At 41.8% G+C, this 134,573-nt stretch overlaps 2 protein-coding genes across 4 annotated transcripts; one reads left to right on the top strand and one right to left on the bottom strand.

Moving 5' to 3' along the window:
* The first annotated feature begins 26,567 nt into the window (after positions 1-26,567).
* CCN4 (cellular communication network factor 4) lies at positions 26,568-62,128 on the top strand. Of its 3 annotated transcripts, none has more exons than XM_032686143.1 (5): positions 26,568-26,724; positions 54,198-54,480; positions 58,223-58,480; positions 60,428-60,621; positions 61,755-62,128. In XM_032686143.1, exons 1-5 carry the CDS (start codon positions 26,677-26,679, stop codon positions 62,052-62,054), a joined length of 1,083 nt encoding a protein of 360 aa, XP_032542034.1. In that variant the 5' UTR covers positions 26,568-26,676; the 3' UTR covers positions 62,055-62,128. The 3 variants fall into 3 exon arrangements, with proteins under 3 accessions (XP_032542034.1, XP_032542041.1, XP_032542049.1); XM_032686150.1 differs by lacking the exon at positions 26,568-26,724 and adding an exon at positions 39,390-39,646 and having other exon boundaries at positions 54,198-54,457; XM_032686158.1 differs by lacking the exon at positions 26,568-26,724 and adding an exon at positions 39,390-39,646.
* An 8,928-nt stretch (positions 62,129-71,056) lies between these two features.
* NDRG1 (N-myc downstream regulated 1) lies at positions 71,057-111,561 on the bottom strand. Its single transcript, XM_032686130.1, has 16 exons — positions 111,505-111,561; positions 97,603-97,681; positions 94,874-94,909; positions 87,366-87,471; positions 85,552-85,672; positions 83,586-83,648; positions 81,917-81,977; positions 81,383-81,469; positions 79,811-79,867; positions 78,755-78,858; positions 78,310-78,366; positions 77,378-77,429; positions 76,571-76,618; positions 75,030-75,065; positions 73,650-73,701; positions 71,057-72,902 (listed from the first exon to the last, which is right to left on the bottom strand). The coding sequence occupies exons 2-16, from the start codon at positions 97,663-97,665 to the stop codon at positions 72,637-72,639; spliced, it is 1,209 nt and encodes a 402-aa protein (XP_032542021.1). The 5' UTR covers positions 97,666-97,681; positions 111,505-111,561; the 3' UTR covers positions 71,057-72,636.
* Positions 111,562-134,573: the final 23,012 nt, after the last annotated feature.

Genomic DNA, 134,573 nt, shown 5'->3' with positions numbered 1-134,573 from the left:
GAGAAACTTTTACTAAAAAAGCATTTCCCCTTGTCATCAGGTCACTAATGTTGATTGCTGTACCCAGTTACCTGTAGTAACAGACGAGACACCAGTAATCCCGTCCTGGCTGCAAAAGTTTTCAGTCTTGTGCCACTGTCTGATGTATTTAGTACAGTGCACTGATAAATAGTGCTGAGATTTGTCAGTGCTAAGAGTTTTGGAACTGAATAACAACCACCCTTTTTGAGGCTGAAAGTGATCAGCCCTCCCTGCTAAAGGCTGAAGACTCTTAGGACAGGCTCTTGTTTTTGTTTTACACATTCCATTCATTACTTCTGTCTGAAATCAATTACTCAATAAGGCATGATCCTACACATGTTTTAGGCATTCTAGATGTAGCTAGGAGGCTCAAAAACATGTTTGAAATTGGATTCTTTTAAAAACCCTCCTTAGTGAGAAGCCTACTGTCCTTAACACTTAATGTCTAATCATGCAGTCTTGGGTATGGTGCCTTCTGCCAGGCTTAGAGGGAAAACTAAATGGGACTTGTGAGTGATGGCAGTGGATGAAATGACCTGTCTAAAAATGTTCCTTTATAAAGTGTGCAGTTCTGAGACCCACAATGTAGGAAGAATATAGGGCTATTAGAGAGCATTCAAAGGAAGACCATGCGTTCAAAACTTTTAAATGGCATAGTTCCCATTTATATTTCAAATATAGAATCTCAGTTATAGGATCTAAATCATCTAGTAAACTACAGTTTCACAATGCCTGATAATTACCAAAGATAGAAGAAGACTCAGCTCACTTTGCCACTGATGAAATACCCCCAGGAAATTAAACTTTTGACACATTCAAATGACTTCTTTAAATTATTATTCTTACATTATCTATTTCAGAGCCTAGAGTTTTATGGCAATCTCTATTTACAAGTTATGAATGTGAACTGTATAGCTATGTCCACATATTTTAGCTATCCTTCATGAGCGGGAGGAAGGGCTTCTGCAAAAAATGAGACATAGACAGAGGAATTACAAGTTCTCCATTTGCAGAGAGAAGGTGACCTGGCACACAATTTTTCAAAGCTTTTCTTAAACTCTAAAGGATTGAATCAGTGACATGATGAAAAATATGAAACAAGTGTCTATAAGAACAAGAGTTTAAACTTGGACTCCCTTCAATTTCATATCTTAATTATAAAACAATTCTTATTTTTCAGGCTGTGCTTAGACAAATATGCTTCAACAAGGTCCATCTGCCATCTTTACTCTTTGTGCATTTCAACCCACCCTGTTTGTGTTACAGATTTTGTTTATAACCTCTTTGTTCAGCCAGCATTTTTTTCACATCTTTCAGTGTACACATGGAGGATCTGCTTTTCCTGGTGATTCATGAATGCCAGGATCCACAGCCTGGAGATTGCTACTGGATCTGGGCCAAGGGCTGTCTTCAAGCTATGCCTGCAAACACAGGTCAGAGTTCATGTCCATTTTGCAGGGCTATAATTAGCACAGCAGGTTTAGACAGGAAACTGCTCCCTCTAGACCCAGTTTCAAGGCAATTAGGATTGTGCTTTTTTCACCACAGGACTTCTGAGCTCAACCCTGTCTGTCTCACAGCAAGAATAAAATCGGAAGCACCCATTACTGTGCATTGTTGTGGCTTGGCTTGGTGTGACCAAAGAAAGCACATGTTGTATTTATACCTCAGCATCAGACCAGGGGGACTTGTGGTGAAGATTTTCAGCATGTTTCTGTTTTCCAGAGATATTGGTATGTACATGTGCTGTAAGTGGCAATCACTTGCACAGGGCAGAAAATCAATCCTCAGTCTTAGGAGATGTTTCCATCTTGGGTGTACTAACCTTCCAGCATTGCTCCAGTGCTGGGTTTTTTTTAAGATGACCATGTGCGTTATCAGAATTTATTTCATAAGTTAAATATTTTAGCCCCACTATCAGATTCCAGAGGACCTTAACATCCAAAATTCAGGAGCAGAACATCAATGAGATGGTGGAATTTGTCCTTGCACAGAGGACACACATTGTTTATGCCCACTTTAACGCTATTTTGAAGCATTCTTTCGGCCTTTTACAAAGGTTGGTATTTTCCCAGAACATTTTTATGCTGAAAGGCATGCCATGACTTGTGGGGGCTCTGTGGAGGGCATGTAGAACAGAATTAAGGTAATCTAAAATAATTAGATTATGTATCTATTATGAATGTATTCATGTATTCCAAATAGTGAGCTAGACTCTCTCTTCAGTCAATCCCGGGGGAAATTGTTCTCATACTAAGACAGGTGTTTAAATTAAATTGGCTCAATCCCCAACCCCTGTCTTCTTTTGTGGACTCTGGAATGTTTGTATGATTAGCTTAGCTTGGACATCTTTTTTGTGGTCAAACTGAAGAACTCTGCCTTGCTTTCCATCCTATGTTAGTATTCAGGAAGAGTGGTAGGATTAGGCTGTCAATTGGTAAGAATAAAACTGGAAGAAGTTGCCGTAAACCCCTAATGTTTTTTTTTTATTATTTATTTTTCTAATATTTGTAAGCCTTATAAATTTTATAAGTAGATTTTAAAGCCAGCAACCCTCACTCCCTTGTCCCTTTCCCTGTAGCACCCTTGGTTTACACATTCCTTAACCCTCTTATCCCATTCTATGCTCCCTGTATCACTCCTACTCCCCGAATTCAGTAGAAATGTTTAGTCTCTTGTCAAGGCAAGGCCTAGACTGTTTGGAGAACAGCATATCAGGACCTGAATAACAAAACGGAGTCAAGAATTAGGTGACTATGTACCCTTTGTGCTCTGAAGATGGTGAAGATGATGAAGTAAAAGCCCCCAGACCCATTTCTCAGGGGTTGGACCCGGGGCAGTCCAGAGTAAAGGCCACAGGGTGGACACATTTGGGATTGGATAGATGGTGTTATAAAATGTAACATCTTGGGCACACCCAGGGCGCCGTGTAACATCTTTTGCCTTGGCACATTAAACCCTTTTCTTATCTCACCCCTAATTAACTGCTCTGGAGTTTTTCTTAGCACCAGTCGAGCAGGCTTCAGGATGATAACGTTAAAAGACCTATAATTTTTATTTTTCTTCAAAGGACAGTTTTGAGGTTATGTGATTTTGCAAGGATTTGCCTGATCTTTTAAAGAAAAGCACACAGTTTGGTTGAAAAGGCAAATTTATTTGTGTAAAAATGTGGCAGGCAAATGAAAATAGTCACAAATTCTGAGTGTGGAGCAATATTAATGTTGGCCTTGTCCTGTGGTTTTTGAATCAGTGGTGGAACTGGGATTACTGGTGAAGAACTAGCAGAAAAAGGATCTGTTTACTGTAATATTGTTGTCCTCCATGCTGTGACTGAGATATTGTGTTATTAAAGATACTGTGTTATTAAAGAACAGCACTTGGAGGATGGACAACGATGCAGATTGCAGTCATATCTTCTTTTATTTTCTGGCTATATATGATATTTAGCTGAGGGTAATTTTATGACTGGATCCTGAGCAAATTATTGTGATTAATAAATACTTAGTAATAAGAATTGCGAGATCCTGGCAAGGATTTTTTAGGGGAAATTTATATTCACCACACAGTAAAGAAGAAAAAAGAAATACAGAAAAGCTTTTCTATAACAACATGTTTGTGACATTAAAACAAATGTAATTAGTCACAGATGAGTAACTTGCCCAAATAAATTCAAATCCAAGAACAATAGAATCATAGAGTCATATATAAAATCTCTCCATCCTATTTCCTATAAACAATGATACAGAAACAAAAATAAAAAGAGGACACAAAATATTTGCCCTTAGCTGGTCTCATAATGAGAAAAAAATGTTAAAATGCAAAGCTTATTAGACCCTTTCATGGTTTCAGTCTATGATAGACTTCTCATCCCATGATTGGGCTTGTGCTTTATTTTGGAAGGCATGAGCTGCTTTAATTCCAGTAAACCCCCATAGTTTTGTCTCAGAAATGCAAGTTGGCAACACGGGTTCTACTTTTGAACCTCAAGTCTGCATTTCATCTCAGGATGAAGGCATCTTTTAGCCACCATGGAATGGGGGTTCAGTTGAGTAAACACTGTCTGTTTCTCCACCCTCGCTAAACACTTCCTAATCATCCATGGGTTAATATTTTATTACATCCTGCCCTAAGAGAAGAGACATTCTAAATCCCAGAATCCAAAATATTTCAGCACCACAGGCTTTGTTGTGTGCTCACACTGATGGGACAGAGGGCATCCTGTGTGAGGAGCAGCTGCTAAGCATTTAAGGATGATATTTTACATAAAAGTTACACTCCACACATGAACATGTAGCCAGCACAGTCCCCTACTTCAGTGTAACAGACATTCCATCATCCTACCAAGCATCCTGACCAGTGCTTTTATTATTTTTTTTTTAAGGAGGAGAGAGAAGGAAATATTTTGTAATCATGGAAGGGCAGTTAGCTGTGGAAGGGGAACATAAATTATCTATGCTGCTGCAAAACAGTCTTAGCTTTTTGTCTTGTGAGACATCTGTGATACATATATGGAGTGGTAATGAACACATCCATTCTTGGCAAAACGATCTCCCTTTGTCTTATGTCTTGTAAAAATGTGAGCCTCAACTGCCATGAAATAACACTGCCTCATGAAATAACATGAGGTCTTAATAAAGTATGAGGCTCTGGAATTTTTAGCGTCTATGCTAACTTGCAGGCATTCATCAGGATTAGGAACATCAAGCTAGATTCAGATCTGTTTGTACGGCTGCAGCTGCACTATAGTGTTAAAATAGGGGAATAGGCCCAACTGTGCTGTGGTCATGCCTAAAGTTTAATTGCCAGCACAAAAACTGGTCCAGTTTTGGCCCATGCCAAACAGCACTCCCCTTCAGATGTCAGTAGCAGCCTATTGGTGGCCTTAGGGGCTGGCTTATCTGCCTGGGAAAAAAAATCCACATTAAAGCTCTGAGCTGTTGATCTTCATTCTAGTCAGTTTAAAGCATATCTCCATAACTATAGGCTGTGTGGTTGTCACATGACTTAGACGTAGCTTACAGACCCCTTCGAAATGGAAATTACCTTCAAAATTGAAGTTAGTTTCTGGACTCAGCAGTTCTGCGGTAGGAAAAGCCACTCACTGAGGAAATTGCCAGAACCAAGATATGATAACTTGGTTATAATAATAGTTTACTACACTGGGTTCATTAAGGGCAGAAATTTCTCCTAGCAAAATGTGTACTCTGTACAAAGATGACCCTGAATTTGGGAAGCCTCAGAATTTTAGTGGGTTTTCCCTGAGCGGAATCTGTCTATGCCTCTGCAGCTCGGCTGGATGTGCTTTGGGTGTTAGTGGTCTGGATATAGAAGGGTTAATCCTCTGCCTCTGTTTTAGTCATGTTGCAAGACATGGGAAAAGAAAAACACTGCCCCTGTGAAAATAAATACAATTGTCAATAAAAGTTAACATAGCACTGAAGCAACTTTACAAAACCAAACATTTCACATTTAGATTGTATTAAATTTGCTGTAAACTTGGGTTGTTACTAAAGAAGTTTGTGTGAGGCAAATACTAATTTACAGTGAGCAGTATAAGTTTATAAATTGTAATCTTGGACAAGGTCAGATGAACAGGGACTGACAAGAATAGCAACAGTGAAGCTTCATCTTCTTTTCAACTGATTTTCTGTGCTCCACTGGGATATACCATTCTTCAGAGACATTCCAGAGTCAGGCTGGTCGTCATAGAATCATAGAATGGTTTGAAGTGGAAGGGAACTGAAGGATCATCTTGTTCCAACCCCCTTGCCTTGGGCAGGGACACCTCCCACTGGACCAGGTTTCTCATAGCTCCATCCAGTCTGGCAGTGAACACCTCCAGGAATGGGGCATCCACAGCTTCTCTGGACGACTTGTTCCAGTGCCTCACCACTCTTGCAGGGAAGAATTTCTTCCTAATATGTAATCTAATTTTACCCTCCTTCAGTTTAAACTGATCTGAGCTATGGAAGTAATGCACATGGGCCCGTAAAAAGCATACCCTATATGTGAGTTAAAGGATCATATGCATATCATATCCTGCTGACAGGACTTGCATTGGAGCAGCTGAGCTACTGTGGATGCAGCATCTCTTGCTGTTTGGGGAATCTTTTTTTTCAATGCTCCCCATTGCACAGAGGCAGACATTTAACAGTTAGAGATCTACTGCCTGGAGACATATACCCAAATGTCTTTTGTTTACTTCACTTGATGGACTGAAGCTTCTCAAGCAGGAAAACAGCGGGCCAAGGTTCCTGGTTCCTGCAGCTTTCAAAGAAGTCAGTCACCTGGACAATCCTCATTAATGTGGGATGAATTTCTCTCTAAAAGCCTCCAATCCTTTTTAATTTCTCTGTCTTTCTCATCTTTTCACCATATAGGTAGCCTAAAATCAAAGCCAGTTGGGTTAAATCTGGACTAGCTGATTGTCCAAAGTCATGTAGAAACCTTGTGAGAAAGCCTCGTCTCCTAAGACCTTTGTTTAATGCTTTATCTTTGAATGCTATAGTGGTAAAAGGAAAAAATAATCAAGCAGTAATCTTTAATAGCTTTGCTAATGATGTTACCACATTTAGGCTGCCCTTGGAGTGTTATTGTTGGAGTGTTATTGTAAAAGCCAGAGTTTATTACCCAGATTGCAATATTCAAATAACATTAAAGATCACTCAGAAACCCACAGAAATAATAAGTTAAAAGCTAATGAAGTCCTTTTGGATTCACCCAGGCTGCTGGGTGTGGAAAGGCTCTTCAGTCCCCGAGGGATCTCACTGTGAGTACAACGTGAGACATATGCTGTAATGCTTAAGCAATGTGGAGTGAATTAGGGGTAAAATGGAAACCTTAATTAAGCATTTTCATTTACTGTCATGGATTGCAGCCAGGCCTACAACGTTATTTGAACATAAGGTTTGTGGGTTTCATTTCCATGACCTTTTTCCAAGGGAAATGATGGTATTCAAGTACCAGAGGATGCTTCTTGCAGTGTGTAAAGGGTATGATGCATCTCAAATAGCATTCCCATTACACATTGTGATAATAACAGTCATTTTTCTTTGTTGTTTGGATGGCTGCTGGGGATTCCAGGGTTCTTTCACCATTTATGGATATGGGTATATTCTACAGTACCGGAGGTGGCTGCTTAATGAAGAACCAAGTGGGTCATTTGTGTGTGATAGACTTGGCTTGAGATGTATTGTTGGGTTATTTCAACTTTAAAAATGTTTACTATGAATATTTTATGAGGAACAGAAGAGTAAAATCTCTATCTTAAGCCTAGAGAACTAGACACAGAAGAGCCAAATGGGAAGACTTTATAATCTGCATGTGCAGGGCAAAGACATTTCAGGCTACATGTATATTGTTAAATGAGGGTTGGAGACACGTACACTGCAGTCTCACTGATGCTGTGTATTGGGAAGTGCCTTTAAGCTGAACTATGCCCCATCAGAGGTTTTGTGTTGCATAAAGAGATAGTTCACTCCAAAATAAAGCATGAGTTACAATCAGTATTTAGTCAAAGTGAATGATCAAGGGAGTAGGCTTGAAAATAAATTTTGGGTGTTGTTATCTGACAGTGGGAATATATCCCCCTTTCTGAGGAAGAGTGGAAACAGACAAGTACATCACTCAGAGATTGGGGTCAACCAATAGGTCGTGTGACTTTTGCTGGTGCCATTCATATTTTGCATCCTGCTAGCTGAAATAATCAAAACAATATCATAAATGTGGTACTAATTAATGGCCTCAGTAAAAAAATATAGACACAAGCACAGAACTTTGATTTGATAACATGTTGTTTGAGACTTTGCCATAGAATTCCCAATAAAAATATGTTTTTCAGCATCTTGAGAACAAAAATCACTGAGTTGAGTCAGGAAATGCTGCCATGGGTTTAAGTTTCCCATACGAATATTCAATCTGTAATTAACTTAAATGACTACAGAAATCACATTTTCTAGTAGTTTCCTAAAAATTGCTCAAGATCAGAAGATCACAGCTGGTGGCACTCCAACCTCTAAAGGTCAGACAGTGATTGCTTTATGGAGAGGAACGTGCCCTGCCAGGACTAATCCCATCATCTGCAAAGAAATTCTCCACAGATTTCAGTAGCTTATTCTGCTCCCTGTGTTTCCTGCATTGCCTTCACAGCTGGTAGGTCTCAACATGCTCAGCAACAGCCTCAATGGTGACACAGCATAAGAGTTGAGGAATATAAATATTTAACTCGGCCTTGTCATAACACAGGGAGAGATATAAAGACATTTGTCAGATTTACCGCATTATTTTAATCTTAAAGAGAAATGCAAGGGCCTTTCTGTCTGCTGGCCTTTCGAATTTCAGTGCAAGGAAGGCTAAGGTTTAGAGATTTGCCATTGCCTTTTGTTGTGTGGAATTCCAGATGTATTTGTTTGAGCTCCACTTTGTCATAAAAATCAGTATTTTTCTGTCACAGGTGATTCTCAAAAAAATTCTGTGAGCCTGTTACAATTCTGGAACACGAATGTTTGAGATAGCAGGGCCCATGTCAGTAAAAACCCCCTGACAGTAACTAAGAGACATAAAAGCAGGAGGAAAAGGAAGACAAGATCTCTCTGTAAACTCACCTGTGCCTGCCACATCAGACTTAGCGGCCCAGCACTGCTCAAGAACACCTGGTTGGCTGTGGCTGAGAGAGGCTTCCTGCAAGGGCTTCATACGAGCTCTATCTCTCTCTCTGCTGTGGAGCACAAGATGTGGCTCGAGTGTGTTACTGGTGCTTGGTGTGAAGACTGATGCAAAACTTTGTGGGATTCTTCACTTACCACAAAAAAAGAGAAATCCATGGGAGCAGCATATTAAAAAAGCAAGCAAACAAACAGCAATGTATGAAAAGAAAGCTGCTTTCTTCCTTCAGTGAAAAAACCCAAACAAACTAGTTCCTGGGAAACAGCATATTAAAAAAGCAAACAAACAAGGGGAAATGTGCAGAAGAGAACATTCGCATTGCAAGTTAGGTCTTCACACAGTTAGGAGCACTGGATTTATGATTGCATCTGCAACCTTCACTAAACTCTTATTAAACATAGATGTTTATTATATAATTTATTTATTCCTTTATTTATTATAAAATTTATTTGTTGCTATCTGTTCATTTTCAAGGGACAAACACTGAGAAAAAGTCGGCAGTGATCACACAGCCAGGCAGTGGCAGAGGTCAACCAATGGCTTAATTCTCCCAATGATCAGACCAATGCCCTGTACACTGCTCTGATACTCTCAGGTAGATGTTTTAAGAAAATCACCAATAGATTGCATTCACTGATTTATATTTCTTAGTTATTATTTTTTTTATGGTCTCAGCTATCATGTTTCTGTACACTGGGTCTCCTACCGAAGTTTCAAACTCTATTTATCACTCGCTCAGCAATACTCATGGCAGAAATGGAAACAGTGAGGTTTACCTATAAGCTCAGGTCTTGCAACTAAAAATACACTAAAAGAAAGAAGAGAGTCATCAGGAAAAGCAACTGGACTTTATTTATGAAGAATGTGTCAGATCACAAGAAAAGAAAAAAACCCACACCAGTTTTAGTAAAAGTGCAATTGGCAAGTAAAGGCAATGAGTGGAAACAATTTAAAAAGAAGATAATATAACAAATGAGCAGGTTGGAAGCATATTACGTGATTTTTCTCTAGGTGGTTGATAAGGGAAGTTGAAGACATCAGACATTAACCAGAGTTAAAAGGACCAAAGACAGGATGAAAGAGGGGGTTTTTAAGGGTGTCAGAAACAAATGAAATGCCAGTAACAATGAAGGTGGCGTGCTTCTAGTCTGTACTGGGGAGCAAGCAGGATGATACACTGAGATTGCATGAGGATGACAAACTGCTTTCTGAGCCTGTAGTGGTTCAGAGAACACGAAACAACAGCAGGTCTGGATAACTTTGACTTCGGCATCTTAAAGTGAAGCTGATGTGGTTTCTGGTTCCCTGATGTGGTTTCCTTTTAATCTCACAATACTGGGGAAATTACAGATGACTGGAAAAATGTTAATTCTCTGCCAATATTTGCTGAGGACAAACAAGACAATGCAAAGATAGGCTCGAAGCCAACCAGCTGTTTGTATGAAAAAGAGACATATTCATAAATCAACTATAAGGCTCAAGGCTAGGACTACAATTAATGACCATTAATGACATGTTAATATGAAAATAGCTCTTATCTAACAAAACTGATGTCTTCTATATGGCAGTAAACTTACTAAGGAGACTGCATAGCTTGAACATACTCTAGATATTTTAGGCTTTTAGTACCACATAGTATTCTAAATAAAATAAGAAAAAGTATACTCTGTACAACACTGAAGCACAAATATTAGTGGATTAAAGAGCCTCTTATCTGACAGCTATCAATTTATTTATTTTTTTTAGTGAGTAGATTCTACCAAGCAATAGATCTCCTAGTGGATTTCACAGAGATTGGTCCAAAATCAAGTTTTTATCAGAACCTTTGGGGTTGAAACTAAAGCTTCCCAATGATTGTCAGACTCCTAAATTTTTCCTGTGACTAGATAATAAAAAAAGATGATGAAACATTTTATAAATTGGGTCCATTCAAAGTAAATGCAAATGAATAAAGGTGGCAGACCTAAAATGATATTGGGTGCATAGATGAATTTTTATCTTAAGAATGATGGTGGGGAAAATGACATCACTGATGGGATCATCAGACATACACAAGGGAGGAAAGTGAGTAAGAGAAGGGATGTGATTTCCACCTGGTTTTGTGGCAGTGGTGTGTACCAGAGTACTGCATCTTGGCCTGATAACCCTGTTTTAAAGGCTTGATGAAAAATTGTACAGGAAGCAGAGAAAAGCCACAGAAAAAAACCCGACAACTAACAGGGCTAAAAGAAAATATCTCACAATGAAATAAGTTATTAGAAAATCTGCCTCCTGTAAGTTACTAGGTAGGAAGAATGAGGAGGCATGGAGAAAACACAAGGTAACAGAAATTGCACAGAAGACAACAGCTAACAGTTAAAATGAGACAAGCTTAAGGCAGAGGTAAGGTCTACCAGTCTCTCCAAAGAGAGATTGATTAGATCAGTGAATCAAGAGAGCAAGAGGAGTGGTGGCAGCTCAGACTCCTGCTGTTTCCAGCCATGGTTGGATGCTTTTCAAGATAATCCTTTACCATGATCCGATTGCAGAAAACTGGGTGATATTCTGTGACTTGCAATTCACAGGATGAGAGAAAAGTAGTCTTAAATCCTGCAAAAATGGCCCTACTCTGAGCTTCTGGTAATGCACAAGGTAAATCTACATATTACTGTACAGAGATTTTAGAGGCCACTGCCTTAATATGTGTAGGCAAATTTTCTTTTTAACAAAGAATTATGAAGCAAGATATATATAGAGAGCTTCCCAAATTTTTTCTGTTCTTTTCGACCTCTTTCTCTTAATTTATTGGTAGCAATCAAGCATGCCTCAGATTCCCATGTATGCATCTGGCATTTCATATCCATCAGTGAATTATTTCCACCACGTAGCAAATTTCCTCATGGAAAAAACCCAAACAAACCCAAACTCCAAAGCCGTGCAGTTCCATGGAAGGCTGAATTCTGCAAATCCCCACAGAAGTCAGTAATTAGGTTTGATATCACATAGTACACATCTCCATAAGGCTTCTGTTTATGACCAAACCAACCCAGTTTCTCTTTATAGTCAAACTTTGAACAACCTGGTCTAGTGGAAGGTGTCCCTGCTCACAGCAGAGGGTTTGGAACCAGATGATCTTTGGGGTCTCTCCAACCCAAACCATTCTATGACTCTATGTCTCTGTGATTCAATGGAGAACAAACCAACAGTGCCTGTGGGTCTGAGGGGATGGTTCAGGTTCAAATTCTCAAGAACACACCTGTGGGTGGGTGGATAAACTAAACCATAAACTCCACTGACTCAACTGGATGTGATGGCAGACCAGACAGCCAGCTCAGGTTTGCCTCCTACAATGGTAGGTGTGATGAGTCTCTTCTGTTGGTCCTACAGATCTTCCCTATTGTTGAGGATTTTGATATGAGCAGCATGTAGGGCCAAACTGAATATATTGCTCTGGCCTATGTTACAATTAATTTTATTGCATATGGCAAAAGGAAACTAGATGACTCTGTTTTTTTAGGATAAAGCCAAGCAAATGACTTCAACACATGTATAAATTGCATTTGAAGGATTTAAGCCCATAGAAACTTTGGCCAAGTTGGGGGAAGATGGAATTACATTTCTATCATTCTACAACTGTCTCAGATGAAAAATTATTTTAAAAAATTGAACATTCTACCTTTTGCAGCTCTACCAGTCACTTGTTTCTTTCCCCTTTTTGCTGTTATTTAATCATGGAGCTTAGGAACAGCTCCCACAATTCATGCCAACTGCACATGACACTGTGATGATGTAATATAATTTCCTCTCCGTGGTCCATATATGCTAAGACAGAGACTATGCAGATATGTTATATTTATAGGATAATATTTCCTAAAACAACGCAATTTTTTCCTAATTGTTCTGGACTCCAAGGCATTACCACATCTTTCAAGCAGTATTTCCCTAACTTCATGATTAGTAGTGTGAATGCAAGCAAGTGCTGCAAGGAATTACTCAAGACCAGAGTAATTTATACCAAAAGTCCATTTTTTCTCTTTTCACAGGGAGAATATGGTAGTCATATAATCTAGAGTTGACCTTAGACCAACACATACAGCATGTAGGGGATATTCAGCTCTGCTTCACGTGCTCAGGCCCACTGGAGAGGCAGCAGTCAAAGGGGCACTGCTCTCTGCCAGCAGTGCAGCTGGAGGAAGGCTTTGCCTGGATCCCAAATGCGGGGTCACAATCTTTCATACAGTGGTAAGTCCTGGTTCAAGCCCCAGGGTCCACTGGGAGAAGAGAGTTCTGCTGCTGTCTCCAGTGCTGGTTCCTGTCAGCCACTCTACAGTAGGTATTAAAATAGCACAGCAAACAGAAAGAGTAGACTGAGGATTTGGTGTGCAAATCTCTTCAGAGAGCTCAGCCATTCCACATGTGCAGGTACAAAGCAGTCTCCAGACATATATTGCATAAACACCTTCAGTTCATAAAAAGGTGTAAGCAAACATCGTCAACTGCAACCTACCTCTAACCCTGAGCCCACCTCGGTGTGAAAAGTTGAATTATGTGGTCTAAAATCCCTTTGGGCATTATGTCTATGGTTTTAAGGGTTATGCTTTTCACGCAACAGAAACTACTCTGTAAATGCTGGATTCTCCAGGGAAGTCCAGCTCCTTTATGCTGCTTTGGGGAAGCAGAACACTTAACTGCTTTAACCTGCTTTATAGCTGCTTTGTGTCCCTGGGGCAGTGCAAAGGGGTTTGATGCATTTTCTCCTGCAAAGCCCAGGGAATTCTAATGGTAGGTGTAAGAATAGACATTCTCACCTGGGACAAGGAAACAGAAACAATCATTCCCAAGAACCTTCCAGAGACCCTGAGCACACTGAAGGGCACTGGGCTTAGCATTAGCTGAGGAAACAGAAATATATGTTTTATGGAGTTTTCCAAATAATTTGCCAAATGTCACACTTCCAGCTAGGAATGGGTACTGAAATACTGCTGGATGTGCAAGAACCAGCACATGTGTGGTTTAAGGGATAAGCTGTGGAAAAAACTATATCATCAGGAGCTAGATTTGGGATTTATGTGCCCACTACAACTCCTTGTTCCATGCTGTAATAATATTTCATTATCCAGCCAGCCTGCAGATCAAGATCATGAAAAGTTCATGCATATGAAACATCTGTTTTATCATTCATGACAATAAGTCAAACACCAGATAATTTCCTCCAGCACTTTCTTCACCGTGCTTCTCCACAGGAACGTACAGTGGAAACAGCTATCCCTCAATAAGTACTTGCAGCTCCCTGGGGAGATGTCACGAGAAATGCTTTTTGGCTTGTTGGTGTGGATGTGTTGCCATTTTGACTTTTTCTAGAGCAAAAGAGTAAAACTTTTAAGAAAACGTGGGAGAGGATTAATGCACAGTGGTGTGTATCTGACATCATTTAATGTCCTATTTCTCTTCAGAATTTCCATGCCCTAGTTTTCAAGGACAGTGTAAGAAAGAGACATCTATAACTGAATACAGAGGGCTTATGCATTCTGTCATCTGATGGCACAACTGTTTGTTAGGCACCTGCTAAGAATGCAGTGCAACATTGAGGTTTCTCTTTGCTCACAGAAGCAATGATCCTAGAATATTTCTTCTTAGCAACCTCAATCCTGGTGAAAATGAGTTGGTAGAGGATCCTGCTTTCCCCTGGTCTTCAGACTGGAGGTGAAATACAGCCTATACCGATATTGACTGGCAATTCCATGTATCAGACAGATGGTCTATGAGGACATGCAAGAAGTGGAAACTAGGTCAGTTTACTAAAGATGCCCATAAAAGAATTGCTGGAGCATGTAGGAGCAAAATCATAAAGACCAAAACATGAAACAAAATACATGAAAGGTAGCAAAGAGCTTTCTATTAATATTTCAGCAGAAGGAGGAAGATGAGGGAAGAAGCTGGCCCTTCACTTAGGGAGGAAGGGAAGCTAATAACGCCTGGAGGGCCGAAGTGGTTAATGCCTTTCACCTTTCTGCCTTCACTAAAACTGCAACGAGCTCATGACTAAAATGGTAACACCAGTGAGTGGGGAGGAGCAATTCAGTCTACAACAATCAAAAGGTAGGCTAAGGGAATTTGTTGAAAAGACAGACTCTTTTGTTTCAAATTGCAGAACTGGCAAGCCACTGTCTTGAAGGATATGTGAGACCTAGGAGGGAGAGAAAAAGGCAGATATGGGTCTATTGTTCTGGAGGAAAGGGAAGAGCTAGGGAATTATTAACCAGTCAGTTTACTGTCAGCCCCTAGAAAAACATTCAAACAAATGGAACAAACCACTTAGGAACACTTTGAAGATCAGAGGGAGCTTAGCAACACTATGACTTGTTTTGTTTAAAAACAAATCATGATTAAAAGAACACCAGACTTGTGACAGATCTTGATGATATGGGAGACAGAATATCTACTATAGAAGAAGATGAAATTACTCTGGTATGATTTCACCTTGACTGTAGTAGGACTTTTGCCACTACATCACATGAAATTTACTCAAGTGAGTTGGGAATCTAACCCAGATTCAATCCTGTAGTGTGGATGACTATCTGGCAGGAGTTAGGAGTTGTCTGTGCTGCTCTCTTGTCCTGGAGGGAAAGCTGGAGCGGGACTTTGGAATGTAACCTGAGGTCTTTCAAAATCTTTTTGTCTTAAGTAGCAGCACACAGGAGCTACATCTGCTGATGGTGCAAGTCAAGGTTTGGAAAAAAAAAATCACAAAGAGATCCTATGAAATAATTAGTTCATAAAAGAGTTTAGGACCACAGCAGGCATGGGGTTGGCTCAGGCTTCTCAGTTGTATCAACAGCATCGACTTATTTATTTTCTCCAAGGATTCAGTAAAGGCTTGGTGTGCATTTGTCATAGAAAAACTAATACAGGGGAAATAACAGAGAGGGAGAGAAGTAAAGCCCTGCAGGCTGCTAGTCCTGCCAGGGCATATCTGAGGGTGGCTGCTGCTGCTGTTGAGACCTTGTTGCTTTTGTCAACCATTTTATCCCAGCAGATTTAAGTGATGCTGCAGACATCCTCCCTCTTCTGCTGCAATGGTGACCAGATGCCAACAACAGGGTTGTGGCCATTCAGGTGATGCTCGACAGTCATTTTCTTCAGTGGGAGCAACCAGGGTAGTGGGAATTCGTGGCTTCCTACAGATATAATCTAGGTCTGGGAAGTGAACTCTAGGAATTATAAAGAGGGGGTCTCTTTCTAGTTCAAGTGCCAGCCCTGGTTTGGGGCACCTCAAAGAATACAGGGAGACCAAGAAATTATGATGTCTGAGCAAACAGTGGGACAACTGGGAAAGAAGAGACTGCAGTGGAAATATGTATGTTGTCTTTAAACTCATTGAACGCTGCAATGAAGAGCATAGAAAGGATTTTTTTCCGGTGTGCCCAAAGAACAGGGGACCTACACTGAAGTAGGAGAGATTTAAGGTGGAGATGAGGCTTAACTCTTTAACTATGAGGAGAGGGAAGGCCTGGAACAGTTCACTGCAGAGTGGTTAGAGGGAATCAGACTTGCTCCCTGGAGACAAGGTTAGACAAGCATCTGTCAGGAAGAGTTTAGTTAATGCAGTTTGTGCCTTGGGGCAGGAGAGACATGAGAGGAACCCTTTAGTCTCTTCCAGTCCTCTGTGCGTCAGATGTACTCCCGTAACTCCCTCCCCCTCACATTTTTCTTCTTGAGTTCCAGAGTCTGCTCACCAGAGTTTCAGGGCCTTGGCCTTGCTCTCAGCCCATATCCTTCCCTGCTCCAAAAACAGCCTGGGGTCCTCAGCCAGGAGAGAGGTTGTGATGGCTCCCACCTGAGGAAGTCCCTTGCCAGGAGCTGTACTCCATCACTGGTACCCTGAGGGAAGCCATCCCTCTCCATCACCTATGTGGACACTTGTCCAAGGCACATGTCAAGAAACATGGAAGTTCTCCTAACCTGGCCGCCTTACTTGTAGCCTCAGCAGCCACCTTAAGCCTCAAATGGGTCAGAGATTTTTCTCCTTGAGGTGCCTCTGGAAGGTGACAGAAGATGAAGACAGCGGTCCCCACTGTGAAAAGGGTGGTTTTCCTGGGAAATCCCTCACCTCCATAGCCTGCAACAACTTGAGGCAACTGAAAATAGAGGAGACTCTACTCACCGAGGGCATGGTGGTGTCTCAGTCAGGGGGACAAACTGCATATCTTCCTTGCTCCATGTAGAATCCTGGTCTGTGAAGCGCAGGCAGTACAGCCAGCCAGTCCCTCGAGGGCTGTCACCAGGGACCAGGGATGTCATGCCAAAGAAATGCATTTAGGACTGAAAAAGTAACAGATAAAACTTCAAAAGACATCAGAAAGAGCCTGACAAATAAAGATAGACCTTAATGGTCAAAAGCAACCAATTTTTTTTTTTTTTCAAAATTCTAGTTTCTTGCTTTAAAACTGAGTACTTTTATTTGTTCTGAGAGGTGTTTCTGTGAGATGCCCCAAAGGATAATCTGAGAAGTGTGGGTCATGTTGTGATGCACCAAATGGAGGTCAGGGAGTCAGTGAGTGGGAGTAATGGAAACCAGCCTGTGAGGAACTGAAGGACCTACAGGATCAGGGGGTGGCTTCACTACAGCTCAAATAGTTCCCACTATATTGCAGCCTGAACACACTATTCAGGGACTGAAGCCGTGTTATAATAGACCCTAAGCAACAGTTCTGGAAAAGTGAAGACTACATCTTGTAACACAGTAGAAAAGAAGAGTTAATTAAAAATAGATGTAGGAGTGGGAACAAAGTGAGAAAGACCCTTTGATTTACTGGAGTTAGCCTCTAAAGTCTTCAAGTCAAGTTGGTCCCTTAAGTCACTAAACTTCTCCTTTGTCAAGTAAGGAGTAGGTATCATGACATCATTAGGGCAGAAAATGACTTTTTGGAACATGGTGAAGGGTTTTCATTCTTGGCACCTAATGGTGCTACTAATGTCAAATTGAGTTCCAACTTATGAATAATAGGTACAACAATCTCAGTGAAACTGGATGTTCTTCAGGGCTGATGGATTTACAGGTCGCAATTTTAACTTTTCTTTGTTAAAAAGAAAACAAACCAGAAACCATGCTGGCAACAATTTTTGCTCAATATGGGGGATACAGGATTTACCCTCTGTATATTTTTCTCATGCTTAGAGCTGAAATAACTAATACAGCTGCAGCATCATAGTGTTGTGGATCCCATATGAAGCCTCACATAGTGTCCCAAAATATGTCCTCCTTGTCCAAATTTCCTTTGTGAAGCCTGTCCTGGCTGAACATGTGCAGCCCAGGAGTTCCTCAGGGACTCAACAACTCTGTGTGAGATCAAAGCCATAGTAAAGGGCAAGAAGTACTGCCAGAACCCATGAAACCATTTTTTTTTACTTGATGAAGAAAAGCATTTGCTGGATCATCATGAAGTCATAAATTGCACTAACCTTTTCCCTGAGCATGTGGGGTCAGTGCCTTGTCCTGGCCTGTTCTTCTCCTTTTCCCTCAGGTTGAATACAAGTCCATATCATGACATCTACTCCAAAAGGCTGACAGGAGGAAGAGAAAGAGAAGCAGCCCAGGAAGAAGCAGTGACTACTCTGTGTGGTGCCCTCAGTACAGAAGAGGGTGGAAAGTTCTATCACACTCGTCAGGGATGGAAAACGGTGGAACTGACCACAAAGACCAGAGCCTGGGGCAGTGATCTGCTCTGGGAATCGAGGTGTGACACATCACTTCCTGTGCCATTTCCTTTCTTTGCATTGGGATTTCTGTGTTGGTAAACAGCAGTGCTCTAAACGAAATTAGGAAACAAAATCAGAATGCTCCCAATTTTGAAAAACTGAAAATGAATGCTAGCAGACACCATGGTGAACACCCTCCAGGGCATGGAGAAGTAGTTTATTGTCTTCAATATCATCTTTTTAAAATGCTTCAGACGCAATTATCAATGGTAACAAAAACATGTATATCTTGAATGATCTTCGTAGGTGACACCTCCTTCTACTGAGGTCTCCGAAAGAGCTTGTATCATGAGACTCTCAATTTATTCATTTTCTTGAGGCAGAACCACTCTATATCCATGGAAAAGTGACTGTATATTTGTGCTTGGAGCAGACTTAATATTTTACTTCCTAAGGTGGTAGCATGAAAATGGATACCTTTGTTTTCACCCCTTTTGCTTTTATAACAGAGACTAAACTAAGGGAAAATATTGTCATGGGATGGGAGGAGAGGAAGTGCAAAGTGTTGCTTGCAAGCAATAAAAAAGTAAAAATATGAGAACTGGAGAGCACGTGGACTATGTGTGCCTAAAGTAGCAGTATTTTTGTGAGCACTACATCAATAAAGCCACTTTCCCCATAGATTTGTGTCTGGTGGCTGACTGCAAACTTCAGCTGAAGCTGTTTTCCTGCAGTTGTCTGTCTGAGAGGTCTCAGCTGCATGGCTTCTCTGGCCTCTAATGGTGTGTGAGTAAACACCCCACTTTTCCCAAAGGTGTGATACTCCTGTGGCCTCTCTCATCTTCCTGTGAGCCTCCTTTCACAAAGTGCACAGGAATGTGATTATCTGTGAGATACCCATCTTTCTGAAAATTCGGCTTGGTTTTGCCCAAAAGGCTCAAAAATTACTGCAAAGGCACAGGGACAGACAGACATGAACACACACAAAGTGATTGCATAAGCTCCATTTCCCCAGGAAACACGGACTGAAAGCAGCTCTGTTGAAAGAGAAATGTTTACTAACCAAATACCACAGGAAACTTTGAATAAAACGTTACCAGAGTTAGAATACAGAATTTGAATACTCAGGCCATAGTGGGAAAATATTTGGTCCTCAAATATTTCATGTTTCAAACAGGTTCAATCCCCTGGGGATCTATTCATAGCTTTTGTAAACATCTCATAAGGTTTCATTATTATTTTCTTTAATAAGAAAAGAAATATGATTTGTCTGCATTTATTAACAAAATATTTTAAAAACAACACATGGGCTAGAAGGGTAGACCTGCTTTTCAACAGAAAAACAAGCCTATCTCAGACAGGAGATGGTTCTGTTTTATAGACCTCATACTTCTTGTACATTTAATGCAATTTCATGGGCTTGTTTGGGTCTGTTTTTTCTTTTTTTTTTCCAACCAAAGCTATGTGTGATCTAACCCAACCTTGGAAATTCACAGACATATTTAGAGTGCTGGAAAGCCTCAGTATGTGACTGAAAAGATAAAATTTGAGTCCAGTCTTACCTAGACTAGAATTTCCAGGAGAACAGATATTTCCCTCCTTTTATAACCAACTCAATCCCAGAGACTGGAGAATACTGTTGTGCTAGTAAAAGGAAAAAGGCCCAGACGAATGAATAGTTGTACCGGTCTGTGGTCATTGATTCAGAGAATAGAATTATTCTATACATACACAATGTGTGTGGACATTATCTACAGTGGATGACATGGTTTTTTGGAGCATGTCATGAAATGACTTGTCCTGGAGACCATGATATGAAGCCGACCAACCTATGGAGGGAGCAGGCTGTGTTGCTTCAGGAATGTGTGCAATATTTGTTGGGATTTTTCATCCTTTCATAGCTTGTTATTCAATATATTTTCCTCTCTTTTCATGGGCATCAAGAAAAACATCTGCAGGAGGCAAACCCTGCACTTCCCACATTTGTTCAAATAGTTGATCTAATATTTATGAATAATGCATTACATCAATAAATGCCACAAATCAATGCAACTCCGAGGACTTCATACTTAAACCAGCTGAGACTCAGACTGTGCCATTTATCCAGATTCTTTCATTGGTTAGCAAATATAAGGTCAATCTTTATTTCCATAGGACTACTTTTCTACAGCAAGGATTTATCAGAGGTTGTTTATACTTTTGGCAGGTTCCTCATTCTTTGTGTCCTGTTCATTTTGGTTAATTATCCTCAGAGCTTGGTATCTTATTTGTGTGCTGGTTTTGTGTTTGGTTGGGTTTTTTTTATTCCTATTATTTTGGCCTTTTTTTTCTTGTGCTAAATTCTGTTTGAAAGCCTTAATTAAGAAATTGATGGGTTTTTGAATGCAAGTACTGGGACAGACAATTGCCCAGGAAAAACACTGGATACCCTGGAGTACTGTTGCTGCTGTTACAAATGCCTGGTACTTGTTCAAAATCATCAGAATATGTATTCTGGCCACATAAATGTCCATCAAGAAATTATGAGGATTTAAGAATAGACGAACACAGCAGTCAGGCCATTGCTCTTGAGGGCAATGAAGAAAATACAATATGTTCCTGTCATCAATAACTGAAAATCTAATAAAACACGTTTGTAAATTGATATAAAGTTCTACAATATTTTAAATGAGAAAGTACAGAAAATAGTATTTTAATGATTTTTTTTTTGGCTACTGTCATTGACACCCTTACATTTTTACTCAGCTGCTGTCAGTCAGATTAGTACTGCTGAAATCAAAGGAGTCAGACAGATTGACACCACCTGAAGACCTGTCCTAATAAATCTGAGTTTATTTATGAGGGATGAAACCACAGTCATGTCTCCCCAAAGGCAATATTCTCACTTGAATGGTGAGAATAAATTGTTTCGGCTGCATGAATGAATTAAATATTGAATGCTCCACTTTTAAGACTCAGTTGCCACTTCACCCATATTAGTGGATCTAATTTATACCAGACCTATGCAGAAATGATTCCTTAGTCCTGGGGTGCTGACAGCCAGGCTGGTGTACCTGATTTCCTGTTTAGCTGTTGGGTGTGTGATCAGCCTCACAAGTATTCTGGCATGAAGAGTGCAAGCCACACAGCATGGTGCATACTTACTCAGTAAGGGAAACCTGGGCTGAATAACATTCCAAGGTAAATCCCTTCATCTGGCATTTTTAAAGGGACTGAGGGAATTCAGTGGTGGATTTGCCACATAAGCTCCTTGCTGGTACCTTCTGCATCACTGTGCCAGGGATATGAGGCTAAAGAGAAGCAAAGGAGTGTTTGGCTCTCTGTTCACATTGTTATTCCCATCCATTTTTTCTTTTGGAAAAACTGTTTAGACAGCAACAGAGTGAGTCCTCCTGTGGTATTACAGCTTCTTACACTCCAGTGTCAAGTCTCATCTGCAAAGGCCAGCATCTCTGTGGAAATGAGATATTTACCTGTGCTCAGCTGGAGCACAGGTTGACTCAATTTTAGGATGCTTGATGTTGTCAAGAGTCAGCTAAAACAGATGTTTTCATATTCCTGTTTCTAAAGCTTCTTTGATATTTCGAAGGGCCAGGCTGATGTAACTCTCCTTTGCATCACATAAGTAGTAATAACAACAACAATAATAGATTTGACTACTTTTCAGTAGTCAGTATTTTTCAGGTCAGGCAGTTTGACTTCCCCACCTCCCTTTCCATTCCAGGATGTGCTTCCTGAATCCCAGCCTTCATGCTGATTTGAAAGCATCTTCTCCATCACTCTGTCATGGAGAAAAGCAGAAGAAAATGCAACCTGATAGGAAACTAACACAGCTACTCGTTTGGCTTGTTTAAAAGCCAGACTCATGACTCAGCCTTTACCTTTTATGAGTCGGGAAATTCCAAGGTGCTCTTTTTTTGTTTTCTCCCTGTACTTTTAGGCAGACAGAGATCAGACTCTCTGTCTAATCTCACTTATTACAAGGGAAATCCACTACAGGCAAGGTGCTATTTCTGCCACACTTTCGCAAGAGAGAACTGCACCCATCCTACCTGAGCTCCCTTTCTATTCTTAGTAGTCCCTGTATTCTTTGGCTGGCTACAGTCCTCGGTAAAAGTGCCAGACACATTAAACGGGATAAAATAAATCAACCTATTTCCCAGTTTATTTATTCTAAGACTGTAAAATGGAGTCAAATTGAGAAACCTGTTTACGAGGCTGAGAGGCATAAGGCAGGTATTGAGGAAGGAGTGATATTAAAGCATTAGCCTAACACAATCTGAGGTCTTAACAGGAGTGTGCTACCTGTTTCCAGTTCACTGTGGATGACGTGGTTGCAGAGTGATGGATAGTGGCATTCACAGATGTAATGTCCATGGAAAGTGAAAGGTGAAGAGAAAAATCATAGAACTATAACATTCAAGGTCCGGAAAACCAATTAGACACAGAGAACCAAAAGCAATATGGCTTCCTTGTTTTATTGAAGAGAAGAGTCAGCAGTGATTTATGGAACCCTTGCATGTTTATGTGTCGGAAGAAGGTGCCAAACTCTCATCAGCCAAGCAGACATTGGCAGAAAGATGAAACCGGCAAACTCAGACTGAAAATACGGCACAAACTTTTAATAGCGAATGTAACTGAACTCATCAAACATGAAGTGGATTTTCCATTGTTTGAAGATCTGAAATTGAAGTCTTTGAACTAGACAGAGAAGTGTATTTAGAGCCTCTGTTTATTGGGGTCAGTACAAGACTCCCCAGGATCAAACCAGATGCAGGATTGCAATGATCTCTCTCAGCACTGTCATCCATAGAAGAATCCAAGAGCTCACAGAAGCCAAGGTGTAGGCTGCTGCCATCACTGAGTTCAACAAGGGCCGAAATGTCCCTGTCATTTGAGATTTAATGAAATAATCCTACACCCAGTCACAGCTCTAAGTGCACCGATGTGCCATATCCACACAGGAATCACTATCAGAAAGATTTGCTGAGGCAGCTGGATGTCTCACCACCCCTGCCCTGGAGCTTCAGGCCCACTCCTTGATCCCTCTCTCACACAAACTAAGATAGAGTGTCTGGTTTATGAGTGTCATAAGACAAACTCTCACAAACAATGTGAGATGGGCTGTGGAGCTTCAAACAGCCAGATGTCCACTCTCAATGTCTCCATCTTTGCTGACACACTTGACCACAGCATATGCTAAGGAATTCAATGAGGGCAGTGAAATATGCAGTGGAAACAGTCAAAGAAGAGTGAGATAACCAAATGTTTTTCTGAGGAAAAAAATCCAAATCCACACAGTGCCATTTCTGATGTCATTCTTAAAGTGTTCTTTCCCTTGATGTTGGAGCCTGATAACCCAGGAGTTTTGAACTCTTGTTCCTCCTCCATTTGCAAAACTACTTTTGCTAGTCCTACTATCATGGTTCCTTTGTCTCTGAGCCATTAATCACAATTTGTATAAGGTATTAGCTGCCAACTCTACCTCTGAGCCTATTACCCTAGACTGATCCATCTAGCTTCACCTTTCACTTCATGGAATCACAGAATATACTGAGTCGAAGGGACTCACCAGGATCATCCAGCCCTATACGCGACCATTCCCCAGAGTCACACCATGTGCCTAAGACTGCTGTCAAATCCTTCTGGAGTTCTGTCAGCCTTGGTGCTGTGATTACTTCTCTGGGGAGCCTGTTCCAGTGCCCAACCACCCTGTGGGTGAAGAACTTTTTCTAATATCCAACCTAAACCTCCACTGGCACCTTCATACCATTCCCTCAGGTTCTGTCACTGGTCACCACAGAGAAGAGATCAGTGCCTGCCCCTCCGCTTCCCCTCAGAAGGAAGTTGTAGACTGAAATGAGATCTCCCCTCAGTCTCCTGTTCTCCAGGCTGAAATGACCAAGTGACCTCAGTTGCTTCACAAATTATTCAGGGATTTGGACCCCAAAGTCAGGCACTCAGTGGTATCCACATACAGATGAACACCAGCTGGGTGTCACAAAGATAGCAGGGTTTAAGTTCCTCAGCAGAGAAAGAGAATCCCCGTGACTGAATGTTGACAGTGTACAAGGAAGGATGTGTGCTGGTGACAGCAAGGTGAGAGAGAAATATTGAAATAGAAAGAGGTGGAATGAATGAATAGAGGAGGAATTGAGGAAAAGGAGGGAAGGATGTAAAGGAGGAAGAACAGAAACAGCCTGGAGGAACCTGGCAGAAAACACAGTCCCCAGCCTGGTCTTTAGGATTTTGAGTCCTGGTAAGGGGCTACGGTAGGGGAGAAGGTGATGGAGGAGCACGACAGGATGTGAAACTTCCTTTAGTTTACAGCTAATTCTGGCTGAATCATCTCCCAGGGCAACTGGGTATCCAGACTGTCACACAAATAATGTGTTCTTTTAGAGTTCCGTGATCCAGATGGTGTAAAACATTAAACTGCCCATGTCACATCACACAGCACAAAGGGATTGAAGTTGCTGTGAGAACAGGTGGTACTGGAGCACAGATTCTTTGCTCTCCCCATTCCACTCACTGTCAACCACAGCCTTGAGCATTCAGTTGTGCCGAGTCTGGGGAGCAAACCCCACCACAGCACCAGGCCCCCAGGAGGGCTGGTTTAGAATCATAGGATGGTTTGGGTTGGAAGGAACCTTAAAGTCATCTAGTTCCAACCCCCTTCCCATGGGCAGGGACAGCTTCCACTAGACCAAATTGCTCAAAACCCCTCCAACCTGGCCTTGAACACTTCCAGGGATGGGGCATCCACAACTTCTCTGGGCATCCACAACTTGTTCTGGTCTTTTACCACTCCCTCAGGAAAGAATTTCTTCATAATATCTAATCTAAACCCACCCTCTTTTAGTTTAAAGCCATTACCCCTTGTCCTGTCATCACATGCCTTTGTCAAAGGTTCCTCTCCTGCTCTCTTGTAGACCTCTTTAAGGTGCAGAAAGGTGCTATAAGGTCTTCTCTTCTCCAAGTTGAACAACCCCAAATCTCTCAGCCTTTCCTCACAGGAGAGATGGTCCATCCCTCTGATCATCTTAGTGGCTCTCCTCTGGACTTGCTTCAATGGATCCACATCCTTCTTATGTTGGGTGGCTGCTTAGGCTGGGGAACACGACCTGGCACACCTGAGTTCCAGGAGGTCATCAAAACTGAACAGAGGTTAAGGAAAAATCTCAGTTCTGGTTTGACCATCGCTGCCGAGCTGTGTCAGATCAAGCAGAAAGGCTTGACTACTTTTAAATTTACCTTGACACTCTTTCAGCCCATGAATCAACTCTGGTGTTTAAGACGTGTAAAGCTGTTTAACATGATTTTCCCTTTGAAAACACTAATTTTCCTTATACTATTCTATTTCAGTTTAAGGATGAAAGACACTTTGAATTCTTTCAAATTGAGGTTTAGAAGAATGATAGCAAATACTCTACCTTGTGCCTGAGTAAAAGGAGAAAAATATATCACAGATGCCCCAGCTAAAATCAGGTATACATTAACAGGGATACAGGTGATCAGAGAGTTTGGGATGGGGTTTGAGTTCAGGGTGGGATTTGCACTCCCATGTACCTGGGCAAAATTTTTTATGCCCACTGCTGGCACAGGATAGAAGTATGATTGGGTCCGGGAGCTGATGCACACTCCTAAACACTCCGCTAAAATCATGGGAGGGATGTGTGGCATGGCAGGGGATCGGTGATCTAGCGTTGCTCTGTAAAGAGAGGAGTCCCAAGGAAACTGGTAGACCAGCTCCCACAGGGTGTGCTTGCAGGGTAAATATCCTTTTGCTCTTCAAATGAAGCCACTCTTTCTTAAAAATCAAATAAATCACACATCTGTGCATATTTGTATATGTGTCAGCTCGTTAATCAAAATCAGTAAAGCCAGATCAAACATTTCTTGCTGTACATTGCAGGAGTCTGAATGCCATGAGCAACATGAGGGATGAGCTCTGAGCATTTCAGAGCTGTGCTAAAATCGCAGCGTGTTGGACCCCGGCGCTGCAACTTTCCCTTTAAGAGCCCTTTGGCTCACGGCGATGCACTGAAATGCAGGAGGTGGGACAACACCACACACAAAAATGAAGAAGTGAAGGCAGGAAAAGTTTCTCCAGAGGAAAAATGCAGGGCTTGTCCTTCACCATGACGTCAGATCTGTCTTTAATAAAATCCCCAAAGAGCCAAGAGAAAAAGGCAGAGTGCCTAGGCTAGGTTGCCAGTTCAGGATTGCTCTGCATTCCCCAAAGTGGTGTTTTTGTTCAAAACGGCTCTAAATCTGGGTTCAATCAAATGTATTTAATCCCGGCTTCCAGGGATGAGGTGGCTTTTGCCCTGGATTCTAGCAGCAAGCAGCATTTTGCAGGTGAGTTTGGAAACTGCAGGAGAGACTTCTGCAAACACACTTGGGCTTAATGTGAGGTGGGCAGGGAGAGCTGAGTGCGGTGCATGTGGGAAGGTGAGCACTCGCAAAATCTAGGGAGGTGAGAGATATGACAGTAGGAAAGAAAAGGTGAGCTGTGGGGGAGAGAAGAAAGGAAAGGAAAGGAAAGGAAAGGAAAGGAAAGGAAAGGAAAGGAAAGGAAAGGAAAGGAAAGGAAAGGAAAGGAAAGGAAAGGAAAGGAAAGGAAAGGAAAGGAAAGGAAAGGAAAGGAAAGGAAAGGAAAGGAAAGGAAAGGAAAGGAAAGGAAAGGAAAGGAAAGGAAAGGAAAGGAAAGGAAAGGAAAGGAAAGGAAAGGAAAGGAAAGGAAAGGAAAGGAGAGAAATGTGTAGAAATGTGTCAGAATTGATTTCTACTCGACATCCAGGTGGATCTGCACACAGAAAAATGTAGGTTGTGTTTTTTTGTTTTTTTTTTTTTTTTTAGTTGGTTGTTGGTGGTTTTTTTTGTTGTTGTTGTTTTGGCTTTTGTTTGTTTGTTTGTTTGTTGATTTTATTTTTTTTTATTGCTACTAGTTGTGTCGTGGAGCAAAAGTAGGAAGAGATCCCCCGTTGCTGCCTGCAGCCAGGCTGAGGCTGGTGAGGGGACCGGGCTGGAGGGGAAAGGGCAGGTTCCCGACGGGCGGCGGTGCCCGGCGGTGCTCGGCGGTGCCAGGGCCGAGGCAGCGCCGGTGGCGGTACCGGGACGGGGCGGGGCCGGGAGCGGGGCCGGGAGGTGCCGCGGCCACTCCCGCAGGTGAGGAGCTGCTGCGTCTGTCCCGGAGCCGGAGAGGCAGAAGGGTTTGTTCCCCCTCCCGATCTATCGGAGCTGCCCTCTCCACGCAGCAGCAGCCACTTTCCTTCCCCATCCTCTTTGGAAAAACCTGTCAGGGGAAGCCGCTCATTTTCCAAGGGTGCAGGCGTTTTGCTTTGCTTTTCCCGGTGCGTGCTCGCAGATTCGATGGAATTCTCGGGAGAGAGAGAATCTCAGTTTCTTGGACTGAGAGCTGCCTTGGGAAGGGGGTGAGGCTCCGACGGGAGCGGGCAGCGCCCATCCCCGGTGGGGGAGCGGTCTCCTGTCCCGCGTTCCCGAAGGCAGCCCTGGACCCACGGATCCGTGGGAGTCCCGAGAGCGAGGGGTTCCTAGGGACCCCTTCGGGCTGCCCAGCTTGAGGCCGGGGAATTCCTTGAACCAGACAGACACGTGTAAGCTGTGTCTGAGCATCCCCCTGCTCTGAGTGGGATGACATCAACTACTCTGCTCAGGGGATTTTGCTTAGCAGGGCTGCCGGCACCAGGGATTGGTTTGTGTGTTGAGAGATAAAGCAACGCTTTAAGACAGGAAAGTAGCACGGGTGATGTGGCACACCAGGCACACCTGTGCGAGAGCAGATGGAACAGAGATAAATCCTGTGTAGATGCTGAGATGAACTGATAACAGGGTCTCTTCTAGAAAACAACCACAACACAAAACTAACAGCAAACAAACTGCTCCTCTTGGGCTTTCCGAGGGAAGCTGGTTCTTACCACAGCTGATTTTTGTTCAGTAAGTAAAAAAATCACACAGAGGGAGTCATCCACAAACTCCCCAAACACTGTTACTAGAGGAGATCTGTGTAAGCCTTGTAAATTGTATGTACCATGGTTTTCCTGGGTTCCCTTGGTATCAGAGATGTTTGTAAAAAAAGCTGCTGCAGCATGAAAATATGTGTGTGAGTGCCTGCTGGGGGGGGGTGAGGAAGGGAGTGCAGTCCTGATATCCCTAGCTGTGTGTTTGGTCTAAAGAGTATGTAAAAAGAGTTCAAAATACTACCAACAGTAGCCCAAAAAGAGTCCTGGGTCTCAGCAGTTCCAGTTCCAGATCTCCATTGAATTGAGTAGGTGAAGCTGTGCCTCCCTGGAGCATTCAGGGACACTGTCACCTCCCAAACACATCCACAGGGTGTTGTACTTAAAAACTCCTGAGTAGGGACAACTTTTCCCCAGTGATGAACTGGTTTCCTTCAGGTCTTCTCCACACCTGAACTGGGGTGTGGTCGAGGGTTTATAGGCTGATGAAAGGGAGATTTCTGTCCAGTACTCATAAGGGAGTGGGGAAATAGAGATGAAAAAAGTGTATGACATGGATTGGTGAGAAGGGCTGGGGACAGAACAACTGGGAGGTAGTATTTGTCTATGTAATAATTAAAGGACTTTTGGGAGAAGAGTAGGCTTAGTTTGATCTGATTAAGGGGGATGTCCAAAGGAACAAGTAATATTGAAATTTTTTAGCAAGGTCATGAGTCGTAACAGAGGGGTGCTGGGAAAGCTCTAACACTACCCCACCTCGTTGTCCTTAGTGTTCATCTTTGCTGGCATACTCATATGGGACTTGTCACTGGGGACTTGTCACTCTTTATGTATATGAAGAACTACGGACAAAAAAAGATGCTCCACTGGGAAAGAGGAGGGTTGACTATCTGGGATATATATGTTCTCATTCCAGAAAGAAAGGCACAGGAGTCAATATGGGAAGGTCAGGCAGACCTTCAGAATGCCTTCTGAAAAGGCATTTCAGAAGGCAGCTGTCAGGTTAAGCGTCCCCCAGTACTGCATGAAGATACAAGCAGTTACTGAGTTCTCAAATAGTTTTACCAACATGGTTTAGGGGTTTTTTAGATCAAAACTGCACAAGTGATGGGCTTGTGAAAGAAAAAATAACAGAGCATAGCTGAATTTCAGGTATAAGTTTTCAAACTTTTCTTAAAATATTTTTTTTCATAGATACAAGGGCAGAGACCATGGGAGCTCAAGTCCTGTCAACTAAGCTGAGATTCCTCAGAGTCTGAATCATTTTTGCAGCAAGGACTTTAAGGCTGGATGTGTTGGCCCCTTTCAGTGTTGTACATTGAGGAATCAGAGCCAGAATCTTCAGCCCCAAGTCCTGATGACTCAGAAGAAGTGAGACCACTTGTTCAGATGGGACAAAATGTTCCAAACCAGGATGATGATTAGAAAAACAATTCTGCACTTAGTATAAAATTAGTAAAGAACATTAGATAGAAAGAACAGCATTGGAGGTTTCTAAAATATTTGAAGTGGAGAAATGGGTGGTGTGTGGATATAAAAATGTAAAATAGATGATAACAGGGTGAATGGAAATCTGCAGACTTTTCCTCAAATAGTGAAGAATGGTGTTGCTCTTCATCATGTTAACTAGTAGGCAGGTATTGACTGCTATATGTGATGGCAGTCATGGTGCACAGACACCAGGCTTCTGGCTTTGGTGAGTGGGAGGGAGGAGAGAGATGTTCAAAGATGGTTTTATGTAGGCATCATCTCCTTTGTGGGCATGTAGTTCACTAGATAGTTACTGATAATGACCCAAGCTCAGGTTGTGTGGAAAGTGGTTTAAAAACCATAATGTGTGGGTTTTCCTTCTTTTTATGAGGTTTATGTTTACAGATATAAAGCCAAGGATTTAATTTGTAAAATACTTGGATTTGGTAGTAGGAAAAAATGATTACATTTCATTGGGCTCTTCCAGGCGAAACCACATTCTGACCAAACATAAACAACAACAATAAAACAAAAAAAAGGAAAAAAATAAAGAAAAAACCCCACAAACCAAAAAACCCAAACAAACAAACAAAAAAAAACCAACAAAAAAAAACAACAAAGAAAAAAAAGGTGACACCCTCTTGCCTGGAAAAATCTTGCGGCTCTCCAGTGGAGGAGAGCTAAGGTTTACCTGTTGAGTGCTTCTTATCAGAAGGCTACAGATTTTCATCATGGCTAATGATGCACAGATAATCTCAGGCAGCACAGGTTCAAAGTTTCTATGTCTTGTTCCTTTAACCTTCTCGTCATTCCCTATTGCTTGACAACATCTGGTTACCAGAGATAGTCTGGACACACTTCTCTGTAGAAGGGCTCTTATCCTACGCTTACATAAATTGTAGGTGTCAATTGAAATTGCTCTGGTTATAGAAGCTGAAGATCCAGCCATGAAAATTAGCATCCTGAGGCTTGGAGTTGGCAGAGTTCCCGTGGGTATGGTTGCATCCTATGTGTGGCTTTCCCAAAGCTGATCTTTTGTTTGGCAGTCCCCCCTCACACATCCACTCGAAGAATGAAATCATTGCTAAGGTAACACTCTGAAGGTAACACTGAATGTGTTCCATGTGGACCAGAGGCCCAAACCCAAGTCTGTTTCTCATGAAGATGCCTCCTAAGTACACAAACATGAACCTGTGAAGTTTTGGTGAGAGAAGCAGGAGTTTGTGCATTTTTTTCACAACTTTTCCTACTGGTATCTGAATTTGCTTTGGTAGGCATCAGCTGCCAGTGTGAAACAATCTCTTTGCCAACATCAACCACAACAGAGCTGGGGACAGGGATTGGCTTCCTCACCCTCCTTGCAGTTGTGCCACTGCCTGTTTGTGTCCCTTGTCTGTCCTTCCTCCCTTCCACTCTGCAGCTGCAGGCAGGTGAGGTTTCCTTGGGAAAAGGCATTATTTACAAGTGACAGCTGTGGATTTTAGCAAAAGCTTGATATTTATATGATGACACTGATGTCTGTCCTTTGAAAGACTTGTGCATGTTTAGTTTCTCCTGCCTTCCCTGGGTACTATGGAAAGGCAATGTTCAAAAATTTCAGAAGTCCTCCACACCCACATAGAACATTTGACTTCTCTTTTCAGAAGCTCTGGGCTCCCATATTGGGATGTTAAGAGTTGCTTTAGCATTTTGCCAGTGTTCAGCTTACTGAGAACTGCTCTTTTTGGATGGTCTCAGTGTCCCAGAGGGGTCTTGAGCATTCCTGTTTGGACAGCCCTGGCTCTCATGCATGGGTGGAAATGAAGCTGTTTATAAACCCAAGAAACAATACCATGTATGTCAACCTTGGCAGTTGTTGCCTGGCAAAAGCCAGACACCCACAGCTTCAGCTGGAGATATATTTGTGTATTGAACCTGACAATGTCTCATTTTATGGGCCAGAAAACAGGGTAAGGTTTCCTCAGTCTTTCATATCTGCCACCAGGGGGTTCAGGTAGTCACCCTGGATTAAGTTGTTCCTCCTGCTTCCCCCTTTACCTTCTTACAGCATAGGTCAAGTACCCTCATTCTTATGGTCCTTATGTTAAAAGCACAATTTGCTCTTTCTATTGAGTAGAAACACTGACTGGCAGCTGTTGGCTTGGCAGTGAGAGGCTCAAAGGAAGTCTACCCATTTGTTTTCTTTCTATGTTCTGATGTCTAACATCAGAATTTGGACCCAATTTCTTTAACTGTGCTTACAGCACCCAATTTCCCCATCATTCCCTCTCCATGTGTTGTCCCACCCGGGGTTTGCTGCATCCTGAGCTGAGTTGTGTGCAGTCTCCCATTGCTATAGGCTGCCAGGAGATCACAGGGCTTGATTTTTACAAATGTCTTGCAGGTCCAAGGGGCTCTGACTCTGCTGCTTTAGCAACTCTGTGCAGTTATTTGCCAGTGCTGCTCTGAGTTTCCTAGTTGTGGGTGAGGATCACTGGTTCACCTGCATCCTGGTGCTCTCTCAACTTTGGGATGTACTTCTGCTGGTGTCGCTGTTATTATTGCATCCATACTGAAACCTAATGTGTGTTCTGGCATCCTGGGTGAAAATTCTGGAGTCCTTCTAATCCCTTGTGTCTTCTCATAGACTGCTGCTGGGCATTGATTTGTCATCCTTGCATCTAGGCTGAGTGTGGGAAAGTAGAAGAGAAAAAAACATTTTTACATCTGTGGGTGCCAACTGCTGGCTCTTGTCTACAAGTAATTCTTCTTGCGGATGGGGAAGGAAAGGAGAGCCTTTAGGCAGGAGCAGCTGTGGAAGAAGATAACACTTAAGCTGAGCTTTGCAGCACAACTTGAGTAATGAATTTCTAATACTTGTGTTGGTAACACATTCCGGGACTGTGTGGTCATCTCTGTTCCTCTTTTTCTCAATAGCTCCCACATTCTGTTTTATTAGTCTGGGTCTGTCATTCCACTTAACCTATAAACAAAACGAGAGATGAGCAAGTTGGAAGACCAAGTTTCATGAAGTTCAGGATGGCTTGCAATGAGCCCAAAGGGAAACTTGAGAAGTATTTGCAGAAATAATTGCGGGCTCATCCATGGAGTCACCTGGATCATCATGCTGCTGAACATCTGCAGAGTTAGGTCTTTGCTGTCATGGAGCAATTCCAGCCCTGCAAAAGGACCTTCTCCTAAGATCTTGCCTTGCAAATTCATTGGAGTTCCTAGAAAAAGTTTCTCATGCTTGGCAATGGGAGGGCATAGCAAGATAACTTGGTCCAGAATTTCAGTGGCACTTAGACCAACAGAGCTCACAATACCTGTAATGCTTTACCTGCTTTTATACCTTTTCCTTTGGAGCTGAAACAGACTCCTTCTACTTAGTTTAAGGTAAACCTGCCCTTTCCCTTCCAAACATATTGAAATAATCTCCAGTGAAAGGCTTCCAGGTAGATAAAAAGGATTGGTTTTATTGTTACATCTCTAGCTTGCAACTGTGTAGCTTGGCTGAGTTAGTAGTTACATTAGATTTAGAAACACGGAAATATCATATGTAGTCATAGAATTATAGAATGGTTTGGGTTGGAAGGGACTTTTAGAGGTCATACAGTCCAGCTCCCATGCAGTGAGCAGGGACATCTTCAACAGTCAGGTTGCTCAGAGCCCCATCCAACTTGACCTTCATTGTTTCCAGGGATGGGGCATCTACCACTCTCTGGGCAACCTGGTCAAGTGTTACACAGCCCTCATAAAAATCTTCTTTCTTATGTCTAGTATAAATCAACCTTCAGTTTAAAACCATTACCCCTTGTGCTCTTGCAGTATCTGTATATAAGGAAAAGAACACAGTAAAGTCAGTAGTAGTAAGCAACTTTGTAATCCTGTATGATACTTGACACAAAATCTGCTACCTGCCACCAGGAACACAACTTTGAGCAAAATTGCTCTGAATGACTCAGACGTGATTATTATTAAACATTTTTACATTATTTTTATTAAAAGCTAGCAATGTTTTTAGCTGCATGTGAACAGTTGCACTTTTCCCTTTCTAGAATTTGTGAATGTAACTCATGCTTTCTGAGTGGCTTAAAAGTTTTGGTTCCTTCAATGCTCTACAAGTTTTCCAGACTACCATCCTGCTTTCCTGTTTTGTGATTTCTTACTGAAATTTTTTGAGTAACAAGTGACAACAGGAGAGGTGGAGGGTTATTTCTTTCTCTTGCTGAAGTTTCTATATCTCCACGTACATGTTTGGCCTGTGAAAGGAAGAATACAGAGAAAAAAAATGGAGCATGTCTTTGCTGAAACACGGTTTTGGGGGAAACACTAACGACTGGGCAGACAGTAATATACCAGGGCTCTGCAGAGAGGCTGGTAATTCCCCAGAAAGTGCCATGACTCTCCTATAGCTTCTCCTGACCATGCTCTAATCACCTGCGTCATTGTCACTGCCATGCCTGATACATGGTGTCCTTGGGATTCTCGTAGTTGTGGGTGCACGAGGTCACGCTGTATCTGCATTTTTTGGACTTGCAAATCCTTCTTTCTGGTTTGTCAAATCCACCAATATATTCCTGGATGTATGTGGTAATCAAGCAGGCTAATTGCTCACTTTTATGATCACCAACTTACACCATCTGTGACAAAAAGAACTCTCTGTATCTGGTCTGATAAACAGGCAAAGACATCAAAATCCATATGGGGAGAATTAAGTTCTCCTCCAAATGGCTGGCACACGTATTTGGCTGCCCCCAGGCCACCAATTCCCTGGGTTTAGAGTAACAGCTGGGTCATTTTAGCTGTTTAGCAAGGAAGGACCAAACCACAAAAATTGCAGCCAGTGCTAAGAATCTGCAAGTGGATTACACTATAAAACTCTTTGGCTACATTTTTATGAGGGGGGAAAAAAAGGATGGAAAACAATAATTAGGAAAACATCCAGGTTCCATTAACTAGTTCGGGCATTCAGCAGGTGATTTATTTTTAAGTGCTGAAGGCAGTATTTCCTGCTGGATCTTGGTCTTACAAGACTGGATCATACCCACTGCATCTGTGTGTGGGCTGATGTACACTGATGTAAGAGAATAAAGGAAAATTAAGTTGGCTCCTTTCTGTGAGTTTTTCTTCCACATTTGACCTTAATAGTTAAATATACAATGACATCCCTGCTATTTAACACTGTAGTTCATTTATGGAGACCATTCACTATTAATTTTCACATTTTACTAGAGTGACAAGTGTGCAAGTGTAATTTTTAAAATTACATTTATGCAAACATTTCTGAGACAGAGCACTCCATGAGGATGGTAAAGAGGTCATATGTAATGGAGTTCTGGAGGCTGCTTGACTTATTTTTCCAGATTTTGCATCAAAACCTGTACTAATTTTCCTCAGTGCTTTGAGGTTGGCCAAAGAGTTGGTTTGACCATGCACATTTAGGCTGGTGAATTTCTTGCCCAACAAAGCTACCCAGGGTGGGTAGGCTCCCGAGTTTGTGGTGGAACAATGCATTACATGCCTATTTTCAGACTCAAATATGATACTTCTGCTTTTTTTAGATAATACACTTAATTCTGTATTATTTACATATATACATATAATACATATATGCACATTCTACATATAATATATATATGCATATACTGCATATAATACATGTATGCATATACCCACTCACCCCCCTTGAATTTTTTTGGTTTGTGTCAGTTTTTCCATATATATCATACAAGCAGTCTGCTTGCACTTGAGGAGATGTTTATGTCACATTTTTAACTGTTTCTCCCTGTCCCAGCTAGTTTAAAATGATTTCCAGGGGAGGCTGTAGTATTTGATTAGAGGAGTAAGTGGATATTATGGTAGCAAAATAGAGATTCCTTCAAATCCTCTGCATCCTCTATAATTGTAACATTTTATAGAGCAATGATTAAAGAATTGAATTTGTTTCATTTCCATGTGACTATATGACTATAAAAGGGTTGATCTTGTTTTTATTGTTCACTCTATAACCTACTGGGGAAACAGAAAAACTGCCTCTGCAGTGGGAACTGGGTAGATACAAATATTTTGGCTCATCACCTCCCTCCCCGTCCCCATACGCTTCTGAAATGTGGTTTTTCCGGCAAGAGTGCTGTCTGTGGAGCCGCCTTGGCCCAGGGGGATGTTCGGAGGAAGCAGGGTGCTGTGCAGGGCTGCTGCAGAGCACCACAGCCATTTCTACACCAACACTGCCCTCACGTGTCGGGGATTTGGGAGACTCAAATGTCAGTAACCAGACAATTAGCAATTCATCTTTATCCTCCGGGAGACAAAACACACAGCTGGTGTTCTCCTCTGCGTACCGAAACCAGAAGCATTAACTGTTTAAGGGCTGAGATGTTGCCACTCTCCAGTTTTTTGGATGCGAAAGCAATACCCTGACCCAAGCAAGGCTGGGGTTTTTTTTTTGGTTTGGTTTGGTCTGGTTTAGTTGATTTAGTTTACATTATGCCATTCATAGTATCAGCAGGTCTCCACATCACAAAAGAGGAATTTTGGATTTTTGTCCCCTGGTCGATTTAGACCTGGGCCCCAGCAGGCATCGTAGCTGCCTGCAAGCAAGAGTGAAGCACCCATTTCATCACTTTGCATGGATCTATCAAGCCAAACTGCTGATCACCACTGGTGTGTTGGATTTGAAGTTGTTGGAGAGGTGAACAAGTCCTGTCCTTTTGCAGGCATCAGGTGCAAGTGATGGTTGAAAGTCAAACACTAAGCAACTGACCTTACTGAACTGACAGCATCTGAGACTCGGCTCAGTAGAGTAATTGCTTTTTTGTATTCAGTAAGAATTCAGTGACTTAGTTTATTAGCTGCGTGTGGGAGGAGCGATCATGGTATGGTTACAGTGTAGGAACAAGAAATCTTGTAGCTATTTCTGGCTCTGCCACAGACATCCTGTCTGCCTTCGGGACAGTCATTTTATCTCTTGGGCCCCAGATTAAACCAGGATCATTTAATAATTTCATCCTCATGAAAGGTACTCCTTTCCACCATGAGTTCCTCCTAGACACAGAATGTGACATGCTCTACCTGCTTGTGCAAGTGACGTGTGCATTCCCATTTGGAGATCTGATACCTCTGAATATACCAGCCCTCACATTTACTGCTTGCACCAGTTTTTTAGGTTCACTCTCTGGCATATTATTTTACCAAAGCGCTGAATTTCAGTTCTCTTTCCACTGACTTGAGTAGCAGGGAGATTAATTCTCCAGCCCAACACATCATTTTTCTATAGTAATAGCTTCACTCCTTTCCTTTTTTTTTCTTAATGAATTTGTGCCAGGAAGTGTTCTCTTTTCTTCACTTGTAGTTTCCACTGTATTTAATTGAAAGGTAATGGTTTAGTCCCCAACATTTTGTAAAAGCCAAAGGCTAATCTACAGGCCTCTCTCTTTTTTCCTTCTTCTCCATTTGCGTTATGTCAACTTCTGTTGGGGGTGGTGGGGAAGGAACAGCTGCTTTTTGGGGCTTTCTGTTGTGTATTAAAACAGGATCTGAGATTCAAGCGTGGAATAATGTTTGTAGTGCAAAGCCCAAGCTGGCTCAAGAGCTGGCTCCTCTTTTGAGCCCACTCATTCCTACTACACAAATTTGCTCATTTTACTGTTTCTGGGCCAGGTCTTTGGGAACAGCCTGTTCCTCCTCTTCAGGGACTCATCACCACGCCTTCCTTCTCTTTCACAACATGTGGGACAAGATGCTGGCTGTAGCCATCACTCTGCTGACTGCTCCTCTGTAGCAGTTCTTGCTAAAAAACCCAAATACCCTTTAGAAAAGTTGTTTGGATCTGCCCACCTGCCAAGCCTCATGTGGGAGACTTACATGAGTGATGGTGGTTTCTCTCCAAGCTCCCTTTGTCTGTCTCTCCCTGTGACCCTGCTGACCCTTCATCCTGATACTCTGCTCAGATACTCCCGTGGGCAGCCAAAACATGGCTGAGGGAACCCCAGGGTGTTGTCCTGTCGGTATCAAGGACATGCTGCTTCCCAGGGCTGCATTGTGGGGCTGCCACAGTAGTTAAATCTAGATTAATGACCTCAGTGCCTGGGCACCCACAGCATCAGGTGACCTTACTTTGACATGGGGCTCCAGGGTAGGAGATGGGCAAAAGCCTGCTGCAGAGCTGTGTCACAATGTAACAGCCCTCTGAACTTGCATGAGGGCTTGACCAGCTTTATTCATGTCTTCCAAGCCAAATATTCTCAGCCAAATACTGCTGATTTTCAGAAAGGGAAAGAATTCTTTTCCTAGCCATGAGATAGCGGCCAAAAGAAGGAACTTTCCCGTGCCAGGTCTGTAGAATTTTGAATGTGAGCTCCATGGAAATCCAGACCAAGACAGACCAGATGTAGAGAAATTGCCCATGAAATAGTAAGGAAACTTTACAAATGTGAGAGAACATCAAGGTGAAAATTTTGAATCTGAATTAAAGGTTTTCTTTAAAGAATGCTATCAAGTAACCAAACTATTAAAAAGAAATGTCATAAATTTGAGCTTCAGAGAAGATCTCAGAGTGTCTGTTGATGGGAACATCCTTGGTTCAGTGCTGAAGAATCACTATTTTGGAATGAAACCATTCTTTTATTCCCTTCTCATGAATGTTGAATAAATCTGTCTGAGGTATTTGAGTAGTAGTCATTCTAAATGATCTTAATATTATGAACGTACCTGCTGCCTCCTAGCAGTTGCCCTGCATTTTCAGCCTCTGCCTGTTGAAACCCTCATGCTTTCTGGTATTCTTAAATCTCTTAATATTTTGACAGATCAACATTTACCCTGAATTGGGTAATCACCTGAAAAAAAACCCCAAAGAAACAGGATATAGATCTAAATCCCTCTTAAAGATTAAGAATAAGGCAAAAATGTAGCAGTGTAAATGCAGACCCCAAGCATCCTCTCTGAAAAGCCACTGAAAAGCCGCTAAGAAACAGGCAGTGTCTGTTTTCCCTCCTGATTTGGGGAGTTCATGGTTGTGCGTTCTGTGAATGTGGGCTGTGAGACCCTGGTCCTCAAGAGCCAGCCTTAAATTCTCCTCAACCTCAGTGCAGTTTGTAGCACACTTGAAATTATTAGTTTTTGTCTTACAAGATGAGTGTATTTGGAAAAATAAAATGTTATTCCTTTTCATTTTGTATCAGTCTCTTCATAAAAAGCTTTCTTGCATGTGTATCTGTGGTTTGCTTTTCCTAATAAAGCAGCCTGAGTAGAAAGGATACCCCAAATGACACACGAGTAACAAAATTCACACTTTTTTGCTCACCTTCTGACAAAGGTAAATGCATTTCCTGCCATTTTTATAGTTCTGGTGAACTGAAAACAGAAACAGAGGTGGGGGAGGAAGAAAAGTCCTTTTGTATTACAATTAAAATGCTGAATTCAACTGTTTTCTTGGAAAGCTAACGTGAGGTCTGTGTGGGGTCAGACACAGGTCCACATCAGTGTTCTAATACCTCTTTATTTTTCTCTACTTTGTGTCTGAACTCAAGTTGAAACCAATGAGATTTGGACCTCCTCTGAGGCTGGGACCTGGGCTGAAGAAATGAAGAAATAAGAAATTGAAGTTATAACTTCCTAAGGCTATTCAACCAAGAAGAGTAGGGGAAATAGGAGAAAAGTGGCCTGGAGACCAGGAGAAATGTTGGGGTGTATGCAAGGAGATGGATAGTCACAAAGGCCACAGAAATTTGGCTGCTTCTGGCTCAGCTTGACCTAAGGGCCTGTCAGTCAGCCCCATACCAACAAATTCCCATCGTGTGAGACTTCCTTGAACCTTGAATAGGCTTTATGTCTTCGCAGTGGCCTGGAAGGTGGATGTTGTTGCTGATAAGCACTGTGTCAGCTCACTGGAACCCGCTCTCTACCCTCTCTGTGCTTTATTGCTGAAGAGTTTGCACAGTTGAGGTCTTTCTTTTTGTGTGTGTGTTAAATCTCTACTGTTAATCTCCTTGGTAGATTTGAGAAAGAAAAGGACGAGTTTAAAAATGCTCTTCTGACTCCAGATTCCAGTTTCCTGTTGATACAGCTGTGTGTTTTCTACTGGATGGCTCTGTAAACAGACGGTTTAACCCTTCAGTTCTTGCAGTTGTGTTGCTTCAGCATCACTAGTTTGTCTTCTGAAAGAAAATTTCCCCTCTTGCTTCTGTCCAGAGCATCCTTTTTTTTCTCTTTCATCTTTTTGCACATCCCCACACATTTCACATCCTGCTGTGATTTACCACTTTACTCAAAAAGAACAGGATTTCCTCGTGCCTTTGGTGAGAAAACTTCCCTCCTTTACAACCCCCACTTTCTAGTGTTGTGTTTGTGGAGGGAAAAGTAATTACACCTTCTAAGTTTAATTTACAGTAATTAAAATTTAATTATCAAATTCCCCGGCAAGAGCACCAGCAGAAAACCAATGCACCAGAATTCTCCATAAAAAAATTTTAGTGTATGAGATGAGAACTCAGCTTAGCATAAATTACATGCCAGGGTATTTCAGCCTTTCATACCATAACAAAATCTTCATCTGTTATTGTTTTAATTCTGGTGCTGAGTCTGTTTTCATTCTGCTTGAATTGATGGCATGGTGGCATCACACCTATTGATGAGGACCTGGCTGCATCTGGCTGTGCCACCCTGGATGAAACCTCTCTGCTATTGAAGCTACAAGTATATCCAGCCTGAGGAATATGCTGACTGCCAGATCATTGTTCCTCTTATCAGAACAAAATGGAGAAACCTTTTCTTTTTGTCTAAAGTAGATGGTTTCAAGATGCTCAGCTGTGGTGTTCCACCATATTTGAACTCCTCCAGACACATCTGAAAGTCATATTCAGAAAAATTCATATGCTACAAGCTGAATACTGATTTTTCTATGGATGCATAGATAGAAATTTTTCTTCCCAGGCACAGCACCAGGAAAGCCCTGGATGTATAGTCCTTTAAACGGCTCTAGTATTCCTATCTCTCCCTTTTCCTACTGATATCTTCATAGGGGAACTCTCTTGGGATCTCTCTTGCCCTTATTCCCTGGCTGCCATCTCCCTTGATGGCAATTGCATGTTCCTCCATGGTCTGGGCAGTTCACAGTCTTCAAGGTTTATTTCTTGTACCCAAAGAAGTGTTACCATCCCTGTTCTGCAGACATAGAGAGGCTAAAAGCTGAGTTCAAACAGCAAAGTCATGCCCTAGTCTTCCAATATAACGTTTACCTTCTTTCCCTTAAGCTACCTCAAAGTTAGGCATTTTATCTGGAGTAATCGAGTCTCCTGTGTGGTCAGTGCAATGATCCCCTCAGTTGTCAGCAGAGAGGGGCCCAGGGTTTGCACCCAGCAGCTTTGAGCACAGCTCGTTGCTCAGAGGAGCTGAGAAGAGTGGGGCTTTTTACATATCATTTCATCAGTGCCAAAGATTCCATTGATCTACTACTGAGTGTCTCACAAATGTAGTAAAGGCTTATAACCAAACTTGCAATCTTCTACAGCACTACACAGTGAGCTGGGGACTTGCTTCAGGAAATTTTTGAAACCAATGTCCATAAACATTTGACTACCAGAGGTTTTATTTGTTAGCTAGCTCAAATTAATTTGACTGTGCAAATCATCTTTCATTAGCATAAATATTCTTTTAAGGCATTGCTAGTTCAGTGATGCTGCTCTGCCTGTCATTTATCCTTTGCAGTGATTATGAGAAGTGAACAAGATGCATCCATGTGCAATAACAGTGTGATTATGTGGTCTACATTAGAAAAGGAACTTCGCTTAAGGAAATGCTGTCAAAAACAAGCTGCTTCCATTGGCTCCTTTCAGTAGTCATATTTGTAACTGTGTCTTACTATATGGGCACCTCCAGGTCCCAGTCAAAACTGATTTACCCTCCTCCTCTCTCCATCTACGTCTTTCCAGTGACAAGCTGAAAGAGCTGGGGTTGTTCAGCCTGGAAAAGAGAAGGCTCCATGGAGGTGTCATTATGACCCTCCAGTACTTATAAAAGCAGCTTATAAAAAAGAACAATGACTTTTTACATGGGCAGGTAATGATAGGACAAGGGGTAAGAGTTTTAAATCAGAAGAGGAGAGATTTAGGTCAGATATTAGGAAGAAACCTTTTACTGTGAGGTGTGCAGTGACACAAGTTGCCCAGAGCAATTGTGGATGCTCCATCCCTGGAAATGTTCAAGACCAGGCTGGATGAGACTCTGAGCAACCTGGTCTAGGGGATTCTTGCCTTTTCTGGGGGAAAGCTGGTCTTATATCCTCTCAGTTATGTAGGAACTGAATAGTTTCTAAATTCACCTTTAATAGGATGAATTGACCCTCAAATAGCTGTGTGCCCCAAAACTTTGCCCTCCTGATAGTCTTGTCTTGAAAGCAGAATTTTCTTTTCCTTTCTTAAGAAATGAAAGGTTTGTTTGTGTTTGGACCTGCAGCTTACATGAAGTTAATGACAGCATTAAGAAGATTAATAACATGTAAAAACAGTTCATGGTTTTACATGCCTTATTAGATGCTCTCTTTGGAATTACAGTGCTGGTGTTACTTGTAGCATGATCCCCAGATAGGTTTAAATCTCTTACGGAGAATTTTTTTGTCTCAGATACGTGCCAGCTTTAAGGGATTAGATGGCATTCAGTCTGTGGATTCTGATGTCCTTTTGCATATCCCTTAGGTTCAGGTACTGTATGGCATTTTACACCTGTCTATCACCAAGCCTGAGTTGGGGAGCTGGGTAAGAATATCATTAGGTCTCATTTTCCCAGATATCAAAGGAAAAGGATGCTTCTTTACAATATTCTCCTTTTTGGTAGACCACAAACTACTTGTGCAGGCTTGCCACTTCTAACAGTTCATACAAAACTCAGGAGTGTCCTGGATCTGATACATCTGGTGATAAGTACATTGAGTATCCTCAATTTGCCGTCTCCTCCTTTCTGCTTACAAAACCTGTACTCTGATCTACCTCGGTGTCTCAACTATCATCTAGAAAAGTCAACAAATTACAGATTTGTTTACTGTTCTTTTCCATTCTCATAGACTCAGGCCAGTGACGGTCTCCAATATCATTTTTGCAAAGGGTCATTGTGTACATGGTTTGGCAAGCAGTGTCGCTGCTCCACATGTTGAGCTAGTAAATTTCTTCAGATAGGCTGGGCTTGTTCCAGGGATTTAGGCAGATAAGCTCAGCAAAGCTTGGGAAAAGGAGGCCTCTAGCTAATCACCACACTCCTGTTAAATTATCTCACCATAAAATTGGCAAGGTCACTTGTGCTGATCTCAGTTTAACTTCTAATATGAGCTTAGAGCAATTCATCATTTCTCTAGCTTATGGATCACCATGTTTCTGGCTTGTTGCCTACATGGTGTGCATGGGCACAGACTCCCTTCCAACCAGGTTCTGTACATTTGAACTCATGCAGAGCTTGCAGTTACATTTCTATTGAATTTACTGGTTTCATTTAAAAGTTCTTAGTCTGTTTCTGCATGTCTCTCTGTTCTTGTTTTTTGGATTTTGCTTTCTAAGTCATAAGCAAAAATGCTCAGAAGTGTGTGCTTAGCATTCAGCTGCTTGCTTCTCTTTTTAGACATCAGGTATCACTCTGCTACAAAGGACTTCAGATTTCCTTTTTAAGAACCTTTTTGGCACATTCTAAAGTACAGGGACAAAATCTTCTGGGGGGATTTTAAAAGGCAGTTGTTTGACATTGGTAACCTGTGATATGGCTAAAAACTTGATATCAGCTTTAGGAAGAAAACAGATTAGGAAGATAATGTCTCTCCAGGGAATTCAATACTTCAGTTCCTTGAGGATGTGATTTAAAGCAGCATCTGCTCTGTGCTGTGTAGCATTTTATACTTTCCTTCAGATCCCTGAACTGAAGATTGTTTGGATATGTATCTATTTGTGTGATTCAGTTTATAGCACTCAAGAGAAATGTCAAGGGAATACTGTCTAGGATCTTGAAAGAGAGGCAGAAGGGACTTATGTGGCATCCCACCCTTAAGGAGAAGTAAGCACCTGAGATTTTTAGATGCTCATGGTTGAAAGGAATGACAAAAGTTAGAGGGTCCACAAAAGTTCACAAATTTTTATTAGTAAATTACACACTTGGCCTGGAAATTGATATAACTAAGTCTCTGTTCTCCCAGAATAAACACAAGGCAGTGGGTTTTGGATAAAGGGGTAGGGTGAAAGGGAAGGGAGAAAGAGAGAGATATGGATTAAAGAGGGTGAGAAAGAGAGAAAGGAAGAGTACTGTTGATCCAGCTGCTGGGATGCCCAGGGTTCTGAGGGGAACGCATGCCTCTGCTTCATGGCAGTACCATTTTATAGATAAGTTTTCCCTGCCCTGGAGATAAGTTTCTCACTTTCTGTGTAAATTAGTTATCATGCATAGTCTGTTTTTCTAGACCTTTATGAAAATGAGTCAGAGGGTTTTGGGGGTCTTTGGTGGTCTTGATGCTCCATACAGTCTGTGTTCACTTCTCAATCAGATGTTCAAAGAGTTTGATGAGGAAACCGGTATAAGGTGTTCAGTTCCTTTTTCATCTTTGTGATAACATGGGGACGCCAGTTATCTCATGTTTGTGATTCATGCCTCACCCTGCCTTTACCATGTAATATGACTTTAACTCACAGAGAGGTTTTGTGGTTTGTCTTCTGACTATGTGAGTTTTCAGAGATTTCTAGATGCCATTTTTGGCACATTCTAAAGTACAGGGACAAAATCTTCTGGGGGGATTTTAAAAGGTAGTTGTTTGACATTGGTAACCTGTGATATGGCTAAAAGCTTGATATCAGCTTTAGGAAGAAAACAGATTTCAGAACATCAGTTCAATTTGTTGCTGTCTGGATGTATCCTATTGTCTTCAACTTCTTTTTCCCTTCCTTAATTTAAATACTAGTTCATTTGGTCTTTGGAAGTTAATCTGTTCTTTCTCAGAGGATCTCACTGTGCATCATATCAGCTGAATTTTTCACAAAAGAGATGTGAAAGTATCACAAACTGAGTTGAGCTGTGGTGGAGACCAAGGTGAAAGACTTGGCCTTACAAGCACAACACAGCAATGAAGTGGATAGGGTTTGGTATTGCTGGTACTTAGAATTGCAGTATTGCCATTATTCTTTCCCCCTGCTTGGTGTATGATCCAATCTGATGATACCCCTCTCCTACTCTGAGTTTCAGTGCTTTCCTGATTTGGTTGCCTAGAAAAAGCCTCAGGTACTAGCCAGATTCTGGTTGAACATTTGGATTCCATGATTCTGTGAAGAAAAGCTGCTTCCCTCACAGAAGTGTGGCCAGACCATATTCAGATCAGATGACCAGTATGGCAGGTATTGATGTGGATGCCTTTGTTTCAAGTGTACAAATGCTGATTTACTGGTCCCTCTGAGCACACAGAACTAACTCGCTTCAGATGCTACAAGAAACTCTTGCCATGATTTTGCCTGGCAAAGGCTGAGACAACATATATCATTTCAAGCAGGATCATAATGTTCTGCAATCAGACTCTGAATTAGTGTCAGGTCCTCCTAAAGTATGCAGGAGTCTGGCATCTTCTGTTGGCCCTAGGGATATTGCTGACCTATATGTCTTCCAAGTGCATTCTCTGTCTGACAGATCTCATAAAATACTGTAAGCTACAGTTACCAAAATATGCCATGCTTGGCACAAAAATATCCTTTCATGATAGGACTCTGTATCTGGAAATGCTACTGTTTATTCAGATAAGTTGTAGGCTCCATCTGCTTTTTACTTAACCACAGGGATGTAGCAATGCAAAGACTGCTCATCATTGAGAGCCTTGAGGTGGCTTTGATATGATACAACACTGTATTAAATGGCAGCTCTGTTTTTTTGGATGAAGCCATGTGTGCCATGTGTTCCAAAGGGGCCATTGAAGTAGCAGTAGCAGTAGCAGCAGCGTCTCTTTCCTTCTGTTATCTCAAAATCTTCCAGCTACAAAACCAGACTTCTGGTAGGATTCCTGTTAGCAGATAAAATAATATTTAGCTGCCAAATAGCTTTTTTGGCCATTCTTAAGACAGGAGAGAGGATGGATTAGAACAACAGAATTCTTTTGTCTGTACTAAATGTACCTTTTAACAAATAGGTTAGTTTTTATTCCCTGAGCCAGAACCAGACTTTAGGTAGCACAATGCAGGACTCAACTGATGAGGACATCTTGTTGGTCATTTCAGTTTACAGGCATATTCTATGTGTGGTTTTGGCAAGGTGTGCATTCACAGTCTGCCAGTAATGCTGATTGTTTGTACTTCCTGGGGGTCTTAATGCAACGGAAAAGGACGGAGAACTCAGAGCCTCCTGGATGGTCTGTCACAGCGATGCCTTTCTCTTCTAGTAAAGAAGTTGCCTTCCTGATGTTCAGACTGAACTTCCCCAACTCTATTTTTGTGGCTGCTGCCCATTGTATACCCTCTGCTACCACTGGGAAGAATGGCCTTATAGTAGATCACCTGTTAACCTCTTTGTCAGACTAACAAAGCCCAGTTCCCTCAGTGTGTCTTCTCCTTTTGGTCTCTGACCATCTTGGTTGCCATCCTCTAGACTGGCAACTCCTAGATACACCACTGGCAGTGAGGATTCAAAACTATAGTCCAGGAAATTAATTAATCTATTGATATCTCACCAAGACCAGATTCTTTTCCATATTCCATTCAAACAATTTAATGCTTGCAAAATGAAAGCAAATAACTAGCCCTTAGTATGGATTTCAACAGGGAAGAAACTTTGACAGGTGGAAAATAAAATAATCAACTCAGAAAGGTAAAGCTGGAGGAAATAGCTGTGGAAACTTGATATGGAGGGGAAATTGCTGTTTAAAGGAAATAGAGTTGCATGACTATGTCAGTTCATCAGCAGCTCTAGGCAAGAGCAGATATTAGGTCAAGCATACTGTTTCAGATTTCAGAATTTAAATGACAATGAAATTTAAAAATGAAAAGTTGTTATAAGTCAAAATTCTCTGCATTGGAACAGACACAGAAAATTGTTGATACTTGAAGATGTAGATTTCTATTTTTATTAGAAAAAATCATGGAAACCAAGATAATTTAGAAAAATACCATGAAATCTGTGCTGTTCTCACCACAGGGGGAAAAACTCCAAACAAACAAACAAACAAGAAGAGCTTGATAATTTTTTTTTATTTTTTTTGCTCAACTTGGAATAGAGTTTCCCCAAGAGGGTTAGAGGACAAAAAGCGTCTTCCTTTTGATTTCAAGGCCATGACTGAAAAATAGAAGATAAGCAAATGCAGACTATTTGCAAAGTAAAACCTCTGTCACAGCAGTTTGCTCTTATTTGGCAGCTGGAACTCATACTTTTGTTACCCAGCTCATGGCTTCTATATCAATGTCTTGTACTGTACAATATTAGGATGGTTTGTAACTCTAGGACCTTGTAAGTTCCCCATGCACTTTTCCTTTCCTAAAACTGAAGTCTGCCTGCTTGTCACTTCTGGAGAGTTTTCCTCCAGATGTTCCCTGTTACTTTTCAAACTCCAGTTCAAGCCTGTTTCACGGGATGAGCTCATTAGATGCACAAACCAAACACTTGCAGCTCGAGACATTACGATGTTCTTAGAGCACAAAACTGTGTTGTTTAATATCTTGATTTGTTGGGTCCATGGTGACAGTGTCAATCTGTTAATGATGCCCAAACATTTTTAGGCCACTCTATTCTAAGTGTTGCTTCTACTGGGACAGCACTTACAAAACATCAGGTTGCATTCTAACAGGGAAGTTTTTTCCCTCTGCACACTCCATGGAAAAATATGAAGAAAATGTGAGGCCACACTGAGTTTGCCAGTATAAGCAATTTTTTTGGCAAAGAGATGAATGTATGTAATCTTTACTCTGTAATTGTCTAAACTGAATTAGAAAAGACTATTCCAAACATCTGTCTACATTCTTCCCACAGATACATTTCCCAAAATAAAGTTATGGGAAGCTGGTTGTTCATCATTCATGAATCCACAGAAATATAATGGTTGAGTCACTGTGGATATTTTATTTTGTTAGGCTATTGAATGTTTTGCTTCATGCAGAATGTTCCTTTCTGCTCAACCTACCATACGCAGCAAGAATAAATCCAGCTGGCACCTGACATCTTTAAAACAGTCTTATGTTTTCTGGACTCAAAGTCTGTTATTTCACAATCTGTTCTGGACATTTCATGTCTGGGATTAATTTTAATGAGGTATCTAGAACCTCATGAATACTCTGGGAAAGCTGAGTCCTGAATAATCATATTTTCCATTATGCGTCCTGCAGAATCTGATTTATATCTCTTTCCTGATGCTAGCTCACTTGTCACTAGTATTAACTTGTGACAGTTTATGAGCATTCATGGGGACTTAGGGATTTGTAGCAAGAGTTTAACAGTGAGGAAGTCCTGATGGTACTGTGATTACCACTGATCTCGCTGTAAGAACTGGCCCTTTGTCGACCCATCTGTTTTGGGTATAATAACAATGCAAATATTCAGCAATATTCAGCACAGAAGTTTCAGCTGAGAAAAATCAAGAACAAACTTCTACCCTGAGGGCCTGATTTAAGTCCACTGATGTAAGCCAGGTCCTGATTTTCATTGCCAGTATGCCCATCTCTGTGACACACATTATGAGTTTTTAACCTCTGTGAGTTCTGGGATGAAACTAAGCAATCTCTACACTTGCCCAGAAATACAACTGAGGGATGAAATAGTATGTGGCTTTATTTAATAGATTAATTATATTTAATTTTGTCCTTTTGTTTTTTACTTCTTTATTGAGCTCCAGATGCTGTATTCTCCTGGGAATGCGCTATGTCAGGTTAGTGTTTGCAACTCTGGGAATGTGCATGTTAGTCTCCTAGGGTACCTTTTAAAGTAATTTTGGATAATGGGAACATTTGGGGTGGTTTGTGGAACCGGAGTTGGCTCTACAGGTATTTTTGCTTATGCTGTCTTGACAGTTCAGCCAGCAGGTGGAACCAGGGGAAAGCAGATGTGCTGTATGCACAAATGCTCAGCCCTTTCCTGGGAGATTCATCCCAAGGTGTCTGATTAAAATTGTGTTTTTAACTTCGTTGTTCACGTTTAGGATAGTCAAACAGGAAAAAAAAATGTTATTTCTAGAAAATGACAGGTTGACGCTGTCAGACCTTGGTGCACAAACTCCCACCAGCTTGGGTCAGTCACCTGATTTCATCACACAGTAGTAAAGAGGATGTTTTAATAAAATTTCCTCACTGACCATTTTCACTTGTGAATATGTCAGAGATAGACAACAGGGGATAATCCAGATCACATCGTATCCCTCCATCAACAACATCTGGCATTTGCTCAAAAGGCAGCATCAGAAATGTAGGCTAAAAATATTCCTTTAATATGTTCTACTATGGGAAATTAAATGCAGTGCACCCAATGACATGTGCCCTGCAAAACACAGCCTGGACAGCTCAGAGTGAATTAAAAAGTCCATCTTGGAGATCAAATTGCCACCAAAGAGAAAGTAGTAGGAGGCGATAAAGTGCTAAGGTTTCTGGTACTGTGGAACTACTTCCCCAGGTCTGTCAACAGCCAGAGGAATCAAATTTAAAGTCATTGTCCTTTCTGAACTTCTTTCCATCAGTAAACTGGAGGGAAAGAACATCAATGTCTTCTCCTTACCTTTACCCAGTTGATCCTGATGAGAAAAATACTTGAAGGAAAAATGTTTTAAATGTAAGATCTTGAAGGACTGAAACAGTGAAATCAATACATGAGTGTATTTTTAAACATCTATAAAAACTGGAAGAAAAAGAATGTATTGTGGTGCATGTAAGGCTTTGCTGCTCTAAAGCAAAGGTGGGACTCCTCATGCACCATGTAAAAGTGCTGCAATATATCTGCCTGGCTTGCAATTTGGACTGTAATTTCAACACCACAGCTTGGTCTTTCCAGATTTTGAAACTAAAACATGATAAAACTTACAATATTTTCCAACAAATTGAAAATATACTTTACCAGTAGGTAGAATCTGCTGGTAAAATGCTACTATCTCTTTCATATCTTTAAACTTGGATAATAAAACTCATGGCTATTAAAAATATTGTGTTTGTGGCTATGGATAATTTTTTATTTCTCCTTCTCTTCTCTTCAATGTGAACACAGAAATTAGTTATAAATTTTTGCTAGCAATCTGCTCTGCAGATGCATAAAGAAAGCAATTTTGGAGCTTGCCAAGCATAAATCAGGAGTGACTTTAATAGGGAGTTATCAGGCACGGCAGCGTGAGAAAGGCTTCATCTTGTTTTAATGAGAATGGGCTTGTACCTCCAAAAGCAGTAAAATTAGAACTCATGAATAACTTCTGGTGGAATATTTTCTCCTTGGCATCCAAGACAATAAATCTGCAGTCTCCAAGATTGAAGAATAATTAAATAAAACAGGTTAATTACCAGTACTTGCAAAAATTAATTTCCTACCAGGCACGTTCTTTTATCTTTCTGACGTTTTAAAATAAACTTGCCAAATGCCCACCACCGTGATTTTTTGTGTTAATTTTCCCTTTGCTCCTATTTTGGATTTCTTACAAAACCTTTGCTGTCCTATATGTTATATTGACCCTAAATACATGATTCCTTAAACCTTAAATTATATGAGTGGTTTTTTTGTTTGCTTGTTTGACATTTTTTTCTAGTTAGGGATGGCCATTGATGCAGGCCATTGGAGTGTGATTTCCTTTTGATGGCACTTGTGGAGAGCATTAGTCATGATGTCTTAACCAACATACTTATTAATAAGTAAGTCTATATCCCAAAATGTTCTGGGATATTGACATAGTAGAGCTGAATGACTTTTCCAAAGGTATTTAGATATTCCAGTGACGACAGCTGACCATGGAAAAGAGAAAGCCAATAATTTTATAATTCTGCGGAATTGTTTCTCCCATAGTTAAGTTATGAGGGACTTAAGAGGGGAGAAGAAGAGGTCCTGGAAGCTCTACGTGTTGTACACTTGTTAAAGTGCCCAATGGACAATAGTTTCCAAAGGTTTTGGTTGGGTGGTGATGGAGCCTAGGACTTCCATCATGCTTCCATCACTCCATGTCTTCCCTATTGTAAAACGCAGGAGTCATAGTATTTTGATGCCTGTTCACACTGGTTATTTGAAGAAGCTTATGCAACCCACACTGTGTCCTCACAAAGCTTACTCAGCCATACCACTGGACATTTCAGCCAGCACATCCAAGAACAGGTAACCACTACAAGGACACTGGAAAGGCTTCCTTGGCCAGTCAGGCTTTAGACCTACAGGAAGGGCTGTTAAATAGTTCACTCCAAATTCCTGTCTATCAAAAGCCACCAAAAGTCTCCCAGCTATCCAGTCCTCTGTAAGAATTCAGCCCCAGTCCTTCACATATCAACTAAACCCACAGGAGTAGCAGGGTTCCTCTTTGCTGCGTGCGTTGGTTCACAGGCGCTCTTATATCTACACAGGGCATAAGCTGTTTGCTTGCTCTTGTTGACAATAGAAACAAGGGATGGGTAAGGGATTTACTTACAGGGTTGGGCTGTGGCAATGGGCTTTTTAAATAGCTGTGTGACTTTTGTCTGTGCATCTGGATTTGATGATTAAGCACTTTTTTTTAATGATCAGTGACAAAGTAAATAGGTTTATTGCACTTGAGGAGGCCTCTCTTCTCAAGTGGTAGATTATTGCGCCTACTCAAATCATTGTGATTAGAATGAAAAATCCTACTATTAAAAGGCCAGGGCTTTTCATCAATCTGAATGTTTCTCTTTTAACAACTCTGGCAGCATCAATGAGCCTTAAAGTAGGAGTAAATTATATTGGTATGTTCTAGTTTAAACATTACTTTAAAGGTGTTTTTAAGCCAACTTTAAGGCCAACTGTTTGTAAAGGAGGCCTTAATGGAATTGGGAATCATGCCCAGAGCAAACACGTTCTCTGTTTGGCAGTGATTAGTAATGTGTTTACAATTAACTAAATATAGGGTAAACCAAATACTAAGGGACTTAAATGAACCTTCAGATAAAGCAGTAGCAGGTTTAGAAATGCACTTTATTAAAATCTGAGCCTGCTAACAAAGAGGCTGTAAAAGACAGTAAAGGGGGTTTGCAGAGATATCCTGATGGATAGTTCACTGACTGTGGGATCACAGTTCTTGGGGGTGACACAAAGTCTTGGGTTGAGGCATTTTCTTCGTGGAGAGTTGTTGGAAAGCCTTCTGTTTGAGACATATGAAACTGCAAAGAGGACAAAACACTGGGGATATATAGTACAGCACAAGGAAGCCAGCAAGAGATGGACTTACCTTAGCAGTTTCTAGAGCCTGACTTTCCTTCTCGGAACTTTTTAGGATTACTCACTTATTCTTTGCAGCCCTCACACCTTGTCATTAGGAAGGGCTTCTAGGCCACAGGTACCAAAGCAGTGCCATGTTCTGGCTGCTGTTGACAGTATGTAAATAACCCTGTTTGTTTCTATGCCTGAGCTGCTGTGCCCTGCTTGACCCCCACAAACAGCTCAGGTTTTCTGTGTAGTGATACTCACAGAAAAGTTGCATCTTTGCTTTGTCACCATGTTGATTTGCACCCTTCCTGCACCACAACTGTGGCTGGTGCTGTTAAATGTCATCCAGAGTTTGCTCTGTGAAGACTGGAGAGTGCAGAAGGCAGCGAACCTCTACTTTCTGTGGGTTTTTCAATGAATTAAGGGATCCCAGTACGCCATGATCTCAGTAATAGTGACACCTGGATGTGTCTACTGCAGTCACATCACTGTGTTACACAAAGTCCCTTTTCTACCTTGATTTACCTCAATTTTTTTATCTGATGATCAGATTTTGAATTAACTTGAAGGATAGTTTTTTTGGTTTTTTTTTTTTACTTATTTACCAAGAAATGGAGATCAGGAAATGGAAACTTGGTGGTATTACCCTCCCCCTAAAAGTATTCCTTCCTTTCTCACCATGGTGGTAGATATTTGTGCATGGCTAATGCGAGAAACACTAATGTTATGAAGTTTCACTCATCCAACTTACATGTGCCACAATGACTCCATGTAGGACAAAAGCACCTGCCAAAAGGAGTAGGTGGAAAATCACTGCAGAAATATCCCAGTTTTTTGACTGTGTGAGCCAGGGCAACATCATGGGAACTACAGTATGTGATCAGGAAGAGCCCACTGCTGACAGACCTAACAGCCTCATGGCTCAGAGAGCATTTCTGCTGAGTATGGTAGTCTGAACACTGTGAAGGATGGGTAAGGGTGGTTGTCAGAGTGCTTAGAGTGCATACATTACTTTTTAAAACATTTTTATTAATATTTTTAATTTTTTTGTGTATTTGTTTTAGCCATAGTATAGCTTCATTGCTTAGGACTGGGACTCTGTCAGGGAGCTGAACTGCATGTGTGTTGTGTTATAGGGGTGGAGACAAGCAAAACATTTTTCAAATAGAGGTGAGTGAACTTGTGCAACATGACATTCACAGCCAATTACATAGATTTTGGTTTCAGAGGGTATCTTTTCCTTTCTCAAACCTCATCTCTAGTCAAGACAAAGGGCTAGGACATCATAAGGCAGTAGTTGTTGTGGTATTAGGAGTATTGCAAGAAGTGAAAAAATGGACAGGACATCCTCAGGAGATCCATGATGGAGTGACTGAGTAAGTGGGTTTCCAATCATCCTCACAACACAGTGGTTCATGACTGGGTGCCTGTGAGGATGGCAGGTTGACAGGGTTGATCCCCAGTCCCTCTTGTGAGATCCCGCGTTTTGATTGCAAGAGCCACAAAAATATGGATAAGTCTTAGGAATGTGAGGCCAAACAGGGACATGCACTTTCACACTGCAACACGATGACCTTTATCTTGCTTGGTGACCTGAAAAGCAGTGATTGCTGTGTAAAAGAAGTCTACAAGTAGCCAAGAGTCTCTAGAACCTTCTCTCAACCAGCAGTGACAATAATACGGGGTGGCACAATCCTCTGCCAGAACGAAGCACCGCAAGGCGATGAAGACTGGACACACCTCACACCTTCTTCTCATGTATCAGAGGGGTTTTGGTACATTCCTACATGGTGAGAGACCTCTGTTTAGAGAGAGAGGTCTAGAAGGGGCTGAGGGCCAGCAAAGTGGTGCCTGTTTGCGTGGTGGTCCCAGTCACAGAGCATTTGCCCTCAGCTGGGGCTTGAAGGGTGTACAAGACAGTAAGCACCACCACAATTCCATGGCTCTTTGACATTTATTCTTTGGTTTCCTTACAGACTCATTAGAGCTGAGAGGACTTTAACTGAGGACTAATCACCACTGCTTTTGCAGCCTCCATTTCTCTGTAACGCTCTCCAAGCGGTGTTTCTCTGTTTGCAGGCCATTGCCCAGACCTCCATCACCACCATGGCCCCCACTGTCCCAGCCACGACAGAGACCTACACACGGACCCAGTACTGCAAGTGGCCGTGTGAGTGCCCCAAGTCCCCACCGCGGTGCTCCTTGGGCGTCAGCCTGGTCACGGACGGCTGTGACTGCTGCAAGACCTGTGCCAGGCAGCGTGGAGAGACCTGCACGGAGGCTGACACCTGTGATTTCCACAGGGGCTTGTACTGTGACTACAGTGGAGACAGACCTAGGTACGAAATAGGAGTATGTGCACGTAAGTGATGTACATATATTTTTGACTTAGATATACGTTGGCAGCTCCCCTCAGTCTGATCAGTGGGTGAGGTTTATCTCATTAGATTACTGACTGCACGCTCATCTGCTCCTCCATGTATCATCTTCCATTCCATTGTATCTGTCTTTGTTCTCAGGGCAGGTGGCTCGATGGGAAATGACATCTGAATTCTTGCTCTTTGAGTTGGCTGCAGCCAAGAGCAAAGACCAACCAGCACTGGGAGGTCTCCAGATGTGCAAGTAGATGATTCCATATTCCCTGCAACAGAAGGAGGTTCTGCAGTGGGTTAGGGATGAAGGAAGGGTAGGTGTGCAGCCGGATTTAAAGACAAGCAACGTAGGTATCTACATGAAAATGATGATATTAAGAGGATGCTTTTGGCATATTCCCTATTGTGGATCCTTTGAAAGGATAGCACGTGGTATCCTGTCAAGAAGGTCAGGAGTGGATCCTCTCCTATCAGAGCTTTTCAGCGACAAATTGAGGTCTGAGCCTTAATTTTACAATGGTTACAGTCACATTAGCTGCCATGAGGCAGAAGGATTTCTTCCTGCTTATTGTAACAAGCTCTTGGTTTCACGTGACTGGAATGCTTTTACTCAAGCAGAGGAAAAAAAAGTTAGGTAATGTTTCTTGTGCCAAGGGTATATTCACTTGTTCTGAGATCCAGAACATGAGAGTGAATCTGATTAGCTCATAAATGTCAGAAATTGCTGACAATCACTCCTCTGGGAAAGATTAAAAGTGAAAGGATCACAAGCATAACCACACAGATTGCTGATCAGAAAGGCTGTTGACTATTTAGCAAGTTATTAGAATATATGGCCATGGCTTTAGGTACGTAAACAGGAAAAAGTCACTTAGAGGTAGGGTCTTCTAGGCTGGAACATAACTATGAATGATCTAAGAGGAGATCTAAAGGTGAAACAAGACCTGGAGAAGAGCTGATTGTGAGATGAATAAATAGAATAACTTGTCCACATAAGAGGAAAAAGATTACCAACTGTGGGCTTCCATAAATTTAAAACAGCAGAAGTCACACAAGGGGCCGGTCTGAAGAGTGAAGCAGTTCAGGGAAGCTGACAGTTTCTCCCAGAAGTGATACTAGGTGTTGCTGTTCCCCAGCAGAAGGATAGAAAGTGTAGTAAGAAATGACCTTGGCTTTGCAGTAGCTCAGCTAGGAAAAAAAAAAAAAAGGCATGCAAAAAGTGCGGTCTAACCAGATTTTTGCAGAATATGATCAAAATAACAAGAAGAGAAGTTACGTGCAAGGAGCTGTATGCTTAAACAGTGATTTTCAAGATTAGAAAAGATTAAGGTTAAGAAAAGAGGATATGAGATCATTCAAGTGTATTGTCTGGAGTATGTGGGAGGTCTGTAAGGGCAGGTTAGACAAACACTGTCAAGAATGACATCGTTACAGCTGGCTCTGGGTTGGGAGAGGAAAACAGACTTGATGTTGTCTCAAAGCTATCAGCCTTCCTAGAACTCTTTAAAGATCTTCAAGTTGCTTCACATTTGTTTATTTATTTAAATGCTTGCTTTCTTAGTTGGATATCTTTAGGTTTTTGCAGTCCTCCCATACATTACAGGCGTTCAGTGTGCCTGTGGCAGCAGCACCGCGATGTATTAAGACTGAGCTCCAGATTTTCCAGTGAGGTCTGGAGGGATTCCTAGTCTATGCTTTTTCATCCTTACTACCATGACAATATATTCCTTATTATGTGACATCTGTGATTCTATGGTGAGGGGCATTGTGGCATGCAGAGCTGAGGGGAATGAGAGGTAGGTCTTTCCACGGTTAGGACTGAAGTGGGTTGTCTCTGGCTGCCAAAGAAACCTGTAGTCTTTCCCTTGCTTTCATCGTCCAAGCAGATGCATAGGACAGGATCTGCTGACATGTTCTTTCTTGTACCCTGGGGCACATATAGGCTGCATCACCCCACTCTCAACCCATCAGGTTCTGTCCTGATCACAGGGTGAATGAAGGCTCATGTGAGTGGCACCTTGTTGGGTGTTGGGGACTAACTGCTGTGAGGAATTTGCTTTGCATATGGGTGCTATAGGTCTAGAGAACCTAGAGAATGCAGGGCATGCAGGTCTACGGAAACAATATAATATGTGGAAAAATAAAGATACTGAAAGAACTAGGACCTGGTTTTGGGAAAGGGAATGCAGTCAAACTGGGGGAAATTCAGGCTGTGTCTGGACTGGCGTGTTGAGATGTATCCCAGGATCTAACCTCCCAGACATGAAATAAGAACCTGCTGAAAGCCACTAAAGCTCTCCTTTCGTTGTTGGATTTTCTCTGCACCAAAGTAGAGACAGCAGAGTGCTGAACACACACCCAGGTGGGGAGTCAGGCATTGTGCACATGGGGTTGGGATTAGGGATGTGCTTCCAAATTGCTTAATTTCAGACTTAGTGAAGTTCTGCATGAAGGCATTCAGCACCCCCTTTGTGTTTGGAAGTGTTCACATGGTGAGCCTCTTGGTGTAGGAGATTTGAAGGAGGCTGTTCTCATAGTGCAGGAGGGATATGCTGGTAGGAAAACACCAGGAAATACAACATTTTCTTGAATTGTTGTAGTCCATGTGAACACCTAGAAATATACCTGAATTCTTAGGTCCAGCACTGAGTGATATTTTTTCAATACAAAGACTGAAACATTATTAAAATTGGAGCTGAGGATGAACTGGAGATCTAGATCTGTGCTTCAAATTCCAACAGCTCTTGTTTTGGTGCAGAAGAAGGAATTTGTGTTTGATGTTTTCATTCAGTCCATTCCAGAAATAGCCTTTGCAGAATTTTAATCCAGCATTTCAATTTGTGTTCCCCTGAAGCAGCCACATTGCTGCTCTGTTTCCCACCAGACTTAAAACATAAGTGATCTGACCAGTGCGTGTGCACTGCCTCCATGTGACCAAACAAGAAACTAAACTTTGAATTTTCCATTGAAAGATTTCTGCCAGTGCTTCCAAATAACTGGCCATATCTTTGAAACAAACAAAAAACCCAAACACTGCTGTTTGAATCAATATGATTCCTATTCACGGGCAATCAAAATGCTTGAATTTTATTTTTTTTTTGTAACTTTGCTTAAAAAAATACACCAAATAATTATTTTCATGACTTTATAATGTATACTTCATTTTCCTAGAGAACTATTCTGTGATAAAGTGGGTAGGATCCAGTTGCCTAAATTTAGGAATCCAGTGCCTTTTAGGTACTCTTTTGCTACCTTGGTTGTCTTTCCCCCTCTGCTTCAGATGGGTACGAGTGTTGTGAAGAACTGTGTCATATATGTGACTCCATATAGTCCCTTCATATGTCTCTGAAAGCTTCAAATTTTGCTCATTATCTGTTTTAATTGCTTTGATTGTTCCTACTATGAATAACTCCTACCACCATGCCATGAAATGATTTTTTAAGTAAGCATTTGTTGATAAAGCTTGTTTTATTTTCTAACTTATTTTTCCATGAAGTGTTGAAAGATTCTCTTTTTTTGCTGTGATTTAGAATGGAAACAGTTTCCTTGATGGTGTGACTACCCCTGTCTCAGCATCAGGCTGAACATATCGCCCTACAGCACTGCCGCGTCTCCATGTTGGCTCTGCCAGCCCAGGGATCGGATTGGTAAAGGAACACATCAGAGCTGCTTGTTGCCAGCATTATTTTAATGATGCTCTGTGTGTCTTTCTCTCTTTTTCTTTCTTTCCAGAAATTGTTGGTGTAGGATGTGTCCTTAATGGAGTCAGGTATAAGAATGGGGAAGCGTTTCAGCCCAACTGCAAATACAACTGCACGTGCATTAACGGGGCCGTGGGCTGTATTCCCATGTGCACAAACTCACGTCCTCCCCTTGTCTGGTGCCCAAACCCAAAGCTGATTAAGATGGCAGGGAAGTGCTGCGAGCAGTGGGTTTGTGATGACTCCAGAAAAATCAGGAAGACATCTCCACGTCACATCTCCTCTGCAGGTATGGAGGCAGTGAGACAGACTTCTCCTTTGCCATCACGAAGCTGAAGACAGAATCTACAAGCAAAGTATCAGCTTGCACTGCCAGACCTGGCAGGTATCTAGTCTTTGTGTGAAGGAGGCACAGAGACTCCCACACAACATGTGCTGAAGAACAGGACAGGCAAACCCATGTGGTGTGCTCAAACTCTTTAGCAGCAATGTGGATATGGATGTCTTATCCCTGGAAGCATTCAAGGCCAGGTTGGATTGGGCCCTGAGCAACCTGATCTAGTGTGGCATCCCTGCCCATTACAGGGGAGTTGGAACAAAATGATCTTTAAGGCCCTTTTCAACCCAAACCATTCTATGATTCTATCATTGTGAGATTCACCAAAGATGCTTGTGTAACCATTCTGTGATTCTGTGTGAAGCATCTGCTGGAACTTTGAAGATATCACAAGTCCTTTTTAATGCTTTTTTTTTTTTTTTTTTCAGTCTGGGCCCTCTGGGAAACAGAATGGGTTCAGTTTAATTTGGGACTGAAGCTTTCTGTCTGGGTCATATTGCTTTGGTAGTGCAATTTTAAAGCCCCTGTATCTCAGTAGTCTCAAACTTATATAACACCTTGAAAATAGTTATTGTGGTGGAAGTTTCATTGCCAGATGGGCTAAATTGTCTTTGTGTTAGTATAGCTTTTCATCAATTCTGGACTGATGATATTATTGAACTGATGATATTATTTGTGTATCACATAATGTGTCTTCTTTCCACACACATTCATAGCCCACTGCACAGAGGTGGTACCATTTGCCTCAAATATGGTCCCAAATGCTTAAGATGGACTCACCTTGCCATATGTCAAATTTATCCTCAAAATGCCCTGCAATGCAATGTATTACCATTAGCCACATTAGCTCCACTTTTTAGACTTTCTCACAAAGCAAAGCTCAAGGAGACGTAGGATGCTTGTTGTAAACCAGGATTGTGTTTCCTTGGTGGTACAGGATTTCTTTCCCCCAGTCCTTGGTCTATATTTTTACTGCACAAAACAAAGCTTCAGTCTCCATTTTGTGGGTTAAACCTGCCAGAGTTTAGCCCTCACTTCTGTCCCTAGTAGCTCTGAAATGTGATGTAGGTCCAAATTCAAAGCATTGCTACTGAAACTGGCCTTATGTCTTCATGGCCTTTGTCCCAAAATGGGCATAACAGAGTTTTGCTTTCCTGACTTTCCTCTTGTAAGTAGAATTCTTACAGAAATACGACTAGTATTTATTACATTTAGTATAGTGATTAATATACTAATAAACATAACAGTGAGCAAGCTCAGTGCAGCAGTTTCTTCTAGAGTTTTTCCTTTGGGCTGTCCCGTGAGCTGCAAAGCAGAGGGGACTTCGGCTGAGGCTGTGAAAGAACCTGAACTGGGATTGTAGGCTGCTTTCAAAAGAGAGCCCACCCTTCTCCAAATGGCTACTGAGCTCTCTGTGAACTATTCAAACTGCTCTTCCTCACAGTGAAAGGCTGTGGCTGCTTCCCAAGCCCTCTGCCATCCAGCAGAGACTGTTGACCACTTTCTGCTACAGGGAATCAATTGAACGGGCTCAGAAATAAACCTTCGTGGTGAGATCAAATCTCATCTCTTTTTTCCACCCGCTGCACAAGCTTCTGTAATTATTTGTATTGTGGAAGCACCTGGAGGTCCCAGACAAGGACCTCCTTGTGCGAGGCTGTGAAGGGGAAGGAATAAAGAAATGAGCCCTGGCCCTGAGCGCTCGCAGAGCTGGGGAGTCTGACACAAGTAGGTCAGCACAAAGGGGATGGGATGAGGGGCTTCACAGGAATGCTGAACCACTTTGCTGTAGTTTAATTATTTGGGTTAGTGGCCTGAATGTGTAATGAGCTGGGGAGAGGGTCTTTAATATGTAAAGCTGTCTTGGCTGAATAATGTGGGGGTAAACTGTCTCCACAGCCTATGAGGGAGAGGATGAAGCCTGGCAGAAGAACTGCATCGTTCACACCTCACCCTGGAGTCCCTGCTCAAAGACCTGTGGGCTGGGCATCTCCACCAGGATTTCCAACGACAACGACCAGTGCCGGCTCCTGAAGGAAAGCCGCCTGTGCAACATGAGGCCCTGTGAGGTGGATATAACCCAGCACATCAAGGTGGGGAATGTTTCTTTGTGTGCCCCTTCAGCTTTTTTTGTGCAGCTTTCAGGTCTCAGAGGGCTGCACTTCTACATGGACTTACTGTGCTGCACAGAGTTCCAAAATGTGTCCTCCCTGTGCTTCCACGTGCTGGTATGAAAACCTTGCCCTGAGAGCTTTAGCTGCAGCCAAAAGGTCCTTGTAAAGAAGGCCAAGCAGAGCCTGCTGTGCGCAGTGGTGGCTTAGACAGACCTGTACTCATCTAGCGGGAAAGTAATGCTGAATGTCTGCTCGTGGCTGTGAACTCCATTTTGCAAGTATCCTACTGGGTTCATAGGTCTGAACATGTAAATCTGTCATGGCCTATAGGGATTCCTAACAGCTTCAAACCCTTTTAAATACAGGAATCACAGAATAGAATCGTAGAATCATTGAAGTTGGAAAAGAAATCCAAGATCATCAAGTCCAACCTTCGACCAAATACCACTATGCCCACTAGACCACATTGTGAAATCCTGTGTCTACTTGTTTTTGAACACTTCCAGGGATGGTGATTCCTCCACTTCCCTGGGCAGCCTGTTCAAATGCTTAACCACTCTTTCAACTAAGAAATTTTTCCTAATATCTAAGCTGAACCTCCTATGGAGTAATTTGAGGCCATTTCCCCTTATCCTATCATTATTTACCTGGGAGAAGAGGCCAAGTCTGACTCTGTCACAACCTCCTTTCAGGTAGTTATAGAGAGCAAGGTGAATTTTATGTCCTACCTCATCACTCTCTACAACTATCTGAAAGGAGTTTGTAGCCAGGTGGGGGTTGGTCTCTTCTCCCAGGCAACCAGCAGTAGGGCATGGGCTTAAGCTGTGCCAGGGGAGGTTTAGGGTGGATATTAGGAAGAAATTCTTTACAGACAGAGTAATCAAACATTGGAATGGACTGCCCAGGGAGGTGATGGATTCACTGTCCCTGAAGGTTTTTAGGATGAGATTGGGTATGGCACTTAGTGGCATGGTCTGGTAACCACGGCAGTGTTGGATCAAGGGTTGGACTTGATGATCTCAGAGGTCTTTTCCAACCCTGTTGACTCTATGATTCTATGTCAGCATAGAATATTAACCTCTCTTTTTTTTTTATTTTCTTCTCTGATTTAGCCTGGAAAGAAGTGTTTGGCTGTCTACAGGGCGAATGAACCCATGAACTACACCATCTCAGGATGTGTGAGCAAAAGTCCATATAGACCCAAATATTGCGGCGTCTGCACAGACAACAGGTGCTGCACACCCTACAAGTCCAAGACTATTGAAGTGAGGTTTCAGTGCCCAGATGGAACTGAGTTTTCCTGGAAAATCATGTGGATCAATGCTTGTTTTTGCAACCTGAACTGCAGGAACCCCAATGACATCTTTACCGACTTGGCTCATTACCACGATTACTCTGAAATCGCTAATTAAATTGGCTGAATGCTTGAATTGACCCATTGCTCTGATTTTACAGAGGTTTTAAAATAAAAGGAGAATTTTCATCCGCTACTGATGTACAATTTTTTTTTCTGAGGTAGGATGTTAAATATCCTTGTTTTGCCACACTGTTTTGGAGAGGCCTTGAACAAGCAGGATTTTTAACTCCAATAGATCTTCATCCATTAATAGCAGCCAGGAATTCCTTCATTCACTGATTCCAGGACTTAAATGACAGCTATGTTGGCACTGCCATTTATCAGACCAGCAGTTTAATTGCCCAAAGGAAAGAACAGTACACGAGTATGACAGTAAAATATGCCTGTCAGTAGCTTAGACATGAGATTCAGACACCCTTATTGTCATTTCTTGAACAATGTTGTCTAAGATGGAAAATTGACATATATGTTTTATTTTTAACATTAGACATGAAGATTTGATGGTCTGACCCTTAGGACTAAAGTCTAGTGTCTGTCACACTGAGATCAGTGCTACAACTGCCCCTCCGTCATTCTCAGTCAGATCGTTCTCCATGATGAATTTCATGGGATAAGCCTAGGGGGAAGAATGTTTTTCCTGAAATCTCTTTGTGATGAGTCTGTCTCTCACTGCAATAGGCTGGGTCCAAGAACCTCTGTGTCCTGCTCTCCTTGGATTCACCTCAATCTCTTGGAGTATCTTGTGCCAGGGACATTTTCACAGTTCTCTACCTGCTCTGAATCCAAAACAGCAATCTCAGAACTCATATTTTCAGTATAGATCCTCTATCCAGAGGTTACATATTGCTCCTAGGCTAGCTCTGTGGACCTGAAGGATGAAATGTAGAGAGCCAGATGAGAGATGAAGGGACAAGACCTCATGCACCCATTTATTCACACAGAAATTGTGTAGTCTGTGTCTGGGGACCACCACCTCCTCCTCCCCATGTGGTTATCAGCATGCAGGTCACACTTCCCACTGCTACCTTATCAGTGACACAAATCATTGTTTTACATGGCTGGGGTAGAGGAAAGGAGACATATGCTAAATGAAAAAACAGACATTAAGCTTCCCATCAGCTCTGTGAATGTGTGGATGTAGAAGGAGAGGCAATCCTTGTCACAGCTTCTGGTACATTAGTTCCAACTGGGATGAGGCTTAGAGTAAACATCAAGGTAAAGCATTTTCTTCAGAAATAGTTTCACATGCAAATATCAGCTAAGAGAAGAAAAAAACCTGTCATTACCTTTACAAGCAATACATTTATCATCACTGAAAGGTGTTGGAGCCAGGTTTTTTTCCAATAAATTGTTAGTACAGCACCCATGCCCCATGGCACATTTGCTGTTGCTTCACTTGGGAGAGAAGAAATGTGTTTCTGCGTGGAGAACTGTAGTATCTGTTCCAAAATCCCTGGTGGCACAGTAGAACTGATTGACATATGGTCTGGAGATTGGACCAGTACAAGGCTGAACTTGGAATGATGCAAGTGTTTTAAATTAGTCACTTATTTTGCTTTAGTTTCAGTTGGCAAGTTGTCTCCATCTTGATAACCCAGTGGAAGCTAGATTAGTTTCTGGGAGATATAAATCTTTTTGGCTATGACAAATTAAAAATTCTCGTGAGTGGTCTGAAAACAATGTCATCCCTATATAAAGACAACTACGAAAAATGCTGTGTATCTTCAAAAGCTGCTAACTCCAATAGTATATTTGTTTGTATATAAGAATTCTGCCCACATATTTCCCATAGAGCTGTGCCATTCCTCAATTCAAAGTTTTTATTATTTCTTTCTTTAAGCTTCCATGAAGAACCCAGTGGCAGAAAAGAAGGGTGGTCCCTCCCTGCGTGTTTCAACATTCTCTCCTCTTTGTTCCTCTGATGATAAGGAATCTGAGGCCACCAGTATTTTGCAAGATTCAGCCCCATGACTGCTTTGGCCTGGATGATGTGACAGCAGAGGTCATATCTGACCTATTCGCCTCCACCCAAATGAGACCTCAGCACTAGCAAGACTGAGAACATTACATTTTAAACTCCACCCCTTGGTAAAAAAGTCCCATGAGAACATATAAAAAAGAGGCCTTGGCCAGGAAGTGGAAAACACTGACAATGTTTTCCAAAAGGGAAAATGGTTTGTATTGAGACGTTATAGGGAAGGCATACTAGGATCTCTCTCTCAGTATTTAAATCTAAATATTTAAATCTCATACTTAAGATCCCTTAAATATGGCTTGGAATCCTGTGTTCTAGTTCTTGCCCGTCTTGAAATGTCATATATATGTGTGTGTGTATATATACATATATATATGTATACATACATATCATCATGGCTGGGCTTCGCAAACGAAGATTTGGGAAAGGCTCTATCCACATTTGTTACAAGCATGCTGGTGGCTAATAAGGCCAATATGAGATAGACATGTCCAATTGCAAAAGGCACAGCAGAAAGACTCCTTATGCATCTATAAAATATTATGTGGATGCAGTTATATACTACTGTATGTAATATTATACATAGAAACATGCCCATGAATATATACGTATATATTTACGTATATATATTCCTATGGGGCAGTCTTTGGTGCATAAAAAGGAGTGCATGTGTAATGTGTGTTTATATGTACAATCAGTCTTTCTCTGTTTTACATGTACACATAAGGAAACAAAAACAGCATCAGATTATGTTCAAAAAACTGTGTCCCTCAACAGGCTTGCTTTGCTTTGCAATTAGTTGATGCTGTAACCCTCTCAATGAAATGCTGCAGCGGCTGTATCACACGGCTTTCACTGCAAGATAAAAGAAGCTATTGAAAGCTAATGCATGACCAGCAGCTCCAGTGCGTGTCGGTTTTTAGTGAAGTGAATGCCTGGAAACCACAGATCTTGCCCAATGCACCCAAGATGTTTCTGTTTCTAGCCTGCTTTCCAAAGGAAGCAAGGTGTATGCAACCCTACCATCCATTTGTTTGTTTGTGTGTCAGCCAGTCCCTTTGTGGGAAATGCCAAACAAAGGGGGCAGAAGTGTAAAGATCTCAGAGGTGTTGCAATTCCTGAAAAAAAAAAAATGAAGCCAAAGAGCAGGACAGGGAAGAGGACCACCACATTGTCCCTGTCAAGCCCATGCACATCTGCTGGGCAGCCAATGTGTCCAATAAGTCTGCAGTGTGGCCCAAACACCTCAACAGCAGTGTAAAGGGGTTTTGAACAGATGCACCAGTTGGAAACCAGCAGCCATGGAGGAGGCACAGCTGAAGCAATCACAGACAGGGAATAGTGGTTATTGCACTACTGTAAATAGTGTAAATAGTGCTGTAAATTGTGGGGAGCTTGGACACAAATCTATAGGATGCACAGCCTCGTTAACTCTTCTACTTTTACAACTCTTTTTCTGGTGACTCTGAAAGGGAAGAGCATCACTTGTAGACAGTGAACTTGACCTGCAGTCTGTGGTGCATCAGAGATCCTTTTTCTAACAGATGTTTACAAGATTAGCACTAGGACTAAGGCAACAGACCAGCCTTTAGATTCAGCTCCCTGGCTCCCTCTGTGCTTTGGCAAGCCATATATCTTTATAAAAGCATTTTGTGGTTACTGTTTAAATACATTCAGGATCTAGATCCTCAAAGGCTTTCATGGATCCAGCCCTTGGTTTCCATTTTTCTCAGTACTTCAGAGCCAGAACAAGACCCTATTGTTCATTGCCTCTGTTGAGAGTGAAAACTCCTCCAGCAGGAACTGATGTTCTCTGTACATTTGTACAATGGGCCCAGGTCTCTGCTGGGACCTGAAAGGGATACCATAACCCAAGGAAGCAACAATAGTAGCACTGAGGAGATACCAGGAGCAGAGCTGGTGTTAGAACTCTCTGCTGCAGCAGTCCTGGGAAAGGCTTGAGAAAGGATGAGAGTGACAATTTTGCAATCCAGTCTAAGCCAAGAGAGTTTGACACACATTCTGCTCACAGCAATTATCTTGTTAGGTTTATAGTCTGGGACAAGGATGGAGGGTGGGATTTTGAAGGTCTACTCATGGTGGTATGAATAGTAAAACTCCAGTGAGTTCCAGTGTCTGTAGCCATTAGCCTTCTGTAGGGACTTCATCACAGTCAGTATGGTAGCTGAAGCCACCTTGTTTGGGAATCCCAGAAAGCAGGTTATCCACTTAGCGAAGAAGCAGGCATGAAATTTATTCAAATGCCTTTTCATGGAGTATTGGCTGGAAATTAAAGCACCATTTTTGTGTGCATGCGATTGGAAACAGGGTGTAGTGCAGTTGTAATATTTTTTATGTGCTCACTAGGGTTGTGCTGTGTATATGTAAAACTCTAGGAAAAACACAAAATTCAGAAACACTGTGCCATCTTGTAAATTAAACCCTGAGGTTTTTTTGGTCCCATTTTTTTGGAAGGAGTTTTAAAACAAACACTTTATTAAACTGATACAGACAGAGAGCTCTCACTGTTTAGAGGCATGTATCCATACACATACCTACCGAAATTGTGACTTTTCCTGTTTTAACAGCTCTACAGTTATACCTGTAAGCTTCACATACTGAAATACAGGAAAAATTAATAGGAAAACCAGATTGGCTTGGCAGTGTCAGCCTGAGTTACTCCAGCTATATATAACACATTACTTGTTCGTAAAGCATCATGGTGAGGCTTTTTGAGATAGCATGTTGCTGCTATGGTTTAAAGATATTAAATAACCTCGTAAGTAGTAAATGGTTAACGAATGTATGACTGACACCTCATTTAGAAGCTTAGGCAGGCAAATGGAAGTGAAATATGTCTGCCATTGGCAGTTCTTTTCCCTTACAGATCTCCTTGCCTGGTCAATGTCCAAGTGTGCATTCACAATCTGTGACAAAGCCCTGAACTGGAGGAAACATACAAATAAAGAACCAATATGGTAAAAAAGGATGATGTGGAAGTTTCTCCTTCAGTGTGAATATTTTGTCAGCTTGGGAAAGCCAGGTGTTCCCAAACTAACACGTTCTTGTTTGCTGGTCTGTTTCTGGTTCTACATTTGTTTGGGTTTTTTTTCCCCTTACTGGACTTGGGACAGACTTCTAGAGTCTCTGAGCAAAGTGGAGTGTGTTCTTAACCTGTCTAAGCATGCCTTTGTTAGCAGCTCCCTTGAGAGGCTGCAGGAGTAACTTGTTTGCAGCAGCCATACACACCAAAATTGTTCAAACAAGGTCATTAAAGACATAGGGGAAAGCATTCATTAATCCATATTCCTCAATTTACATATCCTCAGAACCAACCCCAGTAAGGATTCTACCCTTTAATTCTAGAAAAATATACTTGTAGAGTTTTCCCACAAATCAAGTTTGCCTTCCAGCCTGAAGCAGGTTACTTGCGTTGGTAGGAATTTAAACACTGTGAGTGACCTCATGTCCTGAATGGTTCTGGGTTGGTGTTGGAGTTGCTTACAGTTCCTGGAATTTTAGGTGAGAGAGCATGCTCTTTCCAGACTTCTCCTTCAGTGTGCTTTATTTTTGTTTCATTTTGTTGCTGGTTGGTTTTGTTTGTTTGTTTGTTTACTGGAAAGGGCAATTATCTGCATTTTTAAGCACTTTCCAGAAAACTGTGCCTCTGGCAATAGCTTTCATCAAAGGTACCACATTTGTCTGCTGTCTCTACAGGCACCAGAAATTCCATGTGTCCTGTGCTCGCCCCTGTGGCAGCTGCCAAGTACACAGTCTTGCCTGAAGGGTCATTAATCTGGGAAAACCATCATCTCCTGAGTACTGTGCACTTTCCAAATGATGTGCTGACCCTGTGATAGGCTCTACTTCTGTAGGACCTTTCCTGCTCCAAATCTGCATGAGTGGCAGGAAGGGAATCACCACGGGATCAATGCTTAACACTGGCAGCTGGCAGTAAAGAACTAAGATTTTTTTTGATTTGGTGACTTTTCATCATTAAAAAGAAGTGAAATCGTATTGCAATCAGTCAGTAAATGACAATTTCCTAGATGGAGAGATATAAGTGCAGACTGAGGTCCAGCGGGGGGGTCTGACAGGGTGCATGTCACCGCTGCACAAGGAGCTGGGTGGCACTTTTGCACAGTGCAAGCTCACCAAACCCTACAAGCAGGCTCACCAAACCCTACATGGAGGCTTCACTGGGAGCTGCCCCAGCCCTCCCCCAGTGCTGCTGCCCAGTAAACAGCCATTCCCTCCCCAGCCCCCTCCACACACTGACCTTGGCCTGAATACCATAATCCACTCCAGCCATAAGCAATTGCAGAGAGTGGCAGGTCATCCAAGGATACTTTTTCCAGCTCTGCTGCAGGTCATAGCTCACTGCGATGCTGCTGCTTGGGAAGCGAGAGCTCCCTGCTATCCCCTTTCCCAACCACTGGGCTCTTCTGGACATGTCTAGTGATGCCAGAATCCAGTGTATGATGTACATCCCCCAGCCACCAGTGTAAAAACATGTAGAGTATATGGGATGTGGAGCTGGTTCTTTAATGACATCCAAATAACAATTCTCCTCCAGCCCCCAAGAGTACAGGGTAAGCGAACAATCCCCAAGCTGAGTTGCAGGGAACAGACATTGAACTGTTTGGCAGTTGGAATCAGAAGCCTTTTTTCCTTTTTTTCCCCCCTAACACTGGTCAGCAGCTGTGTTGTTTATAAAATGAATGGAGCCCTTAATGAAGCAATACAGAGAAACAGTGAAAGGCTGTGTCTGTCTATTACAAAGGGTTGAGGGGGAAGGGTTGAGCTCCTAAAATACCCTGACATCCTTTCTCTCAGTTATTTAAACATTAGGCATAGCAATGATCCGTTACCAATATAAAGCCTATATTTGGTTTGGTGGAAACAGTAAATCCACACATCAAAGCAGCTGTTCATAGGGATAGACCAGGAGAGGTTTTCTGTTCCAGTGAACGTGAAGTAGTGCAAAATAGTGCAAAAAAATAGAAAAGCAGGAAGCATGTGGGAAGGGGGAGGGCCAAGTTGCAGCAGCACTGTTCAGTGTGCTGAATTGATGGATGCAACAGACCCCATCACCAGCATGTTAAGGATTGCAGCAGATACTCTGCCCAAGATACAAAAACAGACATGAAGAGGATTCCTGCACTGGAGAGTAAAAATAAGCAGCTTTGCTATAAACAGTTTTCACTCCAGCTCAGTCCATCACTTGCAACACATGACATTAATCATAAACCTTGAAAACACATCTATGTTTAAGTTTCCAGCTGTTCAATCTATAGAGACTTTTAAAGAAGAAAGCAGCATCCTTCAGCACAAAAGACCTACTGCCATGACATGGTATTGGCATATCCTCTCCAATTCCTTCTCTGCAAGGACAGGGGAAATACATCTTGAAGTTCAGCCAGATTTTTGTACAGTAGATGTCAAGGCCCAGACAGAGGTGGAAAGAACCCAGATTTCAGCAATGACATCCTTTCTATTAGTGTTTTTGAAGAGCACCACAACAGCAAAAATTTGGTATTGAGGTATATTAATGGCATCAGGAAGCCTCATGGTCCCTGAGAGCCCATTCTGTTCTCTTCCACCCTTTATAACCCCAAAAGCAGTGTGAGATGGGATCTGGTTATTTTCTGGAAACCTCCTTTTATCAAACCTGAATTTCCTCTATGCCATAAGAGCTCCTTGTCCCCTGATGGCCATTCATATTTGGAGAAAAAAGTGAAACCTCAGCTCACCTTTTCTGGCTTAGTGACACTACACTATCCAGGTTAATTCTGTCTCCAAGAATATTGTAGAAATCAGCTTTTGCAACCTCTAAGAAGGTTTTTCATAAAAAAAAAAATCTAATAAATCTGGAAGCCACTTGCATTCCTTTAGTTACAGCACAAGTTAAAGATGCCAGGAGATCAGTACTGCAGGGAAAGAGGAGTCATAACTTCTTGTAAAAGGTAATGCATTACTCCTCTGTGCCGTCCTCCAGCTTTTCTTTGCAGATACACACTGTTCCTTGCCAAATGAATACTCTTTGTTGCAAAGCTGTCATTTATAGTGGTCCTAGCAACGCCTTGCTGCTCAGAAGTGCTCGCAGATCCTTTTGTGCTGCAAGAAGGCTTGGATGCATTCCTCCCCATTAAACCAAAATAAACTGCCTGGGCTTGACAGGCACACCATGGTGTCCTTGTGGAAGGAATGATTAGCCACTCCCAGAAAAGCTCAGCAAAGAACATAACTTTGCCCTTCTTTTGTAAGATGAACTGGCACAGGTTCCTCCTGTTTTCACTGGCACTGGTTGTGGTTAACCAAATCAAGCCCTTTGCTGGTATCAGTCCAATCATGACTGCTGAATCAGCATGTCTAGCAGAGCCTTGGCTCAGACATGTCAAATATTTGCTTTTGCTTCTTCCTATCACGGGATTTTTTGAGATACAGGAGGAGTGAGCAGCCCAAAAGAGTCCCAGCAAAGTCACAAAGCCACCTATCCCTGAAAACATCAGTATGTTAGGTAAGTCACTAGGTTAATCTTTACTCTTCTGAAGTTAGATTCTTGCAAGAGGTCCAAAAAGAAACGCTTTTAGAAACTCAAAGTGGCATCTGAAATTTCAGTCAAGAAGCCTGCATACCTCCAGCTATTCACAAAGAACACATCACATCAATGGATTTACAGATCAGATCGGCATCAGAAAGGATACAATGAGCATGGCACCAGCTCCAGTGAGGAAGTCAGTGTACAGACCACAGATCTGTGCACTAGACAGTACTATAGCAGGAGAGACAAAGAAAACTTCAAACAGCAAATAGTACTCTATATAATGGCTTAATATTTTGCTATATTTCTTAGAGTAAAATTATCCTTTAGTACTAATATAGCCAATAAAAATGCTGAAATGTGTGGTGTTTTCTTAGTATAAATAGTAGGCTGGAATGGGGGGAAAACGCTGAGCACAGAAGTAGGTAACGGCAGAGATATAAGCAAAAGAAAAAAAGATTTCATTGATACAAAGGGATAAGAATATACTTGGACTGAGAAAGATTGTACTCCTGGTAAAACATGAAGACACCAGACATTGCAAAGTTACAAATTTATTTGTTTTGAAATAAATACAAATACTTCATTAAGAAACTTTTCTTGATAGACTTTACACAATAGCTTTATTCTTTCCGGAAATTGTCTGTTCTTCCCACAAACCATTATGGATATTCTACACAAGAGCTGAAGTTAGTCAATATAAAGTAGCCTAGATGGTGTTCTTCTGAACAAGCAATCCCAAAGTATTATCATTTGCTATTTAGCTGCTCGGCCTTTGAGCTTTTTGTTTGTGTGAGGACTGCAGTTCAGCAGGTATGCACTGGAGCTCAGGAAATCCTGTCCTGCTATCTATGGAAGGACAAATTTAAGAACACCCAACTGTGAAAATCTGACTGGCAGAAAGGTATCGAGCCACTAGCTTCAAAGAAAGCAATCCAAGGTGTCAGGAGGCTATATAAAGATGCAGAACCAGCAGATCATGACATTTACACAGTCACTAGACACTGTATTTCAGAGATACAGTGTTGCTGCTCCATCACTTTGTGGAATACAGTTCTCAGCACCAGTGAGATCTCATCAGCTTCAAATCAGGTAATTAGTGGCAGTTGAACATACAGTATCTAATTACATGCCATCCCAGTTATTCATCTCTCCTGACAAAGAACAGCTGGATCTGGCTTCACTTGCAGAATTCCAAATTTATCACAATTGTGCTGGACACAAAAAACTTGAGCTGCAAAGATAAGAAGCTTCCTGAAGGAAAAATCAAGCTGGTTTTGCTTTGCTGGTGTGTATGGCTATGCTACTTCTTACAACTACACCAAGTTCCGCAGTATGGTAAACCCTTTGGCCCAAGTTCCCAAACAGGGAATCCTATCTTGCTTATCAAATTTTAATCTTGTCCTCTTTTGGCTAAGCAGGTTTTAGGGTCTAGGAGGGGGGAAGGAAAGGAAGAATGAAACTAAGTCTCAAAAAAGTGAAATAAAAAAAGCTTAAAGATTTAGTTCATCTCAAAGTCACATTAAAATCACCTATTTTAGTAGTATATTATTGTACATAGGAAAACAGGCTTGAATACTAATGAATTAGAAGGCCTATAAATGCACGATACATTAATTTCTCTATCATTGAAGTCAAGCTATATACAATGAATTCAACTCCAGCTTCAACATGAGGCCATAACACATTTGTTTCATTTCCTTTCATAAAAGTAATCCGTAATATTTTTCTCCCCCTCTTTGAAACTCATCTCAAATTGTGCCAGTTTACCTTAAGATAATAAGAGATAAAGGGGCCTGTAACAGTTTTGATTTTAAAGGAGGGTATTGAGCAATTCTGGTTTGACTCTGAAATGTTTACAACCACATCAGCTTTTGGCAAGTATCCTTTAGAATTTGGCATCCACTGAAGGAGGGTACAATAGCAGCAGCTGTCTGAGATACAAGAATAACAATAGAGCAAATGAGATGCTTCTTTTCTTTGGTCCCTGTCAGACCCTGGTGAACAGAGTTCCTCCTACAGAATAGCTTGAGATTAATACCAGTTATGTTTTTATGATACACAGGGGGCATCCATTACTTTTTCACACCGTGACCAGTTTAAACCTCCCACATCCATCTAACAGGACACTTCCATGGACTTGGGGCTTGATTGTTCAGCGTTGCTTGCTGAATTCGGTGTCAGCTCAATGCGTGTGTCTGTGTGGGAGCGGTTCCTGGAACCATCCCCAGTGTGGGATCGGCTCCTTGTTCCCTCCCCCGTGTGAGACCGGCTCCTTGTGCCTTCCCCGGTGTGAGACCGGCTCCTCTGTCCTTCCAAAGAGGTTACGCTGGAGCCAGAAGCGGTGCGGGACCTCATCAGCCGGGTCATGCTAGCAGAGGGCACTGGAAGAAGAGTCTTTCATTAATTCCTTCCTTCATGGGCTTGGAAGGAAGTCCTTGCCTTCCTCTCCAACCTTGACCACCCTTATAGAAGCCTTCGAGATTGAATACATGTTTTTCATGGTAGCCTCACACGCAGAACTACCTTCACTGCTCCAGGCATACAGTTAAGGAGCCCGAAAATTACTAAAGTAAAATTGGTGGTCAGGGCTGAGGGATTCAAGGCAGCTTTATGGCACATTGTTGTGGCTGCAAAAATACAGAGATAAACTAAAGAGACTCCATGAGACCTCCCATTATTTTCAGATGTTTAACCTTTGCTGGCAGCCCAGGTTGGAAATGTATCTACACAAGCAGCTGCCAGAAGCACATATGTGGAAAAAAACCCCCAGCTACAACTCAAAGAAACCTCTGAGCTAATGAGGTTTTAAATGTTACATGCAGTATATGAATCATATCCTGTGATGCCACAAGGGGACACTATTACAAATATCCACCTTAAAAAACATCAAGATAAAGTTAAACAGCTATTCATGGCTATCAGCTGTTCAAAAAGCTTTCTTCTGTTTAATAACATCACTTGGTCTGAAAACCTTTTGGCCAGATACCACAGGTGTTTTTTTTCTTTCCCCTTGCAAATGCACATCCAACAGGGCAAAGATCACATACCTGAGATCAGAGACTCTGGGTGCTTAGATGCCCAATTAACTTTGATAGTCAGATAAACCATTCCATAAAACCAATACTTACTGTATCCCATTCCCTGAACGAAGTATTTGAAAGCTTCTGCAAGCTTGGCAGGCTGCAAAAGAGAGAGAGTGTTATTGTAGGCAGTGCTCAGTAGGTTAGTTACGTTACAGTGTCATAGATGTCACAGATGTCCTATCTTAACAGGGTTCTCAAATATTCTCTGGACTCTACTGACCCTCTAAAAGCTTAATTTATGAGAAAAATCCACCATTCCCCTCTCTAGACTGCTCCCCTGCCTCATTATTTTAGAAAATGAACACAGATATTTAAGAATGAGATTTCCAGACAAGTGACAAGTCTGGCTCAAACTTTGCTTGTGCAGTTACTGAAGCAGGTGAACCAAAGTAAAACAGCTGGCCTCACAAAATATACAAGGCAGTTCATGCATGGTCAGTAACTGAGTGATTCCTAATCAGCAGAGAAAAAATTCTAGTCAGAGCTGACAGTTATGTTTATAGAGGAAAAAAAGCTTAGCAGGAATACACAGGCACAACTGCCTATGATTGACATTCTTGCAATGAGGCACTCCCAATTTTTCTTTGCTGCTGACAGTGGCCACATAAACCTCACAATCTCAATTATTGCACATGAAAATATTTTTTTGTATTCTATCTGAATCACTGCAAAGAATGGACTCTGCATAGCAGAAGCAATGCACACATTACTGTGTGGCTTTAAAAAAAACCTTTTCCTGACTCCCACTGTTGGAGCATACACTGCCTGTCCAGGGACTTCAGCTGCAGGCAATTACAAACTCAGGTTTTCCTTAAGTTCACAAACACCACATTAAATTGCTTAAAAATTTGTTTAGATGTTAGATTTAAAGCTGATTTATAGGGCAGCTCTTTTAGTGAGGTGACACAAGAACACAGGTAAATTTTAACTTTCCCACCCTAGTTTTATTAGCAACTTTGAATTTAGGCCTAAATATATTTCAGAAATTCCAGTTCATTCTCAGTCAAGCAGAGTCAGTGTATGCAAGAACATAACATTGTTATTTCCTGACTCCACTTTCCTGATCTATGTTATAAATAGTCCAAATAAGACTGTTTTCAAAATGCTAGTGCTCAAGCCTTAATCCACATCTGCTTAGTAAATAGGTATAAAATAATACCTCTTCATTCCCACCTCAGATCTTTACTTGATTAAGACTTTATTAGTGAAAATAATATCCCCTCCCAATCTTAATTTTGTGCTTTGCTGCTCTTTTAAGAAAAAAGAAAGCTCAGATGACTGATTGACATCATTATTCATGAAATCATAACCATCCTTTTGGCTGACACTTGGGAACAGCAAGTACCCTACAGGAAAACACCCATTTGTTGCAGTCTGACACACTTCAGAACAGGATTAGTAGGATTTCCGCCAGCCAAATCCTACCTGGGAAACTTGGGGGAGCCCACCGCAGTCAGCCATCTGAAATGAGATGAGAACAGCCAGTTAGTGTAATGCCAGAGGAACTCATTTGTGCTCAGGATATATTAAAATGACCTTTTTAGCTATCTGGCAGAGAAACATTTCCTTTTGTTATGTGAGTAACGTCCACGTGGATGAACACAAAGTAAGCTATTACAAGTTTATAAAAGTTATGAGTGCACCCCAGAAAATCCTGAAGGTTCTTGACCATCAGGCAAAGAATCAGCTGGAGCTATGAGTGTTTTTTTACTAGGCAGTGATTACCAGTTTCTTAGAAACCAGCCTGATAGTCCTGGTTACAAGTTCAGCTCTGAATTACAATAACATGACTCTGTATTGACCTGGATGACAAACAGGGGAGAGAAAACAAACACCTGAGGCTGAGAGGTGAGAAGGAAAAACAATTTGCTGAAATTGCGGATGGCAAGCATCAACCTGACTTGCCAAGGGAAGCAGGGAAAGCCAAATGAGAAAAGCTATCTTGAGTATATGCAGTATTTTTGGAGCATTTCATTTTTCCTGCCACTCCACCCCTCAAAGTCAACCCAACAAAAACAGTCCTGTTCCAAGGAACACCACAAGCTCAAAACAGTGGAGTTGTAAATTACAGGCAATCCCAAATCCTATCTAGGATTAGTTAGCAGCAAAACAGGCCTGCAATGGGATCTGGCATCAGCCATATCCCTGGACTGAGAAGAGGCTGGCCACAGATACAGCATCTGAGATAGTCTCACGACCACATGGTACGGCAGCAGTGTAACTCCTCAACATTAGGAGGAAAAAGTATTTGGGAAAAAAATAAAAAAATCATTATTATCATTTTCACTGACCAGTTCAGTGCAGTAGATGCAGAAGTTCACAGTAGAAGCATGATGGAACTTGTTTCACTGTTTACATGCTATTACTTCATCAGTAACAAGCTGAAAACTGCACCCATCCTCTGAATGCCAAGCATCAGCCAAAACCTTTGCATCACGTTCTTCTGTTTGGAAGTGCGTTTTATCAACTTTCTGATAAGATATCCTGGACTGTGCCCTCATAAAAGGCAGGATGACCAAATTGTGGCTGATAAATGTGTCAGTTGTCTATAGCTATCAATTAGTCTGACGCTACTGCTGAGGGACAGGCAAGCACAGGATCAGAATGAACTGGTTTGCACTTCCCTTCCATGCTTTTTCAAACATTTCCAAATACCTCAAGATCAGCTTTGCCAGCTCTAGTCAAATTCATTATGGGTGTGTGAAATACAGAGCATTTCAAGTTTCATCCCTAATGCTTTAAAGTGGAGAAGCTGAAAAATTCTGTACTGTTGACCCCAACAAGAAGCCCCTAGCGTTGTTTATTCTACTAAAATACTCTTACCCTGAAGGAACTGTCTTTTCACATTAGAACTGGATTCTACTGCAGCATATCACTCTGGTTCTGCCTTTTTTTTTTTTAGTTCATCCAACTGGTTTTACATGAGAGGAATGTTTATTTTGAAAAATCACAGTTTTTGTTATTACCTTCAGAAGTGTAGTCCTTGTTGGGTCCAGTTTTGCGTTGCATTCAACCTACATAAAAGAATAACAGCATAAGGCATTGCACACAAGACTTAATTATGAGCTGCTAGATGAAAATAGATTAAAAATTCTGCTTTCTGGCTTAATACAGAGTAAACTGACTATCTTATGCTTCTGTATGAAGACTCTGTATACATATATGCATCTTTAAACCCAAGTCAGTTCACTTTTCTGACCGCATTTTTTTTCTATGTACAAACCCATTAGTTGAGAACTGTAGATTTTTCATCTGTCTCTGGGACTCCAGTGGCAACAAGTGCTGTTTATCTTGTAATTTGGGGTCATCTGGTAGCATCCCAAGTGGTGAGCAGCCATGTGGCCTCAGGCCAGCAGACTGGGCATGCCCATTAAGGCACAACATTTGAAGTCATCCAGTCATCTGGGGTGAGTTATAATGGTCAAAAAGCAGCTCTTCGCTTCCATAGTGATCCAGGGCACAGCTCCAGCACCACACAACAAGTTAAAATACCAGGAGCAGATCCCTCTCTGAAGGAAAATATTTGCGGTTCACTGGAACTGCTGTGGTGATTGTTCCTAACATGGTAGCTATTAAATAATGGTGCACACACAGAGGGCACAAACAGCAAGGGATTAATGGCAGCTCTCCTGCAGTTGAAGAGGAGAGCCAGCTGGGCTGGCTCAATAGCCAGCCAGGCTGCTGTGTGGCAGGAGCTCTGCTGGCCCTGTGCAGCTGCTTGGCTCTCCCACCCATCACCCAGCAGGGTGGCAAAGAAGGCTCAGTGTACCCACCACTGCATCCACTGCCGGGGAGCTGTCACCGACCACCAGGAGGACAGGACACCTGCAAAGAAGCACAGACAGGAGCGGTGTTATCTCTGTGATCCAGCCCGGACTTGCCCTAAGCTGCATTTTGTGTTGCTGGAAGGATGAGACAGTTAAGCGTGTGGAAGTGATTTGGTTTGTGTTCCAGACACCTTAAACATACATCAAATCCACTGCATTAGCTGCTGACCTACTGACATGCACTGATTCCTTGCCTGAGAACCTGTCCTTTTCCCCACCAGGCAGCAAATCAGCCCTTGCCAGTGCTCTTATTCCTCACTTTAAAAGAAATTGAATGTGAGCATCAGCACCAAAGTCTCACCCCCACCTCCAGGCCCATGAGCTCCAACTTTTGGATCTGTCCGTCCTATTCCAAACAGATTGGCAGAGAAGTAGAGTCTCCTGTATGTAACCATCAGCAGCTGAGCAGAGAAGGACTTGACAACTGTTATGTTGCATAGTTTGCAGCATAAGTGAAAAGTTGTTAGTAGAAGATCTCAAAGTCATTCTCATACCTGCTCCATCGTCCTGAATTTTTGTTTGGTTGTTTTATCAAATGGTTTTGGGTTGGGTTTTTCCATTGTTTCCATTAACTACAATACATTTCTGCATGAGGATAAGTACATCTACTTTTCAAGTACTTCATAAGCCCAAGTTTGTGCATGCACAGGAACTGGAACTGCTTAACTTTCCATTTCAGCTAATATATGTTTGTCAAGTCTGAAGAGAGGAAATTTTCCTAATGGTAGTCCCTGACTTGCAGTAACCTCTCATCTCCTACATTACAGCACATAAGCACATGCAACTACAGTTCTGCAGTGCATTTACAATGCATCTACTGATCACACCTCTTACCTCACATCATGCACAAACAAACTGGTAGGAAATAAAATACTTACTGAAGGGTGACAACATTTGCTCCAGGAACAGGGCGCTCAATCTCTAGGTCTCGCCGGCTAAGAAAAAAAAAAATAATGGAGAGGATAAAGGCTTTTGATACACTGAGATTTTATAGACACTTCCATATTCTTCTAATTTAGAGAAAGCACAGACATTCACACGTTAATTTAATCTGATACGTGTTGTAACCTCCATAACTGATGTAGAACCATACTTAGACTGAAGGATCAATGTCTTAGTTCAGTCCCAGTGTAACATCTTTCACCCCACAAATGCACAAGGTCCTTCTCCCATAAGCAAACCACCTGAGATCCCTAAAGGCACTCTCAAGCAGAACTTTATACTGGGGGAACACACAATTTCACCACACAAGTAATACTGTCTCTAAAGACCTGGACAGTCTCTTAAAACAGTTTCCAGTTAGAAATCAGGTAAATGTATTACCTGTTGTAAGAGTTGACAAAGAGATGAAGGTTGGTTTGATTCATATCATTAATAATATGCTGACGGTAAGTATGGATCAGGTCATGGTTGCTGTGAATTTCTTCCTAAAGTGGAGACAGAATCATTCAGAATAGGGGCTATTTTCTGAAAGGATCTGAAGACATGGCACAGTAGTTGCATATCAGACTCATATCTACACACCAGCGGTGCACTGTGAGGGAAGGAACAACTTCCAGCATGATGTCACCCAGAATTAATATTAGCTTGTAATTGCAGTACCCCAATTTTCACTTTAAAACTTCAGTATGTTGTAATGTTAAGATCTCACAGTTGCAAAAGCTGCAGCTGTAGTGCAGATGTTAGTAGGTTACAGTCAGGCAAGTGTGAGGTTTTAAAACAAATAAAAAAGATTCAGAGTAAGAAGCCTAATAAATGTTTCCAGGGCAAAGTAGATGTTGAAAGCTTACAAACGTATGTAATGTGGAACTCAATTTCACAATTGTAAATAACTAAACTCCAAGGACTTCAATCAGTAACATTTTCAAACAGTTTGGTTCTAAAGTCTTTATAGATTAGTCCCTTGTTCTGCAGGAATGGAGTTTTCCATTGCACTTACTAACAGTTTCAAGCACAGCAAAGTAGCCTCAGAAAACATTACAGTACTTTCCATTAGGCTTGCACTGAAGAGTGCCATTAGTACTAATAACCAGCTGTCAGAGCTACAAGTAGGTTATATAAAAAATATGTGGGGTAATACGCTCATGTCCTGAGCTGAATGTGGCAGTTATACTCATGTTTAAGTGTTGGCTGTCTAAGCAGTAGGGTTTAGAGCTGCCCCTACTAGAGTAGTCACAACTGAGATGCACTTGAGTCCTCAGGACACAGCAAGCCCCATGGCAGCATACCACCTCCAAAATACCGGGAATGCAAGTATGAAACCTATCTCACAGTTTAATTCTGTCCTTTGTTGTTTAAGTGAAGGCTTCTCCTCTCCTTTCAGCCCCAGGAGGTAGATACAGAACACTGAATACAGAGGAATCTTTTGAACATCCTTACCTTTCCAAATAGATGTGAAATGACCATGTCTGGCAAAGCATTTGTCCAACCTGAAATCTGAACAGCAAGATTATCTAAGTATCTGCTATTAACACAACACTTGAACAATTGAAACCTTCTAATTATCCATAAATGGATGTATCTCTGTTGGTTCTATATGTACAATACTCTGGACTGATATTCCCCCCCCCTCAATTCAATTATAACACCATTAGGGGTTGTTTATGTTTGAGTGACTCATAAGATGCCTTTTTTAATGCAGTTATTCAGGAAACAGTGCTAGTGGCACAGGTGTATATGGAATCACTCTCTGCAGGAACACCAAGCAAACCAGCCAGATGGGTGTCACTGCCCAGTCTCCTCCCTGACAACCCAATGGAGCTGATACCTTAAGATCATAACCCACAATATATGCTCTTGCTTTGTAAGGACAGAAGAATAAAAAAATCACCTGCTGTACTCCTAAGTTTAGCAATACTTGATAGGTAGAAGGCAGAGGCACAAATAGGGAAAAAATTAATTACAGCAAGACACTGGATGAGATAATCAAAATGGGTCTACTGTTAAATTTCAACATAGACAAGTTACTACTTTTTAAAAATAAGTTTGTATATCAGTTTATTTTTATAAGTTTCATCTGGGAGTTTATTTAGTAACTTAAGCCTTGAAAGAATGTTATATCCTAGCCCTGCAAGTCTCTCCTAGTATTACAGTGTTGCCATTACATTACATTTCAGCATCTTAGAAGCTTACAATGGGTTGCCTCTGTGTGATTAAAAGATGACACACTAATTTTTGTACTTTTCAGTGTTTAGAGCAACCGCCATTCACTTAAATGTGACCCTGAATGATATGAAGTGTCTGCCATCAGTTTACCTTGAAAAATGTTTTAACACGTTAAATTTGAGTAACATGTAATGTAACGTTTATGCTTATTTATATATAATGGTTCCAGGAAGATTTTTAAGCTGGTTCTCAGTGCCTGTTTTCCCACATTGCAACGTTTCTTACAACTACAAAAGAACACAGTTAACAGGAGTTCTTTTATATGAGAACATTTTCACTTAAAAGTGTGGTATGAACAATCTGTCCACAGTTACTATAGCCTTTTCTGAGTCCTTTTGGCATCTAAGACTCACACAGATGATTGAAATGTGGAAGATGTTGTTCTGAATATTTTTCTGTGTTCTAGTTCACATTTTGGTCTGTTCTGGTAAATAAAGCCATGAACAAGAAAGAACTGAATGTTATGCTAACACTTGAAGTTTACTTGAAACGTTTCCCAAACTACTGTGTCCAGGTTAAACTCTATTCTCCCAGGCAGTTACTGGCTCTTAAGAATTATCCATGCCCAGTAGCTCCACTACGTCACAAGTTTTTGTTTTCTGAAAGTACTTATTTTTATCACTGGTCCTGTAGGAGGTATGTTTGCAAATGGAAGAATAAACCCCAAAGGAGTTATTCTGGGATACTTTGTGTCTTCAGCAATGTCTTGGCACACAAGCTTGCCCAGCTCCTCATGTTGGACAGTCTTCCAGTAAGATTTATTTTACCAACTTAAAAGATGTTTACCTTAGTTGCTGCCCAGTCCATCCAACCTTCAGCACAAGGGTTTACATTAATGAGAACTAATCCCTCCACCATGTCTGGATGGTTTAACTGCAAAAGAAAAGATTGAAGATTCATCAGATCTATCAGTCAGCAAAAAATTTAAATTAGCAAATTATCTCCTGGGGAGGAAGGTGGTAGGTCTAGTTTTATCTTGCACAAAACAAGCATATGTATGGAAAAAAATTTTTCACTAAAGCAATTCAACTGAGCAGCTGGAGAACATTAAGATTTAACTTTTTCCTCCACCCTCAGTTTAAATAGAGAACTCCCATTATAAAAACCTTCTGCAAATTAACTGGGAAGAGCTGAGGCCTTAAAATGGAAAATCTAGGTCTTCTGGATTAGCTATCCCGCAGATTGTGGTATTTCACTTAAAAACCTGACTGCTTACTTAAATGGGCACGGCAGAGCAGGAATCCTCTCTGCATGCTACAGGGACAATAATACGTAAGGGAAATCAGGATAGAGGTTCTAGGGAAGCTCCACAAAACTTACAGCAAATCTGGTTAAGATGTAGGCACCGGCTCCAGTTCCCATTCCTATAATGGTCTTCAGCCTGCACAGCAATAAAACAGAAGAGACAAATGAGGAAGAGTGCCAAAAATAAGTTACATCAGTAGCCTTCCTCTTTCACATGCCAGCATGTAGCTACAGAAGGTGGGCTCAGCTCAAGCAAACTGGACTCTAAGCAATGCCACCAGCCCCAGTAAGATTTGCAGGACACTGGTCCTTGTGCATTGCAGGGCAGCCTACTTTACTTATCTTTAAGTAAATATACTGAGCAAACATAGCATTTTTCTGATTCTGGGAGGAAATGGTTAGTCTCTGCCAGAAAAACTTATAAGATACAGACTTGAAATCCACAGCCTAAATACAAAGCTCCCCCACTCCCCAAGCTCCCCTTGCCCTCCCCCCTTTACAGCTCTCCAACTGGGACACTGATTCCTCTCTAACAGGGGGCTGGCAAGGAAACATCTCCTCTTCCCCAGCCACTGGGGTGATGAAATTTAAACTTCATAACCAAACAGGGCAGAGACAAACCAAATATTTTCATTAACTGGAATTGGGTTTAAAGCATCACCTTCAAGGCGTTAGAAAATACATGAAAGGGAAGACTAGACAAAACCACTCAGAAAAACAGCTTATTCAATGCTTTTAGGAAAATACCTGAGAATAATTTTCATTCTCATTAGCATGATTAAATCAACACTTTGTAAATACACTCCAGTTTAATTAATTTTCAAGGTACCGACATTATTGTTAGCATTTTTTACCCCAGTGCACCAGAACTGACAACCTTGAGACTTGCATCAGGCATTTCAAAAAACATCTCTTGAGAAGTGAGGTAAACTCATTCAAGGTACTGTAACAATTGGTTACAACTGAACAATGTCTAAATTGGGGTGCTGGTCTGAAATCCCCACCACCAGCCCAGCCTGCGTGTTCTCCAAGGCTGCCTAACCCTGAATGCCAGGTTTTCTCTGCTTGCTCTGAAAACCCCTTGGAGGTGCCTACCTGCCCTCTTCACTGTGTACAAGAAGCACTAGCTCAACAGAACAGGAACCTTTCTCAGCTACAGCTCTGGCTAAAGCTGAGCTTTAAGGGAGGACACACACCTAAACTTATTGCACGTAGACAACCGAGGAACACTGCCACTAGGTCTTTTGACATTGGCAACCTGGCATCTGCACTTGGTGGTAGAAGAGGCTTAAGGAGGTCAGACTGACCTCTTAAAGACACCCAAGCCAAAGAAGTAAAACAGTAAATGTCTTCAGATACAGCCACGGGGTTTTTTTCTGCTAATCACACAGGAAAACGTGGGTTGTTACAGGGGGAAGAACAAACTGTCTGTGCCCTGCCCCTGTACGGGCGATACATAGAAAATACTGGAGGAAACCCCTAAATTAAGCACATGGGATTTCACTTGAAGTTGCTTCCTGTTTGAAAATAAACAGACATTTCAAAAAAGGCCAAAAAATAAGCTCTGTCAGAAACCAAGGCAAAAGTCATCCACCCATAACAGAGGAACCAGAAACAATCACGTGTGGTTCTAGCAAACAAAATGCCAGACAGCCAGATCAAAGTAAATGCCTGCTTTGCCCTGCTCTTTCAGTGAGACGTGGAGAAAAGAATGAGAAAGATAAGTAAACAATTCTTCACTCACCCAAACTGTTTCAGGATTCCAGGAATCATTTCGGCCAGTTGATCCATGGAGGGATACACATACCTACAACAAGCATGTGTTTGTGGAGTTACTGCACCACGTTCAGCAGTGTAGGTTGGCAAATTTAGACACAGTCATCACTAGATTTGGCACCAAATGTGCTCATTATGAGATCATTTAGTGTATGAGCAGAATTTAGAACAGGAGCAAGCACAAGTAATTAATTTAACAGAAATAAGTACATAATCTATATGGCACTTTATGAGTTACAGAACAATAAATGTCTGGTCCATCTAAGAGAAAAATAGACCACTATGAATCTTTTCCAAGAAAAGTTAACACTTAGAACCTATGAAGAAGTTTGAACAGGAAAGGCCAACCACATTCACCACATTTTTACTTCTGGTCTGCCACAAAAGTTTCCCTGTGTTGCAGAATCACAGACTACAGCAATGAGATCTAGATATCTGGCAAATAACTTGCATGCATGTTTTCAGGGAAACACAAATTACCATAGGATAAATGAGAATAGCTTTCTATTAATATTAATGAAGAAAATGAAGGCATAAGAAGGGCTATGAAGTTCCTGAGGAAGCTCAATAAAAACAGCTGTTTGTTAATGCTCCTAGTCTTCTGCAGAGCAGAAATAAAATTTTGAGGAAAGGAAATTCTGAGCAAAATCTCAACTGAGCAGCACGTGGAACAAAAATATTTTACAATGAGAGTGGCAAAACACTGGAACAGAGGTAGCAGATGTCCCATCCCTGGAAACACTGAAGGTCAGGTTGGACAGGCCTCTGAGAAATCTGATCTAGTTCAAGATGTCCCTGCTCATTACATGGGGGCTGCAAATTTCCCTTTCAGACCAAGCCATTCTATGATTCTACGACTTAAACATGCTGTTCTCCCAGTTGGAGGGCAGGTAGAGATAATACAGCTCTTTATATTGCCATCATGATTCTATCAAGTAGAGGTATTTACTAGCATAGATCACGATGGTTGCCCTCATGCAGCTGACAACTTAGAAGTGTTAACACTTGCTCAGGATGTGAGGGTTAAGGCACTTAAAAGCTCCTGATTTAAACAAATGCAAAGAAGGGGTGACTGAAATAGCTTTGTAGGCTGCTCTGATAGACAACTGAGCCATTGCAGTCAACAACAGCTGAGAACCTGGCCCATCATGACCTCCTCAGCATCAGACCAGCTTAAAAATTAAGAAGGGACATAGACTGGCTCATGCAATAAGGGTACTTATAAGCTCCTTAATACGTAGTTCTTACAGAACAACGAGTTCTCGCCTTATATCCTCCCCTTAGCATGTTGGCTGCTCCCTTTCTCAACCAAGCTGACTCCTATCCAAGGAGTATTTCTGTGTAAACCTGCATCATTTGACCTAAATGGGTCAAGCATTTTGGTGCTCATGGCACACAAGGTTTTGAAGAGGTACAGCGTGGTACACAGTCAGAAGTATGCAGCTATCCATGGCCTTCTGTGGGGGTACACCACCTTGTTCCTGTCCAAAATCTTGGATTTTCCAGGGAGGTTATCAGGTCTGCTTATTAACATCTACCATGCTGCCATTTCACTAAGACCACAGATTTAAGAAGGACATTATCCTAATGTCTGTCTTATTTATAGGAATAATTCAGTTTTTTTGTCTTCATGATGTCATCACAAAACAAGGTGACTCAATATTTAAATTGACAAGGTGTAGACATCTATCAAGGAACTGCTTTAAAAGCAGTCTAGTTATCAGAGCAAAAACTTAAAATTTCAGCCCCAAAGTCTATTGTGAACTGGGACAACAAAACAGAGCTCCCAGGCTCCAGTACTTTAGTATCAGGATTTAAGTTCAAAAGCCAACTGCTGTGTTTGTTTCAAGCACTTTTTAATCAAATTGCAGATCAAGACTTTTTCCAGGAAGAGGATACCTCTAAAGAAATGGGCTGTTTCCCAGACAACTCACCCAGCTTGAAAAGACGGTGCTCCATCCTGCTGACCAGGTGCATCCACATGGCAGACTGCAAAGTGCTGGGTGATTTCCTGCATATCCTCAAAGTTGAAGAGAGGATTGAAGCAAGTTTTATCTTGAGAAGGAAAAGAAAATACGAAATAATAATGCTGTGGGACATAGTAAGTTTGCTACTATAAAAGAATAATTTATTAAACTATCCTGCATGTTAATCAATCAAAAGTTGACTCAACCAGATCAGTGGTGTTGTAGCCTTGGAAAAGGGGTAGTTTCATTTCTAAGTAAGAAAGACAAGTAAAGCCCTACTACAAAGCAACCTGTGTCAACTTGCTTTAATTTCTTGAAGCATAAAACCTGAACAGCTCCTTCATCATGTCCAGCTAAGGTTTATCCAGGTTATTTTGGTACCTGCCACCAGCATTTTCTTGGTACACTAAATTATCAAAAAATTATTCTTTATGCAAAGTTAAAATAATAAAATGTAGTTAAGGATATTCAACTGAGGTTTTTGCTTAGATTAAATTATCTATCCATTTCCTTGTCCAATCTTTATTTTTTTGATTGTGTCAAAATGATGGAAGAAAAAAGTATCCAAGGCTGAGATCATGGCTTGTGCTTTTACCCAAACATCACAAGATAAACAGTGCATGATCAACTGTTGCAGGCAGCTCAAGACAAAAGTATCCCTCTGGGATACTCAGTGCTATAGGTCCCATACTTTGAGGTGATTTGATTTCTGATTTTTAAGCAATATTAATGTGGGGAGAGGATTCACGCATTTTCCTTCTGGAGTGGAACACACCAGACCTGAGATGCCTAGAAAATGGTACAATATTCTGCGTGTTTCTACATGTCTTCATACTACAACATACATCCAGAATCCTTGCAGATTATAAAATACTTTTAGCTCAAATCAGCTTTGAGAGAACACACAAGCTTGGGAAAAGTTTCCTCCACTTTCAAAGGGAGAGAAAGTTTATTTACCATAGACTTTGTAACTCTAGACGGAAAAAAGTCTTACTCAAAGATAGGATCCAAATTAAGCTCTGCCCTGGTCCACTGAAAATCAAAAATAAAATAAGAAAGTTCCACTAAAAATGGACAAGAAAACAGGATATTTTTCTTATTAATAATATCCACTCCCCAGTAACAGCCAGACTTTAAAGATCTGCAGGTGTTTTTAAATATCAATAATTTATTAAGAAATGGTGAATTGTGTGAAGTACTGGTACCGGTGAAAAGAATAAACTAGAGCAGGTCTGGATATTAGCTCATTAAATGACAGATAAGATAAAAGGCACTTAAAGTTTTTTCCCCTCATACGGACTTCCTTGTCTAAGGACACAAAGCCAGCACTTATTTAATCATCCTAACTTGACTTGTAATTCATATAAACTCACAGCAGCACAAGGCTGGTTATCAGACAGGAACCTAAGGCAAAGCCCCAGCAGTGTTGTTTTTCAGTCCTGCTGTCAATACACCATCAAGCCTCCCTAGAGATGTTTTTACAGCGCTTATGCAGAGTTGTTATGAACAATCAGTGATCTTTTGCTCCTGCCACTGAAATATTCCAATTATTTACTTCACAAGGATAAAAAAAAAAAAAATTGAGAATTAAATTTGCTGTAAGAGAGGAATCGTGCCATCTAGCAGGTTTCAATGCACACCAACAATCGAGGACCTGGGGAAGGTTTCCTAACCATTGCTGCTTCCACACCTCTGATTCCAGCAGTTACAGAACTGTTACAGCAGTTACAGAGTTACAGAAACAGGTCATGCCTGTGCTGTTAAATAAAAAGTCTACTTACGGTTCAGCCCGATGTCATGGTAGGTGAGGATGGCTGGGCGGTTCCCCCTGGGGGTCCCACACATAGTGACACGGACTGAGCCATGCACAGTCTCCACATCTTGCTCCTGGTAGAGAACAGGAAGAATGGGAAGAATGTGTCAGGGGATTGAGCAAGTGCTCCACATCTGCTGCAGCAGACCTTGTCCAACCAAGAGCACAGGTCCTGCCCATCCCAGGGTCTGTTCCACAATCCCTGTGCTACCAGTTCCTGTTCTCCCCCATGGTGAGAATTCTGTGCTAATATTTTAGATCTGACTGTCACCTACTCCAGTTCCACAGACAACTACAGAAGCACTTAAGCTTCTAGCTTTAACCAGATGCTGAGGGAACAGTTAAACAGTTTTTAACCTCATTAAAAGGCAGCATAAGAAAACTAGGAAAGCACTTTGATGTAGTGACACCTAAAAGAACAGGAACTTACAACTATGACTCTCAACATTTGCAAAACTGCAAGTTGCCAAGACAAAATACTTGTTTTCTAGGAAAAGGACTCAGCAAATAATTACTACTCCCCAAAGAAAGCAGTATTAAGCAGCTTGTATTTGCATGTTTGCCATAAAGGCTTATCACAGTATGAAGCTTCTGATTGCAGTAGCCTTCCCCAGTAAAAACAGCCACCACATGTGTTTTATTCATGGATTTTGAGGTACAGACTTCAGCATAAAACACTGCCTGAAGTCACTTCACTATAGAGCAGAATAACTACAACATTGTGGTGATTATCAGAAAAACAGCATTAAGAAGCATGTCACTATTATTTGGCATAACAGGAGTTTATACTATTTAGTGATAACAGAAGTTTGTACTATTTAATGACAAACAGTATTTAATAAAGCCAAGGACACCATCATTAACAAACTGAAGTCCCTCTCAGCACCAACTTATTTATTCGATCTCTATGAAAGTTAGATGGGCTTGGGTCACATCTAACTTACACAACAGATGGAACAGCTTTTTGTTTCTTCTGCGCTTGAACTTCAGATGGGCACAAACAATTTGTTGTTTTGCCAATATGTATAAGGGGAATCACAAACTAACAGTTATTTATGACACTTATTTACAGTACCGTTACACTCACATAGCAGTCAAAGCAGTTAATAGGTAGCAGTCAGTCTTATCATTTCAGCAGAATACTTTATGTACTGTACAGGACACAGATAAGATATAATCCATGTCATTCAATGTCCTGCCTACTGCTGCAGGGCTTGCTTGACTTGCTCTGCCTTATAATGCCAGAAGCAAAGTCCAAGTTAAATTCAAACCTATTAAAAATATTCTGTAGAAAATCAGAGGCATACAGCCTCTGCAAAAACTTTTTAAAAACTCTCCAAAGATCTGAGGTAACAATTCAATCTAAATCTCAGATTCTTAATTTGATACAATGTATACATTGCACATTTTGTTGAAAATAAGGATTCCGGGCAATGCCATTCTACATTTCATCTATTCTGCATTTAATTACATAATTACACCAGTTTTAAGTTACAACCACAGCAATGAATCAAGATCTACACCCCTTGTACACTTGGCGAGCTGAACATTGCTGCTATCTGAACTATATTCCATCAAAACTCTAATTTTCAGCTTTTATGTCTCCTTAGAGACTCATTCCTCTGCATACTCACTGCATTATTTAGCAGGTAAGCTGTATCTTCCACATCCAGAACCATCCTTAGGCAAAACAGGGTGATAAATCCAGCAAGTCATAAAGAGGACGGGTAGCAGGTTTCTACTTTGTCCCAGTAGGAAACTGGGTTATATAGACAAGCTGCTACCCTACATAGGCTTATGACTCCCATAATGCCCAGTTAGGAAAACCAAAACAGACTAATTCACGAGGATGTCATTCTTAAATAGGATTTGAGTCAGGTTTGACCAGGGGAAGTACATACTCGGTAGAGCTCAGACATCAAAGATGAACTAAGTCTGCCACACAATATACAAAGTGCCAAACTTTAAAACCTGGGAATTAGCACAGTCTGTCCTGTTGCTGATTTCGTCAGGTTTTGAGAAGTTTAGCTTCACTGCATATTTTGTTATCTCAAATGCTAAAATGCCCCAAACTTATGTTCAAATAAATCAGAAGCAAGTTCTTTCCTAAAAGTCAGGATCAAAGTTTTCAGTATAAACACAAAACACTTTGAGAAATTAGTCTAAGTCAATTATTCTGCATGGCAAAACCAAGGACTTTTAAATGTTTGAAATCTACTATTTTCCAAAGTAGATACACAACTTCTAGTCAAAAGAATTCCCACATTACACTAATGCCACTATAGGTTGAATTTCTGGCAGAAAATAGGTTATTGTACATTATACTTTGGGTATATCATTAACATAGACTATTAAAATAGAATCATAGAATCACAGAAAGATGATCTTTAACATCCCTTCCAACCTCCTTGCTGTGGGCAGGGAATGTCATATAATTAATATAAAATTGGGTAATGTCATTACATGGTAGTCCAGAAGAGATTTGCAATGGCAGTAGATAGCAATTAATGATAGTGGAAATTAATAATAATGGAAAATAATATTTTCCACATTCTACTCTGTCTTCTATACTTAGATAATTTTCAATGCAAAGCATAAAAATTGATAATTTGGTAACCTCACAGTAATGAGAGTAAGTGTTATTGTGTAACACACCTCCAGTCGAGTGCGGAATATAGAAATTATTTCTTCCTCAGAGGCTAATGGACATTTCATATACTCAGATTTTTATTACTAGAGCCTTCCAGTAACAGCACTGAAAAATCCAGAATGTGTTTTCTTTGCAGGGATCACCTCAAGATTTTGGATCTCCCTCCTTCATGCAAGAATGAAAAAGGCTGTTCATGGTCAATAAAGCCAAACTCTTGAACCTGCACATCCCACTGACTGCCACAGCTATTTCTACTGGAACTAGAAACCTGAGTCTAGTTCAAACTCAGTGTCAACTAAAAATAGTTCAGAGACAACAGGCAACCGTGATCCCAATAACTGGCATAAAACACAGTCAGTTTAATAATTAGCTTAATTCCTCATTACCTTCACAGTAAGACTCCCCTAATTCAAAGAGGTCAGGCTATTTTCCAGTAGCTCAAATTCTTAATGGGAAATACCCACAAGGTTCTAAAAAACAAATCAATTCAAACCAGTTTGTTTGGTGACATCAAACCAACAACTTCACATCCCTATTGATCCTATTAAAGATCAAGAGATTTGTCTACGTGATGTAGGGATGGATGTTTTCAAAACGCAGAGCACTGAAAACAGATGGCAGCACATCCCAATCAACATCAACATTATAGTAAGAGGCTCTTCACCAACTGATTTGTATTAAAATACTATCTTAGAAAAAAATCCAAGGTACACTAATCCGATAGAAGGATAAAGACAAACACACCATCTGTTCACATCTCTCACTTTAACAGAGGTGCAGTCTTATCTTAGTGTCCTAAAAAAATACACAAAAATACTTTAAATATGTGAAATTTAAAAGAGTCTGTCTCAGTTTGAAGGTGCTGGGCCATTCTAAAATAGATTTTATTTTTGCTTCAAGTAACATTTTTGGATTTTTTTTCATGAGGTTAGAAGGGGGAGAATCTGTTATCACACAGGAGAGCTCATTGTTTCCTTCCCCTCTCCCTCCTCACTAAGGAAGACATGAATTGAGGAACATGTTTATGAACAAGTTGTTTTCTGAAGTATGGGATATGCAACCAAAATGATATCTAAAAAGAAAATATCTAAAAAGCAAAACTGTACACACACACTGCACATTTTGATAAATAAGTAATTTTATATTTTAAGTAAAATACTTCATTCAATCAAGATTTTAAAGCTTTCAAATATACATAATCCTCAATTACAAATCTCATGCTTTTATTTTAATTTATAATATTATTCCTGTTAAATACACCTCCCTTCTCTTGCCTCATAACTGAGAGAAAAGCTTCAGAGCTTTTAAAGATGATTTAAAAAGCTTTTAAATTGCTAGGAGATAGTATATTTTAAATCCATATTACTTAAGAACTTTAATGTAGTTATACCTGTGTAAGCTATTTTTTCCCTTCTTTTTTCAGTGCCTTTAAGATCAAAAATATTTGAGCTTTTAATGTGGTATTTCATTGTTGAGTTTCAAATCCCCTTTGCCCTGAAGTTAACATTTTCATCCCAGCTTTTTCTACTTTAAAACAGGATTTCAAGTCATCTTATATTTTTCTAAAACCCCAATGCCCACATTTCCAGTTATTTTTCCTCTTTTTGTTGTTGTTTGTTTTGTTAGGATCTCTATTTTAGTTCCCCAGTTCAGGCTGTGAGTCAGGTGCATTAATGAGGATGATGACTTTAGATGTAAAAGTAAGTGGCCCTGCTAAGGTGAAAGCCAGTAACAAAAACTTGGTGCAGGAACTGACGCAGGTTGTTGCGATAGTTCTGCCCAGGGATTCTTCTTAGTCGGATTAGCACTGGGTCACACTGCTCTGCCAAGCACAAAACTGCAACCACCCCCAGCCCGTTCCTTCAGCGACCTAAAAGGATGAGGAAATCCACAGAACATCCTGCAATGCTCCAAACCACATCCACTGATGCCAGTGGAAAAGCCACCCTGTCATGCCATGAGGACCAGCTGATTCATCTCCCATTGCAGGGCAGCTCTTTCCTTCTCCCAGAACAGGCAGGAGAAAGAAGTAAAGCTTCCACAGCTGTTGCATGCCAGCAGATACAGATGGCCACGAGCCATGAATTGCAAGGGACAAACTCATCTCTGCCACCTACAGATGCCACACAGCACAAAGTTTCCTTAGTTACTGAGAAAGCAGTGTCCTGATGGACTGAAACACAGAGCTGAGAGAATTTACACACAGTGTTGAGGAGCCGGGTTCCTGTTGGCTCCCAACCTACTGAGCCAGAGAATAGGCAAATACATCAAACTGGAAATACAACTGAAATGTGCTCAGCATGGTGAAAACAAAACCACACAGGGCACACTGCCCTGCACTGGATTATCATTAATTATGCTGAAACAGGTTTGGTCAGGAACACTCCCCCTTCTTGTGAGGCAGGGGACCTTTACTTCAATTTTCAGGTGGGTGCCACTGACATAATAACAGACAGAATGGTGACTAGATGTAGTTCAGAGCTGTCAGTTCTTCCATGTCTTGTCTTGGCCATCCCCTGGTAACTTCATGGACACTCTACTCCAGAGAATAACCACATACACATCTTGCAATGTGTGTTTTTAGGAGGGTGATATTGCATTATACAGTGGTTTATTTTAAAAACGGAAAACTACGTTTAACTCCACTCTATCTAAAACAGCATGTGAAATAAGGGTGTATTTTTTTCCAAATCTGAATAGCTAGATAAAATTTATTCTTGGAAGGAAGACATGCCACAGACAATCAGTACTTTTCACCAGTGCAGGAACAAAGACATTAACTGAACACTGCATAACTTGTTCCTGGAAGGACAGAGCAAGTTGCAGTGGATGTGGTGGACACCCATACCCGTACACATGCATTAAATAAGAAGCTCCATCCTGCCAGGTACTGATCACCTTCCCTGACCAGATCCATCCTCCACCCAAGAGTGGAGGTCGGGAAAGGTCACTCACTAAGAGCACACTTCAGTGTCAGCCCTCAGTGACCTGGGTCCTCCAGAGCCTGAACTTTTCCAATAAACTAAGCAATCAAGTCTCGCACAACAGCTCCAAACCACCTCTTTCACAAATCAACCACAGAAGAATTTAAAGACACATAGGTAGGGTACTTGGGGGTTTAAGGTTCAAAGCTAAGTCTCCTTTGCAGCCACAGTTCTTAATGCATTGAGATTGTTCTTCCACATTTTTTCTCTCTGAACTAGAACAGCCACAGATTAAACTCTTAACAAAGAAGGATCATTAAAAAAAGTAAGATCTGGCAGAACAGCACTAAATGACAAGAACCACTGCTCTGGATTAGTGGCAGTTAATCCAAAACATGGAAAAAAAAGCAAAAAGGCTTAGAGAATTTGATCTTGCAAGTTAAAAACCCTATATATATACATGGTTTACAAACCAAGCAATTTATTCCAAGAATAGAAGTGAAATATGGGTCACTTCTGGATTCTTAATCAAAATACCACAGTATTCCTGTTAGCAGACTTAATCTGGGATTCAGATTTATTTAGACCAAGTGATCAATCTGGACCCAAATGGAAAGCTTCTCCCATGCTGTGCACAGTCCTGCAAGAAGCTGCATAGTGGCAACTTTAATGTCCATTTTTCAAGATTTCTGGCAGTGGATTTCATCCTTAGAAAAAGATGACGGGGAAGACGCAGGATTGGTGTAAACTACAGCATTGCTATTGAAGTAAGAACCATTGAAAGATGTCTGAGATAACCATCTCGCTTGGTATCCAAAGTAAAGACTATTGAATTTAACGAGTTTACACAACATTGAATAAAGATATAGACAGGTGCTAATAAAGTGCAAAACACAAAGTAGAGAGGGGTTATTTCCTTCAAGGACCTCTGCCTGAACCTTCGAAAGACTAGAACAATTTAATAGCTTTCTCTATTTCCTGCACAGTCTACCTCCATTTCTGCACCCCTTGATAAAAAGGAGGCACACAGTGAGCCTTTTTTGCCAACACATATTCCTTGTCCTCACTCTTTTCATTGACAGGTACACGCCCCCTGCTCTCCATCCCAGTTGAACACAGCCTGATTTCTGCAGCTGTCCATTTCCTTAGTCTCAGCTTAAGAGCCAGCAAGAACAAACTTCTCAGTCAAAAGCCCAAGTGACAACAAAATAAGAGGGGCCAAGAGATTTACTAAGTCATCTTTCAGAAGCATGACACATAGAAAGTGGAGAGCCACCATGTGACCTAGTGGTGTGCTTTATGAACTCTTATGTTCTGACCATAAATAAATATGTCCTATTACTGACATCATGGATTGCCTAACACCTTTCATGACCACACAGGCCTCAGGAATCTCTTGGAAAATTTCAACAGCATAACAGGATGCATTCACAAGGGCATTTCTTCCAAGGAAAGGCATGCACAGTGCTAATGAAAGCAAATTAATTGGGGAAAGTGTGTGTCCATGTGGGAAGGGAATATATTGTTTTCAGTATCGCTAGCAAAGATTCTCATTCTCTCAGCAAGAATAGAACTGCTTGCAACCCAGTCACCCTTTTGAATGAAACTTTCTCAGCTCCAGATTGAAAAGACCTCCCGTGGTCCCCTTCACATCGCTACAGTGTAGCCCCACTCAGACCCCTCTCACAGTAACAGCATTCCTGGCAAGCAGGGAGTCCCTTCTGGTCACATCTTGCTGTTTTCTCAAATGTCAATTCCGTTTCCCCTTTTGCCAGAAAAAAAACAACCACCAAAAACCAAAAAACCAAAACACACACACACACACACACACACACACACACACAAAATCCACAAAAAAACCCCAAACAAGCAAACAAACAACAAAACCACAACTTTACTTGCCTGAACATCGAAGTCTGGAAGGAGGCGAGTGATAGCCTGTGAAGAGATTTGAAAGCATTAATGGAAGTAACTTGCAGCTACAGAAACCTATGCTGGGATGTGTGATCTGACCCACCAGTTTTGCAGCTCAGAGCTCTGCTTGTCCCTTCATTCAATGACAGCTCTCTTGATGAATGTCAAATTCACCCAAGAACTTTTTACCTGCTAATCTTGATGGAGACCATGAAACAGTAAAATACTAGATTACAGACCAGTAAAATGAAACATAAAACCTGGTGCATCCTCAGTTATTGTTAAAATCACTGAACAATACGCTCACAAGGAGCAGTAAAACACTGAGCTTATTGTAGCCATGGTACAGCCAACAGTCCTGCCCAGGATGAAAAGTCACCATTCGAGCATGCACTGAGCACTTCCAACTCAGTTAAGCAGTCATTACTGGGATTTGGTTACGTGATGTGGAAGGTGAGAAGGGGTTTATTCTAGCCAAAATTAGTCTTTGTAGTGTTTGGGAGGCTGGTTGAACACAGAGAGGTCCATTCCAACCTGTGACCCATCACAGCTATTACTGACAAACTCTTACTGTCAAGATCCTTGAAAAAAATCTGTCAAGGATCTCCCCCAGGAAAGGACTTCAGTGACATCCTCCCCATCTCCGATAGTATATGAGGCTTAAAGCTTCAAAAGAAGAAGTGTCCTTTAGTCACCTCCTTTTATTAAAAGATAAGGAAGAAGTCAAATTCCTATTTCCACTGCAGGGCTGAAAACAGAAGGAAAAGCAGCCAAGAAAACACTTTATGCTGTAAAGTGAGAGAGGCCAAAGCTTGAAAAAAAATATGGAAATGAAAAGGAAAGCTTAGAATCATGACAAGGAAGTCACTCAGCTCCAGAAGCCCAGATAAATTAAGGACAGATATCAGAAGCAATACAGCTGCTGTCTTAGGCAATATTGTCTCAGATGGAGGTCCTCAAAGCATTGCAGTCCAACCTGCAATTCTGACACAACTTGAGAGAGTCTTTAGGCAATTAGGCACTGCCTTGTTCATACAAACAAGTAGCTAAAGAGCTGATTGAGCTTGTGGAAGTCACTTTACACAGCCTAGCTTTAGGCAATGTGCTTGCCGGGTTTTAATCTTACTATACTGTGGGTCTCACGAGCTTTTAAACATAGCATGTCATCCACCGTTGTTCCAGTGGGACCTAGAGTTGAAAGCAATAAGTGCATGTGGCATCTGTACCAACAGCATATGAAATAAGGCTGATCACTGTTCAGGAATGAAAACTCAGCTACAGCAGAAACCCAAGAACAACAAGCCAGGACATGACTTCAGGTTGCATCACCCACTCAAAACCAGCTCCACTGTTAACCTTAGCTCAGTGTTTTTCAGGGCAATATTTTCCACTTTCTCAAAATACATTAAGTAGTTTCCTTCATCTGTGTGAAGAATGGCCACAGAGGAATCAAATTCTCTGCTAGTTTCCCCATGCTGACAAAATTTAAGCTAACATCATGAACAAAAGCATTTAGGGTTTATTGTCAAGATTCCAGCTTTTGACCTATGTGCTACAGAAACCCAGGAAGTTAATCAGTGTCTTCAGATATTTCTGAATTTTAAAGTAAAGATATTCCAGTATTAACAGGTCTTCTGCTTAGTCTCCCCTTTGCTTTGCTACTACTGAACAATACGGGCATTAAAAAAGGATCTTAGTTTCTGAAAAGTTTGAGTCCTGCCTTCACTGGTATTCAAACAAGCTCTGCTTTCATGCAATGTCCTTGGCAAACAAGCTGTGTTTAAAGTTTCTCTAGCTATTTCACTGCAATCATAAGTGGAAATGATTTGCTAAAGTGTTTACACAAAAGAGGTAGAAAATAAAGAAAGCATCAGATAGAGTAATGAATTTTAGTGCAGAAAATCAAAAAGAAACCGCAACACATTTATATACATCATTGTCAAGAACTAATCTCACTGGGAAAAAAAAAAATCTTAGTTTAGATTCAAGAAAAAAAGCTGAGACATTGCTTCACATATTACAGTGAATTTTTTGCCATGAACATACCAAAGCACAGAGAATTGCTACCATTGAAGAGTCAGACAGCCAACAAATCCAGATGCTGTCAGTAGATTTTAAAAAAAAAAAAAAAAAAAACAAAAGAAGTACAAGACTAAAAGGGAGGAAAAAAAAATAAAAGAAAAAAAGCTAGGATGTTTCTATGCTGCAACAGGTTGTGCACACCCAGCTGGCTGCAGACCAGGCAGTTGGTGTGTAACTGCTGTCCCCATCCACTCAGAGAGGATGGGATGGGGCTCAGCCCCACCTCTGGATTCAGATGTGCCCAAAGGAAAAATAAAGGCTCTCTGTTCCTCCCTGACAGGCAGCTGACAGAGTAAAGTCTGTCTTTACATTGAGAAGTCTGTAGGTATAGACAGATGTACATGAGATTGCCCAACTGGCATCATTCACTACAGCTAAAGACAGAGCTGTCATTATTCTGAGAAGAAAAAGTGTCACTATCATACTTAGAGAAGTACAAAACCAAACAGGAAGAAAGAACAAACAATTAAGGCTCAGTTTTGCATTATTTAAAACAACCCCAAACTGCTCTTATTCCATCTCCAGTTTTTCTTGTTTCCTCCATATAATGTCAGAACTAATCCAAGAGCACATGTGCAGCACCAACAGCAGTCCTAACAAAATAAATAAGCTCTAGAAAGCTTTACAATATTTACCTCCTCCTTCTCCACCAGAGGTTTCACCTCTGCAAGGTGAGCATCCTGGAATTCTGTTGACATGGTCAGTAGCTGATATCTGCAAAGATGAAAAGAGATTTGTTCTCAGCTTGCATCAAAGATTAAATACAGAAACAAGTGGAGATCCTGCTCCACCCAGCCCCCCACAATGACCCTCTCAGGTTATAGTTTAAAAGACCTCTGCAAGAACATTATGAATCTCTTGTAAAATGCCTCACTGGTTTATTTATATACACACTCGTGCACAATACAAGATTAAAGAAATTCTTGCAAGAATTCTGCAAGATCAAACAGCAGTTTGGCAGCTTCAAATCAGGGAATGTTGAAGGAAACAGGGCAGGCACCAGTGGAGAGAGTCATGAAAACTATCATTCCACAGTTGAAAGGAGGCATAGCCAGATCTGCACAACTACCTTCTGAAACTCGCTTGAATACTTGCTCCCGAAACCTTTTTTTTTTTAGTTTCTGCAAGGCTCTCTTTCTATGCTCCACATTTTACTGTAAGAAAAGTGAATTGGACACTCATTAGCACTATTTTACTCTCAGATTAATATGCTCCATTCTTCAGGACAGATAAAAGTCAGATACTCCTTTAAGTGGACACCAACAAGATATGTGCAATAATACAATTTTCAAAACTGTCAAAAGAAGGAACAAGATGGCTGTATCCTGCTCTAGGACAGGATTAGCAATGCAATGTCCAGCTCTCAACTGCTAGAAGCTTAGCTGGGAACACAGACACAGCCAAACAGAAGAGGCGACTGCAAAGGCAAACAGAGACATAGGCCGTGCTGCATGTGCAGAGCACCCTCTACACTTGAACTAACAGGCATCTCAGTTCATCAAGCACAACAATCCAAAACGGGAGTTTAAAAAAATAATGTGTTTTCATTCTCTTGACAAAGATAAGGTCACAGAATCACAGAATATGCTGAGTTGGAAGGGACCTACAAGGATCATCGAGTCCAGCTCTTGGCCCTGCACCAGTGCCAGAGGCACTACAGAGGACTGTTCTTTATGAAGCTCTAATGATGACCTGAAACGGTTCTCAAGAGATACTGGAACTGTTTCAGCAGCAGGATGACAAATACAAGAGTCAAAGTATGTTTATTACATATCCTCTGGCCTGCTGGAGAAATGCATGTCATATAGGGTTTGGGCATCTTTCATAAATTTCCAATTTTGTCCATCTACATAACTATAAACCAAGTGAATAATTTACTTTTCTTAAAAAAGTTTAGAAATTAAGCATATGAGTAAGTGTACGCAAGGCAAGACAAAAGGCTGAAATGTACTTAGGAATTATTGACTATGTGTAACTGCACACATTTTAATTATTAACAGTTTTTCTGAACATAAGCACAGAAATATAGAACAAAATTTACATTGATTCTTTAAGCCATGATTTCCCCACCTCCTGACTTAAATCTGATTTAAGCCAATCAACCCTGTCTAAATAAATGACCTGGTGCTCAGGAAGGGCTGTGAAGCCCACAGGAGCATCAAGGCAGTGACAGCAGCAACATTTTTCACTCTGCCACATGGTTAACTTGATGCTTTTGTCCCTGGGTAAAGATGCTCTAGTGACTGTTCTCAAGATGGCTGGATGCTGCAGGAAGCTATGAAGGGATGCACTCAGACTAAGAAAGTCAATGCTGAAAAAAACATGTCCACTCTTGCAGTTTTGGATTTTAGGAAGCCTTCCTACTAGCTATGCAATTGGGTGGACTTTTGTTAAAGAATTAGATCAGGAAACTTAAGCTTAGAGAAATGTTTTATTAGTATTTTACCCCACCACTTGAGGCATGGGAACAGTACCAAAACTGACCCCATTGCCAGTGCTTTGTTATCCAAATTTAAAACAGGGCAGAGATATATAAATAGTTAAAAGACTCAAGTTACTCTGATTCACCCTTTTTCTCCAGCTTTTCCATTAAGTTTTGTCCATTACAAATTTTTATGTTAAAGAACAAGCAAAAAACAAGTTCACAAGATTTCAAGCAACAGCAAGTGACATTTTAGTAAGCATTACATATTTTTGCGATTACAGCCATCAGTGTAGTGAGCAATTGTGTACGGTAGAGATGTAAGATAAATGCTGCTGCAATATTTGGAAGTTGAAAATATTCATGTGCAATTGTACCAAAGCCAAATGGATTTTTTTTTTATTTTTATTTTTATTTTTTTTTTTACGATTCAGCAAATTCTGTTAAGACAGAAGTAACACCTTGATGTTGCACCTAATTCTGCAATTGGGACTAGAAGTGCAGGACATTTTTCTGTGGTTTGCCCATAGGTAAGGAAAGTAAGAAGCCAGGTCCCCTGCAGTTTTCCAGTAAGAAACAGCTCAGGGAACAAAGCTGCAGCTAGTGCTTGTGGAAGAGAGTTGTTTACACAGGGCAGTTTCAGACTTTCAGGGACTCAAAGTATTGACTACAAATGACCAAAAACAACTGTGCCAGAAAAGCACAAGATGGATGCTTTTTATAGCCTTAAAAAACAATCCTGTTTTTTTTACTAGTTCAAAGTTATTGCTCTATGTTTCCAAAAGAGCCAGCATTAGGAAGTGCTGACCAGCAGATTACACGACTGCCATCAGGTTTGCTGAACAAAAGCCCAACATTCACCAAGTTTTCGCTTTTGGAAAGATACCACATTTGGCGCCATATAACAATTTCAGATCAGACATTTTCAAGCTCTGGGTTTTCCCTCTGTGCATTAGGGATACCTGAAACATTCCTACCAAGCAACAACCTTGTGATAAGGTGGCACAACAACATGCTATTTGTTCACAAGAGCTGGCAAACAAAGCCCTGCTATTTGACAGTGCTGTAAAAAACATCTTATTTTCCAAGGAGAAAGATGGGGAAGTGGCTTTGTACCACCCTTGTTCAGCACAAATTTTATACTCTCTAAATAGGTGCTTTGTGCTCCCCCCGTTATGTGACAGGGCAGCTCAAAGCTAATGCAACTGCATAACTCTCCTAAATAGATAACCATACAAGCATCCCTTTATACACATTTCAAAGCACTTTCCTCACAGAAGCCTTTCAAAGACAAAGTTCATTTATATCTGCAAGCAGTAGTGTAAAGTTGCCAACTTGGATAAAAAAAAAAAAAACTTTTCACTCTGCTTGGCCAATTCAGCCTTCTGAGAGGTCCCAAATTCTCTTTTCTGGAAGAAGCCACTTCCACCCAGTGGACACTCACCACCCTGCACCAGATATCTGAGCAGCCATTGCAACAGGTATTTAAGTTTTAAAAGAATCATACTTCTGACTAAGAAAAAGTTAAAGGTTTAAGACAGCTCTGCAGCTGGCAAGGTGTTTTAAAACTGATGGTATACCTACCTTTGCCAACTAGCAGCAAAGACATCAAACCAGTCTCTAGGAAGCAAGGGGTGTGCAGGGAAGAGTGAAGTCATCTGTGCAATACTGTGTTTACTAATTTAATTCAATTAAACAATTAAATTAGTGTTTACTAATTTAATTCTGTACCTACCCATTCCAACCAAAGCCCACTGCTCCAAAACCACTGCAGCAACTGCTATAAACAAGGCTAGAAGCTCATAAGTCTGTATCAGGAGTCTGATTATTTTGATATTGAAGGTTCAGAATACATCCTCTGTCCCTCCACATCATTGCTGGAGGGCCAGTCATTGCTGGAGCCTTGTTTTGGTAGCAGGAGGTACAGGATGGATGTGCAGCCTGGCTTTGCACAACAGATATCAGAGGAGCCAAGAAGCCACCTATGAGACCATCCACCCTCAGGCACAAGCAGTCTTGCAATCAAATACCAAATATTAGGTAATATGCATATATGTGACCAAATTAATTTCAAGCACAGGAGCAAAACAAATCCAAAGATCCCTCATTTCAAACTTCATATTTCTCAAGACACATGTAGGGGTTGTCCAAGTTTGTGCCACGGGGTGCATGTCATCAAGGGCTATGGCCTCACGCCCATAAAGGTTTGGGGGCACTGCTGTCAGCACTGCAGGATTTACCTCTGCCCTCTTATCCAGTTGTTTTTTATTTATGTGCTATCACATAAAACAAAGAACAGGGAAAGATTCCTGCCCGAGTGTTTCATAAAGGCGGCAATTTCCTCAAAACTGCTTCTTTAAATACCGGTAAAAGGAGATTATTATCCTTTTCAGTACTGATGCATAGAAGGGTAATGTCATCAGAGCAGCCTGACGGCATTTTCATCTTTGCAGGCTGAGCGAGCAGGAGGGACAGCAATCACTTTACATGTGGGATTAAATACTCATGAGCATCTAATGGCAAAGAGGAAAACAGTTGTGGGCACTGAGGGTCACAGCTCTGAGCTCTGGTGTTGCTCTCTTTGGAGAGAGAGGGACCACACAGAACTTGGGCTCCAGGGTCACAGGTGGGAGGTGTTTCCAAGCCCATCGCACCACTCTGCACTTTATTCCTTAAAAGCTACAGATGTCTTCACACTCTGGCATCAAGGCAGGTTGGAAGGACAGGGGTGACAGAGGTTTTGCACACCTCTAGCAGCTCACAACACAACTAAAGCAAGAATGAAACAAGGATGAAGAGAGCCAAGGTGTCTCCAAAGCACTGCAAATGTTGATTAGCAGATATCTGCATCAGTTCCAGGTCAGAAAAACAACAAAGCAGCTCGGGCCTCTGAAGATGAAGCAAGGAAAGTTACTGTGACACTCAAACAGCCTTTGAGGCTTATACACGGCCAATTAGACCTCTTCCAGTCATTAACACTAAATGCTGTAAATTTGTCTAACTGGCCCTAGCACAAAAAATGGTTACTGCAAACTAGAGGGCAGCTTGAAACAAAACCTTGTCTTCATTAAGCAGAGACTAAACAGAGACAAGTGGACACCAATACAAGACAATTCATAGCACCCATGTATGGTTATGGTCCACAATGCATCTCTCCTTAGGTGTAGTTTACATTTCAGATATTCTACAATAAATTTGACAAATTTAATCTTCCTGTTTGTGAATCATTTGAAAATTATTCCTTTGCAAGCATTCAAAACAATTCATGCATAAGTATCTGCCCACACTCTGCCCTGTTTAAACTACTCTTTGTTACAGGCGCTGCTATCACGAGGTTCTTTGTGTACAGTTACTGATTTTCTCTGACACTGTTCCACACAATAAATCATGAAAGAGGTTTTATAGCAGTTCCTTTAAAAAAAAGGCAGATGACTTCTGACAGTTAAGTAGCATCTGACTAAACAGTTTGAGCAGGAAGTGTCAAAAGTTGAAGGCACTCAACTACCTGGGACTCTCCTGGTTTCCTTAGCCTCCAGTTACACATTATCTCCATTTGCAACTAAAAGTTAATAAACTGAGAACAAAAGATAACAAACAAAGCTTGGAAACAGAACCCTTAAATAACCTGAAGTTTCAAATGAGAAAAATGTCAGAAGCCAAAGCATTAAATCAAATAATATAAGGTAACAGAAACAGCTACACTGCCTGGTGGTCTCCAGTTCACAGATGTCCTGTGAGCCACCATCACCCAGCCCTCTTCAAGTACAGCACACTGCTGATACTCAATTTCATTATTTTTTTCTAATCAATGTGCTTTTATTTTCTTTTAACCCCCCCCTTTGAACTACTCCACCAGCATGCTTTTGTGAAGGCTCTAGTTGAAAATAAAAGCTGGAATCCAAGAAAAAAACCAAAACAAAACATGGGTTGTTAGTAGCATAATGTAGCATAACAGTGATTTTTTTCAAAGCCAAAAAAACAAGAAGGCCTTAAAGTTTTAGCCATTTTTAAGTTCAGACTTATGCTATGTGCTAATCAATCTGATTAGGAAACCAAAACATTTCAACCAAGAACTCTAGCCCTGTGCCAAATAACAGCTGGGTGAAGCCACATGGAGACAGCTGCAGGGACAGAGCCAGCAGCTGTCCCACCAGCAAGGCACAGATGGGGGGCCACAGTGTCTCCCCGAGCCCCACTTGCTGCTGGCTGTGGCACACTCCTGCAGTTAGAGAGATCTCCAGGTTTGACTCCAGCCCTTCTCTTCTGGCTGGTTTTCACTCATGCAACTGGTTCCAGTGCCTGATGGACGCAGAACTGCTCAGCTGTGATTACTGTGGGATCAAACATAGCCTTGAAACTGCCAGTTCCTCCAGACCAGGGGCTGGTCACTCTCCACACCCACAAACTGCACTGGCAGCTGCACACTAAGAGTAGCATCAAAACACAGGGAGCTGGAAGCAGCTGTTCTGTCTGTCCTGCAGATGTTGAGCAAGAAAACTGTTGCAATGCAGCTTGCACAATCCTCCTACTGTGGGATGCAGCGAAGTGTGTTCCTTAGAAAGCTTGAGGTCCTCCCATGCTCCACAGGAGCAGAAAGTGGTTGTGGGAAGGGTTGGTGTGCTAGCCAAAGGACACGCCTCCTGTCCCCATTGCCCCATGATGGACACCCCTGTTGTGTACCCCCTGCCAATATACTGACAGGGAAATGGAAAGCCTTGCAATGTCTTAGGGCTTTTTCCTATTGTAGCAACCCCTAATACTACCTATGCTATAATATCACAATTCTATGAGGGACAGATTACAAACCCTAACAAACTTTTCTAAAATTCAGTTTTCTTTAGCATTTACAACTTGAAAATGCTCCTGGCCACACAACTACTTGTCACAGATGTACCTCTAATAATGGTAAATTCCTTTAAAGAGACTAAAAATGTTCAATGCCAGGATGGATGGCTCTTTGAGCAATCTGGTCTAATGGAAGGTGTCCCTGCCCTTGGCTTGGGGGTTAGATGATCTTTAAGGTCCCTTCCAACCCAAACTACACCAGGATTCTATGAAAAATCATTGTGATTCCCAGGCCTCCCTGGCTATGATGAGTGCCATTAGCCCAATCTCCCTCCTCAAGCAACCACCATGCACTGGTGGCAAACTGTCCTTGCAGAGGGCAAAGGTTCAGAAAAGAGGTAGGGAAACCCAGGACTTTCCTAAGAAATCCTGCATCTGAGCAGCAGCCTAAATCTATTTGCAAACACATTATGCCCACTGGCAAGGGTGCCAATATTGTCCTTTAGCTTTAAAGGGCTCCAGGCTGTGGGTGGCAGCACTGCAGGGTGGAAAGGGTGAAGAGCAATCAGCTGTTTTCCCAGGCTTCATTTCCTTACACACCTCTCCAGCCAGCCTGTCTCCTTCCACTGCCCCAGCATCCTCCCAACACCCTCCTCTACATCCGTCCCACTCCTCCTCCAGCTGACTGTGCACAAAGGTCTGAGGCAAAGATTAAAGGCGCCGCACTGGTACAGGACCTGGCACCTGCTGTGCACCTGAGTGCTAGGCTGGGCTTTGCAGGCAGATTAAACAGCATATACTGCAAAGATGGATTAGGCATTTCATAACGTGGAAGAGACAGCTTCTGTCACAAAGATTGCAGTCTAAACAGACAAGAAACAAGCTATTGTTCCTGCAGCTCACCAGTGTCAGGACATGCTCCCTGCCCCCTCCTATTCTCAATCTGCCATGCTTTAATAGTTCATAGCTGCTGCCCAGCTGCAACCGCTCCAACAAGTGGGTGGTTCTGTCAAAGTTAGAGGAAAAACATACCAAGATTATTCCAGAAGGGACAGGCCCACAGTATCCTCAGAGATAAGGAATGCTGTCTGGCTCTCTAGGTTGCACCCTCACAAGTATATAGTGGGTTCTTTTTGTATGTTTTGCATTTTCACATGGCCTTGTAGAGATGAGGACTTAAATTACAAAACACTGCAGCTAATGTTGATGATGTTTCTTAATTTACATTTATTCATGAGGTCATGCAAGATGGGTTACAGCTTCTGAGTACATATAAGACTTGTTTTACTACCTTTTAAAAATGCTTGCTCATTGCTGTTACAAGTTTTCTTTCTAACCCCTGCCAAAATGTCTGGGCTGAAGTTTTCCACGATGAGTGTATGAGGGTTTGTTTGTTTGTTGAGGGGAAAAGTATAATTTATAAATATTCTGTTCCTGTGAGCCACCATTCCCTTTTTCTAGATGAATTTTAGCCTTCTAGAGCTTAAACTTTGCACAGATGGTCATTGCATTAAGGACACATCTTCCATTCTTCCCAGGAAAGATCCTTTATAAAATTACCCAAATTTAAGCATTTTCACATGCTGAATTACTTGAGACTAGATTTGTGTAACAGTCTTCCATTGCCTCAGCACCTCAAGATACAATATGATCTCCCGAGGGCTGAGCACACAGCCTGTATCACAACAGGTGGGACTGGTGAGGGAGTGCCTAAGTCAGCACCATCCAGCGCCAAAATACTCCTTGCCTCTCAAAATAAACCCTTTCAAAATCCTTCAAAGTGGGCAAAAAACCAATTCACCATCCTCAGTTTACTTTTGTCAAAGCCTTACTCACCTACACTCCAAATTAGTGTCTATTACATCAGGCAGAGAACTTCGTTATCACTTTTCAGACTATGTTTACAGTCGGGGTTGGAGTTCTACATGTCCAAGCTTTCATATAAGCTTTTATATACAACTTCATAAAATTCAGTGTTTCATATGGGAAAAAAAGATGTCATGTTCTTAAACTGAGTCATCTGGAAAAGAGAACAGTACTTTGAATTTGTCATAATCTATAGGGTCATCATAAAACTGCAGTGTTTCTGCTGCATAGACTAGTCCCATAAGCCAGTATGCCACAACTTTTAAGATGTATTTGTATCCTTGGACAAATTTAGCAGGGATATGTTACATACAGTTCATGAAAAGTACGTTTAGAGCACTGTAGAACTATGGCAGCAGGAGAATGACATCATTAGTTTGTCAAGGTGCACACAAGCTTCCTGAAGGAAGTAATCCAAAATGCCACAGCAAGAGCAATCCTTCCTTCCTTTAACAGTGCACTTCCCATCTGGATGTCTGTTTACTGTGTACAGAAATAAAAGTTCCTTCAAAAGTTGCATCCTACTTTGCTTATTATTTTCCATTATACCTTATGCCTACCAGTAAACATAACATTTTTTTGCTTTCAATACCAGTGCCTCCACTTTCAGGGTCTTCATTGGGCCATTACAGTTTTGGATCTTTATTACTTTTGTTCTTCCTAAAATTCAGAATTTTTTTAGAAAGTCAAGTCCTAAGAGCAGTGAAACAGTAAGGACTGACAACCACACAAACAACCAAACCCAAGGGAGGGTTGAAAGTACATGGCAAGATTTATGAGTTAGGTTTTCATGCTGTACTAAGTCCTAAGGTTCTCTTTCCACTAATTTCTACATCATCCATACAGTACTAGCAGACTGGCCTTACACATCCATGGTAGAAAATAAGCTAAAAGAGCCACACTTTTGAAGCTATAGTTAGGTCAGACAGGAAGTAGTCAGTTAAAGGCTTGGAAGAGTAGTGAATACCCAGTTTTAAAAACAAGGCTTGAAGAGGAAGACTGCATTGACCAACTTCCAGCTACTAAGAGAAAAAACCTTGACAGATAAAAAAGATGTATTAAAATTTTGACAACTAACTGAAAGGAAGTAGCCCCAAACCCAAAAGAAACATAGGAAATGTGATCAGCCACACAAAATAAGAGCAGCAAAACTGACATACATCCTGCTTAGTACAAACAGATACAGCTGTGGAAAAATTCATCAGCATAGGCAACCCAGCTGTGCATCAGCAAGCTCACCACAGTGCACCTCTGCATGGAGAACGCCCCTCTAACAAACTGCTAAGCATTATCCAAAGGCAACACTCATGCCAACTGGGAAATAAAACAGGCCTAAACCTGCAGCAGACCTTAGCTAAAAGTAAAAACTCATTTCCCTCATCATCCAACATAGGAGCTCACACATTCAAGTTTGATAATTCAATAATTTCAGGTTTTACTTTTTTCTCTACTCCACACTTGCTGTGCTGGATTAAATGCCAGATAATGGTTCACGTGACTGATTCACATGGATGCTCAGTACTGAGTTAAATTTTGTCATAATAACACTTCAATGATACATGAACACATATTCAGGAGAAGCTCTGAATGCTTCCTTACAGCTCCAACTCCATAGCCAAAGGAAATTAACAGTAGGGATTACCTCCCACTGACTGTCCCTCATTGAAGTCACCCAGGGCTCTGGATAGGAAAAAAAAGCTGCCTCCATTTGAGAGAAACACCCAGTTCAATAGCCATTACATTCACAGCCATTGATTTCCAAGAGGTCTAACCCAGATTTTAGTCATCCATAGCAACACACACCACCAACCCTTAAAATGGGATTTCCTTAACTGCCAGTCTTTGAAACAGTTGCAGAATATTTCCCTCGACTTTTCAGCAGCAGTGCCTAATTTGCTTGCAACTTTTGGGACAGAGCTTTTGATAGAGGGCAGAGGGGTAGATGCTGCTCCTGGACCTGAGCAACATGACCTAGTGGCTGGCATCCCTGCCCACGGCAGAGGGGTTAGAACTAGATGATCTTTAAGGTCCCTTTTAACCCAAGCCTTTCTATGATTTTACAGTGACCTGCTGACAGCTAGAGACCACTCCCCAGCAGTCCAGGGACATTCTTCACTGAGAAGACTGCAGGGCCATCACCATCATGCATTAGGGTAAACATTCAAATTCCCACCTAAAGCTGAAGCCAGGGACAGTCTACATGCAATGTCATTTATTTAGCAAAACAGTGACAGGACAAAGTAGGCTCTTCTATACTTCTGCCTGAGATTTCCAGGTGCTGTGACTCAACATGAAAGTTAGATGTAAAAAGACAGCTGGAATTCATACTTCAGAACCAGCATTTCATCCTTTTCAATACCAAGAATTTGCATCTCCTGGTTTTTAGAAGGTTTCCCTTTCAGGTGATCAAACCAGAGCAAGTAGTCTTGCTGCATACTGCTGTGACTGAACCAATTCAGGCCATTGCTTTCCTAGGCAATGCTCTCCCTGACAGCAAACAGGCTTTTGCTGCCTTAAGCTTCCAGCTGTACACATGATGTAAACACTGCTGATCCAACACAATTAGAATTTGTGTTATTTTTGAGTTTCACAGTTTCTACTTGTCTTCATTCTGAAGAACTTCAAGCCGGTTTCATCCCTTCTTTATCTTTTCTTTCATTCTTTGTCTATTTTGAGACAATAAAAGCAGGAAATGTCTCATTACATATATCGTCTATGTTTTGGGCTCTCATGAGGTTGAGTGAAAAAACAGTATTTTCTGTGGGAAGTTAGAAGTTTGCCAAAATCCCTTAAGCCGCTCATGAGAAGACGTATGTTGCACTTCAGTCAAGTAAATTAATCACTTAGGTTTAAAAACCTGAATCAAAGAATTTTTCTCACAGCAGTTCACTGCTAATCCCACCTGAACTACAAGTGAAAATTACTTAATTGCCTTATAACTACTTCTAGGGACCAGGATTCCATGCCAAAATGTTCCAAAAGGTGCGCTGTAATCTCCCCATGTAACTGTCATAGTGCAAAAAGGAATTTGAAGAGCAGAGTGCCTCCCACAGGAGTAAAGACAATTGCAGAATCTTCCTTGTTTCACTGAGCATTCATACAATCTACTCAGATGACCTGTCACAGTTTTAGTGTTCCTTTTTGTTTTGGCAAAAAATAAGAAAGCCATTGTGCAGGGCCAAAACTGAAGAGCTTGAGAGCTTGTTTTCTGGTGGCACTGGTTCCCAAACACAGGCAGTGCATGTGGCTGCCCTCTCTCAGCAGCAGGTAACACTTCTTTGGCTGTTGCCTAATTCCATGGACACCTGATGCCTTAACATCTCTATCTTGCTGTCACCTTGGTGAAGAGGCCAATGAACATAGAAAATAAGTACACAAACCCTTCTTTCTAAGGAAAACAGATGAAAATCAGAGCTAGTCAAGACCTTCTAGACCCTCTGCCCCAGCCTGGTTCAAGGTTCAGACAATTTGTAGAGTGCCCATTTTCAAGGGATGAGTTCATATTTTTACAAGGGCACATAGTGACAGGACAAGGCAGAATGGCTTTAAACTGAAAGAAGGTCAATTAAAGTTATATATTAGGAAGAAATTCTTCATTGTGAAGGTGGTGAGGCACTGAAACAGGATGCCCAGAGAAGCTGTGAATATCTCATCCTGGAAGTGTTCAAGGCCAGGCTAGATAGGGCTTTGAGGAACCTGGTCCAGTGAAAGATGTCCCTGACTATGGCAAGAGTGTTGGAAATATATAATCTTTAAGGTCCCTTCCAACTCAAACCTTTTTACAATCTCTCAGTTCACTAACTGTAGAAATTCTGGTTAAAAGTTTTCAAAGTTGAAGTCCTGCCCATTCAGGTGTCTGCTACACAAGGAGCTCAGATGCAGAAGTTGAGGCCTCCAGGTTCCCAAACCATTATACCATGGCATCTGTTCAGTTTATACTGAACAACTAGATATAGAAACCACAGACACCCTAAGGGGTCTCATTACTACACTAAAACCTGTTTTCACTGCACTGTGTTTTCCATGTCAAAACACACAACAGTTCCCCCTAAACACATTTATGATTTTTTTTTTCCAAGAACATAGGACTCATTAATACCTTGGGAACTGCATAAGCCTTTAAGGAACACTATTTTTGCTGCATCTACTTCTGAGTTTTACTATTTCATCCACAGTCATTAAATTCTTGCTGTGTGCAGGGCATCGCACAGCACTAGTTGGCTGCTGTTTACTCAAATACTTGTGATAAAAACACAGCCCTTCCATGTCTAACTACATTAGACTCTGGGTAAAAGAGCACAAAATTTAAAAAAAACCAAACCGAAACAAAACCAGAAAACCACCAAACATGTTTCCAGAGTCAAGTTCAAAATGCATAATGCCACTGGCTGAATTTTTTACCTAAATCATGCCTGTGAGAGCCAAGACTAAAAACAGCAAGACAGGCTTCTCAGATATTTACCTGAAACAGTTACTAGCTCCCGTTTACAGGTTATTTCCATTGCTTGCTCTCAACAGTGAGTTTTTCAGCAGCTATGTATCTTTGACACACTTGGACACACAGAAAAAAATTTGATAGAAAGCCAGAGGAAGTCAAAACACCATACAGAGAATGTGGGCAGAAAGCTTCAGGTAGTCTTTGAACTCTTCCATGTCACTACAACTGCATTTGCTACATTCAGAATACAGTTCCTATTTAAACAGGAGAAAAAAAAAATCATCAAAATAACACATCTGGTAAATAGTTCTCTCTGAAGTCCTGTTCTGGGGATGGGATGCCAAATCGGGCGCTGTGATCTTTATAAAAGGCTGGGTTAAACAGTGAGTAATGGCAGCTTGTGCTTCATAGGAAAACCATAGCATGACAAAAAGCATTAGCCAAAACATTCTCCCTAGCAGAAGTGAAATCCCTTATTTCATCAGCCCCAGTGCGTGGCTGTGCCTCCCTGCAAACACTACGCTGAAGTGCTCTGAACTGAGGGGCGCCCGGAAGCACGGGCGGCAAAACTGTGCCTGTCGCCACATACAGTGACAACAACCCCACTGAAGCAACTGACCGGACACCACCAGTCAAGGCTGTCCCGTACTCCAAACCCAGCACAGAGCTGCGAGAGCAGAGAGACGCAGGCAACAATCATCAGTGGTCAACTTCCGTAGGGAAAGTATGTATCTGGGCTACAGAGCTGTTTTCCAGTCCATCGCGCTGCTGCCCGGGAGCCTGGACAGCAGCATCCCGCAGCCACCCCCGTTCCCAGGAAAGGCCGGGGTCCCCTCCAAGCCACCACTCCGCTGAGAGCCATCCATCCCCCCTGCAGATGGCAGAGCCCTGCTCGAAGGAGCGGGAAAGGGATTTAGTTATAAGGAGGACGGTGATGCGCGCTCGAGGGGACCGCGAGGTCCGCGGGTCGGGAGAACGGATGGAAGGATGGATAGAGACAAAGATGGATGGAGGGACCTTCCTTACCTGCCACGCTCCTGCTGTCCCTACTCCGCCTGCTTGCCGCCACTGCGCTCCGACACCGCCCGGGCCCGCGGGGCGGATTTATAGCCCGGGCTCCGCCTGCCGGGCGGTGCCGCCGCCGCCGCCACCGCCCTTCCCGGGGCTCCGCCCGCCCGGCCCCGGGGTTGCCCCGCTGGCCGCGGGCGACTGCGGCGGCGGCTACACCCCGTGTGCCCGGTGCGCACGGGATCCCTGGATGTCAGCCGGGAACCTCGGCGCCCAGCCACAAGCCCAGCTCTTCCCTCCTTCCTGGCTGCGCAGCCCGACTGGAGAGAGTTCAGCGCTGACATCCCATTCCCGGGCAGATCTGGGAACAGTGAGCAGCGGAGACCCGTCACCCGTCCTGCTTCCCGGATCCCGTTAGCAGGGGCTTCTCACACTTTAGTGAGGAGAGAGGACTGTGTGCAAGGGCTTGCCCAAAGACCCAAAGAACAGGAGCCTTGGGAAAGGCTGAGCCGGGGACGGCGACAGTGGGGTCGTGCAACAGGTGGCCAAAGTCCTGCAGACCTACATACTTCTATATAGATATAAAGTCTGTTTGCCAGATCCTTAGTTGCAAAATCTTATTCTCATATATCAAAGTGACCACTAGGAAGGAGCTGTATTTGAAAGAGGAAAATAATGCCTTTGCACATTTCTGGTAAAGTTCAGAGGGTGCAGGGGGTGCTGCAAGTGCTGTGTGAGTTTCCCAGTGAACAGCTCATTGGCAAGAAGCGCAGCTATTCGTTTATTCCAAAAAGAGGCCCTCGCCTGCTGAGCAAAGAGTATCTGTGTATACACAGTTCTAAGTGTAGCCACCCACCAAGGGGTGGGTTAAACTGTGACGGCCTGAGCTGCTTTTTCTGCGACTTCTCTGTAAAGCAACACTTCCCGCAAGAGTGTGATTTCACTTAACAACCTCACTTTTATGGTAGGTTACTGTGACCCAAACTGATGAAATCACAGCATGTTGTCGTTCTCCCTCATTAGGTGGCCTGAAAAGGAAATCAGAAATTGCTCAAACTCTGAAACTCTGTTTAACTCTCTGCGTCCTGTTTTCTTGGCTATACAATAAGCTTATTAAGTTGATCTACAAAAGCTTGCTGCTGTTGAAATGCATATTAGCTTCTCCCCTCCTAAGTCAACTTCTGCACTTGAGTCAGAAACTGCTGCCTTCAGGAAAAAAAAACCCTGGAATTCTGGTTCCTTTTTCACCACAAAATGATGGGAGATCATGTTGTTCAGCAATAATTCCAAAGTATTACCAAGTGTAGAATAAAGGAAATTTCTTATCTTGTTTTCTTAGTTGATGTTTGCAAGGATGAAAAGTATTTCTGAACAACGGAGGAGAAGCATTTTTCATTCTAAGACAGCACTGCTCTGTGTGTGCTTTCTTTGTTTTTTGAATCATAAAATGCCTAATCTTTTTCATAATCATCTTAAAGTGTGATGCCAGGAAACAAATGAAACCATCACAAATAATTTAATTTGCAACCGAGCCTATTTTGAAGTCATATCTTCAAAATTATGTCATCAAATCGCTGGCACGCTGTGTTTGTTATGGAAGATCTGCCTAGCTTAGTGTACCAAAGTTATGGAAAAAGTGTAAATGCTAGAATGAGAAGATGGGCTTGATTAATTTTCCAACAGATTAATCCTTCCTTTATCTGATCATGAAACAAAATCCTAGCTCAAAAACATTCAGTCCTTCAGAAAACAGACCTGGGTCAGTGTCTGAGTTGTGTGATTTGGCCCATCCTCAAGTAGTTTTTCAATCTGCTGTGCTTGGCTGCTTTTTGGGGAAGGGGCTGAAAGTTCCAGAGATTCAGATGGAATGAACTGTTCTCTGTGCACTAGATGCAGACTTCAGCAGTAAAAAACAAGTACTGAGTCTGGAATGGACTGGAGAACTGGAATGAAGTGTTTTCTTCTGCTCTGACCTTTGCAGTTTGCTTGCTGTTTAGATCACATGTGGTGTTGGACCTTCTAAAATGTTGGAGGCCGGCAGGTAGAAGCCCCAAGAAGTAGTTGCTTGAAAAGCCTGGTAATCTGTGCACCCAAACAGAGCCTTTGCTAGTTCATGCACTCTTCCCAGCTATTTTGCTAGTTATGGCTGAGAATAACACAGTAATTTACATTGTCTTTTGAGGGTGATTGTGGATTGCAAAAGAAAATGAATTAATTCTGAAAGTCCAAGTTAGAAAGTATTTTACTATGTGAAGATGTAATTGCTAAAGTTTATACTCAGAGATTCAAATTCTGGTGTGTGCCAAAAAGGAGCATGGGTGAAAGCTTGGGGAACATCACTCCTCTCTGCTTGAAAAAGTCCGCTCAGAAGACAGGTTGGGAAAACAGGAATGTCAAGTCTCAATTTGCCAGAATGTCACTGCTGACAATGCAACAGCCAGAGCCTCAGTGAGTTTTCAGCCCATGTTGGGCTGCAGGACTGCTCACACCACATTCCCGCAGCACTGGAGTGGCTCCTGTGCCAGTATCCGTACGTGCACAGACGTGTGTACTTTAGGAACTGCTGTGCTCGGGAGACAATACAAGCTGCCACCCACGTGGACCCACTGAAATCTCAAGTAGTACTTCTACTGTAAATATTATTTCGTTGAATAAACCAACTCTACGCAGCTGGCATGCACTTGTCCTTTCCAGAAGAGCATCTCTAGAGGGGTGGCTGCCCCAACATGGATCTCCATTCCTGTACCAGAAAACGAGCTGTGCAAATGAACCCGAAACCTCTCCAGTGCTGTTGATGACTTTCACTTGAGATTACAGCTCATGTCTCCAAGTTCTTTAAGGGTAAAGTAAATAAGTCCTTGATTTACTGTTTTATTTTGTTTTACTAAACTGGGTTGTTGCAAGTATCCACACATCCAAAGACACATATGCACAAAGAATGAAAGGCCATACTTCCGTGTTAGTGAAAGACTAATCATATGTGCTGAGCTGAAACCTGCCTCTGTGTTCCAGTATCTGGCAGTAACAATATTTCAGCATTTAAATAGCACTTTAAAGCCATTAACTAATCAATGCTTGCAAGGCTCCAGGGGAAAAAGGATGGTGAAAATGAAGAACCACCAGACAAGAGACCTGATCCAAAGTCCACCGAAAGGTAGCAATTCCATCTATTTCAATGCTATGGAAACAGATTTTAATTATAAGACTATTCCTCTTTCCCTTGACATTATATTTCTTGCTATGCCAACATTAGCACAGCAAATTTCAGTGGTTGTGCTGCAGCAGCAAAGAAGGAAAAAGAGTTAAATAAAGAAGGAGCACAGTGTTATATTTTGCAAAAAATATTGTGCATTTGTTTAGAAAGATCTCTGCACTCTGTTTACATTTAAGCAGTGGTAATATTATTAGTCACTGCAAAAGAAACTGGGTGTTCCCTTGTTCTTGCTAACAATACAGAAGGGATAATTTTGGATTAAGCTACATGTTTTATGAAAAATATACTTGATGTTTGCTGGTTCATGTTAAAAGAATTCCCTGTGTGACCCATCAAATATCACACCCCATCTACTGGGAATTTTATTCTGCTATAGCCTTTTGTTGTTGTCTTTGGATCCGTTGATGATGCTGACATGTAGCCATACAGATTGGTTGTCCTTCCAAAAATTATTCAATGCAGCTTTGAACCAAGGGCACTGACCTCAATTAAAAATATAAATAAATAACACCACAAACTGAAGATTCACATGCCTTTGTCAGAGAACTGCCTGGTATTATTCATATTCCCACTTAAGTACTTATTTCCAGTTTGGAAACTGCTTTTGGCAGGTTTGTCTGCTTCAGCAAAAGCATAGATGCGGGGTGAGTCATTTATTTGGTCTTGCATTAGGGACTTCCTGCCATTTGCAAAGGAAGTGGATTCTTTTTTTAATATATTTCAGAATATTGAGTTTATCTGTAAGTTCGTTTGATAAATGGAGGTGATGGGGGGGGGGGTGTTTTGTTTTGAATAGGTATGTCCCTTCAGGAGTATTTGGTGGAATGTTTTACCAAGGGAAACATATCTGTAGGAAGCTCTGGTTGGTGTGGAATCTGTGAGCTGCATTCACAGCAGGACTCAGTTGCTGATTGACACAGCTACCCAGCCCTGCATTTGCCACTCAGGCTCTCAGTCCAGTGCACATGGACAAGTAAGTGCCTAAGACCTGGGTTTACGAGAAGTCAACATGATGACTGGTAAATATTAAAGCTAGCCAAGAGAAGAAGCCAAGAGAGACAAGCTCTAAAATAGATTTTATGTTTATTTCCACGTAAGGTTTTTGACTGTGAGTTCTCTCTGAGATGAATACCTATGGTCACTGAGAGTTTTCTCTGATACTACCTCACATTCTGGAACCCACAGAGGATGCAGGCAACTAGGGACAGTGTCAGATACGATACTCACTCTGTTGTGTTTGAGTACAGTTCTTCTGCTTACCAGGAAAAAATCTCAACCACTGCCTACAGGGTGGTTATGTACCAATTGCACAATTCTTTGCTTGCAATTTCTCCTGATGGGGTTAACACATTTTGCAAAAATAATGAAAGTTCATCAAGCCAAACAGGAAGAAGAAAGAATTTGGCTCTCTGGCTCACAGATGTCATTATGAAGGCAGGGAGATAGCTCTATATCCCTGCTACAGTTGGAAAGAGAATTGGGACTTGCTGCTCCTCCAAACAGAAAAGGCTCCAATTGCAATATCTAGATTAAAATCTGTTTCTCACACCAAGAACTCACAAAGAAAGCCTTCATTTCAGAAGCTATCTATTGTGCAAAGGTTAAGCCAGCAGGGATTATCTGGAACTTGCACAGGATAAAACAAAAGGGAAGAAATCCCAATTGGATTTTCAGTTAGGATCTAAAGCAACTCCTTTTCCAAGGGTGGCAGCAGTTTCACGCACATCCTGATTTGGTGGCAGCCCAGCTTTGATTTTACAGTTCTCGGTGGTGTCTGTGTTTCAGACTAAGGAGGCAAATGCAGGGTTCTGCACCTGGGGAGGAATAACTGCAGGCACCAGTACAGGCTGGGGATTGACATGCTAGAAAGAAGCTCTGCAGAGAAGGACTTGGGGATCCTGGTGGACAACAGGCTGTCCATGAGCAGACATGCTCATGTGTGTCCTGGGGGCCAAGAAGACCAATAACATCCTCGGGTACATTAGAAAGACCATTGCCAGCAGGTTTAGGGAAGTGATCCTGACCTTCTACTCCACCCTAGTGAGGCCATATCTGGAGTGTTGTGTCCAGCTCTGGGCTCCTCGGAACAAGAGAGATATGGAGCTCCTGGAGCAGGTCCAGAGGAGGGCAACAAAGATGATTAAAGGTTTGAAGCACCCCTCTTATGAGGAAAGGCTGAGGTAACTGGGCCTGTTCAGCCTCAAGAAGAGACAAGTAAGAGAGGACCTCATCGCTGTACACAAGTATCTGAAGGGAGGGTACCAAGGAGATGGACCAGGCTCTTCTTGGTTGTTCCAAGCAATAGGACAAGAGGCAATAGGAAGAAATGAATGTACAGGAAATTCCACCTGAACATGAGGAAGAACTTTAATGTGTGTGTGACTGAGCACACACTGAAACAAGTTCCCCAGAGAGGTTGTGGAGTCTCCCTCACTGGAGATATTCAAGAACTGTCTGGACACAACCCTATGCCACATACTCTGGGATGACCTTGCTGGAGCAGGGAGGTTGAACCAGATGACCCATTGCAATGCCTTCCAACCTTACCCATTCTGTGATTCTGTGATTCTGAGAGGTTCAGGTTAATTCACCACAGTCAATGTGTAATGCATTTATGTAGTCTCAGTTTATCTACTCAGATGGGTCCTTGTGTATCCTTCTTTGTCACCTGCTTGCCACTGTGCAGAATTTTGCACAGTGCCATGCACTGTGGCCCATGGAGATCCCTGTCCTTGCTGATGGCCCCAGAAGGACGTGTATGGTGACCAGCTATTCACCTGCCCAGCGTTTGTTCAATGGTCTAAACAGAAAGTTTTTTGGGGCTACCAGGAGATCAGAGAATTGTTTTTATGGGTATCTGATAGCCTCTTGCATGAGTTTGTTTATTCCTGCTGGAGGAATATTGAATTCCTCAGACTTACCCACCTGTTAAACACACACGCACACACCTGTATGTACAGTTGTATAGAGCTCGTTCCTTTACTGACCGACACCAAACATACAGATAAACACAATAAGTTCCCTTACAGATGTAGCTTTACTGACCTGGCACGAGATATTATTTTCTTTTTAATTCATGTTGATTCTTTTTGTTGTTAGCTATGGGCAAGGAAGAAAGTAGAGAGACCTGTTTTAACTGTGAACTAAAGGCAGTGCCATAGCCCTACACAGCTGTAAGACGTGGAGAAATGAAATATTGAAAGGCTTTAAATAAGGGGGAGTTTTCCTCAGCTGAGTTGAGTGGCCTTCACCATCCTCTTTCCAACAAGAGACTTGGTGTTTATCAGAAAGGGTTTGCTCTGGCTAAAGAAAACCAATTAGACATTACTACCTTTGGCATTAAGAACTACCCTTTGACATTTCTTCCTTTTCATAGAATCATAGAATCATAGAATAGATTGGGTTGGAAAAGACCTCCAAGATCATCAAGTCCAACCCCTGATCCAACTCCAATTACTATATCATGGCACTAAGGGTTACGTCCAATCTCTTTTTAAAAACCTCCAGGGATGGTGAATCCACCACCTCTCTGGGTAGGCCGTTCCAATGCCTGATAACCCTCTCTGTAAAGAATTTCTTCCTAACATCTAACCTAAACCTCCCCTGGTAGAGCTTGAACCCATGTCCCCTTGTCCTACTGTTGGTTGCCTGGGAGAAGAGACCAACCCCCACCTGGCTATAACCTCCCTTCAGGTAGCTGAAGAGAGTGATGAGGTCACCTCTAAGCCTTCTCTTCTCCAGACTAAACAACCCCAGCTCCCTCAGCCTCTCCTCATAGAACCTGTGCTCAAGTCCCTTCACCAGCCTCGTTGCTCTTCTCTGGACCTGCTCCAGCACCTCAATATCCTTCCTGAACTGAGGGGCCCAGAGCTGAACACAATACTCAAGGTGTGGCCTCACCAATGCAGAGTACAGGGGAAGGATCACTTCCCTGGTCCTGCTGGCCACACTGTTCCTGATGCAGGCCAGGATGCCATTGGCCTTCTTGGCCACCTGGGCACACTGCTGGCTCATGTTCAGCCTCCTGTCGATCAGCACCCCCAGGTCTCTTTCCGCCTGGCTGCTCTCCAGCCACTCTGTCCTCAGCCTGTAGTGCTGCAGGGGGTTGTTGTGGCCAAAGTGCAGGACCCGGCACTTGGCCTTGTTGAACTTCATTCCATTGGAGTCAGCCCATCTCTCCAGTCTATCCAGATCCCTCTGCAAAGCCCTCCTGCCTTCCAGCAGGTCAACACTCCCTCCCAACTTGGTGTCATCTGCAAATTTGCTGGTGATGGACTCAATCCCGTCATCTAAACCATTGATAAAGATATTAAACAGGACTGGGCCCAGCACTGACCCCTGGGGAACACCACTGGTGACCGGCTGCCAACTGGATGCAGCCCCATTCACCACCACTCTCTGGGCCCGGCCCTCCAGCCAGTTCCTGACCCAGCACAGAGTGCCCCTGTCCAAGCCATGGGCTGCCAGCTTTTCCAGGAGTATGCTATGGGAGACAGTGTCAAAGGCTTTGCTGAAGTCCAGATAGACCACATCCACAGCCTTCCCCTCATCCACCAGGTGGGTCACCTGATCATAAAAGGAGATCAGGTTGGTCAAACAGGATCTGCCCCTCCTAAACCCATGTTGGCTGGGTCTGATCCCTTGTCCATCCTGTAGCTGCTGTGTGATTTCACACAGGATAATCTGCTCCATAACTCTGCCAGGCACCAAGGTCAGGCTGACAGGCCTGTAGTTACCAGGATCAGCCTTGCAGCCTTTTTTATGGATTGAGGGTGATATTTGCCAACTTCCAGTCATATGGGACCTCCCCAGTGAGCCAGGATTGTTGGAAGATGATGGAGAGCGGCTTGGTAAGCTCTTCTGCCAGCTCCCTCATTACCCTAGGGTGGATCCCGTCTGGTCCCATAGACTTGTGAGGATCCAGATGACTCAATAAGTCACTATTTCCTCCTGGAATACAAGGGGACTATTTGGTTTCCTATCTCTGTCTACCAGCTCCAGAGGCCAGTTGCCTTGAGGGCCACCTGTCCTACTGGTAAAAACTGAGGCAAAGTAGGTGTTAAGTACCTCAGCGTTCTCCTCATGTCTATTAACTGTGTTTCCCTCCAAGTCCCTCAAAGAATGGAGGTTTTCCTTGCCCCTCCTTTTGTTATTAATGTATTTATAGAAGGACTTTTTGTTATCCCTAACAGAAGTGGCTAATTTAACTTCAAATTGCGCTTTTGTATCCCTGATTTTCTTTCTGCATGATCTAACTGTCTTCCTGAATTCTTCGTAAGTAGCCAGCCCTTTCTTCCACAGTCCGTAAACTCTCTTTTTATCCCTGATTTCCTTCAGAATCTCCCTGTTTAACCAAGCTGGTTGTCTTCCCCGCCAGCTTGCCTTTCGGCACACCGGTATGGCCTGTTCCTGTGCACTCAAAACTTCCTGCTTGAAGCACATCCATCCCTCCTAGACCCCCTTGTTTTCAAGGGTTGTTTCCCAGGGTATGCTCTGGACTAGACTTCTGAATAGGTCAAAATTTGCCCTCCGGAAGTCCAGCATAGAGGTTTTATTGTTGTTTCTCCTTGAATCTCTGAGTATTGAAAATTCTATTATTTCATGGTCACTATTTCCCAGGCGGCCTTCAACCACTACATCTCCCATCAGCCCCTCTCTGTTTGTAAACAGCAGGTCTAGCGAGGCCTTACTCCTGGTAGGTTCATTTACCAGTTGATGAAGGAAACTGTCCTCTATACACTCCAGGAAATTCCTAGACTGCCTCTTCTCTGCAGTATTGAGCTCCCAGCAGATATCCGGCAGGTTAAAGTCACCCACAAGGACAAGGGCTGACGATTTCGAGACATCCACCAGCTGCTTGTAGAATATTTCATCCCCTTCGTCATCCTGGTAGGGCGGTCTGTAACAGACACCTATGATGATGTCGGCCTTGTTGGTCTTCCCCCTGATTCTGGTCCACAGGCACTCAACCTTATCATTGCTGATCTCAAGTTCAACAGAGTCAAGAGACTCTCTAACATATAAAACCACCCCTCCACCTCTCCTACCCTGCCTGTTTTTTCTGAAGAGCTTGTAGCCATCCATGGCAACACTCCAGTCATGTGAGTCATCCCACCACGTTTCTGTGATGGCGACTACATCATAGCCTTCCTGCTGCACAATGGCTTCCAGCTCCTCTTTGTTGCCCATACTGCGTGCATTAGTGTACATGCACTTCAGGTGGGCTGTTGATTTAATTCTTAACTCAGGCTTTCCATCCTTAGGCTGATCACTGGAGAGCCTGGTTTCAACCCCTTCCCCCTTCAAACCTAGTTTAAAGCCCTCCTGATCAGCCTCTCTAACTTATGGGCTACAGTCCTCTTCTTCTTCCTAGAAAGATGAATCCCATCTGATTTTAAGAAACTAGGTACCGTGGAGTTTGCCCCATGGTCAAAGAAACCAAAATTTTGACGGTGGCACCAATCCTTTAGCCATCTGTTGAGGAGTTGGGCTTTTTTACTCCACTCTTTATTTAACTCCTCATCCATCCCAGATAGTACAGGAACTGAGGCTAATATCACCTGTGCTCCTGTCCCCCGAACTGACCAACCCAGTGCTTTGAAGTCTTTTTTAATTATCCTGGCACTTCTTCGATTAATGTCCTCACTGCCAGAAACATTTTGAACATTTCTTTTCAAAATAACCTACAAGAAAACAAACTACACAAGTTACTAATCCAATTTCTGAAGCAATGGATGAGTAGAGATTTTAACAGAGCCCAGCTGATGCCCACAAATGGTTATCTACAACTTCTTGCATCTGTAATCCTCCCTCAGTCTACCTGGATAAAGCCTTGGGTACTGGGACTCTCCACCTCCATTCATTAAGTGTGGAGAATCTGACTAACCATCCACTGCAACTGCTGTCCTCTACTGCAAACTCAACAAGTTTAAAGAAATATCTGCAAGTTGTAAATACCTTTTCTTAAAAGCTGCATTCACATACTAGAAAGGGGGGATTCTATGTATTGAACATTATGAACCCTGCTCTCATCCTCCCTGGAGACACAGGGGTAGGGATGTTCAAACAGAACTCACTTGGGGGCTGCAACCTGAAAGGGACGTTAAATCATTTTTCTGAAACAGACTTTGCAGCAACTTCTTCTTTAGCAGAAAGGTGTTACCAGAGATAGTCTGGGTATGAGGTATGCTGTAATAAAATTAGGTTATTTGAAGCAAGAGATCACAGGACTTGGAAGCCATGAGGAAATCTGTTTCCAAACACTCTGCTGCAGGTCACTTCAGCTTAATTACCTGCAACTCCTATTGACCAAGGCAGAAAGCAGCAAATGCAATTTGGCATCCTTTTGATTCTCTATGGTCATTATTTGGCTGAGCAAAATTGCTCCAAAACTGAAGTACAAGTGCTCCAGTCTCTCCCTTTAGTCCCTATCTTTAGTTGTTATATTTTTAAAGAAGTTCCTCTACTAGCTAGGAATCTGGAAAGTACTTCCCTTTCCCCTCACCTCTGCCTCCCACTCAGTCTGGTTGAGGCATTGCTATACACACAAACACATAGCCACGAGTTCATCTGTGTGTACCAGAATCCTTCCCATTCCATTTTTCATAGCCCCACTGAAGGAACATCCAACTCACATCTCAGCTGAACTTTTGAACCCATCAAGGCTGAGATAGCTCAAAATCAAGCAAAACAGGGTGCCTATCAATTTGAGGAGCAGCTAAGCAAGTGCAAGTCAGAATTCCGTGCTAGCTGATGCCTGATAAGGAAGAGCTGGTAAAAGGCCTGATCGTTGTCTAATCTTCCTCACGTAGTAATGTCATGTGTCCTCTGCTTGAAAATGCAGTTAAAAGTGCATGTCCTTTTGCCCTAAGAACACGTTTACACAGCAGTAACACAGCCAAGCAATTAACTAAAAGAAAGTCTGGTTCTTCAAGACCCTAAATGACACATATTGCTTGTGATCAGTTAGATGGCTACAGTTGTTTTATGAAGTTTTTGGTTATAAATGCTGGTCTTACAGCTCTGAATCCAAAATAAAGGAAGCACAAAGTAATGTTGCTGGTTGGCACTGTGTACTCAGAGCTGATCACACCAACAGGCCTGGGACCACCTGGAACCATGATCGTGGTCTTGAACTTCAGGGCATAAAACAAAAACACTTACAAAACAAATACCTCAGGTTTCTTCCCTGTCTTGTGTCCAGGCAGAGGAGACAAAGGTGGATTCACTCCTTACAAAAGCTTCAAGGAAGAAGGTGCCAGAGAGGAGATAGATAGGACACAAGCAGCAGTTTTTGATTGCAGTCTAAGGGGTCACTTCAGGCTTCTTTTGACAAAGACCAGGTGTGTAGCCTTAAGACAAAGTAGTGGAGGGAGTAGGGACAGAAGAAGAGAGTAATAGGTGAGCTGATTGCAGCTCTTGCAGCAAAACTGGATATACTCTTTTTCGCAGCAATTTCAAAACAGTTGCTCAGAATCAAACAGCCGGCTCTAAACCAGCAATTCATTCATTTAATAGATTTAGAGGCTGTTTGCTATTAAACAAGGAGTGGTAAATCTGTTTCAGATTAGCAAAGCAAATGAGTCACAGAAAAAAATCCCAGTTTGGTGTTAAGTTTTGGCCCGCACAAGCTGCATCTCAAACAGATGCTGTGTCCATACTACTAAATATAAAATAGCCAAACCCCAGTCTCTGGCCCTGACACTAAGTGTCGTGGCCTGACTCAGGCTTTGTGTCTTTGGACTAGCAAACTGACCCCACACATTGTGTGGCATTTGGCCCTGGCTCTCTTCTGCGCTACAAGTTGTGTCCCTTTGGTCCTAAGATTTATCTTCATTTTCGTAATGTGTTTTTGAGTTCAGAGGCTCTGGAAGAATCTAAGGATGGTGTTGCAACCCGTAAGAGTGATGTTTTTATGGCCTGAAGCTGAAGGGATGTGTTGCATCCCCCAGGGTATGCATGGGGCTGAACCTGATGGGACAGCCTTGGGGGACTCTGTGGGCTGCAGAGTGGTCGTGTCCATTCTGCCTGGTGACAGCTCATGGGAGGAGGGCAGGGCCAGCAAGCAAAATAGAAACTCAGTGTGTGGACAGGCAAGGGTCTGGGTGTCGAGCTCATTCTCTGTCCCCTTTTAGCCTACATGTATCCAGAAAAACTGAGCAGGTTCCTCTGTAGGTTTTATCATCACATGCATCCACCTGGAGTTAGACACTAAGCAGTGTCTGTGCAAATACCTCAAGCCCTTGGTGCTCCTCAACAGTTTCTCACTAATGAAGAATTGCAGCAGGTGAAGCACCACCTCCACTGGCAGCCTCTGGATAGGTGGAAAACTAGGAAATTTCAGCAGCATTTCAGCTTCTATCTGCCTGAAATTGGGTGCCAAAAGGTACCTTATTTTTCAAAGTAACACAAGAGCAACTCTGAAAAGTTTTTTTGAAAAAATACAGGCACTACCATAAATGAAACATAGCTGTTATATTTTTATTAGAAAGAAAAAGCAAAAGTAAAATTAAGGATTTCTCAAGATATCACAGAGTAGGGGTATCTGTAATCCAAATCATACCTGCAAGAAAGCTTTCCTCAGCCTAAGGCAAATAGGATCGTTGTAGGAATCATCCAACTACTGAAACCATCAAAGATGAGTAATTGCCAGGTTGATGTCTACTATCTGCAAAACATCATGTCAATTAGCTCCTGACACTTGTCCTTGGAAAAGGACTGCTGGTGGAAAGACCGGTTATGTGAATAAAGAAACAGTGGTGAATATATGTTGTCTCTTGTAGCATTTTTGACACTATCACCCACAATATTCTTATTTTTGAGTTGAGAAAGTATGGATCATGAGTGTGCTTGAAAAATGGTTGTGCTGCCAGGGCTAAAGAGTGTCATAATCAATGGCTTAACATCCAGCTGAAGGACAGTAACAAATGGAGTGCCACAGAAGTCCAGTATTGTTCAATGTCTTCATCAATGATTTGGATGATGAGACAAGGGGAGTGCATCCTGCAGCAAATTCAAGATGACGTTCAGTGAGGGAAAGTGATTGATATACCAAATCAAAAAGATTTAGCCCAGAAGGACTTTGAGAAACATGAAAATTGTACCAACAAGAGCTTCCTGAAACTCAGCAGAGAGAAGTGCCAAGTTCTGTGCTTGGGGTGGAATAACCCCACACATTAGCACAGGCTGGGAACTGAATGGCTGAGACTTGATGAAAGGGAATGTGGGACTTGTGGACGATGCCAGAATGAGTCAGGAGGCAACGGTCTGTTCTTATCACAGGTAGTGCAAATATCACATGGAGTTACACCACGAGAAGCATGCAGCAGATCCAGGGAAATTATTACCTACTTTCCTTATTACTGGTGGGACTAGTTTTGGGCCTACCAGCATGTCAAGAACCCTAAAAATCTCAACAAAAAGCTACAAAGATAGTTAGAGGGGTTAGGGCAGACAATCTTCAAGGAGAAGGTAAGAAGGCTTGTCTAGTCCTGGCAAAAAGAAACACTGCGGTGGTCTAATAGCAACCTACATCTCTGAGGCAGGAAACTGAAGGGATGATGAAGCCAAACTCTTTTTGGTACTGGTACAGAATATAATGGGGCAACAGCTACAAGGTGTAGTGTGGGACGCTGAAATTAGACTGAGGTTTAAGACACTAACATAAAGCTAAGGAAACCAAAGTAAATTAGATCACAGCGATGTTGGGATTACCACCATAAAGCAGAGTGAACAGTGAAGGGTGCCAAGAATGCTTAAAAAGGTGAATTCTGGAGGCTTCACCTATTTGCCAAAATAATCAGTTGTTGATCTGAAATTCTCCTGTGCAGTATGTCCTCTGGATACAGGATGCAAGCTTAGAGTTTCAAAAACCCAAGGTAGAAACTGAAGTGGTGTAGGGTCTCTGTTACTATAATATTTCAATTAGCAGTAAGTGGAGTTATCCAATATCCCAAAGAAATGGTTGACTTAGTGCTTTTCTACAAAAGGATCAAAGATAAGTCTTCCAGGAGCAAACAGAATTTTGACAGTAAGAGAAAGAAATGATTGAGGTTGAGCTTTGGGTGTGGAAAATTCTAAGATTTTATCTATAGGAGACTAATACATGATATTTAATGTCATTGCTATACTGAATGAACTAAACACTGCAAAAAATTTCAGAACATAATTTTCATAATGAAAAACAAAAGGCAATTTTGGAAGAAAAATAGTCATTTTTGACCCATGTATTAATGCTTAGAACAAATATCTAACAGAGCAAATATCTGAGGTTTGATGTGAGCAGGTCAATGTCACTTAAAACCTGTATAAATCACATTTCGTTTTTGAACAAATAGGTAATCAACACTGGCAGAACTACAGCTAAGGCTGGGCTTTAGATCAGAAAAAAATTATTAAAGTTATTGTAAGGTGATGGCTGTACAGCCTTTTTCCAGCTCCAGTTGCCACTGGAAAGAGAAGAGCTCACTGGTGAATAAAACTTGATTCAGAAGCACCAGACTGGGGAGGAAGGATCAGGAAGGAATTCAGGTGAATATGCTGAGGACAAGGATATCACAACTGGAGGCTTTCAGGGCTGTCTTGGGGGGTATCCAATGAACAGAGTTAGCAGAATCCTAGTTTTGCCACTTTTACAAAAAGTACAGGCCAAGCAGAGTAAGAAGAAACAACCAAACTAGTGTTAGCAGCAGCTGGAAAAAAACACATCTTAGAGGGCTAGGTGTGTTTATTATCTAGGAAGCATAGTCCTTCTAGTTGCTATCCTAAATGGCCCCAGTAGAAGATACAGTATTCAGACATGTAATTTCTTGTTATTACACAGTACATGCATAGCTGGTAATGCCCAACAGTGACCACAGCCCAGTGGGCAGGAGCTCCCACACTTTATGGCGAGATACACGTACACACACACTGCTGTTGCTTCCTCTGTCCTCAGTGCAGTGGACTGATCATCAATGATATCAAATGGAAAAAGCAGCTTTTCAGGAAGTTTGTGTTGAGCTCTTACCTCACTGAACTCTGTAAGTGTCTGTCAGCATGATGCAGGATTTAATTTGGCTTTTCGTCACCCAGCACTGAGACATATCATCTATGGCTGCAAGGCCACATGTGTTTAATAGTGCGTAGCAAAGCTTTAAAAACATGGATAACTATTATTTGTTAATTTTGGTATTTCGTTGCTGGGTAGAGCTAAGGTTAGGAATCCTGCTTTGATTTACTAAATTTACTAGAAATTAATTTTGAGAGGCAGTTTGTGTCAAAAGTGCTCATTGTTGAAATGATGGGGACTTTCTCTATCATCTCCTGCTAGGGGACCAAAGCCACAGTATGTCTTGAATACTTCACAGTTATTGATAATTGCAATATTGGAGCTACCACAAATAGTAGTGTTGTGAGATGAGTAGATTCTGAGTGCATGTAGGTACACTTTGTGATAGACCTGAATGCTGTAATCCACCCACATGTGGGCTGTGGTACAAGGCAACCTTGGGAAAAGAGGGAATCTAACCCCCAGCAAACAGCACTGCATATCATGGAGCTTGGCTCATGTCAGCCACAAGACCAGAGTTTTCAGCAGGATGATTAATACCAACGTCACCCTGGAAGAGTAGTATGAACATACTGAAACAAAACATCTTGAACTTGAAGGCCCTGTGTCTGAAAAGACTGCCTGTACCACAATTTGCATCCCTTCAGCTCAGAAAGACCCTGAGCAAACTGATAAGGGATGACATAAAGAACATTTTTTACTGAATGTAAGATTTCCTGTTTAGCATGCTTTCCCTGATGGAATGTATTTATGGCTTTGTTTGTCCCACACATTGTAGGATATTTTTATCTCAGAAGAAGCTCCTTAAAAATTATCAGAATTTAAAAGAGGATAAAAATCTGTCATGGTTTTTATGGTTCATTTTCAAACATGATATCACAAGGTATATTTGGACAGAACTTCAAAGCATCTTGTTCGAAACTTAAGTCCTGAAAAAAATTCTTAGAAAGGAAGCCTTGAGCATAACTAGTTAACACATTGTGAAAAACTCTGTCTGCAGTAGTATTTAAAACTAAGAATTACAGTAAAGTGAGGAACATTCTTTAAAAAATCTTATAAACTAGCATGGAAAAAATCAAAAAACTTGAACTATATTCTTTGCCTACAAACTCAGACATATGACATATGACATATCTGATTCTTCCTACTGGTTTATCATTGTCATTAGTTCCAAGACAGAAAAGCCCACAGGAGCCAAATTTAATCTTATGCTCTTTCTGCAGCATTTGATGCAGGCTGGGAGAAGGGACAGCTATTTCCCACCTGCCCTGAGCAACTGTGAAGCTACTTTAAAGCATTTTATTCTCAACTGTGAAAGGAGTTTCTCTAGGTCCTTTCTATTAGAAACTCAAGACAAAGGCTGAATGCAGGCTTGAGCTTCCTGAGACCCAGTATTAATTGACCTTTTGTCAGGTCAGCGGTTTTAGCTTAATCGTAGTCTTGACCGTGCTGAAAGCTCCAGATGCAGACACGAAAGTCAGACCTCATCCCTTCCTTTTGAATGTTTCCTTTTCCAAGAAGGGTCCCAAGAACTCTTGGGATACCTCAAGACGCCCACCCAGTTCTGATCTACCACCTCTCCGCAAACGCAGGTGAGAGCTCACGTAGTGACAAGATTGTGTGCTAAGCACTCGGGTGGTGGGGGACTCTGGTGGATTTTACCCCCGATGTACAAGATTTGTAACCTCGTCTGCTGGAAAGCAGCCTTGCCGTAAAGTTAAGTTGTTCAGGGCCTTTTCTAGACTAAAGAAATCACATCCTTGGCTTGGACCCTGCATGAAAATTTGCAAGAGCAGCTTATCAGAATTGATGGTCTAGGGGATGTGCTGTGGAAAATGGATCCTCACCTATATCCAGGTGGCTTCAAAGAAGTGTCTAGCTGTTGGGGACCAGCCACTGTCAGTGCTGCAGATAATAGACTCTCTGCCTGGATAATTACACTGAACCAAGTGGGTTCTTGGGCTAAAAGCCCAAGAAGGAAAAAAGCCCAAACAAGATGTCTCACAATAACTGCTAGTACCAAAAGTGCCCTGGGTTCAGCAGCTGCCAGTGCCTCTACTTAGATGTTTGTTGAAACAGAACATTCTTCACCAAAAAGAGAAGTGTCCCTTTTTTTTCCTAGCAGCTGCAGTGTACTGAACTGGACATTTTTAGAGCCACATCGTCTGCGTGCCCATTACCAACATCCAGCAGTTATGTTATGTACTCAAGAGTTTTCCTGGCAAAGTATCAAACCTCCCTGGAATAATCTGAAGGGGCCTCAGTTAGTATGTTCCCTGGTACTACAGAAAGGCTGAGCCAGGGCACGGAGTGTGATGTAGAGTCTGCAGATCTGGTAAATATTTAAGGTTAGGATCAACCACTATTTAAAAACACCTCTTTCTCCTAAACATTCACTTATGTTATGACACCTGAAGTTCTTCCTATAGTTAAATAACAACAATGATTCATTGTTGTCATTGATGTGTGTTTCTCTTTGAATATTTAAATCAGTTCCTTAATATAGAAGGTTTGTTTATAAATGTGGAAAAGGAACAGCATATCTGTCCTATTCTGAATTATTGACCAAAGATTAGAGGTGTTTTCAGTCAAGAGGAAATCCTGGACATTGCAGCATGTTCTGTGTTCAATCTTTTTTTGTTTTGGCTAGGGACAGATCCCTGTTTTCCTGGTCATAAAAGGGAGGGATGTAGTAGCAGGAAGAAGGAATAAAAAGGAGGGGGAGAGGGTGGAATATGGTAACTGATGTAAAAGTCAACTTCATCTTCTTCAGACTATTTCTCATTTAAAGTATAAGCATATGGCATAGCTGCTGGTCTTTAGAAAGTTTAACTCCATTTAAGATGGTTAAGTCTAAATCCAGGAAGCTACACTGAGGAATGGGGTAGCCCAGGTGGCAAGGTCTTTGGGCAAGATGGGCAGGTATCACTGCACAAAGTAGACAAAAAACGAGCAACTCTAGAAGCTGAACATGAAACTGTTTATTGCTTTGTGCTCACTCTACTGATGGTGTAAATATTTGGAGAATGAAAACAGCATAAACATCACAAAAGCATGTGGAGAAGGGATACTCAGACATTCTGAAAAAAGGGATGTGACCCTGCAAGAGTCTTTCCTATAGAAAGAGGATTAGTGAAGCTGAGGCGGTTTCTTGTATTTGTAACCATTTAGATAGCTCAAGACTCAGGGAAAAAAAGTATCTAAAGTTCTGCAGTGCTGTATGAAAAAGGATTAAAACAAGATACCAGATAGAAACACTACTGGAAGTACCGACTTACTGTAAACATTTGAAAAAACAGTGTACTAACCTCAAGGCTTTGAATAAGAATCAAGGCTTTAGTCTATTGACAGGAAACCAGAGTTGGAAAGAAATTCACAGCATTTTCCAAACATTAATTTTTTTCCCGTTAAAGTGAGAAGAGTGCCAAGCAGCTTCTAGTGGAAAGAACAGAACTTGTATTTTCATATCAAATCATAGAAAAGTAGAGATGAAGAGGACTCGAAATGAGAGTCTGTACCTTTGGAAAAAGGGTCAAGTAAATGTAGCTATTGCTTATCAACATTTTTAAACCTGTTTTAAAATCCTCCAGAGATAGAGTGTGAGGTTTCTCTAGGTTACTCTGAGATATATTACCTTAAGAAATTATTTTTTGTTTTTTCTTCCTGTTAGTTCTTTCTTATCATAGGCTGAGGGCACCTGGAGAACAAGTTTTTTTTCTAATATGTAACACTCTTGATAATAATTCCAAGCACAGGAAGGCCAGCAGTTTTCAGCTTTCCTTCTCTGTGTGTTTCTGTGGTGTTTCTATTGGTTTTCCCCTTTTAGTATTGAAAACCACAAGATTTTAAACATTTTAATGTTTAAATAATAAAATGTTTTATTTTTAAAACATTTCCTCATAAGTCTTGTTGCCTAAAGGGCTTGCCAGGATCATAGTTCTTCACTCAAGTGTCTCTGTTTTCCTTACGTCTTTTCTAATGTGCACTATTCAAAGCTGGCACTGAAATCTGGAAGTCAGAGATGCTGAAGGGTCCTCTATGGATTTGTTACTCAAAGGGGGATAAATGAAGGTTGAAATTTACCTCCTATCTTTGACTTACAGTAGTCCTGCAAATATGTCCCAGAGTGACATTTGGTTTCCCATGTATCATACTTTTTCATGTTCAGTTCATAAAGCCTATTCTGTGCTATTGTTGCCTTGAGAGCTTCTCTTCCTTTCCTAGTTGGTCTGTGATTTCTCATTTCTATGTTTTTAATAAATTCATTATTTAGGCCATTTCCTCTTCTTAATGAGATCATTTTGAGTGTTGAACCTACCTGCACACATTGGTGCCAGTTGCTCATATAAATTGGATTTCTATTTCACAGTGATATCCCAAATCACAAACTCAGAGGGGCTATCTGATGTGCCATCTCTGTTGGGTAGAAATTGTTGCACCCTACTCTGAGTCATACCACTGAATTTTGTGGTTACTTTACAGTATTGTGGTGTAGACCATATATCCCAAGGTTTTATTACAAATGCAATTAATTATGTCAGATGTTTCCCTGTCACCAGCTGGGTGAATGTGGTGGACTGACCTTGGCTGGCTACAAACTGCCCATCAAGCTGCTCTTTCACTCTCCCTTCTTACCAGGACAAGGAAGGAAATGAGATGAAAAGCTTGTGGGTTGGGAGAAGAACAGGGAGACCACTCATCAATTACCACCATGGGTAAAACAGACCTGACTTGGGGAAGATTAATTTAATCTATTGCCAATTGGAAACAGTGAGAAAGAACAGAAAATCACAAAACACTTTCCCTCTGTCCTCCTTTCTTCTCATGCTCATCTTTGCTGCTGACTCATCCCCCTCCAGAAGCTAAAGGGAATGGGAAATGGGAGTTGTGGTCAGTTCATCACACATTCCTACTCATGCTGTTCCCCAGCTCCAGCATGGAGTCCCAGTCACAGGACACAATCCTTCGGGAACTACTCCAGCATGTTTCCTTTCCACAGCCTGCAGTCCTTCAGGATCAGATTACTCCAGCATGGACTCTTCACAGGCTGCAGCTTCCTTCAGGGCACATCTCCCTGCTCCAGTGTGGGGTCCTCCACGGGCTGCACGATGGATTTCTGCTCCCCCGTGGACTTCCATGGTCTGCAGGGGCACAGCTGCCTCGCCACAATCTGTGAGATCAGGCTGTTGGGGAATCTCTGCTCTGGCACCTGGAGCACCTCTTGTCCCTCTTTTTTCACTAATCTAGTTTTCCGCAGGACTGTTTCTCTCACACATTCTCACTTCTCTCTCCTCTGGCTGATGTTGCACAGATATTTTTTTTTCCCTCTTCTTAAATGTGTTATCCCAGAAGTGCTACCACAGTTGCTGATGAGCTCATCTTTGGCCGGCGATGGGTCCGTCCTGGAGCTGGCTGGCATTGACTCTGTTGGACATGGGGGAAGATTCTGGCACCTTCTCACACAAGCCACCCCTGTAGCCCCCCTGCTACCAAAACCTGACCATGTGAACCCTGCACAGTGACTTACCATGTCAGAGAAGAAACTAAATTCCATTAACATGCTTTACTCTTGACAAAACTGTGCTGACCGTTTCTTAGCACCATATTAGCTTCCAAGTGCTCACAGGCCATTTCATAATTTGTTCCAATAGCTTTCCACAAGCTGAATTCCTTGGATTTGTTCCTCTTCTCTGCTTCCACCTCCTTAAATGTAGATAGGACACTCACCCCCACTAGTCTTCAGGGCTCACCTCACTCCAGTCAGCTTTTAAAGGTTCCCTCTTTTAAGGATTTTTCTAGCAAAAGCAAGTAAAAAAGAATACTTGGTGACACACTTGCTGGTTCCAGTTGCACACCTCTCATTCTTTCTAAGGTTTTTATTTGGCTGGTGTTTATGAGTTGTCTCTTTCTCTAATCTAGACAATGCCTATTCCACATTGGAATTCTGCAAAAGGGGCCAGAGTTTTTGGCACACTCTTGATTGACTTTCGATAACACAGCTCCTGCTGTAACAATCTGCCATTTGTCATAATCATGCAGTGAGCAACAAAAGGTCTCTGTTAATGTTTAATGCCAGGCACGGTCCCAGCAATCAGGGCTGGTAGACTGAGGAGTCTATGCAGTATAGGAGGCAGGAAGAAGCCAGAGGAAAAAAACTCAAGAGACACTGTGGAGAAAGTGTGGAGTTTGTTGTCTGGGTTCTGTATAAATATAGCCGTATGTTTTATTATCTTTAAAAGTGGAGGATTTTCCTTTAGTAATAGAAATCAGAAATCTAATGAGTGCGAATATTCCACGTAGTAACATAAAAATTTCAAATCAAAAATATCTTTTGTTTTACTCTCCATAAATATGCTTGATTCAAAATATTCATCCATACTGTAGAATAGCTCCATGTAAAAAAAAATCAGTTATAACAAACCTATTGGTTAAAATTAACTTTTGTTAATTGGGAGCAACACTGGTAAAAATAGTGACATTTTTTCCTACAGCACTGCTGCTTTGCAGAGCAAAATAAAATTCCACTGCAGCCATCTGATATCATCTGAGTCATCTGATATCCTTATTCATGTGTGTTGGCCTTAGAAAAGTTTCATAAAGACTATATAATGAAACTTCATTTATAGACATGTTTTCTGGTTGGTTGTGATATTCACTTGGGAGGGATGAGATATTGCTGTCTCAATCTGAAAAATCATCATCATATGCTCTCCAAAGATATCACAAAAATGTGGCAAAGTGTTCAGGGTGTTTTGAGTTGATCTGAAGGAGCCTTTTAAGGCTGCAGCATGCCTAATAAGTGTGGTACAGATAACTTGCAAGTAACGGAAAATAAAATCCTCTAATCAAAGCTAATGTGAAGACAAAAGTCTACACGTTTAAATTTTTAAAACCAGATTACCAATGAAGTGTGGAAACCCCTGGCATAAAATCTTATTTCAGGGGAATTAACAGTGTAAATACTGCCCAGTACATAGCAGCAGTTTGTGTTTGTATCACTAAACTGTGCAACCAAGGAAAGGTTCAGCAACTGATGGCAACCTATACTGTCCAAGAAAAAGCAAAATCCCCTTTAGGATGGTATTATTCCTTAACCAATTTTATTTAAATTAATTATCTCCCCAAAGGAATAAGATTTGGGTGACCTTTCCGGGACATCATAATAAAGTGTGCTTTGTTTATTGAGTGCTTTTGAAATAGCTTGGACCAAAATGCAATTTTGCTCTAGTAAAATGCATCTGGACTCGTTCCATTTCCCTCCCACTCGCTGAAGCCCACAGGACTCTATGGGTGTAACAAAAAGAAGAATTTGGCCATTGACCTGCAACTCCAGTGACTCATACTGGATCACATAAATCTGTCTCCCAGTTAGAGACTGTAACAGAGGGCTACTGCTAATGCTGATCTTCCCTGCTACCATAAAGAATGTGGGAGGCTTCAGGGGAAGGGACCTTTCCTGTCAATTCACAGAATCACATATAATGGTGGAGGCTGGAAGGGATTTCTGGAGGTCACCAGGTCCAATCCCCCTGCTCAAGCAGGACCACCTAGAGCTGGTTGCCCAGGATCGTGTCCCGATGGCTGTTGTCTCTAAGGAGAGAGACTCCACCACCTCCCTGGGCAACCTGTGCCAGTGGTCAGTCACCCTCACAGTAAGAAAGGGTTTCCTGATCAATTGAATATTGAGTTCTCCTGTCTTTTGGTTTGTGCCCACTGCCTCTGATCGTGTCAGATTCAGTGCAGAGCTGAGGGGAGGAGAAGTGAGAAGAAGACTTGGAGACTAGAAAGGCTGTGTTGTATTGCCAGCTGACTTCTCCAAACCCA

The sequence above is a fragment of the Chiroxiphia lanceolata genome, chromosome 1 (assembly GCF_009829145.1).
Source record: "Chiroxiphia lanceolata isolate bChiLan1 chromosome 1, bChiLan1.pri, whole genome shotgun sequence".
Lineage (NCBI taxonomy): Eukaryota > Metazoa > Chordata > Aves > Passeriformes > Pipridae > Chiroxiphia > Chiroxiphia lanceolata.
Note: the sequence above shows the minus strand (reverse complement) of the source record. Positions and strands in the feature narration are given on the sequence as shown.

What these genes read in the sequence shown, in the direction of transcription:
- CCN4 (XM_032686143.1), top strand. Translation starts at nt 26,677, where the DNA reads ATGAGGTGGCTTTTGCCCTGGATTCTAGCAGCAAGCAGCATTTTGCAG. An exon ending in CAGCAAGCAGCATTTTGCAG is followed by an intron (nt 26,725 to 54,197) that starts GTGAGTTTGGAA and finishes CTCTGTTTGCAG; the next exon opens with GCCATTGCCCAGACCTCCAT. An exon ending in ACGTCACATCTCCTCTGCAG is followed by an intron (nt 58,481 to 60,427) that starts GTATGGAGGCAG and finishes CTGTCTCCACAG; the next exon opens with CCTATGAGGGAGAGGATGAA.
- NDRG1 (XM_032686130.1), bottom strand. Translation starts at nt 97,665, where the DNA reads ATGTCAACAGAATTCCAGGATGCTCACCTTGCAGAGGTGAAACCTCTG. An exon ending in CTCTGGTGGAGAAGGAGGAG is followed by an intron (nt 94,910 to 97,602) that starts GTAAATATTGTA and finishes ATCTCTTCACAG; the next exon opens with GCTATCACTCGCCTCCTTCC. An exon ending in GCACCGTCTTTTCAAGCTGG is followed by an intron (nt 83,649 to 85,551) that starts GTGAGTTGTCTG and finishes TGCTTGTTGTAG; the next exon opens with GTATGTGTATCCCTCCATGG.